The 143,889-nt window shown below is 46.8% G+C and overlaps 1 protein-coding gene across 3 annotated transcripts; it reads left to right on the forward strand.

Annotated features, from left to right (window-relative positions):
• Nucleotides 1-4,869: 4,869 nt before the first annotated feature.
• LOC106554879 (C2 calcium-dependent domain-containing protein 4C) lies at nucleotides 4,870-83,919 on the forward strand. 3 transcript variants are annotated; one of them, XM_087703307.1, is made up of 2 exons: nucleotides 4,870-5,264; nucleotides 81,250-83,919. In XM_087703307.1, the coding sequence occupies exon 2, from the start codon at nucleotides 81,302-81,304 to the stop codon at nucleotides 82,607-82,609; it is 1,308 nt and encodes a 435-aa protein (XP_087559433.1). In that variant the 5' UTR covers nucleotides 4,870-5,264; nucleotides 81,250-81,301; the 3' UTR covers nucleotides 82,610-83,919. The 3 variants fall into 3 exon arrangements, with proteins under 3 accessions (XP_087559433.1, XP_087559432.1, XP_013929093.2); XM_087703306.1 differs by lacking the exon at nucleotides 4,870-5,264 and adding an exon at nucleotides 46,228-46,701; XM_014073618.2 differs by lacking the exon at nucleotides 4,870-5,264 and adding an exon at nucleotides 46,228-46,727 and having other exon boundaries at nucleotides 81,250-83,918.
• The last annotated feature ends 59,970 nt before the right edge of the window (nucleotides 83,920-143,889 follow it).

Here is a 143,889-nt window from a genome sequence, read left to right on the forward strand (position 1 = left end):
TGCAGTAGGAGTGGTAGTTTCTCCTGCCTGTATTTTGAAGAGGCATTCAAGTTCCTTTGAATCAGCCTTGCGACGTAGTAGTGCAGACAAGAAGCGCATCCGGAAGCGCTACTTCTAATTTTACTGTAAAGCTGCGTTGATAGAATCTTGCAAGTCATAAAGCACATCTCTCCCTCCCCTCCCCTTTACAGTGCTAGGAACTAGGGAGGGTCACCTCTGAGATGTTTGACAGGCGTCGTTCTTTCTGGAGTGTTCCGACCAAGGCTTCCCGAGAGCATGAAACAAACTCCTTGTCCCAGGAAAAAGCCCCTTTTATTAATTGACTGTGAATTCTGCTCATTCACATCCAGCAAAGTCTTTCAAGGGAGGATTTACGGCCACAGACCTTATCTGGCTTGGAAAGCTGCCAGACCGATATCTGCAAAACATGGCAAGGAGTCTCGGAGAGTCACGAACCAATTAAACAAACTAATTGTCTCCTGCAACCTCCACTCCCCTTTCGCTCCTCCTTTATTTCCTCTGGGAGGGGCCATTCACCGTCCACTTGTGGCCTTACTCCCAAGTCGCCCGTTCTTTAGCTGCTCCCTTCATCTGGCCACTCTGTGCATGCGCATACTGGGAACAGGTTCCATCTGTTCATCTGCCTCATTGATGTCTGACTCTGAAGGCAGCTGATAACTGGCATACGGCTCTGGCCCCCTCTCTGCCTCCCACACAGAGCCTTCATCAGAGCCTTCCCCAGACTCCAGGACTGGCCCATCTTCCTCCCCAACCTCCTCACTGCTGAAATCTGCTGTTCCATTGGCCGCTGGCGGGGCACAACATGGAGACTAAACAGCCTGTTATCAGTGGTAGTGCATCAGAAGCAGTAGGACTGATGGTGTTACCCAGCTGGGTAATGAGACGTCTGCAGGGAAACAGCCAAGCTTAGAGAGCACCAAGGACCCAAAATCTGTTAATGGAATCTTGGAAGTTGGAAAGCACAATTCTCCTCCCTTGCCTTTACAGTCTGAGAAAGTAGAAGGGTCCCGCTAAGAGATTTCCTATGCCCCATTTCTTTTGCAGGCTCAGCTGTCTCCTATCCAACCCACTGCAGCTCTTCCTCCTGTCTCCCAAGGCCATTCGCTCATTCCATTATGCTACTTATCTGTTTTCTCGGAAAAGATGGAGTCACACATTTACTGCCCAACAATTCGGGTCTGAGCCTGATCCCGAGGCCGATGAAGGATGCCAGACATGAGGTGCAGGTTTTATCTCCTTTTATTGAAGAAAAGGGGTCCTGCCAGAAAATACCAAGGAACCCTGAACAGTAGAATTAAGAAAGCTTTATACATTTTCACTAAAGCAGAAGGCAGGATAAGGCAGGATGTATAAGAACTAATAAACATTTTAGTTATGATCTAACAATTATTCTATTGGTCTCTGTTGTTGTTGTTGTTAGTTGAGAAGTCGTGTCCAACCCATTGCGACCCCATGGACAACATTCCTCCGGGTCTTCCTGTCCTCTACCATCCCCCGGACTCCATTTAAGCTTATGCCGACTGCTTCGGTGACTCCATCCAGCCACCTCATTCTGTGTCGTCCCCTTCTTCTTCTTTTGCCCTCCATCGTTCCCAGCATGAGGCTCTTCTCCAGGGAGTCCTTCCTTCTCATCAGGTGGCCAAAGTACTTGAGTTTCATCTTCAGGATTTAGGACCTTCTAAAGAGCCGTCAGGATTGATCTCCTCTAGGACTGACCGGTTGGATGGCCTTGCAGTCCAAGGGACTCAGAGCAGGAGTCTTCTTCTCCAGCACCAGAGTTCAAAGGCCTCCATTCTTTGGCGCTCAGCCTTCCTTATGGTCCAACCTTCACAGCCATCCATTGCAACTGGGAAAACCAGAGCCTTGACTAGAGGCAATTTTGTTGGCAGGGGGATGTCTCTGCTTTTTAGTAGGCTGTCTAGATTTGCCATAGCTTTCCTCCCCAGGAGCAAGTGTCTTTTAATTTCTTACTGGTCTCTAGCCGTCCCTATACCTAAGCCTTGGCTAATGAATGCTTCAGGAGTTATCTAATACACATTCTATTTGCTCCAGGACGTCCCTATTCCTAACTTTTAGCTGAGGTCTGCAAGACGCCTAACTCTTTGTTATTTTTATCAGCTTTCTCACCACCCACAGTTGTTACAAGCTTTACACAGGCCTACTCCCTGTGGATAAGCGTTTTTTGTTCTTGCCAGACGGACTCCATAATTATAGACGGGTGGACTTCAAAATTTTCAGCCAGTTGTTGGGTGAAGCGTGGCCACAGTGGGCTTGGCCTAATCGGCCTCCTGCATCATAGCGGGTGGGGGAAGGGATTTTTCATCTTCCCCAGGCTCCAGAGGCTTTCCTCGAGCCTCTGGGAGGTTGGAAACTACCACCCCTAGGCTCCGAAGTCCCTCCGGAAGCCGGAAACGGGCCCGGGAACTTCCAGGAACTTCTGGGAGGTCCATTTCCCCCCTCTCCTCAAGCCTCCATGTGGGCCCTGCACTTACCTCGCATCCAAAACAGGCCGCGTGGAGATTACTGGGAGGGGCTGGATGGGTGTGGCCAGCCAGAAGTGGGTTTTTGAGGTTCTTCAAACCAGCCATAATGTTAGCTATGGGTTCTCCCGAACTCGGGCGAACCCGTAGTAGCCCACTCCTGATTATAGGCTTCCCAATCTCCTTTCAGATATATGCCATAACCTTGCTTTTTTTTTAGGCCCATAATTCTGGCCTAAGATTGTCATTCGGATGGGTCAGTTAGGGGGTTAATTGGGAGCCACAGAGGTTTAACCGTGATTTACCCCTTTGTAGCCATGATTCCCTATCTCCAGATTTTAACCTTACCCACTTTTGGAAACGAGGGAGGATTTCTTCTGAAATGATTCTCACACCCATTTTCCTTCTGAGGGCTCAGTTGCCATTTATCCAGGGGTGAAATTCTCTCGGTTCAGCCTGGTTCGACCGAACCGGTAGGGACGATTGTCGCTGGTTCTGCAAACTGATAGTAAAAAGAAAGTTTCTGAGGATCGTGTGGCTCACAGCTGATCCACACAATCATCGGAAGCTCCCCCTCTCTTTTTAAAGTATTTTTTTTCCCTGCCGGTTCAGGCGAACAGGTAGGAAAAAATGCTTTAAAAAGTGAAAAAAAGTTGGCCATGCCCACCCAGTCACATAACACCCTCCCACCAAGCCACACCCACAGAACTGGTGGCAAAATATTTAGATTTCACCACTGCTTTTATCTCTTCTCTAGTCTGCAGCTCTCCCCTCCCTCCGTTTCTCAAGGTCATTTGCTCATACCAATACATATAGAACTTACTATTCATTTAGCGCCTGTTTGAAGTTACAAGGACACTGGAAAGAAAGTGACTTATGACCGCTTTTCCTACTTCCAACCGTTGCAGCCTCCCCGTGGTCACGTGATCAAAATTAAGACGCTTGGCAACTGATTCATATTTATGACGGTTGCAGTGTCCCGGGGGTGAGGGTGGTGGGGAGAGTGATGTGATTCCCTTTTGCGACTTTCTGGCAGGTAGTCAATGGGGAAGCCAGGTTCACTTAACAACTGTGGCGGTAACTTAAAAGAGGCAGTGGTTCATTTAACGACAGTGGCAAGGAAGATTGTAAAATGGGGCAAATTTCATTTTGGGCTCAATTTTGGTCGTCAAAGACTACCTGTATATCCCCCAAACTCGTCAGGCCTTCACAAAGAGCCCAACTGCTCATGCCTCCCCAAACTCTTATTATGTGAAAATAATTTAATAAATACGTTAACTCAAAGCACTACAAAGACCCCAGCAATTTATCAGCCTCTTGGATGATCCCATATTGTCCTGCCCAAATATCTGATTTAAGAGCTCTAGATGGGGAGGGTGAGCTGCGAGAAATGCCCAGATGCATCACTAGGGGGCGCTGTGATGCCAGAACAATTTTTCTTGACATTTTTTTTTAAAAAATATATATCTTTCTAAAGGAATATAGCTTCTGCTTCTTTAAAGTTTTATTTCCCCTCTTTCCCCTCCCTCTTTCGGCTGAATAGCTAAAGAATTTTTAGCACAAGTATAAATGTATGTATGTATGTATATGTATATATATCCTGTGCTGTAATCATGCAATTATCCAGGAAGGCATCAGAGGACTGAAAAATCACAGTTTTAATTATGTCTTAATTGAGTGTACAGATGTTTAATGTGGCCCTAATTCTTTTTTTTAAAAAAAAAACTTTTCAGTTTTCCACATTTTTTATATTGTTATATAGAGCATCCCAACTTCTTCAAAAAACTCCTAAGGATTTTTTTTTAAAAAAAGAATGAACAACTCAAAATTGTAGAGTTAAAATACCTTAACCAGAATTTTATATAGACCATGGGTGGGGAACTGTGACCCCTTGATGACCTGCGGACTTCAACTCCCAGAATCCCTGAGACTGCAAAGAATTCTGGGAGTTGAAGTCCTCAGGTTACAAAGGGGCTGCCATAGTTCCACACACTCCCTGTCTATAGACCCTGAGAGATAAGTGCACATAAACAGGGGTGGGCTTCCAAAATTTTAGCAAGGGGTTCTCTGCCCAGTTGCTTGATGGGCGCGGCCATGGTGGGTGTGGCCTAGCCGGCCTGCTGCATCATGGCGGGGGGATTTTTGCCCTCCCCGGGTTTCTTTGAGCCTCCGGGCGGGTGAAAAAGGCCTCCACAGGCCCCGTTTCCGGCCTTTCCAAACTTCTGGTAGGCCTGTTTTTCACCCTCCCCGAGCCTCCGTATGCGCCCTGCACTTACCTGCATCCAAAACGGGGCATGTGGGGACTCCTGGAAGGGGTGGGCAGGGCCAGCCAGCAGTGGAATTTAGGGATTCTCTGAACTGCGCAGAATCTTAGCTAGAGGTTCTCCCCCACTCCTGCGAGATAGAGCATAGTGGAGTTTTCTTTTGATTAGGCTCGGATTAAGGCTGCGTGGGTTAGGATCGTAGGTTGAAATTTTTTTTTTTGTAAACGGCCGTCCTGGGATTGCAAGAGGCTTTCTCCGTTCATTAATTTAATGGGCAAATAAACCAGAATGACTTGCAAAGAGAAGCAATGTTTCCCATTTCCTGAAACCTTTTGCGGCCAAGGGAATCAAATCTGTTGTTTATTATTATTACTTTCTGGCATCGGAGGAACTGTTAAAAGGCAGGGGCAATCATACCTTGTCTGAAACCTCCTCGCTCGGTTTGGATGGCGTAGGCGGCCGTTTTGAAGCCAAACAAATAGCAACAACCCGAGAGAAAGTAAGTCTCCGTTTCTTATTCCAGAGTTTGGAAAAACAGGGAGATTATACAGCCAAACTATACATATATGCATTGTTATCATTATTACTCATTTATGTGACTATAACTATTCTCACACCATTTTATACATGATAGTCTAAATTTAACTAAGTTTGACTTAATTTTTATTTTAAACTTTGATTACATCATCCTGTGGCTTTCCAAAAGTGGTGCAGTTTTATATCTCGTGCCATTTGTAGAATTAATATTCTGGTTGTTTTCTTGATAGGTCTTATATGGACTTCTCTTCACACCTTGTTGCTCGTTGCATATTTTATGAATACTCAAAACCCTCCATTTGTTCCTTCCATCAACTTATCTTTGGTTATCATCGATAATTCTGTCAAGATTTCTCTCTTTACTTCCATCAAATTTTATCTCTCTTCTTCTTCTGTACTTTGAGGTATGAGATAGAGTTCCAGTCCATCTGCTTCCCCTTTCCATAGTCCACTCTTGCTATTTCCAACCACACTCAGTTTACTGTCAGTATCAACAGTTTTCTTATCTCTTTGCTACTTTTTTCCTTCAATTTTTGGAACTCTGTCCTCAACTTTCTCCATTTGATAAATGTCCTCAATTTTCCCATCTCTTTTTGCTGATCTTCGTTCTGTGTTCTCCATTCTCTCCTCAATTTTCTCTGTTATTACTAGTATTTTTTAAATTTCAAACATAATCATTTGCAATATTAATGTTTCTTTTTCATGTTGTGCCATTCTTCCAACATATAAACACTGCCAGTATAGCTTTCAAAGTTTTTTGTTATATTTCAAGCAAGTTCATTGTAATCTTTCAGTTCAAGGCTTTGTCTTCACTCTAGTCCAGCTACTGATAAAGCTCCCGAAGAGCACCTGTATAAACAATTAGTGCTCTTCCCACTATCTCTCTCAATAAACAAACTGAAATGCCTTGAAGTGTAACTCCAATGATCAAAGAGAAGAAAGAAAAAACAATATTTCCAAGCCTCCAGCCTTAAAGTGGCAGTGTTACTTTTCTCTCTCTCTGCTGTTACAGCCCTCTTTATTTCCAAACTTACGGAGAAAAATTCTTAAGAGAAAAGCAATCCAATCAAGCATTGTAAATTTTTTTTTATAGTTTACAAGTATATACAAAAAATGAAAGAAGAAAAAGTAGAAGAAGAAAAACTAACCCATCCAATTTAAAAAATAGGAAACATTTGCAGAAATTCCATCTGTAAAAAGAAAAATTAGAAAAAGATAACACACTAAGTTTATGTAGTTTAATCTCACCGCTTATTTTCTTCTGTATTTAATTTTAATTTAGTTATGATTTTCCTTGGGTAATCGCTTTTCTAATAATAACATTTCCTCACCAATTTGACACACTTTCTCTTCCACTTTCTTTCCTTTCCGGAGCTGTCCCAACTTCAACAGCTTCAAAGCTGCATTTCTGTCATTGGAAAAAAGAGCTTGCCCTGGATCAATCAGGGACTTTGCGGTGTCCCTGAGATCAGCAGGACGTACTCTTCACTATCACCGTCTCTACGGGATGGTTTAGGTCCAAAAGGACTGTCCGGTGACAGAAATATCAATATCTTGGAGCTCCAAGACTGCATGTCGTATCATCACGACGTCACCTCACTTCTCCAGAATCACTGTTGTTAAGCAAATCTGGCTTCCCCATTGGCTCTGCTTGTCAAAAGGTCGCAAAAGGGGGGGGGGGAGTCACATGACCAGGGACACTGCAACCATCATAAGGTTGCAGTGATAACTGAGCCAGTTACCAAGTGTACGAATTTCGATTAGTCAGAGGTGAGTTCTTACCGGTTCGAACCAGTTGGAACTGGTTCGGCCGAGGAGGTAGTAAATTGGCTGGCTATACCCCCGAACTGGTTCTATCGGTGGCACCTATGGTGCCGCCATCTTATTTTTTGCTTCTGCACATGCACAGAAGCAATTGTTTACTATCATGCATGTGCGCGTAGTATCCGTGCACGTGAAGCACGTCCCTGAGCAAACCGGCAGTAACAGAAGCCGGAAGTCACCCCGGATTAGATGACCATGGAGATGCTGCAATGGTTGTGCGTGTGAAAAACGGTCGTAAGTCACTTTCTTCAGTGCTGTTGTAAGTTCAAAGGATCACTAAACAAACTGTTGTAAGTCGTTTAGTGCTAGAGCCCACACAGGCTACCTACAAGCAGGCGGTTCTTCTGCTTCATGGTTCTCATGTTCAGGAAGAACCTGCTTCTATAAATCTTCCACCTGATGGTTACTGTTGTCCCGTTGGGCACTATGGAGAATAAATCCACTCCCACTTTCTTGGGACAGGACTTCAAGGACTGGGAGACTTCTATAATGTCTCTCCCCACCTCCATGCTTCCCTAGCTGTCTCTTCTTTAGGCTAAATGCACCCATTTCTTTTACTCATTTTGTGTTGTCCTTGGCAGGGGTGGGATTCAGTCGATTTGGACTGGTTCAGGCGAACCACTAGCTCCGACGATCAGCTGGGTAGAGAACCGGTTTGCTCCGACGAAAAGGTGGGCCTGCCCCCCCTGCCCCTGTGCTTTACTTAGCCACTTAGCCGAGGTGGCGCAGTGGTTAAATGCAGCACTGCAGGCTACTTCAGCTGACTGCAGTTCTGCAGTTCGGCTGTTCAAATCTCACCGGCTCAGGGTTGACTCAGCCTTCCATCCTTCTGAGGTGGGTAAAATGAGGACCCGGATTGTTGTTGGGGGCAATATGCTGGCTCTGTAAACCGCTTAGAGAGGGCTGAAAGCCCTATGAAGCGGTATATAAGTCTAACTGCTATTGCTATTGCTATATCCTCTCAGCTGATTCATGTGGCAGAATGGATTGCCATGCTTTGGCTGTGTTACTCCCCAAAAGTAACGTGGAAGGTAAGTTTTGTTAAAACTGAGCACCCGTGTTGAGCTCTAAATGTGCAATTGCAAAACACACGATCACCGAACTGGTTGTTAAACTGGCAGGATCCCACCACTGGTCCTTGGTGCTCTCTAAGCTTCACTGTTTTCTTGTAGACATTTCTTTACCCAACCTAACATCATCGGTGCCGGGGAGTGTGGTGTGCATTCCCTGTTTATAAACACCCCACAATAGGGCATCCTAGACTAACCTAAATCCCAAAACACTAAGGAATTTCTGTAGGCTTGGCCTTCAGACAAATAAGCTCTCAACAGGCACAGAGAGATAAGCTACGTTTACACATCGTTCAAAACAGCCAATACAGATAGTCCTCGACTTACAACAGTTCATTTAGTGACTGTTCAATGTTAAGAACGGCACTGAAAAAGGGATTTTCGACAGTTTTTCATACTTACGACCACTGCAGCAGCTCTATGGTTATGTGATCAACATTCAGATGCTTGATAACGGACTCATATTTATGACGGTTGCAGTTTCCCAGGGTCATGTAGATCACCTTTGGCGAGCTTCTCACAGCGGGGATGTCAGATTCACTTAACAGCCGTGTTACTAGCTTAACAACTGCAGTGATTTAACAACTGTGGCAAGAAAGGTTGTAAAATGGGGCAAAACTGACTGAACAACTATCTCACTTAGCAATAGCAATAGCAATAGCAATAATAGCAATAGCAGTAGACTTATATACCGCTTCATAGGCCTTTCAGGCCTCTCTAAGCGGTTTACAGAGAGTCAGCATATTGCCCCCAACAATCTGGGTCCTCATTTTACCCACCTCGGAAGGATGGAAGGCTGAGTCAACCCTGAGCCGGTGAGATTTGAACCGCTGACCTGCTGATCTAGCAGTAGCCTGCAGTGCTGCATTTAACCACTGCGCCACCTTGAAATAGAAAATGTGGGCTGCATTGTGGTCGTATGTCGAGGACTATCAGTAAAAAGCCAAGAAGCAAGCAAAAAGACCAGAACTGTCCTCTCTAGCAGCAACACCCAGATAAGCATGGATTAATACCAGACAAACAAGCAAGCAAGTAAAAAACAATTCCTTAAACAAGGAGCTACCCTAGGGGAAAACCACATTTAAACGTGAAGGGCAAGCTACTGTAAACGTGAAGGGCAAGCTACAGGGAGCAAACCTCACACTCTCTAGTACTGATGATACCTAGGGTTCTGACTAGGCTTCACCAAATCATGAAACAGACTCCTTGCACCCGAAAAAAACAAACCCTTTTTATTTGGTTAATGTGAATTTAGCATTCACATCCAGCAAAGTCTCAGCAAACAGTCTTTCAAGAGTGAATTGCAAACACAGACCTTATCAGTCCTTGGATAGTTGCCAGGTCGACTACTTCCAGAGGCGACGCTGTACAAGGAAATACTTGGCAAGGAGTCTCTCAGATGAGCAAATCTTCACACTAATGAACTAATTGTCCCCGGCAAACACCACTCCCTTTTTGCTCCTATGGGAGGGGCCATTCAGCGTTCCCCTTGTGCCTTTACTCCCAAGTCGACCTCTGTCTCTTAGCTGCTCCCTTCTCCTGGCAGCGCTGCGCATGCGCACATCGGGAACAGGCTCCAGCTGTTCTTCTGCCTCACTGATGTCTGACTCTGAAGGCAGCTGATAATTGTCGGACGGCCCTGGCCCCCTCTCTGCTTCCGACAGAGAGCCCTCCTCAGAGCCTCCCCCAGACTCCAGGACTGGCCCATGTGCCTCCCCAACCTCCTCACTCTCCGAATCTGCTGCCAGCTCTGCTGGCTGCTGGCGGGCCACAACACCTGGTTGGGTAATGTAACATCTGCAACCAAGCCCAGCGGGCACAAACTCCCAGTTCAACCTTGAGTTACATATATTCTCTTCTGTTGGATGTATTGTTTTTGGCTTCTTTATTTGTTTGATTGATGCTGCTCAAATCTAGTAGGTTCTGGGTAGCCTCCGGCATAAATATAAAGCAACAGATACACAGAAAAACAACAGATATGCAGTTAAAATTCACATAGCAATAAACAATCGAGCAGATCTTTTCCTCCTTTGAGCATTTCGAGCTAATGTCAGTTCTGGGAGCCCCATTTTAACAAGGACTTGGAGTGGGGGCGGGGGCGGGGGAGAAAACAACCTGGCACAGGTTTGATCATGAGACTAGAAACTCACTCCTCTGCAGGTTGTGTTCAAAAGAAACCGAACGTTTCCAGTTTTGAGAAGAGACGACTGTGGGGAAGATGGGGTGGCTCTCTTCAATTATTTCAGAGCAATGCTCAGAAGCAGTCGAGACCCGTTCTCCACCATTTCAGAGGGAAGGAACTTGCAGTAATAAATTTAAGTGACAGGCATGCAAGTTAGGAAATAAAACAAACTGCCAAGAAAGACAAAAGTTTGTCCGGAACAAAGAATTTCAGAAGAGCTGTTAGAAGAGACAAAAAGCAACATTGCAACAACATCTGTAAGACATTAAGATAAAGTAAAGGTAAAGGTTCCCCTCGCACATATGTGCTAGTCATTCCCGACTCTAGGGGGCAGTGCTCATCTCCGTTTTAAAGCCGAAGAGCCAGCGCTGTCTGAAGACGTCTCCGTGGTCATGTGGCTGGCATGATTAAATGCCGAAGGCGCACGGAACGCTGTTCCCTTCCCACCAAAGGTGGTTCCTATTATTCTACTTGCATTTTTTACATGCTTTTGAACTGCTAGGTTGGCAGAAGCCAGGACAAGTAACGGGAGCTCACTCCGTTATGCAGCGCTAGGGATTCGAACTGCCGAACTTTCTGATCGACAAGCTCAGCGTCTTAGCCACTGAGTCACCGCGTCCTCTAAGTAAGACATTAAAGATAGGCGAAAACATTCCAGTGTAAACTTTCGAAAAGATCTCCAAAATCAGGAGGCGAGTCCAACCTTAAATTGGGATGCTGAAGGATGCTAATTGACAACTGTTAACCGACTCCAAGAAAATCAAAGATGGAGGGAATACAGGTAGTCCTCAAGTTATAGAGCCAAGGTGGCGCAGTGGTTAAATGCAGCACTGCAGGCTACTTCAGCTGACTGTAGTTCTGCAGTCCAGCTGTTCAAATCTCACCGGCTCAGGGTTGACTCAGCCTTCCATCCTTCCGAGGTGGGTAAAATGAGGACCCGGATTGTTGTTGGGGGCAATATGCTGACTCTGTAAACCGCTTAGAGAGGGCTGAAAGCCCTATGAAGCGGTATATAAGTCTAACTGCTGCTATTGCTATGACCATAATAGAGCCTGCTCATTATGGTCGTTGAGCCTTTGAGAGTCATAAAGCAGGTCATTACGTGACTGGCTCGATTTGAAGCCCTTTCCACCACCACCCCAGGCAATCATTAAGTGAACCCACTGTTTGCTATCAGAATAAACCTCCAAGTGGCCTCAGTGACTCTCAGAAAGAGAACCAACAACCAGAGGACTGCGAGGAATATAAACCCTTCCATCCTCCACCTTTCAGTCAGAACTGAAGGAGCTTCTTGGATGAGAAGCAAAACATCTTCAAGGAAAAACAAAGAAAGTCCAGTTGCCTTTCGGAAAAAGTACCTTTGGGACAACCCTGATATGGATGACCGAAGATTTCCAGAGACGTACAATAAAAACATACCCATAAAAAAAACAATTAAAATTGCAGAAGTGAAACAAAGACTAAAAACTATTTTGAAACGATCCAACCGGCTGTCCAGCCTTTTGGCTATCATACAAAAGTCAAGAAGTCTGCTGGCCTTTTCGATGTGCCCTTAGGCTTTTAAATTTGAAAAGGGCAGCTTTGGGTTTGAAGCAGGGGGGGGGGGGAAACGCATTCAAGGAAAAAGGAATATTGTGAGAAGTTTAATCCAGAAAAGATTAACTTGGGAGAACAGGTTTTTCAATGCATATTTAAATATGAAGGAAACAATTGTTGCCATGAAAGGCAGCTCCCGTTTCCCCATGGCGGATTTTGATCTTAGCACTGAATTATTCTTTCTGTCATTGTCTTCCCAGACATCATAAAGCGTCCCTGTTAAAGAGAGAAACCCTGGCTCTTTTTATTTCATCTAATTAGTTTGCCCGCTGCAGCCTTGGATACGGAAAAATTGAGTTTCATCCAGTAGCTGTCAAAAAGCCGCCGCGTCCTGCCTTAAGATAGAATATTGCATCCAGTTTTGGTCACCGTATTATATATATATATATATAAAAAAACATATGGAGATTTCGAAAGAGTGCAGATAAGGGCGGCTAAAACGATTAAGGAGATGAAAACATCTGAAGAACAGTTGCAGGAATTGGGTATGGAATGGATGGTGTAGAGCAGCGATAGCAAACCTTCTTTGGCTGCTGTGCCAAAAGCGGGGGGAGCACAGAGGGGTCGCACGCCGGTGTGCCACACCCATAATGCTATGTGCCCGACTCCCCCCCCCACTTTTGCCGCAGTTTTTTTGCCTTCCCCAGGCTCCAGAGGCTTTCTAGGAGCCTGGGGAGAGCAAAAACAGCCTCCCCGTCCCTACCCGGATGCCCTCCGGAGGGTGAAAAACGGACCTACGGGGAACCCGGAAGTTCAGGAATGGTGACTTCCAGTTTGTCCGTAGGGCCGATTTTTGATCTCCAGAGCCTTCAGGAGGCTTCAGGCTTCCCTGAAGGCTCCGGAGGGCGGAAAATGGACCTACGGACAAACCAGAAGTCACTACCGGTTTGCTCGTAGGTCCGTTTTGTTGAGGACTTGGAAAGTCCTCGACGTACGACCTGGCGGCTGGCAACAGGCCAGGCAGCGCCCTGATTGGCTCCGGAGGCTTCAGGGAAGGCTCCTGAAGGCTCCAGAAAGCGAGAAAGGCTCCTATGAGCAAACAGGAAGTCCGTTCCCAAACTTCCGGTTTGCCCGTAGGGCTGGTTTTTCGCGCTTTGGAGGCTTCAGGGAACAGCCTTAAAAGAAGACCAGCGCGCATAGTAAAAAACAAAATTGAATTTCACCACTGGGGCCAACCTATTCTTCAAAGCCCCCGAGGGCAAGGCAAGAAGCAAGAGATAGATGTAACGTTCCCGTGGTTCGCCCATGAGGCCAATGTTGAGAAAAGACAGGAGACAACCTTTCTCGGGATGGAGCGACCCAGATTGGGGTCTGAGAGCCCCTTTTATTGAGATAGGACAAAGGCAGGAGGAGCAATAGCATGTGAGTAAAAACAGCCTGTAAAAGTACAATTTCTAATCTACTGCTCAGTCTATATATGGTCAAATCCTGGGCGTCATTGGTAGGGCACATCTCAGAATGTTATGTTATTCACTATCAGGATGTTATGGAGTTTTAGGAGTTTGTTTTCTCCTGTGTGATTCAGCGTGACTCTGCAAGCCCTAGTATGAACTAGGCCATGTGGGACACACACCTACACAAGGAACTATATTACAACAGATAGAAACTAATCAAGGAGAGAAGCAACTTAGAACTAAGGATAAATTTCCTGACAATTAAAACAATTAACCAGTGGAACAACTTGCCTCCAGAAGTTATGGGTGCTGCTCCAGCACAAGAGGTTTTTAAGAAGAGGCTGGAGAGCCACTTGTGTGGAATGGTATAGCGTCTCCTGCCGGAGTTGGGGTTGGACTAGAAGACCTTCAAGGACCCTCCCAACTCTGTTATTCTGTTAAGAGGAGGAAAAGGAACAAAGATAAGGAAGTCAAGGAGGACAAGGAGGCTAAAACATATGAAGAACAGGAACTGGGTCTGTCTAGTTTAATGAAAAGAAGGACTAGGGGAGACATGATAGCAGTCTTCCAATATCTCAGGGGTTGCCACAAAGAAGAGGGAGTCAAACTATTCTCCAAAGCACCTGAGGGCAGGACAAGAAGCAATGGGTGGAAACTAATCAAGAAGAGGACCAACCTAGAAATAAGGAGACATTAACTAATAGTGAGGACAAGTAACCAATGAACTAGCCTCCAGAAATTGTGGGTGCTCCAACATTGGAGGTTTTTAAGAAGAGGTTGGACAGCCACTTGTCTGGAACGATATAGGTTCTCCTGCTTGAGCAGGGGGGGTTGGAATAGAAGACCTCCAAGCCTTCATACTGGCTGGGGAATTCTGGGAATTGAAGTCCACCCAACTTCAAGGGGCCAAGTTTGAGAAACGCTGATTTAGGTGCTAATTTCCTCCTGATTTGCGTGCTTTTATGTTCACCTGCTCAGCGCCCAAGATAATTGTGTTGCTCTCCAACCTACCAGCTTATAAAAAGCTGCTGGAAACATCCTCTCCAACTTTCAGAGCCTCCACCTTATCATTAGGTGAACGGACTCTTGGGAGATCCCTGAGCTGCGTTTTCTCCTGAGCATTTGCTCCAGGGGTGAAATCCAGCAGGTTCTGGAGAACCGGTAGTAGACATTTTGAGTAGTTCGGAGAACCGGCAAATGCCACCTCTGGCTGGCCCCAGAGTGGGGTGGGAATGGAGATTTTGCAGTATCCTTCCCCTGCCACGCCCACCAAGCCACACCCACCAAGCCACACCACACCCACAAAACCACATCACACCCACCAAGCCACGCCCACAGAACCAGTAGTAAAAAAAAAATGAATTTCACCACTGATTCGCTCCTTCGTGAAGAGGCTGCATTTACATGCCAGAAAATAATCAGGAAGGGCGACTGAAGGGGGGGAGGGAAGCGAGTGAAATTACACATACTGTTGGTAAAATCCCCTTCCTTTCCTTCTTTCCTTCCTTCTTTCCTTCCTTCCCTCCCTTCCATCCATGCTTTCTCCTCTCTTAGCCATCTCACTTAGATGTATGCCAAGGCAAGCTTTAAAACTACCAGGAGATTTTTATTTTATTTTTTGCTGGCAGGAGATATTGCAGTTTGCCTGTCTGTCTGTCTGTCCACCTACCTACTTACCTATCTGCCTATCTACCTGTCCACTGCCCTACCTACCTGCTTACTTGCCTTCCTATCCATCATCTGCCTGTCAGTCTCTAACTCTCTGCCTCACTATCTACCTCTCTAGCTCTCTTTCATCCATCCATCCATATTTGTCTATTTACATCTATCTATATCTCTCTTATCCATCCATCCATCCATCCCTCCGTCTGTCTATCCATCCCTATCCCTATCCCCGCTCTTTATCATATCATATCTATCTATGGAAATAATCAATCAGCTGCCAAAGACAGCTTTACTTGAAACAGCTTCCACCTGCAACAATGCTTTTTACACAATCAAACCACATCTGCCTATCCCGAGTGTTTCTCAACCTTGGGAACTTTAAGGCACATAGACTTCAATTCCCCAAATTCCTCAGCCAGCATGTTGGGTGGAAGTCCACACATTTAAATTTCCCATGGTTGAGAAATGTTGAACTAAAGAGAACTTCAAACCACAGAGTTTTCAGGCTAGAGTGCTCCTGTGGCCTTGACTAACAAATGACATCCACTCTGGCCACCAAATAAACTTTCTCTCTCCTCTGTTTCTCTCTCTCCCTCCCTGCCTCCTTCTCCCTCCTCTCTCCCCTCCATCTCCATCTCTCCTTCCCTCTCCCCCTCCCTCTCTCTGCCTCCGTCTCTTGCTCCTCTCGTCTTCCCTTCCTCTCTTCTCTCCCTCCCTCTCCATCTCTCCTCTCCCTCCCCTCACTCCTCTCTCCCTCTCCCTTTCTGTCTCCCCCTCTCCATCACGTTCTCTCCTTCCCTCCCTCCCTCTCCCTTCTCATTCCCTTCATCTCCCTCTCTCCCCCTCCATCTCCCTCTCTCCCTCTCCCTCCCCCTCTCCGTCTCTCCCTCCCTCCATCTTCCCTCCCCATCCCCATCTCTCATCTCCCTCTCCTCCCTCACTCCTCTCTCCCTCTCCCTTTCTCTGCCTCCCCCTCTCCATTGCTCTCTCGCCTTCCCTCCCTCCCTCCCTCTCCCTTCTCATTCCCTTCATCTCCCTCTCTCCCCCTTCCTCTCCTTCCCCCCTCTCCGTCTCTCCCTCCCTCCATCTTCCCTCGCCATCTCCATCTCTCATCTCCCTCTCCTCCCTCACTCCTCTCTCTGCCTCCCCCACTCCATTGCTCTCTCGCCTTCCCTCCCTCCTCTCCCTCCCTCTCCCTTCTCATTCCCTTTATCTCCCTGTCCCCCTCCATCTCCCTCTCTCTTCCCCTTCCCTCCCCCTCTCTCCCTGTCTCTCCCTCCCTCTCTCCACTCTCCTTCCCTCCCTCCCTCCTCTCTCTCTCCCTCCTTTCTCTCTCCCGCTCCCTCTCTCTCATTTTCCTTGTGCTTTGCTGTTACGCAGAGAACAAAAGCGAGATTTTTTCTGAAAAAGGCTCCTGAATTTCATTGCTGAGCTGGAAATAGCTTCCTGGCGATGTGAAGGAAGGTGTCAGGATGGTGACAGCAAAAGAGGAGGAAAAAAGAGGAGACTGGTGCGAGTTTGCTTTGTAGCTCTTTTTCCGATTCTGATTCCAGATTTTCCCTATGGCAAGATTGCCGTCACCGCTGAATTCTTGCAAGAGGGATACCCTAATTCCCCCTTCACCCCCGCCAAAAAAAGCCCAGTCTGCTCCTTCATGTTGCTAAGCCTCAAATCTGGTGTAAAGTGTTTCTGTAGCAGCAATTCCCCTAAGGTAGACTGCTTTTGAGCAAAGAAGATCCATTTAGCCCCCACATTTCAGAGGCTGCCTGTTAAGACTGGCACGTTCAGGAGCTTCATTCAGTCTGTCCAGAGAGCCCGAGATAGTATCCTGACCAGCCCCAGCTTGAAATATGTTTGTCCTGCAAATTTTTTCCTTCCTTCCTCCCTTTCCTTTCCTTCCTTATTTGCTTCCTCCTTCACTCTCTCTTTCCTTCATTTCTTCTTTCCTTCCTTCCTTCCTTCTTTCTCTCCTCCTATTCCTCCCTTCCTCTCGTCTTTCCTTTTTTCTCATTTACTCATTTGCTTCCTCCCTCCCTCTTTCCTTCCTGTTTCTTTTCTTCCTTCCTTCTTCCTCCCTCCTATTCCTCCATCTCTTTCCTTTATTTCTTCTTCTTTCCTTCCTTCTTTCTCTCTCCTCCTATTCCTCCCTCCCTCTCTTCTTTCTTTTCTTTCTTGCTCCTTTCCTTTGTTCATTTTCTTCCTCCCTCCCTCTTTCCTTCCTGCTTTTCTTCCTTCCTTCTTCCTCCCTCCCTCCTATTTCTCCCTCTCTCTTTCCTTTATTTCTTCTTTCCTTCCTTCCTTCTCTCTCCTCATATTCCCCCCTCCCTCTCTTTTCTTCTTTTTATTTTCTTGCTCCTTTCCTTTTATTTGCTTCCTCCCTCCCTCCCTTTTTCCTTCCTGCTTTTCTTCCTTCCTTCTTCCTCCCGCCCTCCTATTCCTCCCTCTCTTACCTTTATTTCTTCTTCCTTCTTTCCTTCTCTCTCCTCCTATTCCTCCCTGCCTCTCTTCTCTTTTTATTTTCTTGTTCCTTTCCTTTCTTCATTTGCTTCTTCCTTCCCTCCCTCTTTCCTTTCCGTTTCTTCTTTTCTTCCTTTCTTCTTCCTCCCTCCCTCCTATTCCTCCCTCCCTCCCTTTGTCCTCATCTGTTTTTCCTTCCTTAAACTGTATCAAAATGCATAGGCTGTAATCAGTTGCAGAGGAGAAAATGCCTGTTCCACGTGTGGGATTTGGTGCCCGTGTTCAGCCTCCTCCAGGATTTCCTCTGTTACTTATTGATATAGTTATCAGACCGTTTCATACACACACACAGCACACACACACACACACACACACACACACACACACACACACACACACATATGTCTCGGGACTTTGGGCAGAGCACAAGGATCAAAACCCAAGCCAATCAGAAGTCGAGAGTCACCAAAGCCATTGGGGAGTCAGGCAGCCCATCAACGGAATAAATAAATAAACAACCAGAAGGAAAAAAAGAGTAAGGGAAAAAAAAGGTGGCAAAACAAACGCCAATTATAGGAAGGACAAATTCACAGCGACATCCTCACCTAACCTCCAGATGCCACGCCCAAGGTTTGTTTGCCAAATTGAACGTAGATGAAACCCCAAAGCGCAGGCAGAACCATAGACAAAGAACTAAAGAAGATTGCAAGCGCTCAGATTAGACTCAGCTGTGGGGCTGTTCCCCTTGGTGGGTTTTCGAAGAATTTCACGAATTGTTTTCTTTACACTATCCAGAAATAATAGTGAAAACGTCCATTACTATTAGAATAGAATTGAATAACAGAGTTGGAAGCAGGGGTGGGTTCCTGCCAGTTCTCACCTCTTCTATAGAAGAGGTTCCACAAATCTACCGTGCCGTTTAAAACCGGTTCCAGCTCCCTCCCCCCCACATCATCAAGATGAAGAGTGAGAGGAGGAATTCTGGGAGTGGAAGTCCACAGGTCTTAAAGCTGTCAAGTTTGAACACCCCTGGGTTTTTTTTCTACAGGGTTAGGGGTGCAAGGGTCTTGTAACTTGACAGCTTTAAGACTTGCATGCTTCAAATGCCAGAGTTTCTAACCCAACATGACTGGAGGAGGAATTCTGGGAGTTGAAGTCCACAAGTCTTAAAGCTGTCAAGTTTGAACACCCCTGGGGTTTTTCTTTCTAAAGGGTTAGGGGTGCGATGGTCTTGTAACTTGACAGCTTTAAGACTTGCGTGCTTCAAATGCCAGAGTTCCTGAGCTAACATTTTGGTTGCTAAGCAAGAGTGTTCTTAAGTGAGTTTCACCACATTTTACAAGTTGGTCACGGCCACCCAGTCACATGGCTGGCAAGCCACTCCCACCTGGTCACATGGTCAGCAAGCCACTCCCACAAAGCAGGCCACACCTACAGAAGAGGTTCTAAAAAATTTTGAAACCCACCACTGGTTGGAAGGGACCTTGGAGGTCTTCTAGTCCAACCCCCTGCTTAGGCAGGAAACTCTACACCACTTCAGACAAATGGTTCTCCAACATCTTAAAAACTTCCAGTGTTGGAACATTCACAATTTCTGGAGAGAAGCTGTTCCACTGATAAATTGTTCTAACTGTCAGGAAATTTCTCCACAGTTCTAAGTTGCTTCTCTCCTTGATTAATTTCCACCCATTGCTTCTTGTCCTGCCCTCAGGTGCTTTGGAGAATAGTTTGACTCCCTCTTCTTTGTGGCAGCCCCTCAAATATCGGAAGACTGCTATCATATCACCCGTAGTCCTTCTTTTCATTAATTGAAGTGGGGGGGGCAGCGTGGTGACCCAGCAGTTAAACCACTGGGCTTGTCAGCTGGAAAATGTTGTGGCCTGTGTGCTGTCTGCCCCTCTGGCAGCCAAATCAGAGGAGGAGGAGGAGGAGGAGGAGGAGGAGGAGGAGGAGGAGGAGGAGGAGGAGGAGGAGGAGGAGGCGGCGTGGGACTCAGGGTCAGCATCAAGGCAACCTGAGAGATCCGAGGGGGAAGAGGCAATGGAGTTGACAGAGAGAGAGAGATGGCCGGGGCCATCATCAGCCATCCAATGGAGAGTCAACAGCCCCCAGGTCTGGAGGTGGCTGATGAGGAAGAGGAGGGGCAGCTGGGTGCCTGATGCGTGGATGCGCAGTAGGCAGAGGAGAGGAGAGCAGTGGAGATCCGTGGGCTGGTCCTTGGGACGGAAGAGCCACCACTGCTAGCAAAGCCCCATCCTAGCTCTGGGGTAAAAGACGGGGTGGAGATGAATAGATGTGGCAGATAACGATTCAGCCCCCCTGCCAGACAGACTTGTTAGCCTGTGGTGAGAGAGAAACTTTTTGCCGGGGCTGCCGCCACTCCTAATTAAAGGAATCTTTGAGTTCACTTCAGAGGGTTTGTTGTGTTTGGGGAGCTGGGTTAGAACATAAAGCCAGGTTCGAGACCCAAGCGCCACACGACAGGTGAGCTCCTGTCCTTGCCTCAGCTCCTGCCAACCTAGCCGTTTGAAAGCATGAACCTGCAAGTAGATAAATAGGTACCACTTCGGTTGGAAGGTAACAGAGCTCTATGATGTCATGTTGGCCATGTGACCACGGAAATGCCTTCAAGGCTCAATGAGCAGTGCCCCCTAGAGTCAGAAATGAATAGCAGAGTCAAAATTCACAAGGATTCCTCAGACTTTATTAATCAAGGTAACCGTGGAATTTTAAAATAGGCTTGAAGTAACTCAAAATAACTTAATTCTTACAAAGAAAAGGAAATTACAGTCTAACCCACTTTGCCATCCCCTCCATTTTCTTATACAGGTAGTCCTCAACTTTACGACTGCAGTTGAGCCCCAAATTTCTGTTGCTAAGCAAGGCAGTTGTTAAGTGAGTTTCGCCCCATTTTATGACCTTTCTTGCCACGGTTGTTATGCAAATCACTGCAAATGTTAAATTAGCAACAAGTGGGTCAGGCTTCCCCATTGGCTTGGTCAGAAAGTCGCAAAAGGGGATCACACGATCCCAGGACACAGCAACCCGTCATAAAGATGAGTCGGTTGCCAGAGGGGTCTGAATTTTGAGCACATGACCATGGGGATGCTGCAGTGATCCTCAATATGAAAACAGTCATAAATCACTTTTTTCCAGTGCCCACGTAACTTTGAGTGGTCACTAAACAAAGTGTTGTAAGTTGAGGACTACCTGTATTTTTGGCCAGAAAGACACCGCACTAGACAAAAGTCAGATTTGAAGAGCTGCCTTATTGATATATAGCCCAAAGTGGAGATTTGGCACTTTCTGAATGTTCTAATAAATTTTCTCCCCTCAGTTGTTTAAAATGTTCAGATCAAAACGTTTACAAGGCCACCCTTTACATGTACACAGTTTTAAAAAGAATAGATTTGCTTGGGAAAAATCCCCCAAAAGATCAAGTGAGGTACTGATGTTGTTGTTATTAGTTGCAAAGTCGTGTCTGGCCCATCGCAACCCCTTGGACAACATCCCTCCAGGCCTTCCTGTCCTCTAACATCCTCTGGAGTCCATTTAAGCTCACGCCGACTGCTTCGGGGACTCCATCCAGCCACCTCCTTCTCTGTTGTCCCCTTCTTCTTCTTTTGCTCTCTATCTTTCCCAGCATGAGGCTCTTCTCCAGGGAGTCCTTCCTTCTCATTAGGTGGCCAAAGTATTTGCGTTTCCTCTTCAGGATTTAGGACCTTCTAAAGAGCAGTCAGGGTTGATCTCCTCTAGGACTGACCAGTTGGATGGCCTTGCAGTCCAAGAGACTCGCAGGAATCTTCTCCAGCACCAGAGTTCAAAGGCCTCCATTCTTTGGCGCTCAGCCTTCCTTATGGTCCAACTTTCACAGCCATATATTGCAACTGGGAAAACCACAGCCTTGACTATACTGGAGGCTAAAATATATGGAGAATGGTTGCAGGAACTGGGCTTGGCTAGTCTAGTGAAGAGAAGGACCAGGGGAGACATGAGAACAGTGTTCCAATATTTGAGTGGCTGCCACAGAGAGGAGGGGGTCAAGCTATTTTCCAAAGCCCCTAAACAACAAGGAACAATGGCTGGAAACTGATCAGGGAGAGATTCAACTTGGAAATAAGGAGGAATTTTCTGACTATGAAAGCAATCAACCCATGGAACAGAAGTTGCCTTCGGAAGTTGTCCGAGCTTCATCACTGGAAGCTTTCAAGAAGACTGCCATTTGTCAGAAATGGTGAAGGGTCTCCTGCTTGGGCGGGGTGGGGGGTTGGACTTGATGACCTACAAGGTCCCTTCCAGCTCTGTTAATCTGTTAAATACTGATATGTTGTTTTTTAAGTTTGCGGATGAATGCACAAATGCGCCAGCGCCTGTGGCGTGTAAGTGTACAGATATGGAACTGACGTTGCTTGGAAATATGCCAGGCGATGCATCTCACTTCCATAGATGGGTGCCAACCAAGGGGTGGAGCTCCTGGCTGAAGGGGAGGAGCTTAACAGGAACTCTCCTTCAGGGTTGACCCCCCCCATCCAGAAATCTTTGTTTCTCCTTTCGTCTTTGCCCAGCCCTGGGCAAGGTTGACAGCTCAACAATTGTGCCAATGCTGGAAAACTTCCAACAACATATATTTGTCCTAAAGGTTCCTCGTTTGTTTTTGTCCCTTCTGGGAAGAAAAGGCAAACATTTGCTTGGGTTTCTAAAACCTTGGCATCTACCTTTGCTAAACCAACTATTACTGTATTGCCTCTGAAAGAGCCTCCGGCGGATGGATCCTGCCAAACGAGGCGGGCATAGTGAGAACAGGGCAGGGAGAGACAAAAGGGAGAGGAGGATTAAGAATAGAGGTGGGCTTTATATTACATTAACATCTAACACCCCTCGTCAAACCTAATATACATCCCTCCCTCCCCTCCCCCCAGCCTTCCGTCCCCCGACTTTCCAGAACCCATATTTTTTCTTTAAAAGTAGGATATGTTAAGTATATTGTTATGGAAGCATAAATACCATCAACATAGAATGGAATTTGCTCAGAAGCGGAAATACACCAATGAGAGGAAGAGTGGGAAACAGAAGGGAGAAGAAAGATGGGAAGAGAGGGATAGGAGAGAGGGTAAGGGGGGAAGATGAGGAGGATAAGGAGGAGTGGAATGTAGAGAGAGGAGAAGGAGAAAGGAAGGGGAAGTAGAGTAGGAAAGGATGCTGGAGGGAAGGAAGGAGGTAGGAGAGAGGTAGAAGAAAGAGGTGTATGGAGAGCAGAAGAGCTAATAATGGGTTTTTATCTTTCTGGGCGTCAATGACAAGAGGAACTGATGTAATTACTACTTAATACAATAGGATACTGGCTATGTAATAGTATACATGTGATTGTATGTTATGAAAATGGAAAATAAAAAAGTATATATATATATATATATATATATATATATATATATATATATATATATATATATATATATATATATATATATATATATATATATATATATATATATATATATATATATATATATATATATATATATATATATATATATATATATATATATATATATATATTTCAAGCTATTTAGCTCTCATCAGCTAGCCATACCCAAGTTTGGAATCGAACCTGTGCTCTATTGCCTCCCAGGCAGGGAGTTAACCATTTGAGCTACAGAGAACGACTTCCTTATCAGCCAGCCAGGGTGGGAGGTATGGCTGGTTTGGAGAACCTCCAAATCCCACCCCTGGCTGGCCCTCCCAGGAGTCGCCAAGTGGCCTGTTTTGGATGTGAGGTAACTGCGGAGGATCGGGGAGGGAGAAAAGCGGGCCTACAGGAAGTTCCGGAAATCCAAAAACAGGTGCGTTTCCAGACCAGGGTAAGAAGTTTTCGCCCTCCCAGAGGCTCAAGAAAAGCCTCCGGAGCCTAGGGAGGGCAAAAACACCCCCCCACCCCCCCGCCACCGTACCATGGTGGAGGAGGCTGACTAGGCCACACCCACGCCCACCCACCAACCCGGAAGAGAACCCGTTCCTGAAATTTTTGAAGCCCACCCCAGATTAAGTATCACGTCTACTTTCCCTGTGCGGAAGATGTAAAAAAGTATACTGGTAGTCCTCGAATTATGGCCACAGTTGAGCCTCAAATTTTTTGTTGTTAAGTGAGTCTTGCCCCATTTCGCGACCTTCCTTGCTGCCGCCGTTAAGTGAATCGCTGAATGGTTGAGTTAGTAACATGGGTGTTAAGTGAATCCGACTCACCCCTGGGCTTTGCTTGTCAAAAGGTCGCAAGAGGGGATCACGTGATCGCAGGGCAATGCAACCGTCATAAATATGAGTCAGTTGCCAACCTCTGAATTTTGATCATGCGACCATGGGTGCATGCTGCAACGGTTGTAAAATATTGAAAAATATTCACAAGTTACTTTTTCCATTGCCGTTGTAACTTGGTCACACAATTGAACCATTGCAAGTCGAAGTCTACCTGTATTGACTGTTTTGAATGATGTGTAAATGCAGCTTATCTCTCTGTGCCGGTTGATAGCTGCGCAGTATGTATATTAGTTGGAAGCAGATACGTATCCTTCAATGTTCCTGCTATGTTTTTTCCAATCTGGGAAGAAGGCTTCTCGCCTACCCTCATGAGCAGGGATGAAAGCCGAGAACAGACCATGGTTTGTAAGCCAAGATTGAGTTCCTGCCATTACTTGTTCTGCAAAAATAAAAAAGGGTAAGAAAATCAGGAAATCAGGTAGTGCTCAGTTTATAACGGTTCATTTAGTGACAGTCCAAACTTATAACCGCACTGAAAAAACAGTCAATACAGGTAGACTTCGACCTGTGGTGGGATCCTGCTGGTGGAACAACTGGTTCGGTGATCGGATGTTTTGCGCATGAGTGCACAGTTTTAACGAAACTCATCTTCCACATTACTTCTGGGAAGTAACACAGCTGAGGCGCAGCAATTTGCTCTGCTGCACAAATGAGCTGAGAGGATATAGGTAAGTAAAGCTCAGGGGCGAGTGGACAGGTCCATCTTACCGTTGGAGCAAACCGGTTCGCTACCCAGTTGATCATCAGAGCCAGTGGTGGGTTTCAAAAATTGTTCGAACCTACTCTGTGGGTGTGGCCTCCTTTGTGGGAGTGGCTTGTTGCCCATGTGACCGGATGGGAGTGGCTTGCCGCCCATGTGACCGGATATGAAGATGCCGATGATACTTGTCAGAACCCCCTTAAATTACCTCACACCCAGCACTGGCATGCATAAGAATATGAAGTAAACTTGTTTTTTAAAAGGCATCTTTGGTTTGCGTTAAAACAACTTCAACACACGCAATGTTCTGATTGCACCACAAACGCAGCAGTCATCCTTACCTTTCACAGAGGCACTGAGTTTTATAAATATGAGCATGATAGTGTAGAATAATCATATCCAAGGACCAGTGGTGGGTTTCAAAAAAAAATTGAACCCCTTCTGTAGGTGTGGCCTGCTTTCCGGGTCCACTGGTGGAACCTCTTCTAACCGGTTCGGTAGATTTGACGAACCGGTTCTACTGAATAGGTGCAAACTGGTAGGGACCCACCTCTGATCAGAGCAAACCGGTTCGCTGCCCAGCTGATCATCAGAGCAAACCGGTTCGCTGCCCAGCTGATCATCAGAGCAAACCGCTTTGCTGCCAAGCTGATCATCAGAGCAAACCGGTTTGCTGCCCAGCTGCTCATCAGAGCAAACCGGTTCGCTGCCCAGCTGATCATCAGAGCAAACCGGTTCGCTGCCCAGCTCATTGTTGGAGCAAACGGTTCGCCCGAACCAGTCCAAACTGGCTGAATCCCATCTCTGGTCGTAAGTCGAGAACTACTTGTATTGTGGAATCTAGAACACAGGTTAAACCAGTTGTCGTGCCAAATGTGAACAAAGGTGCGAACACTGCCTCTCCTTTTTTTTAATGCCCCTACATCGTGGGATTTGACTGTGGGGGCAATAGAGACCCCCCCTCCGTGTTCTCCTACGAGGTCCAAGTGGCAGAAGGAAAAGCAGAACCACCGCAAAGAACGGCTCCTGTTTGTGCACATGGAAATCTCTATGCTCTTGGCAACGGAACAGATGGAGGGTGCAGGTGTGGGATAGAATGAGTGGAGAAGGTGTCACAGCGCACAGTTGTTGAGAAAAGTTCAGATAGATGCTCGCGGTTATGCAACTGGTGTTCTTCGCCACCCCAGCATTTTCTAAATGTCCTTCTCATCAGCTGCCGATGGGCGCTGATGATATCAGACAAAACTTTAAGCACTGTCAGATAGATCTCTATTCTGTGGGTGCTGAAATCAGAGACAACTTTAAGCATCCATCCAGTGTTTGCCTGACTGTCTGTCTCTCTGTCTGTCTCTGTCTCTCTCTGTGTCGCTTTCTCTGTCTCTTTCTCTGTCTGGCTCTCCCTCTCTCTCTCTCTGTCTCAGTCTCTGTCTCTCTCTCGATATACATGGTGATTTCTATGTAAACTGTGCATGCGAAGCACCCAGTGAATTGTTGTTAAACCAGTAGTATCCAACCCTGTCTATATCTATATAGTTTGGAGACGATCATTGGGTTTCCCCAGGGAGACACAGGGGAAGCCTCTAGTTTCTTCAGAGCGGTTTTACCTGGATGCAAGCAGGATCTTCCTTGCAAATCTTAACTTTAGGAGAATCAATCTCTCTCTCTCTCTCTCTCTCAGTCTCTGTCTCTCTCTCGATATGTATGTATGTATGTATGTATGTATGTATGTATGTATGTATGTATGCTGATAAATAAATAAATAAAATAAAGCACAAATACAACACAAATGTAACAAAGGCAACAGTAAAAATATTGGCTTTCTGTCTGGATGGCCTCTTGTGATGAGCCGATAGACAGAGAAAGGAAGCAGTATGCCTCCTCCCATATTTGGGCATACCAGGGGTTGTGACACTATATATATATAGTGCTTTCTATGTAAACTGTGCATGAGAAGCGCACAGTGAATTGGATGTTAAACCGGTAGGATCCAACCCTGTCTATATCTATATATATATCTGCACTATCTAGATAGGCAGACAGACAGACAAATTATCTATCTATCTATCTATCTATCTATCTATCTATCTATCTATCTATCTATCTATCTATCTATCTATCTATCTACCTACCTACCTACCTACCTACCTACCTACCTACCTACCTACCTATCATTTATATCTATCTATCTATCTATCTATCTATCTATCTATCTATCTATCTATCTATCTATCTATCTATCTATCTATCTATCTATCATCTATCATCTATCATCTATCATCTATCATCTATCATCTATCATCTATCATCTATCATCTATCATCTATCATCTATCATCTATCATCTATCATCTATCATCTATCACCTATCTTATCTATCTATTTCATCAATCATCTGTTTATTTATATCTATCATATATCACATTGATATGACTGCCCATCTTACATGAAACAGTTCTGGGTGGTGTACAACCATCAATAAAAAAACCCCCAATAAATATACATTAACCATCATGATTGAAATAGAATAAGTTGTTATTCAGTACGAAAAATACACTAAAGATTTTAAAAATATGCAAACCACAGGGAGTGTGGTTTGACACTCTGACTCTCTTTAGCACAGTAGAAGATAACAACATTACAACCACAACTTTTTGCTTTTACACAACAATATATGCAAGCTATTTCTATATCAAGAAGCCTTTTGTTAATAAGTTAACCAAAACAAAACAGAACCACTCCTAACACTCTCTGAATCCAGGTTCTGATTTGGGTCCTTGCATCTTAATAAATGACTTAGATGAGGGACTAGAAGGAGAACTCATCAAATTTGCAGGTGACACTAAACTGGCAGGAATAGCCAACACCCTAGAAGACAAACTCAGGATGCAAAAAGACAAACTTGAACAATATACCCTGTTCTGACCCCCTCCTCCATCCAGTAACAAATGCAGAGACAAGCTTAACTGGAATTCCATAGCACTTTACCATAGCACTTTATTAGCAAGAAACATAAATCTCGGTGGCTGAAAGCCCAAGCATAACAAACAGATAAGAACCTTGGCAGCAACTCAGATTTCGACAGAGACAGATAACAGCTTCTCCAGCGTTAAGAAGGAAGTTGAATCCTGCAAACCAGACTCCTCCCAGAGTCTCTCCTTAAATACAATCTTGAGAGGAGCCTAATTACAACTACCTGGGTCCAATTATCTTTTGTAACTGCATAGCTGTTCTCTCGGCATTGCCGGGCATCCAAGACCACCTCCCTTTTCTCCTCATCACTACTCCAAGGCATGACGTCAGGAGCACACTCCCTTCGGCTTTCACCACCGCTCCATGCCTCAGGCACCTCCTGGTGGCCAACCAGCCTCTCTGTACCCTGCTCAGAGTCGGAACCCTGTCCAGGGTCCTCCACCTCTTCCAGAGCCGATTCATAAGGCCCCTCGCTGGCGGAGACTGTTTGCAGCTCCAACGGCTCCTGCTGGGCCACAACAAGACCCTATCCAACAAAATGAATTTTAATGTTGGGAGAAAAGCAAAGCTTTACACTTAGGCAGGAAAAACCAAATGTACAAGGAGATTAGGCGAGACCTGGCTCAAAAACAGTAACTGTGAGAGGGACCTTGGGAGTCCTAGTGATGATCATTTGAATATGAGTTAGCTGTGTGCAGCGGCAGCCCAAAAAAGCGAATACAATTCTGGGTTGTATAAACAGAAGCATAGAATCAAGATCACGTGAAGTATTAGAGCCGCTTTGTAAAACTGTAATAAGACCACACCTGGAATACTGCAACCAATTTTGGTCACCATAGTACAAAAAAAAAAAAAGATGTTGAAACTTTGGAAAAAGTTCAGAGAAGAGCAACTAAGATGATCAAAGACCTGGAGACGAAAACCATATGAAGAACGGCTGCAGATTTTAGGTCTGGCTAAACAAGCGGTCGGCAATCTGTGGCTCTGGAGCCGCATGTGGCTCTTTCTGCATGTGGCTCTGCTGCAGCTCCCTGTTGCCAGTTGGCTCCACAATTGATAGGGCTTTCGGTTAGGCCAGGTAGAGGAAAATGGATGCTGCGCTAGGAGGAGACTCTATGGATGGGGGGCGGGGGCTTCCGGTTAGGATCTTTGTGGCTCTTTGAGTGTTTAAGGTTGCCGAACTCTGGGCTCCTCTAAAGAAAAGAAGACTTGGGGGTGACATCATAGCAGTATTTCAGCAATTGAGGGGCTGACACAAAGAAGAGGGGATCAAATTATTTTCCAAAGCACCAGAAGGCAGGACAAGAAACAATGGGTGGAAACTAATCAAGGGGAGAAGCAACCCGGAATTAAGGAGAAACTTCCTAACAGTGAGGACAATTAACCGGTGGAACAACTTGCCTCCAGAAATCATGGGCGCTCCATCACTGGACGTTTGTAGGAAGAGGCTGGACAGTCACTCGTCTGAAATAGTATAGTTTCTCCTGCTTGAGCAGGGGGCTGGACTAGAAGACCTCCAAGGTCCCTTCCAGCTCTATTCTATTCTATTCTGAGATGTCTTTTCCTGTCTCCTCCAATTGTTAAGATCTGCCATTCTCTCTCTCTCTGTGTGTCTCTTTTTCGCTCATCTCCTCTCCTCCCTCTTTTCTCCTCCATGATATTAACGCACTTAATCCCTTTCGCAGAGCCCTTCAGCTCCGTTACCTTGTCCTTAGAGGGTCCTTATTTTTGTCAGGGAAGAGAGAGAGAGAGAGAGAGAGAGAGAGAGAGAGAGAGAGAGAGAGAGAGAGAGAGAGGAGATCTTGAAACTCCCTTTGCGAACTACGGCTCTTGCTTCCTCTGAAGCATCCTTTGGAACCGTGACCCGACAAAAGCACGCACAACAAAAGCGCGCCGACAAAACCGCGTCGCTAAAACTGCAACGTCATCAACACGCTGACAACAGCACGGCGACAACAGCGCGGTGACAGAAGGGCGATTTACAACAGCGTGTCGAGAGAGGGAAAATTTAAGTTAAGGTAAGGGTTAGGTTTAGGGTTAGGTTTAGGGTTAGGTTTAGGGTTAGGTTTAGGGTTAGGTTTAGGGTTAGGTTTAGGGTTAGGTTTAGGGTTAGGTTTAGGGTTAGGTTTAGGGTTAGGTTTAGGGTTAGGTTTAGGGTTAGGTTTAGGGTTAGGTTTAGGGTTAGGTTTAGGGTTAGGTTTAGGGTTAGGTTTACAGTGTGCTTCTGTCGCCGCGCTGTTGTTGGCGCGATTCAGCGCTCATTCATCGGAGCGCTTTAGAACTTGCGGTTTTGTCACCGCGGTTTAGTCGGTCGCCCTTTTGTCGGTCGCCCTTTTGTCGGTGAACCCTTCGGAACCATGCTGCCTTAACTCCCAAGCGCAGGTAATCCTTGATGTACAACCACATTTCAGCCCAAAATTTCTATGGCTCAGCTAAACACTTGCTCAGTGAGTTTCCCCCCATTTCACGATCTTTCCTGCCGGGGTTGTTAAGTGAATCTTAACAGCTGTTAAGTTAGGAACATGGCTCTCCCCATCGACTCCGCTTGTCTGAAAGTCGCAGAAGGTGACCATAAAAAAATAGAAACAATACCAATAGGAATGCTTCGGTCTGGCATAGCACAGCACAGAACACAATAGAACAGAAAATAGAGTAGAGTAGAGCATCAGGGGGAGGCGGTGGCCCAGTGGCTAAGACGCTGAGTTTGTCGATCAGAAAGGTTGGCAGTTTGGCGGATTAAATCCCTAGCGCCATGTAACAGGGTGAGCTCCCGTTACTTGTCCCAGCTTCTGCCAACCTAGCAGTCCGAAAGGACGTAAAAAATGCAAGTAGATAAATAGGAACCACCTTTGGTGGGAAGGTAACAGCGTTCCGTGCGCCTTTGGCATTTAGTCACGCCAGCCACATGACCCCGGAGACGTCTTCGGACAGCGCTGGCTCTGTTGTAACTTCAAACAGTCACAAAATGAACTGTTTTTAAGTCAGGGACTACCTGTATCTCTCCGAATCCAGGTGTCGATGAGGATTTGAATACATAGCACAGATAACCTCCTAAATCTATTCATTGCCCATCGACAAGCGTGGGGGGGGGGGGGGAAAGGGTCCAGAAATTTATGTGTTTTGTCTGTGATTTTTATGAAACCAAAGCGAGGGGTGTGAAGGAAGCAGCATTAAGATTTAAAAAAAAACAACAGCGTATTTCCTCCTTCGCCTGGGCCCACCTCCCCAAGGCCTTCTCCCTATGGCAATTGTAGGCCGTCTAATCTAATGCAATAAAACAATGAACAGGCAAAGCCTCTCAGGCATGCTGAACAGATATGCAAAAGAGAATTTAATTTCTGGAGGCCTCCAAGACTCGAGCATCAAAGCAGGGAGCAAAAGCAGAAAGCAGATTTCGGTTTTGTGCAGCGAGCGAACACAAGATCCTCAAGAGAGGGTCTGAACAACAGGGTGGGGGTGGGGTGGGGGTTAAGCATATACAGAAGAATAGAATAGAGTGGAGTATAATAGAATAGAATAATAGACTAGACACGACGTGACTAGAAATAGTATAGAATAGAATAGGGAATACACAATTAGGAATAAGGAATAAGACTAGACTAGACTAGAATAATAGACTCAACTCGACTAGACTAGAAATAGAATAGAATAGAATATCACAAGACTAGACTAGAATAATAGACTCGACTAAACATAGGATAGGGAATAAGAAATAAGGAACTAGGAATAACGAATAAGGAATAAGACTAGACTAGACTACAATAATAACTCAACTCGACTAGATTAGAAATAAAATAGAATAGGGAATTAGGAATTAGGAATTAAGACTAGACTACAATAATAAACCCAACTCGACTAGACTAGAAATAGAATAGAATAGGGAATAAGAAATAAGGAATTAGGAATAAGGAATAAGACTAGACTAGACTAGACTAATAGACTAGACTAGACTAGAAATAAAATAGAATAGGGAATTAGGAATTAGGAATAAGACTAGACTAGACTACAATAATAGATTCAACTCAACTATACTAGAAATAGAATAAATAGAATAGAATAGAATATGACAAGAATAGACTAGAATAATAGACTCGACTAGAAATAGAATAGGGAATAAGCAATTAGGAATTAGGAATAAGACTAAACTAGACTACAATAATAGACTCAACTCGACTAGACTAGAAATAGAATAGAATATGACAAGACTAGACTAGAATAATAGACTCAACTAGAAATAGAATAGAATAGGGAATAAGAACTAAGGAAATAGGAATAAGGAATAAGGAATAAGACTAGACTAGAATAATAGACTCAACTTGACTAGACTATAAATAAAATACAATAGGGAATTAGGAATTAGGAATAAGACTAGACTAGACTACAATAATAGATTCAACTCAACTAGACTAGAAATAGAATAGAATAGGACAAGACTAGACTAGAATAATAGACTCGACTAGAAATAGAATAGAATAGGGAATAAGGAATTAGGAATAAGACTAGCTAGACTAGACTAGAATAATAGACTCAACTCGACTAGACTAGAAATAGAATAGAATATGGAATAAGGAATAAGACTAGATTAGACTAATAGACTAGAATTCTTTATTGGCCAAGTGTAATTGGACACACAAGTCTTTGGTGCATATGCTCTCCGTGTACATTAAAAAAAATACATTCATCAAGAATAGATAAGTCACAACACTTAGTGATATTCATAGGCTACTAAATAAGCAATCAAAATCATATTTCACTTCTGAAAGATTGCTAAGGGACTTGTTTCAGATTTTGGAATTATGCGTGACGCACTTTCCTTTTCTTTCCGAATTAAGAACCGATCCATCCGGAATCCTCAGTTGGATTTATCGCTCGGTATTTATTTCACACGGGTTTTGCATGAGAGATGCTTCTGTTTGGGGCCTTTGTTTCTCTTTTCTTTTCCTCTGGATCAAAGCGCCCAACAGATAACTCTCTTAAAACAAAAATAACCCATCCCGCAGGGCTTTGATGGTGCAGTATCTCCCCCCCCCCCGCCTCCCCAACCCGGCAGGCATTCATACACATCCTGTAAAACACAGGACGAAATGGATCTTGTTTAATCAGGCGCACCACTGAATCATGCTGTTTTGGGGGCTAAAGTGTTATTGCCTGTAGTAACAATCAGATAACAGCTTCAAAGTGGGAATTGGAAAATACGGCACACGGCAGAAGTCAGGGCTGCAAAAGATATATTGCCCAGGGAAACAAAACCTTAAACTCAGATTCTGAAAAGAACACAGTTAATGGCCACCTCAGAAGCAAGGTGCAAATGATGAACTCTTATTTTTGGGTGAATATGATGGCCCACGAGTCTGAATTTGGAAAGAACCCGGACCAAAGAGAATCGAGTTCTTTGTTTTATTGACCGTTTTACAGTTTTACCGGATTTTATTACAGGTAGTTGCGGTGGCTCAGTGGCTAAGATGCTGAGCTTGTCGATCAGAAAGGTCAGCAGTTCGGCAGTTCGAATCCCTAGCACCGCGTAATGGAGTGAGCTCCCGTTACTTGTCCCAGCTTCAGCCAACCTAGCAGTTCTAAAGCATGTAAAAATGCAAGTAGAAAAATAGGAGCCACCTTTGGTGGGAAGATAACAGCGTTCCGTGCACCTTCGGCGTTGAGTCATGCTGGCCACATGACCACGGAGACGTCTTCGGACAGCGCTGGCTCTTCGGCTTTGAAACGGAGATGAGCACCGCCCCCTAGAGTTGGGAACGACCAGCACATATGTGCAAAGGGAACTTTTACCTTTTCCTTTACGTTAGTCCTCAACTTACAATATTTATACAATTGTTCCTGATTTAACAACAATTCAGATGTAGGATACTGTACCTAGTTTTCAATTTAAAGCAATTCAGATGTGGGACACTTTGGGACCGTTCAAAGTTACGACGGCACTGAAAAAAGTGACTTATGACCAATTTTCACACTGATGAGCGTTGCAGCATCCCCCAGGTCACATGGTCAAAATTCAGGCACTTGGCAACCGACTCATATTTATGACGGTCACAGTGTCCCCGGGGTCAAGCGATCCCCTTTTGCGACCTCCTGACAAGCCAAGTCAATGGAGAAGCCAGATTCACTTAGCAACCCTGTTAGTAATTGAACAACTGCGGTGATTCACATAACAAAGGAGTGGTGCGGTGGAGGAGTGGTGCAGTGGCCTAGAGGCGGAGCTCTCGCCTCACAAGCAGGAGGCTGAGAGTTCGATCCTAGGCAGAGGCAGATATTTCTCTCTCTGGGCACACTGAGAATATATCTGCTGAACAAAACTCCGCATTGGCAACAGGAAAGGCATCTGGCCATTAAAACACTCTGCTAGCTGCATTCCGTTGCCCAGACTCCACCCCACAAGGGATTATGGGGTCGTTAAAAGATGACGACGAGTGATTCACTTAACAAAGCTGGCAAGAAAAGTCGTACAACGGGGCGATACTCACTTAAGAACTGTCTCACTTAACGACAGAAAATTGGGCCTTAATTGTGGCCACGAGGACTACCTGTATACCTATCTAGAGCACTATGTCTAGGGAAAAAAGCAGAAATATGAAGCAAATATGCCTTAAGACCTCTTGGAATAATAACAGTGTTGACATTCAGGAAGCTTAGAAGCGATAGTTGATAACAATCAACTTCTTAATACTCGATTTGAAGGCAGAGAAGAAAATAACACTCCGTTACAGCATGTCATACTTGCTGAAGGTTTAAGCTCTATAGAGAATTAACTTACCTGGAAAACAGGTTTCCTCAAATACAGGTAAATACAGGTACTGATTAACAGAGTTGGAAGGAACCAGCGGTGGGTTTCACATTTTGTTACCACTGGTTCGCTACGCCCGAGCCCTCCCGATTTGCATGCGCCCCCATCCACACGTGTCTGGCCTTCAACGTATGTGTTTCGCTTGCATGCATGCCTTCTCTGCATGCACCCAGCATAGTGCCGGGGTTGGTGGGCAGGGACCAGTTCAAGCAAACCAGTACAAACCGGCTGAATACCACCTGTGATTTACAGAGTAGGGAGGGACCAATAGTGGGTTTCAGATTTTGTTACTGTTGGTTCGCCACGCGCCCGCCCGCTTTGCAGGTGCATGCGCCCCTTCTGCACAGGCGCCTGGCCTTCCTTGCATGCGTTTTGCTCGCACGCGCCCAACCTCAAAAACGTGCCTAAGTAGGACAGCATAGAGCCGGGGCGGGTGGGCGGGGATGGGTCCACCCGTGATTTCCGCTACTGGTTCAGGCGAATCGGTCCAAATCGGTGAAATATCACCTCTGGACGGGACCTTGTAGGTCAGTAATGGCAAACCTTTTTCTTATGACGTGCCAAGATTGCGGGCACATGCACGCTAACACACACACGTGTGTGCCCACACTAAGTCAATCCTTCCCGCACAACAGCACATGTACGCACGGCCCCTCCCCAGCTTCAGATGCTACCCTGAAACCTGGGGAGGGCGAAAATGGCCTCCCTCAGCCCCCCGGAAGCTGGAAATGGATAATTCCCGAACTTACGGTTGGCCCGTTGGGGCCGTTTTCTGCCCTCCCCAGCCTCCATAGGCTTTCCTGAAGCCTGGGGAGAGCAAAAACGGCCTCCTCTGGCCCCCCAGAAGGGTGAAAAATCAGCTGGCCAAGTGTGCTTATGCGTGCCAGAGCTGACAGCTGACGTGCCAGCAAATATGGCTGCCACAGTTTCGCCATTCCAGTGCTAAATGAATCATGTGATCATTAAGCAAATCCAGTTTCCTCCCCCCCCCATTGACTTTGTGGTGGAATACATGCCAGTTGCCAGTGTGTCAAGCACCCACACTTTGATCACATGGCTGTGGGAATGCAGTGACGGTTGCAAGTGCGAGGACCAGTCACAAGTCACTTTTTCTAGTGCTGTTGTGACTTTGACAGTCACTAAACCAATGGTTGTAACTCAGTGGTGGGTTTCAAATTTTTTTAGAACCTCTTCTGTAGGTGTGGCCTGCTTTGTGGGAGTTGCTTGCCGGCCATGTGACCGGGTGGGAGTGGCTTGCCAACCATGTGACTGGGTGGGCATGGCCAACTTGTAAAATGTGGTGAAACTCACTTAACAACGCTCTTGCTTAGCAACCAAAATGTTGGCTCAGAAACTCTGGCATTTGAAGCACGCAAGTCTTAAAGCTGTCAAGTTACAAGACCCTTGCACCCCTAACCCTTTAGAAAAAAAAACCGAGGGGTGTTCAAAGTTGACAGCTTTAAGACTTGTGGACTTCAACTCCCAGAATTCCTCCTCCAGTCATGTTGGTTCAGGAACTCTGGCATTGAAGTGTGCAAGTCTTAAAGCTATCAGGTTACAAGACCCTTGCACCCCTAACCCTTTAGAAAAAAAAACCAGGGTGTTCAAACTTGACAGCTTTAAGACTCGTGGACTTCAACTCCCAGAATTCCTCCTCTCGCTCTTCATCTTGATGATGTGCGGACGGGCGGGGGGAGGGAGCTGGAACCGGTTCTAAATGGCACGGTAGATTTGTGGAACCTCTTCTATAGAAGAGGCTAGAACTGACAGGAACCCGCCCCTGTTGTAACTTGAAGTGTAGTCGAACACTGTTCCAATCATTGACAAGTCAGTAGGGTATGTAACAAATGTTTCACTTAGCAACATACAGTAAATTTTGGGTTCAATTGTGGTCGTAAGTCAAGGACGACCTGTCTCCATTAAACGTCCTGCATCTTAATTCTCTTGGAAGATTTTTGCCTTTTTCAATGTCTTTGTAGATTTTAAACTGCTTTTTCACATCTATTTCCTGCACACTGCCGATCTAAGATACTCCTTGAAGCCAGAATTCAGCAGAGCAGTTTGTGTTTTTAATACACTTGGGTTTTTTTTTTAAGTTTAATTTATAGTGCCTCCTTGCCAAGATGAATCTGGGTGATGAAGACAGGTAATATTCTCAACATCACAATAAAAGGCAGAGAGAGAGAGATGAAAATAAGGCAACCATCAACAATAAATAAAACACTTCTTCACAGGATCAGCAAAACTCCCTTTCCTGGGAGAACATTCAGGGCTGAAGGCATTTTGAAAGACGACAGGTAGTCAGTCCGAATAGAGCTGAAAGGCACCTTGGAGGTCTTCTAGCTGCTTCCCGCTCAGGGAGGAAACCCTATAGCAGTGATGGCAAATGTTTTCGGCACCGAGTGCTCAAACCGGAACATGCGTGGATGTGCGTGCTAGAGACCAGCTGGCCGGCATGCATTTGTCTACTTTTTGGGGCATTTCTGGCCATTATTCGGACTGTTTTCAGGCCATTTTCCGGGCTTTTTTAGACCATTTTTGGGGCGTTTCTTGGGCTACTGTATTTTTCAGAGTATAAGACGCACCGGAGTATAAGATGCACCAAGGTTTTAAAGAGGCAAACTAAAAAAAAAAAAAAAAGTTTTTGCACTCTGCAAAAACAGCCTGTTTTTCGTGAAAATGGGCCAGGTTTCCCCCCTCCCCCCAAAAAGGGCATGGATAGCCTTTATGAGACTTATAGAGTGCTCCTCGGGCCTGGGGGGGGGGGCAAAATTGAGCAAAAAAGGGTTGTTTTCACTTATTTGTGTCCTCCCCAATCCCTAGGAGCACTCTGAAAAAGCCTCCTAAAGGTTATGCACGGCCATTTTGGTGAAGGGGGTGAGGTTTCGGGAGACAAAAAAATATATGCTGTATTCAGTGTATAAGACGCACCCAGATTTTCAGCCTCTTTTTTGAGGGGAAAAAGTCCGTCTTTATACTCCCAAAAATGCAATATTTTCAGGCCGTTTTTTGGGCCATGTTCAGGCCGTTTTCTTTCCAAGCATGGGCACCTGCCAGATGATCTTTAAGTTTCTGGAACTCCGGCAGGCACATGAATTCCGGTTTGGGCACTCGGTGCTGAAAAGGCTTGCTATCACATCTCTTCACTGAAACCAGAAGAGCAGCTGGCGACAGACCACGTGTCCACAGAGAGGGCTCCTCATGCCACCTCTGGCATGCGTGCCATAGGTCTCCATCACGGCCCTAGACCATTTCGGACAAGTGACTGTCCGGTTTCTCCTTAAACACCTCCAGTGATGAAGCGCCCACAACCTCTGGAGGAAAGCTGTTCGGATTAGTTTACTTTATTGTCATTGCACATCGTACAACGAAATCAAATGCCGTCTTCAGTGTACATTATAACTACTGACTATAAAAACACAAAGACGCATCCTTTACATTCTGTACAATTACAATTGAAAACCCGATATTGCATTAACATTGCACTATACCTGTGATGGCAAACTCATGGCACACACGTGTCACAGGTGGCACGTGGAGCCATTATTTGCTGGCACGCCAACCGTCAGCTCCGGTGTGCATGCACTGGCCAGCTAATTTTTTTGCCCTTCTGGAGGGCTGGAGGAGGCAGTTTTTGCTTTCCCCAGGCTCCGGAAGTTGGGGAGATAGAAAAATGGCCCCAACAGACCAACCGGAAATTCAGGAACAATACAATACAATAGCAGAGTTGGAAGGGACCTTGGAGGTCTTCTAGTCCAACCCACTGCTTAGGCAGGAAACCCTATACCGTTTCAGACAAATGGCTATCCAACATCTTCTTAAAGACTTCCAGCGTTGGGGCATTCACAACGTCTGGAGGCAACTTCTGTTCCATTGATTAATGGTTCTAACTGTCAGGAAATTTCTCTTCAGTTCTAAGTTGCTTCTCTCCTTGATTAGTTTCCACCCATTGCTTCTTCTCCTGTCCTCAGGTGCCTTGGAGAATAGTTTGACTCCCTCTTTCTTTGTGGCAGCCCCTCAAATATCGGAAGACTGCTATCATGTCTCCCCTAGTCCTTCTTTCTCTTAAACTAGACATACCCAGTTCCTGCAACCGTTCTTCATATGTTTTAGCCTCCAGTCCCCTAATCCTCTTTGTTGCTCTTCTCTGCACTCTTTCTAGAGTCTCCACATCTTTTCTACATCGTGATGACCAGAACTGAATGCCGTATTCCAAGTGTGGCCTTACCAAGGCCTTATAAAGCGGCATTAACCCTTCCCGTGATCTTGATTCTATCCCTCTGTTTATGCAGCCTAGAACTGTGTTGGCTTTTTTGGCAGCTGCTGCCCACGGCTGGCTCCTATTTAAATGGTTGTCCACTAGGACTCCAAGATCCCTCTCACAGTTGCTACTGTTGAGCAAGGCACCACCTATACTGTACCTGTGCATTTTTTTTGCCTAAACTCAGAACCTTACAATCCATTTCAGGTTTCCAGAGGGCCTCTGGGGGACCCGGGGAAGCCATTTTCACCCTCACCAGGCTTCAGGAAAACTTCTGAAGTCTGAGGAGGGGTCGTGTGTGCATGTGCGGGAGGGGACGTCACACATGCATGCGCAGGTGGACGGGGAGAATTGAATTGGTGTGGGCACGCACGTGTGTGTGATAGAGCGCACATGTGCAATTTTGGCACGACATAAAAAATCACTGTCTCCATCACTGATTTAGCAGCTGTAGTGTTTCACTTAACAACCTTGGCCAGAAAGACTCACTGCGCACTGCCTTGCTTAGCGATGGAGGCCTAACCTCTACCGCCATTTTGTTCCCCCGAATCTCACAACATTAGATGTCATATAACTCCATTCATTAGTGGGACGGGGTGGCTCAGTGGCTAAGATCAGTAAGGTCGGCAGTTCAGCGGTTCGAATCTTTAGCGCCTCGTAACGGAGTGAGCTCCCGTTAGTTGTCTGAGCTTCGGCCAACCGAGCAGTTCGAAAGAATGTAAAAAAAAAATGCGAGTAGAAAAATAGGAACCACCTTTGGTGGGAAGGAACAGCGTTCTGTGCGCCTTCGGCGTTGATCATGCCGGCCACATGACCACGGAGACGTCTTCGGACAGCGCTGGCTCTTCGGCTTTGAAACGGAGATGAGCACCGCCCCCTAGTGTCAGGAACGACTCGCACATATGTGTGAAGGGAACCTTTACCTAACTTCATCTGCCACGTCTCCATGAAACCATGAAATCACTTCCCCGGAACGGCGTTCCAAAAATGAAAATATATTAATCCACAAGATCATCCAGCTGGATTCTGAACCTCGGCCAACAAGGAAACGTAACGACACAACCTTAAAATCGCTAATCTGTGTAAGCACAGGCAAAGCCCAGCCTGGTGTTTGCTCACAGCCTTAGAGGCTCGGAGCAGTGAGCCAAAGGATTGTGTAGAAAAAGCTTTTCGGAGTCAAAATGAGACAGGTCCAGGTTGACGCCTGTGGCATGAGTCCATTCAGTGTGATGGCACTGAGATTCAGACACTTTCTCTGGCTCTCGTTCAGGTACAGAAAAAGACATCATGAACTATAAACTTTGAGCAGGGAATGTGCAGACAAATGCATTATGTGCAGACCAGAGATACGGTTCCACCACAAAACCGCAGTAGACAAAAGTGTGCTCGACGAAAGCGCGTACGTGACGTCATCACAGCGCGACGAAAACATCGCACTGTGATCGATAAATGTAAAATTAAAGCGAAAACCTTACCCTAACCCCCCCCAAACCTAACCCTAAACCTAACCCTAAACCTAACCCTTAACCTAACCCTAAACCTAACCCTTAACCTAACGCTAAACCTAACGCTAACCCTTAACCTAACGCTAAACGTAACCCTAACGCTCTAAACCTAACCCTAACCCTAACCCTAACCCTTAACCTAACCCTAACCCTAACCCTAACCCTTACCTTTATGTGAATCGGCTTGCTTTAATTTTATTTTTATTTCAATTTTTAATTTTTTTCGTCGCGCTGTGATGACGTCACGTACGCGCTTTCGTCGAGCGCGCTTTTGTGGACCGTGGTTTTGACGGGTCACGCAGAGATACAGGTAAATCCTTCACTTGCAACCATTGACTTAGAATAGAATAGAATAACAGAGTTGGAAGGGACCTGGGAGGTCTTCTAGTCCAGCCCCCTGCTTAGGCAGGAAACCCTACACCACTTCAGACAAATGGTTGTCCAACATCTTAAAGACTTCCAGTATTGGAGCATCCACAACTTCTGGAGGCAAGTTGTTCCACTGGTTAATTGTTCTCACTGTCAGGAAATTTCTCCTAAGTTGCTTCTCTCCTTGATTAGTTTCCACCCATTGCTTTTTCTCCTGCCCTCAGGTGCTTTGGAGAATAGCTTGACTCCCTCTTCTTTGGGGCAGCCCCTGAGATATTGGAAGACTGCTATCATGTCTCCTCTGGTCCTTCTTTTCATTAAACTAGACGTATCCAATTCCTGCAACTGTTCTTCATATGTTTGAGCCTCCAGTCCCCTGATCATCCTGGTTGCTCTTTTCTGCACTCTTTCTAGAGTCTCAACACCTTTTTTACATCGTGGCGACCAAAACTGGTTGCAGGATTCCAAGTGTGGCCTTGCCAAGTGACCATTCAAAGTTAACAATGGCATTGAAAAAAGTGATTTACAACCATTTTTTCCACACTTACAGACATTACAGTATCCCCAAAGTTGTATGATCAAAATTCGGACACTGACAGGTATAACAGAACAGAAAAACAGAATAACAGAAGAGTTGGAAGGGACCTTGGAGGTCTTCTAGTCCAACCCCCTCCTCAGGCAGGAAACCCCATTACATTTCAGATCAATGGTTGTCCAACGAGGCAGGTTTCGTTCATTGGGAGCCATATTCTCACCAGCCAATCCCTCACTGAAGCCCAAATAAAAAAAAATCCATCCATCCATCAATTGACGGACATCCGTTTGTCTTGCACTGCTGAGTTGTGCAAATAAGCTGAAAAAAGAATTATCTGTGTTGAGTGAAGTTTTTTTTTTAAGTGAGTCTTTCTGCCTGTGTTTGCATGTTCCTTCCCTTTTCCCAAAAACATCAATCAATCAATCAGAATGGAGCTGGAAGGGACCTTGGAGGTCTTCTAGCCCAACCGCCTGTTCAAGCAGGAGACCCTATACAATTTTGAGGCCAATGGCTGTCCAGTCTCTTCTTGAAAACTTCCAGGGATGGAGCACCCACAACATCTGGTGGCAAGCTGTTCCACTGGATAATTAGGAAGTTTAGGAAGTTCCTCCTTAGTTCCAGGTTTCTTGTCTTCTTGATGAGTTTCTATCCCTTGTTTCTTGTCCTGCCTTCTGATGCTTTGGAGAATAGGTTGACCCCCCCCTCTTCTTTGTGGCAGCCTCTCAAATATTGGAACGCTGTTACGTATTTATGACAGTTGCGGCGTCCCAGGGTCACATGATTCCCTTCTGCGACCTTCTGACAAGCATAGCCAAGGAGGAAACCCGGATTCACTTAACAACCGTGTTACTAATTGAACAGCTGCAGCGATTCCCTTAACCATGGTGGCCACCGAGGTCGCAACATGGAGCACAAACTCACTTAACAGCCGTCTCTCAGCAATGGAAATGTGGGGCTCAATTGTGGTCATAAAATGAGGACCACCTGTGTTTGGAGGGGAATCCTTTGATTGCAACCAGCAAAGTTTTCCTCTTAGCGTTCCGGAAACTTGCTGAGTGGGCCTGTTTTCCTTCACCCAACGAATCTTTGCAAGGCTCCAGGGGTGGGATTCAGCTGATTCGGATCGGTTTGGGCGAACCGGTTGTTATGATTTTGCGCAGTTCGGAGAACTGGTAAAATCGAACACTGGCTAGCCACGCCCACCCCACCCTGTATATTATCTTCTCTTCACCACGCGGTCCAGCTAATTTCCGTGCCTCACCTGTTCTGCTCACCAAAGGTAAGTATGCCGTCGGCTCGCCCTTCGCCTCAGGATGGGGCCCAGGGACACGCTATTCCCCGGCTCCGGCCTTGCTCTAGAGCCTCCGCCCGTTTGCTGACCGCCTCTGCCAGGTCGAAGAATGTGCCATTCAGTGGTGAAATTCAAATTTTCTTCTGCCGGTTCTGTGGGCGTGGCTTGGTGGGTGTGACGTGACTTGGTGGGCGTGGTGTGGCTTGGTGGGCGTGGCTTGGTGGGCATGGCAGGGGAAGGCTACTGCAAAATCTCCATTCCCACCACACTCTGGGGCCGGCCAGAGGTGGCATTTGCCGGTTCTCCGAACTACTCAAAATTTCCGCTACCGATTCTCCAGAACCTATCAGAACCTGCTGGATTTCAACCCTGGTGCCATTCCCTGGCTCCGGCCTTGCCCCGGGCTTCCCCCTGCTTGCCACCCGCCTTGGCCAGGTTGGGGAATGCGCCATCCACTCTTCTGACGGGCTTCCCCTGGTCTTTTATCTTTAAACTTTAAACTGCCAAAAATGAAGGTGCTGCTTTCCTTCCGGCAGTTTAAAGTTTGATCTCGATACGGGAAAAAATGAGGATTCTCCCGATCCTGAGGGGATCCATCTTTGTATGAAGCGACTGACTCTGGAAAGGCGATGGAACAAGCGTAAAGCCTCCCCCCTCCCCCCCGGCTACGCATTGATAAAACGCCTCACCGAAAGAGTCTTACTGGAAGTGGCGCATCAGGCTTTGATGCCTCTTGTGAGGCGGCTGTTCTCAGGCAGCTAATTCTGAAAGAGAAATCCTAAGGATTCTAAGGAGCTCCCACAATTGACCAAACATCGCAATGAAAGAGGTTTTTGATGCAACTTATGATTGTACATAAAATTTGAGACCTCTCCCTTCCTCCCTCTCTTCATTTCTTTCTTCCGTCTCTTCCTCCTTCTTGCCCTTTCCTCTCTTTTTCTCTCCTTCCTTCTCTCCTCTCCTTCCTCTCTTCATTTCTTTCTTTCCCTTCCTCATTCCTCCCTCCCTCTTTCTTTTCCTTCTCCTTGCTTCCTTCCCTCCCTTCCTTTTTTCTCCTCCCTTCCATCCCTTTCTTTCTTTCCTCTCTCCTTTCTTCCCTTTCTTTTCTCTCTCCTTCCTTCCCTCCTTTCCTTCCTCCCTTCATTTCTTTCTTCCCCTTCTCATTCCTCCCTCCCTCTTTCTTTTCCTTCTCCTTGCTTCCTTCCCTCCCTTCCTTTTTTCTCCTCCCTTCCATCCCTTTCTTTCTTTCCTCTCTCCTTTCTTCCCTTTCTTTTCTCTCTCCTTCCCTCCCTCCTTCTCTCCCTTCCTTTGTTCCCTCTCTGCTATCTCCATCCCTCACTTTCTTTTCTCTCCTTCCTTCCGTCCCCCTTCCTTTCTTCTCTCTCTGCTTCCTCCCTCCCTTTCTTTCTCTCCTTCCTTCCCTCGTTCCCTCCCTTCATTTTTCTCCCCCCTCCTTCTTCCCTCCCTTTTTCTCTCTTCTTCCCTTCCTCCTTTCCTTCCTTCATTTCTTTCTTCCCTCTCTTCCTCCATCCCTCTTTCTTTTCTCTTTCTCTCCTTTCTTCCTTCCTCTCTTCCCTTCCCTCCCTTTTCTCCTTCATTTCTTTCTTCCCTGCTTCCTCCTTCCCTCCCTTTCTTTTCTCTCTCCTTCCTTCCTTCCCTTCCTATTTTCTATTTTTTATTCTATTCTGCATTCTTTCTATTCTATTCTGCATCCTATTTTATTCTCTTTTATTTTCTATTCTATTTTCTATTTTTTATTCTGTTCTGCATTCTTTCTATTCTATTTTCTATTTTCTATTTTCTATTCTATTCTATTCTATTCTATTCTATTCTATTCTATTCTATTCTATTCTATTCTATTCTATTCTATTCTATTTTATTTTCTATTCCACTTTCTATTTTCTAAAAGTTGGAGCCAGTTTGGTGTAGTGGTTTAGGTGAAGCAGTGGTGGGATTCAGCCAGTTCGCACCACTTCGGGAGAACCGGTTGTTAACTTTCTGAGCAGTTTAGTGAACTGGTCATTGGAAGAAATCATTAGGGCAGAGAATTGGTTGTTAAATTATTTGAATCCCACCACGGAGGTGCAGGCTTAGAAATCAGGAGACAGTGAGTTCTAGTCCCGCTTTAGGCATGAAAGCTGACAGGATCACTTTGGGCCAATCACTAGGAGACACTGAGTTCTAGTCCCGCCTTAGGCATGAAAGCTGACTGGATCGCTTTGGGCCAATCACCAGGAGACGCTGAGTTCTAGTCCCGCCTTAGGCATGAAAGCTGACTGGATGACTTTGGGCAAATCACCAGGAGACGGTGAGTTCTAGTCCCGCTTTAGGCATGAAAGCTGACTGGATGACTTTGGGCCAATCACCAGGAGATGCTGAGTTCTAGTCCCGCCTTAGGCATGAAAGCTGGCTGGATGACTTTGGGCAAATCACCAGGAGATGCTGAGTTCTAGTCCCGCCTTAGGCATGAAAGCTGACTGGATCGCTTTGGGCCAATCACCAGGAGACGCTGAGTTCTAGTCCCGCCTTAGGCATGAAAGCTGACTGGATGACTTTGGGCAAATCACCAGGAGATGCTGAGTTCTAGTCCCGCCTTAGGCATGAAAGCTGGCTGGATCACTTTGGGCCAATCACCAGGAGACAGTGAGTTCTAGTTCTACTTTAGGCATAAAAGCTGGCTGGGTGACTTTGGGCCTGTGAATTTCTCTCAGCCCAAGCCACATATTAAACATATTTGCTGCCTTTAGTAAAGTAATACATAAATCCAAACCACTCCCTCCATGCCTGAACCAACCAGGAATAAAATGCATTGATAACATTGCTTTCAGACAAGCGAAAGCTCTCTGCATGTGCTCAGAGGCTCTGTTACATGATACCACCAATGCCAGCAACCTGAATTGTGAACAGGGTCATCTCCTCTGAGCCTCCCCCCCCTCCATCCCCAAAATGAAATTCCGATTGAAAAGCCGTACATGCGAAGAGGTTTACCACTCCATACCAGAACAGGGTTTCCCTCCTGCCTGATAATCAGAACAACTTTCATGCTTGTCTCTCAGCAGAGGCCAAAATCAAACCCTCCGGCCTAATCAGACAGCCACAAAGTAAATCTAAAATGAATTACACCAGCCGTGCCGAGCGCAGGAAACTGGGGGGAGGGAGCAAGTGTGTTACACAAGGACCTGAAAAGCAAAACAACAAAACAAAACAAGAAACACCTCCCCCCCCCAAACTTAAACACATTTTGGAAACTGACCCTCTCTATGGAAAGATCAGAAAGAAAACAAATGTATATACTATACACACACACACACACACATATAAAAGGAGAGGAGGAGGAGAAGGAGGAAGAGGAAGAGGAGGAGAAGGATTAATCAAGTTCATTAAACAGATCTCTCTTTGTCTAATCTTTTCTGAAGGCTTATGATGTGATCAGACAGAGGGGGGGGAGACTAAGAGAGAGAGACTAGCAGAGAGAGAGAAAAGAGCGAGATTCTAGGAGAGAAAGAGAGATATACTAGGAAAGAGAGAGAGACAGGGAGAAAGAGAAAGAGAGATATGTAATAGGAGAGAGAGAGATGTAATAGTGGGAGAGAGAGAGGGAGGGAGAGAGACAAGGAGGGAGAGAGAGGAAGAAAGAAAGAAATGTAATAGGAGGAAGGGAGGGAGAGAGAGGGGGGAGAGAGAGGGAGAGAGAGAGAAAAAAGAGAGAGATGTAATAGGAGAGAGGGAGAGAGAGATGTAATAGTAGGAGAGAGAGAGAGGGAGGGAGGGAGAGAGACAAGGAGGGAGAGAGAGGAAGAAAGAAATGTAGTAGGAGGGAGGGAGGGAGAGGGGGAAGAGAGGGAGAGAGAAAAAGAGAGAGAGATGTAATAGGAGAGAGAGAGAGATGTAATAGTAGGAGAGAGAGAGTGGGGGGAGAGAGACAAGGAGGGAGAGAGAGAGGAAGAAAGAAAGAAATGTAGTAGGAGGGAGGGAGGGAGAGAGAAAGAGAGAGAGAGAGAGAGACTGACTAGCACTCACTCATAAACACACACACACACACACTCACACGCCCGGGGGGACGACTCTGACTTTACGTGCGTGAGAAAGCAAATGAAGTCGGGAACAAACCCACCCAAGACCACCCCTCTCCCGGATCCACCGTTGCAGCCGGTCAGCAGCCTCCGTCCCTTTCCTGCAGGGCAGCCAAGCCAGACCTGCGCGGGTTCCTCTGCGTGTGCCTGTGTCGGTGTGCTTGCGTTGCGCGAGCGAGCGAGCCAGCCAGCCAGGCGGCCAAAAAAAAAAAGCGGCGGGTCCCTGTCTTAGGAGGATTACGGCACCGTTGCGGCGGGCTTGAGAATCGGGGGCTGCTTTCTGGTGCCTGCGATGAATGAACGGGGCTAACCTCGCTGGTATAAAAAGGCGACGTCGCGGGTTCTCGGTGCCAGCCCAGGAGAAGGCGGCGAAAGGATCGCTGGTTCCCTTACTTCCCAGGTGTGTAGCGGAGTTTGGGGCTCGCCGTAAGTACAGTTTTTCTACTTTCAAAGGGAAGGGAGGTCGAGAAAGCTCTCTCTCTCTCTCTCTCTCTCTCTCTCTCTCTCTCTCTCTCTCTCTCTCTCTCTCTCTCTCTCTCTCTCTCTCTCTCTCTCTCTCTCTCTCTCTCTCTCATTCTCTCTCTCTCTCATTCTCTCTCTCTCCCTTTCTCTCTCTTTCTCTATCTCTCTCTCTCCCTTTCTCTTCTCCCCCTTTCTCTCTTTCTCTCTCCCCCCCTTTCTCTCTCTCTCCCTTTCTCTCTCTCTCTCCCTTTCTTTCTCTCTCTCTCTATCTCACTCTCTCTCTCTCCCTTTTTCTCTCTCTCCCTTTCTCTCTGATTGTGTATTTGTGTGTTTATTAGCATCCTTTAGATCAATCCTAGCTCCCTCCTCAACCCATGTTTTGCAAGCTTAAAATTCTATTTCTTTCTTTCCTCTATCCCTACCTTATTTGATTGCATCCCGGAGACCCTCTCGAGGTTTTTTTTTAGCAATCTCAACCCTGGGATCAAATTGTTGCTAAAAGTTCATCGGGCCTCGATTTTCAACACACACAAAAAAGCCAAGCCCTGTTTCAACAAGTTCCCAGCGGTGAGGAGCATACGCAGAGAGCAGAAAGACAGACTGGGACTCTCTACCCTTCTTTGCTCAGCCTTATTTTGGGTGTACCCCCCCCCCCCCCTTAAATAGCAGAGTTGTTGCTATAGTGGTTGGTATCCAAGAGAAAACAACCCTTTCTCTTGGGGGAGAGGGGGGGAAAGGGAGAGAAGAGATACAAGCAGAGAGAAAGAAAGAGAGACTAGGGGAGAGTGAGCGAGAGATTGACTAGGAGAGAGAAAAGATACTAACAGAGAGAAAAAGAAAGAGAGAGAGAGAAAAGATACTAGCAGAGAGAAAGAAAGACTAGGAGAGAGAGAGAGAAAAAGATACTAGCAGAGAGGAAGAAAGAGAGAGACTAGGAGAGAGAGAGAGAAGCAGAGAGAAAAGATACTAGCAGAGAGGAAGAAAGAGAGACTAGGAGAAAGAGAGAGAAAAGATACTAGCAGAGAGAAAAAGAGAGAGAGAGAGAGAAGATACTAGCAGAGAGAAAGAAAGAGACTAGGAGAGAGAGAGAGAAAAGATACTAGCAGAGAGGAAGAAAGAGAGAGACTAGGAGAGAGAGAGAGAGAAGCAGAGAGAAAAGATACTAGCAGAGAGAAAGAGAGAAACTAGGATGGAGGGAGAGAGGGGGGCAAGTAATCATTTTTTAAATTGTGTGTTTTTTTTAAGGCTGCTCTCGAATCCACAACAAAAGTAGACCTCACAAGGAGAGTGTTTATGTTTGAGAGAGATCGGGGCCAGATAGGTGATGCTTGAGTTGGGGGAAGGAAAGGTCCTGATTTCAGACAGGATGGAAAGGGATTAGGGAATAAACTGCCTTATGAGAAACTGAGATTTGGAAGCTGGGCAGTTTTTTGTTTTTCTTGTTTTACTTTTAAACTGCAGTTTTTGATCTGGCTTGGGTAAAATTCATCCCCTAATGATAGACACTTCTGCTGTGTCATTTGACCATTGCCGAAAAGGCAAAAGGTGTTGTTGTGCGCAGGTAGAAGATTGGTTGTCAACAAGTAGATCCCTTGGCCATGTACAGTTTGGGCCAAATTCTTTCTTCTGGTGGTGTCTTTTTTTTAAATTTAAAAAAAAAACCTCTGAGTCCAGTTTGGAGACGATCATTGGGTTTCCCCAGAGAGACACAGGGGAAGCCTCTGGTTTCTTTAGAGCGGTTTTACCTGGATGCAGGAAGGATCTTCCTTGCAAATCTTAACGTTAGGAGAATCAATCTCTCTCTCTCTCTCTCTTTCTCTCTCTCTCTGTCTCTCTCTCTCTCCCCCCACCCCAGCGGGAGAGCAAGTCCCTCTATCCTGATCAACAGTTTTAGTTGAAGACGCTTCCAGTTTAAGGAGAGCTCTTCCTTGCTTAATAGCAATAGCAGTAGACTTATATACCGCTTCATAGGGCTTTCAGGCCTCTCTAAGCGGTTTACAGAGAGTCAGCATATTGCCCCCAACAATCTGGGTCCTCATTTTACCCACCTCGGAAGGATGGAAGGCTGAGTCAACCTTGAGCCGGTGAGATTTGAACCGCTGAACTGCTGATCTAGCAGTAGCCTGCAGTGCTGCATTTAACCACTGCGCCACCTTGGCTCTTAACCTAGAACGATCAATGATCAACAACTATCAGTTATGAAATTATTCTCAGGATAGTTTTTCCAAGCCTTCCTTGGAGAATCCAGTTCTTTCACAGAACCCTTCTTAGTCCTAGAATTATAGGTTTGGCTTAGATTCAGGAGAAGTTTCATCATCATCAGAGTTGGAAGGGACCTTGGAGGTCTTCTAGTCCAACCCCCTGCTCAAGCAGGAGACCCTATACCATTTCAAACAAATGGACGTCCATTCTCTTCTTAAAAGCATGCAGTGATGGAGGCACCCACAACTTCCGGAGGCTAATTGGTTGTCCTCACTGACAGGAAATTTCTCCTTAGTTCTAGGTTGCTTCTCTCCTTGGTTAGTTTCCATCCGTTGTTTTCTTGAATTTGAAGGCCGAGAGCCGAGGTGGCGCAGTGGTTAAATGCAGCACTGCAGGCTACTTCAGCTGACTGCAGTTCTGCAGTTCGGCGGTTCAAATCTCAGCGGCTCAGGGTTGACTCAGCCTTCCATCCTTCCAAGGTGGGTAAAATGAGGACCCGGATTGTTGGGGGCGATATGCTGACTCTGTAAACCGCTTAGAGAGGGCTGAAAGCCCTATAAAGCGGTATAGAAGTCTAACTGCTATTGCTATTTCTATTATAGGGATGGGGGGGAATGTCCGGACTAAACGTAATTTCTTATCTTGGATTTTCCCTCTTACCTGAGGGAGCCCCCTTGTGGAGTACTGTGAAGCTGTTACCATGGCAACTCCATTGGATGTACAGTAGAAGCCATTTAAAGGCACAACAGGTTGCATCTTAACAGAACACCGAGGGGTTTTAGGGGTGTCTATTGCCTCCTTAGCATTCCTCGTAGCTTAAAATGTTCCTCCTTGGTCATTTCTTGGGATATTTTCTCCTCTGTCCAGCAAGATTGGACTGAGTTAGATCTAACCTAGCCCAAATCAGGGAGAAATCAGAAATGTGAGTGAAGTTCTTTTGCCACCGCCAATATCCTTCTTCTCCAAACGGTAATTTGATTACCACCATTACCCTTGACTAGAAATGGTGACATCCATGGATTTAATAGTACTAATAACAACAACAGAGTTGGAAGGGAGGTCATCTAGTCCAACCCACAGCTCAGGCACGAAACCCTGTTATCATTTCATATAAATGGTTGTCCAATCTCTTCTTAAAAACTTCCAGTGTTGGTGCATTCACAACTTCTGGAGGCGAGTTGTCCCACTGGTTAATTGTTACAACTGTCAGGAAATTTCTCCATAGGATGCTTCTCTCCTCGATTAGTTTCCATCCGTTGCTTCTTAACAGAATAATAAAATAACAGAGTTGGAAGGGACCTTGGAGGTCTTCTAGTCCAACCCCCAGCTCAGGCACGAAACCCCGTATCATTTCATACAAATGGTTGTCCAACATCTTCTTTAAAATTTCCAGTGTTGGAGCATTTACAACTTCTGGAGGCAAATCGTTCTACTAGTTACTTGTTCTAATTTCTCCTTAGTTCTAGGTTGCTTCTTTCCTTGATTAGTTTCCACCCATTGCTTCTTGTTCTGCCCTCAGGTGCTTTGGAGAATAGTTTGACTCCCTCTTCTTTGCGGCAACCCCTGAGATATTGGACGACTCCTATCATGTCTCCCCTAGTCCTTTTTCTCATTAAACTAGACATACCCAGTTCCTGCAACAGTTTTTCGTATGTTTTAGTCTTTAGACCCTGTAATCATCTCTGTTACTCTTCTCTGTACTCTTTCTAGAATCTCAACATCTTTTATATATATATATATATATTGGCAGCCAAAACTGGATGCAGTATACCAAAGTGTGGCCTTACCAAGGCATTATAAAGTTATCAAGTCAGACGTTCTCCATCCCAGGGCTCTATCTCCGAGCCCTTAATTCTGTCCCTTCGCCTAACACGGGAAGATAGAGGAAACCATTTCTTGTCAATCCATTATCTGCCCAGCTCCGAATGATCTCAGAACCATTCCCAGCTTTACCAGCAGACAATTCTGTAATTAGGACTCTTATTTGAGATAAATACAGCTGATGGACGTTTCAATAAAGAAATAAATAAATGGCCCCTCTGAGTCATACCCTTTTCCTGGTTCAATTTTCCTCCGGATTCTAAAAGCTGCGTCTTAGTTCCCCGAAGCTTCCCTTTTTTTACTCTGACTTTTTTTTTTTTTTTGTTATTGCTGCCTCCCCTGTCACTCAAGCCGTACCTGAACGCAAGGATGAGCTCACTGTTTGCAGGGCAAGATTCAGGGGTTTTTTTTGTTTTTTTTGGCGAGGTTTGATTTCAGCAAGGGCAGAGCTGAGCAAGGTTCAGCTGAGCCGGAAGGAAAACAAGAACAGAATAACAAGAGTCGGAAAGGGACCTTGGAGGTCTTCTAGTCCAACCAGCTTCCCAAACAGGAGAACCTCTATGGATAATCCTCATCTTAACAGTTCGTTTAGGGACCGTTCGAAGTTACGACGGCATGGGGGAAAAAACTGACTTATGATTCTAAAAGTCAGAGAAGAGCAACCAGGATGATTAGGGGACTGGAGGTTAAAACATACGAAGAACAGTTGCAGGAACTGGGCATGGCTGATCTAGTGAAGAGAAGGACCAGGGGAGACAGGATAGCAGTCTTCTGATATTTGAGGGGCTGCCACAGAGAGGAGAGATCAAGCTATTTTCCAAAGCACCTGAAGGCCAGACAAGGAATCATGGATGGAAACTGAACAAGGAGAGAGTCAACCTGGAAATAAGGAGAAATTTCCTGATAGGGAGAGAAATCAACCCACGGAACAGAAGTTGCCTTCAGCAGTTGTGGGAGCTTCATCACTGGAAGCTTTCAAGAAGAGACTGGGCTGTCAACTGTCAGAAATGATGTAGGGTCTCCTGCTTGAGCAGGGGGCTGGACTAGATGACCTACAAGGTCTCTTCCAACTCTGTTAATTTGTTATTCTATTAAAGCACTACGGAGTGGTATATGCCTAAATGCGATTGCTATTATGAATGCAGAGAAGAGCAACCAGGACGATTAGGGGACTGGAGGTTAAAACATATGATGAACGGTTGCAGGAACTGGCCATGGCTGATCTAGTGAAGAGAAGGACCAGGGGAGACAGGATAGCAGTCTTCCAATATTTGAGGGGCTGCCACAGAGAGAGGCGGTCAAGCTATTTCTCAAAGCACCCGAAGGTCAGACGAGGAATAATGGATGGAAACTGATCAAGGGAAGATTCAACCTGGAGATAAGGAGACATTTTCCGACAGTGAGAAAAATCAACCCATGGAACAGAAGTTGCCTTCGGAAATTGTGGAAGTTTCATCCCTGGAGGCTTTCAAGAAGAGACTGGACCACCACCTGTTAGATATGGTGTAAAGTCTCCTGCTTGAGCAGGGGGCTGGACTAGGTCTCTTCCAACTCTGTTAATCTGTTTCATACTTAAGACTGCTGCAGCACCCCCCTAATCACCTGATCAAATTTCAGGCACTCGGCTACTGGCCTGTGTTAATGACGGTTGCAGTGTCTTGGGGGGGGGGGGGCGGGCTCACGTGATTCCCCTTTGTCGACCTTCCGACAAGCAAAGTCGATGGGGAAGTCCGATCCACTTAACAACCTTAGCAACCGCAGGTGATTCACTTAACCAAGGTGGGAAGAAAACTCGTAAAACTGACAACAAATGTCTCGCTTAAGAACAGAAATTTCGGGCTCAATTGTGGTCGTAAGTCGGGGATTACCTGTGCCATTACCAGACAAATGGTCGTCCAATCTCTTCTTAAAAACTTCCGGTGTTGGAGCACTTACAACTTCCGCAGGCCAATCGTTCCACTGATTTATTGTTCTCACTGTCAGGAAATTTCTCCTTAACTTCTCTCCTTGATTAGTTTCCTTCCTTTGCTTCTTGTCCTGCGTTCGGGTGCTTTGGAGAACCTGTCTACTCCCTCTTCTTTGTGGCAAGCACCTCAAATACTGGAGGACTGCTATCATCTCACTCTTAGTCCTTCTTATTACTGAATTAGACATAACCGCAGTTCTGCAAACCTTTCCTTGTATGATTTAGCCTCTAGTCCCCTAATCTTCTTGGTTGCTCTTCTCTGCACTCTTCTCCGAATCTCAAGATCTTTTCATAGTCCTGTACATCAGGGTTGGAAGGGACTTTGGAAGTCAGCTAATCCAACCCCTGCTCAAGCAGGAGGACCTGAGCCATTTCAGACAAATGGCTGTCCAATCTCTTAAAAACCTCCAGCGTTGGAGCAACTCACAACCTCCGGTGGCCAGTTGTCCCACTGGTTAATTGTTCCAACCGTCGTGAAATTTCTCCTTGGTTCTCGCTGGCTTCTCTCCTTGGATTTGTCTCCTTCCGTCTCCTTGGGTTGAAGTTGGAATTTCTCCTCCTGCGTCCTAATTTCTTTAAAAATTACACTATCCTATGCAGAGAGGAAGGACGCAGCAGCTAAGAGGCTGAGCTTGTCAATCAGAAAAGTCGGCAGTTCGGCGGTTTGAATCCCTAGCACCGCGTAACGGAGTGAGCTCCCGTCACTTGTCCCAGCTTCTGCCAACCTAGCAGTTCGAAAGGGTTCCACCAAAAAACCGCGGTAGACTAAAGCGCGTGTGACTAAAGCGCGGTGACAAAACCACACCGTCAAAACCGCCCGACAACAGCACGCCGACAACAGCGCACCGACAGAAGCGCGCTGTAACATAACCCTAAACCTAACCCTAAACCTAACCCTAAACCTAACCCTAAACCTAACCCTAAACCTAACCCTAAACCTAACCCTAAACCTAACCCTAAACCTAACCCTAAACCTAACCCTAAACCTAACCCTAAACCTAACCCTAACCCTAACCCTAACCCTAACCCTAACCCTAACCCTAAACCTAACCCTAAACCTAACCCTAAACCTAACCCTAAACCTAACCCTAAACCTAACCCTAAACCTAACCCTAAACCTTACCTTAAGTTAAATCGCGCTTCTGTCGGCGCGCTGTTGTCGGCACGCTTTTGACATTGCGGTTTTAGCGCCGCGGTGTTGTCGGCACGCTTTTGACGTTCGCGGTTATGTCGTGCCACGGTTCGAAAGCACGTTAAAAATACAAGTAGAAAAATAGGAACCAGCTTTGGTGGGAAGGTAACAGCGTTCCGTGCTCCTTCGGCGTTTAGTCATGCCAGCCACACGACCACGGAGATGTCTTCGGATAGCGCTGGCTCTTTGGCTTTGAAACGGAGATGAGCACCGCCCTCTAGAGTCAGGAATGACTAGCGCATATGTGCAAGGGGAACCTTTACCTTATGGAGGGAGGAAGGAACCCCATAAAGTGTCTTTTCTTTCAGCTATGTCCTTCTCAGCTCAGTTTGAGGACTGCACCTTTCTCCACCCAGCTGCAAAAAAGCAGAGCTGAAAGGCTGCATTAGGCAGAGCGAAAAAGATCTGCAACAGGTCTTTTTAAGAGCCTCGGGGTATTTAACAATGCATATAATTCTTGATCCTGTTGAGAAGCTGTTTCTGTTGCCTTGCAGCCTGACGGATCTAATTATATTAAGATTCTAATGATGCATCGTGGTTTAATTAGAGGGTCTCGGAGCTTCAGACAGATCGGGGCCGTGAGCTGGAAATAAACAAGGTGGGCTTCGACCCTTTGCAAATAATTTGGCACCAGAACTTTGGGGTAGCCTACTTTTGAAATACAGGTAGTCCTCGACTTACAACCGTTCTTTTTGCGACCGAAATTTTATATCCCCCACTCTGCAAAAAGTGACTTTGGACCGGTCCTCGTATTTATGACTGTTGCAGCATCCCTGCCGTCACGTCGTCAGAATTTGGGCGCTTAGCAACCAGTATGTGCGTCTGATGGTTTGAGCATTCCGGGGGGTCATGCGATTGCCATTTGCAACTTCTCCAGCCGGCTTCCGACAAAGCGAAGTCAGTGGAGGAAGCTGGGTTTGCTTAACGACCTCACGGTTCACTTAATGACCACACGATTCACTTAACAATTGCGGTGTTTTGGTTAACGACCGTGGCGGAAGAGGTGATAAAATCGGGCGTGAACAGCTGCCTCGTTTTGCGCTGAAAATTCTGATGGCCCTTGTGTGGTCCTAAGAGGGGGGGGAGGAGGGGAGGCTACCCGTAGATGTGATAACATTCACCCTTGTGGGGGGGGGGGGAGAAAGGCATTTTGAAAAACAACAACACCCCAAAAGATTATTTGTAAGATAGGTCTAAACAGACATGAGCCATGGGAAGATCTGTACATTGGGGAAACAAAACAGCACAGAGAGAGAGAGAGAGAGAGAGAGAGAGAGAGAGGGAGGGAGGGAGGGAGGGAGGGAGGGAGAGAGAGAGAGAGAGAGAGAGAGAGAGAGAGAGAGAGAGAGAGAGAGAGAGAGAGAGATGTAATAGTAGGAGAGAGAGTGACCAGCAGCGAGAGAATGAGAGGGAGGGAGGAATATCTATCTATCATCTATCCATCTATCTATCTATCTATCTATCTATCTATCTATCTATCTATCTATCTATCTATCTATCTATCTATCTATCGAGATGTAATAGTAGGAGAGAAAGTGACCAGCAGAGAGAGAGAGAGAGGGAGGGAGAGGGAGGGAGAGAGGGATATCTATCTATCTATCTATCTATCTATCTATCTATCTCTATCTATCTATCTATCTATCTATCTATCTATCTATCTATCTATCTACCTACCTACCTACCTACCTACCTACCTACCTACCTACCTACCTATCTATCTAGAGAGATGTAATAGTAGGAGAGAGAGTGACCAGCAGAGAGAGAGAGAGAGACAGAGAGAGAGACAGAGAGAGAGACAGAGAGAGAGACAGAGAGAGAGACAGAGAGAGACAGAGAGAGAGATGTAATAGTAGGAGAGAGAGTGACCAGCAGTGAGGGAGAGGGAGGGAGAGAGAGAGAGAGAGAGAGGGAGGGAGAGAGAGAGGGAGGAAGGGATATCTATCATCTATCTATCTATCTATCTATCTATCTATCTATCTATCTATCTATCAAGAGAGATGTAATAGTAGGAGAGAAAGTGACCAGCAGAGAGAGAGAGAGAGAGGGAGGGAGGGAGAGAGGGATATCTATCTATCTATCTATCTATCTATCTATCTATCTATCTATCTATCTATCTATCTATCTATCTATCTATCTATCTATCTATCTTCTATCTATCTATCTATCAAGATAGATGTAATAGTAGGAGAGAAAGTGACCAGCAGAGAGAGAGAGAGGGAGGGAGGGAGGGAGAGGGAGGGAGAGAGGGATATCTATCTATCTATCTATCTATCTATCTATCTATCTATCTATCTATCTATCTATCTATCTATCTATCTATCTATCTAGATGTAATAGTAGGAGAGTGACCAGCAGAGAGGGAGGGAGGGAGGGAGGGAGGGTGGGAGAGAGAGAGAGAGAGAGAGAGAGAGAGAGAGAGAGCACCCTCAGATGGAGCGTCAACAGCCCCCAGATCTGGAGATGGCTGATGAGGAAGAGGAGGAACAGCTGGGTCCAGTGCCTGACGTGCAGATGTGCAGAAGGCAGGGGAAAGGAGAGCAGTGGAAATCTATGGGCTGGTCCTCGGGACAGAAGAGCCACCGCTGCTAGCGAAGCCCCATCCTAGCTCTGGGGATAAAAGGCAGTGGGCAGAGATGAATAGATGTGGCAGACAGCTGTTCATCTCCCGGACGGAAGGACTTGTCAGCCTGCATTGAGAGAGGAAGTTTTTGCTCCTCATAAAGCAATAGCAATAGCAGTAGACTTATATACCGCTTCATAGGGCTTTCAGCCCTCTCTAAGCAGTTTACAGAGAGTCAGCATATTGCCCCCAACAATCTGGGTCCTCATTTTACCCACCTCGGAAGGATGGAAGGCTGAGTCAACCCTGAGCCGGTGAGATTTGAACCACTGAACTGCTGATCTAGCAGTAGCCTGCAGTGCTGCATTTAACCACTGCGCCACCTCGGCTCTTTGTAAAGGCATCTTTGAGTTCACTTCAGAGGGTCTGTGGTGTTTGGAGAGCGGGGTCAGAACATAATTATTTGAATGCACTGCGTGCATCCGGCAACAGGTGTCGCAGTCCCAAAGGCCAGATGTATGTGTGCACTAGCAGTGCGCAAAGAACCTGAGCAAATTACCCACTCCTGGATCAATTAACACTCCACCTATTTGCTCCAAACAGTCCATTAACCGGTCAATTCACGTGGCAGCTTTGTCTGAGCTTCCCAGCTGCTTCACCAGGATAGGAAATTCATTCACTGTTTATGAACCAACCAAAAGGAAATTGGAACAATTTGGAGGATTATCCCTAATCCCCACTTTTTTTTTGTGGCTATTCATTAAGAGAATCGGGCTCCCTCCTTGATTTTCCTCATCAGGAAGTGGCAAAAGGTGACCACCTGACTTCGGTCATAAGTATGAACCAGTGGCCAAGCCCCTGAATTTTGATCACATGACCATGGGGATGCGACAAGGGTTGTAAGTGTGGAAAATGGCCGTAAGTCATTTTTGAGTGATGTAACTTCAAACATTCATTAAATGAATGGGCATTCTCACTATTGTGCCAACACGGTCCTCCCTCCCTCCCATTCCTTCCTCCTATTCCTTCCTCTTTCTCCTATTCCTCCCTCCCTCTCTCCCTCCCTACTTTTTTTCCTTCCTTCTCCCTCCTATTCCTTCCTTCCTTCTTTCCCTCCTATTCCTCCCTCCTTCCTATTCCTCCCTCCCTCCTATCCTTCCTTCCTCCTATTCCTCCCTCCCTCCTTTTATTTCCTTGTTCCCTCCCTCCTATTACTTCCTTCCTCCCTCCTTTCTTTTCTTTCCTCCCTCCCTCCTATTCCTTCCTTCCTTCCTCCTATTCCCCCCTCCCTCCTTCCCTCCTCCCTCCCTCCCTTCTTTCTTTCCTCCATTTCATCCTCCCTCCTCCCTTAATTTCTTCTTTCCTTTCTTCTCTCTTTCCTTCCTTCGTTCCTCCCTTCCTCCTGCCTTAATTTCTTCTCTCCTTTCTTCTCTCTCCTCCCTCCCTCCCATTCCTCCCTCCCTCCTATTCCTCCCTCCCTCTCTCCCTCCCTCCTTCCTCCTATTCCTCCCTCTCTCCCTCCCTCCTTTTCTTTCCTTGTTCCCTCCCTCCTACTACTTCCTTCCTTCCTCCTGCCTATTCCTTCCTTCCTCCTATTTCCCCCTCCTTCCTTCTTCCCTCCCTCCCTCCCTTTTTTCTTTCCTCCATTTCTTCCTCCCTCCTTCCTTAATTTCTTCTTTCCTTTCTTCTCTCTCTCCTTCCTTTGTTCCTCCCTCCCTCCTGCCTTAATTTCTTCTCTCCTTTCTTCTCTCTCTCCTTCCTCCCTCCCTTCCATTCCTCCCTCCCTTCCTTCCTCCCTTCCCTAAAATACTGCATTCTCACCACTGTGCCATTACGGTTCCTTCCTTCCTTCCTTCCTTCCTTTCTTCCTTCCTTCCTTCCTTCCTTCCTTCCTCCCTCCCTCCCTCCCTCCCTCCTTTTTCATCCTCCCTCCCTCCCTCCTTCCTTAGCACTTAGATTTATATACAGTACCGCTTCACAATGCTTTACAGCCCTCTCTAAGCATTTTACAGAGTCAGCCTATTGCCCCCAACAATCTGGGTCAGGGGATTGTTAAGTGAATCCTGCCTGATTTTTACAGCCTTTCCCACCCCTATCCCCCCATGGTTGTTAAATGAATCACTACAGTTGTTCAAGGAATCATGTGGTCCTTAAGCAAAACCAGCTTCTCCCATTCACTTTGCTTGTTGAGAAGCCAGCTGGGAAGGTCACAATGGGAACCCAGGTTGCACAGCTGTCGTAAATACGAGTCAACCGCCAATCAGCCAAATTTTGATTACTTCCCTGTGGGAATGCTGCCATGCTCCTAAATACAGTTATAATTCTTTTTTTCTTTTTTGGCAGTGCTGTTGTCACTTCGAACCGTCACTAAACAAATGGCTGTAAGCCGAGGACGATCTGTACAGTACAGCCAGTCCTCGACTTACAATAAGTTCATTTAGTGACCATCCAAAGTTACAACGGCACTGGAAAAAAAATGGACTTGTGGCCATTTTTCACAGCGGCGACCCCTGCTGCCCCCCCCCCCGGATGACGCGATCCAAATTCAGATGCTTGGCAACTGGTTCATACTTACGACCGTCGCTGTTCACGCGATCCCCTTTTGCGACCTTCCGATAATGTCAGTGAGGAAGACCGAAACTGCTTGTGCGAAGAAATGTCCATCTGGGTTCAGCTCCAAGTGGGGAGAAGGACACTGGTGGCTGCTTGGGAAGATGGTTTTTAATGGTGGACAGGACCACGTGGTTTGAGATCCTGGGCAAAAAGAGGGAAGGGATGCTGAGAGGGCCCTGGGTTTTATGCCCCCTCTGGGCTTTTGAATTTGAGCTTCTATTCCGATTGGTTGTCAGACTCCCATGGGGTCATTTTGTAGGTTGTCTTTTGAGTCCCAGGCTTGGTTGACTCTAGCTGGGTGATGATGTAATGAAGCGACTTTGGGCAATTCCATGGCTGTGCCTGAAGGAGGTAGATCTTTGTTATGTAGAATAGACTGACCCAGGCCTTAATGGCCCATTGACAAAGGTGGGGTAGGGGCTGAGTTTCCACCTCCCTTTTAGGGGAAATATTCTGCCCTTTTAATATTTCCTAAAATATCTCATTTTCCTAGGAGAGGGGTGGGTGCTACACCAGGTTATTCACTTTATCCACTGCTGTGATTTGCTTGACAACGGGGGCAAGAAAGGTCAGAAAACAGGACAAAACTCACTTAGAATAGAATAACAGAGTGGGAAGGGACCTTGGAGGTCTTCTAGTCCAACCTGCTGCTTAGGCAGGAAACCCTACACCACTTCAGACAAATGGTCATCCTCCAACATCATCTTAAAAACCTCCAGTATTGGGGCATTCACAACTTCTGGAGGCAAGTTGTTCCACTGATTAATTGTTCTCACTGTCAGGAAATTTCTCCTTAGTTCTAAGTTGCTTCTCTCCTTAATTAGTTTCCACCCATTGCTTCTTCTCCTGCCCTCAGGTGCCTTGGAGAATAGTTTGACTCCCTCTTCTTTGGGGCAACCCTGGAGATATTGGAACACTGCTATCATGTCTCCCCTAGTCCTTCTTTCTATTAAACTAGACATACCCAGTTCCTGCAACCGTTCTTCATATGTTTTAGCTCCAGCCCCCTAATCATCTTTGTTGCTCTTCTCTGCACTCTTTCTAGTGTCTCCGCATCTTTTCTACATCGTGGCGACCAAAACTGAATGCAGGATTCCAAGTGTGGCCTTAACAAATGTCTCACTTAACCATAGAAATTTGGGGCTCAAGTGTGGTCGTAAGTCAAGGATCACCTGTAGCCTATCCTCTGGCATCTGATCTCATTCCCTCTCTTTCAAAACCTGCTCTTGTTGCTCTCATTTTCCCTCCCTTGGTATTGGGTTTTTTTTCCCCCTTCCTGATTTGCAATGCATACGCCAGCCTCGAAAAACCCAGTCTGGGTCTAAAAATCTTTGCATCCTTACATCAAAATTCATTTCATGCTGGGTTTGGCTGTTGCTCCTAGGTGGCTCTGTAACGGCGGTCAGATGCTGCCAAAAAACCACTCCAGATGTGACCACCTGAATGATCATGACATTTCCTCTTTGGGGAGGGGGGGGGGTTCGACTTTTATTAATGTCTGACGGTGCTGCTTTGCATTAATCAAATTCTCTGCAAAAAGAATATTGATAGAGGCTGTGCTCTCTTCTCTTCTTCTGTTTGACTGGGCTTTTATTCTTGGATTTCAACAGGGCTATGTCTAAAATTCAAGCCTTTTTTTTTTTTAAAAGAAGGTTAGCATCCACTGCTGTGGGCTTTGCATGGAAGGAAATGTGTAATCTCAGTTCATTAAAGACCTGCGGCTGCTTTTATTCGAGTTGGGTTAAGTCTTAATGCTGATTAGGGTTTATTTTTGGTGGGTGTCTTGTGTGGTCTGTTAAGTTAGATCAGGGGTGTCCAACCTTGGCAGCTTTGAGATTTGTGGACTTCAACTCCCAGAGTTCCCCAGGCAGCATGTTCAGGTGACCCTGAAGACACCGATAAACCTCCAAGTGGCCTCAGCGACTCTCGGGAAGTGTACTAACGACCAGCTGTCTGAAAAGAAACCCTTCCATCCTCCACCATTCAATCAGTACCAAAAAAGCTTCTGGGATAAGAAGCGAAAGGTTTTCAAGAAAAACCAAAGAAAAATCCAGATGCCTTTTGAAAAAGCACCTCTGGGACAACTGTGATCTAGATGACTGAGAATCTCCACAGATATCCTGCTAATTACTTGTTTTGGTACTCAACACACAAGCTACAACTTGCCGGTGTTGTCTGCCTCGGGACTCACTTACTCTTTTCATAATAAAATGAAATTCAAGGGTGAAAAGAGGAAGGTTCTACATTTAGGCAAGAAAAACGAAATGCACAGGTACAGGATAGGTGGCACCTTGCTCAACAGGTAGTAACTGTGAGGGGGATCTTGGAGTCCTAGTGGACAAACATTTAAATAGGAGCCAGCCGTGTGCAGCAGCTGCCAAAAAAGCCAACACAGTTCCAGGCTGCATCAACAGAGGGATAGAATCAAGATCACGTGAAGTGTTAATACCACTTTATAAGGCCTTGGTAAGGCCACACTTGGAATATTTGCATTTAGCTTTGGTCACCACGATGTAGAAAAGATGTGGAGACTCTAGAAAGAGTGCAGAGAAGAGCAACAAAGATGATTAGGGGACCGGAGGCTAAAATTTGGGCAACAAAAACGAAATGCACAGGTACAGGATAGGTGGTACCATGCTCAATAGTAGTAACTGTGAGAGAGATCTTGGAGTCCTAGTGGACAACCATTTAAATAGGAGCCAGCCGTGGGCAGCAGCTGCCAAAAAAGCCAACACAGTTCTAGGCTGCATCAACAGAGGGATAGAATCAAGATCACGTGAAAGGTTAATACCACTTTATAAGGCCTTGGGAAGGCCACACTTGGAATACGGCATTCAGTTTTGGTCGCCACGATGTAGAAAAAATGTGGAGACTCTAGAAAGAGTGCAGAGAAGAGCAACAAAGATGATTAGGGGACTGGAAGCTGAAACATATGAAGAACAGTTTCAGGAACTGGGTATGTCTAGTTTAATGAAAAGAAGGACTAGGGGAGACATGATAGCAGCCTTCCAATATCTCAGGGGCTGCCACAAAGAAGAGGGAGTCAAACTATTCCCCAAGGCACCTGAGTGTAGAACAAGAAGCAATGGGTGGAAACTAATCAAGGAGAGAAGCGACTTAGAATTGAGGAGAAATTTCCTGACAGTTAGAACAATTAATCAGTGGAACAGAAGTTGCCTCCAGAAGTTGTGAATGCCCCAACACTGGAAGTCTTTAAGAAGATGTTGGATAGCCATTTGTCTGAAACAGTATAGGGTTTCCTGCTTGGGCAGGGGGTTGGACTAGAAGACCTCCAAGGTCCTTTCCAAGTCTGCTATTGTATTATTCCTTATGAGAAAATGTTGTTTGGTACTGATCACACCTCCTGGAACCAATTAACAATTAGTATCAAAGAACCACTGTACAGCTAGTCTGTATCCTCGATTTACAACCACAGTTGAGCCCAAAATTTCTCTTGTTAAGCGAGACATTGGTGAAGTGAATTTTGCTCTGTGTTAAGTGAATCACTGACCTTATTAAGTGAGGAACAAGGTTGTTAAAGGGACTCTGGCTTCCCCGTTGAATTTGCTTGTCGGAAAGTCGCAAAAGGGGATTACTTGACCCCGGGACACTGCAACCGTCATAAATATGAACCGGTTGCCAAGTGTCTGAATTTCGGCTATGTGTCCATGGGGATGTTGCAACGGTCATAAGTGTGGGGAAACGGTCATAAGTCACATTTTAGTGCTGTTGTAACTTCGAACGTTGTAACTTTGAACAGACTGCTTTAAGTCAAGGAATACCTGTATCCTGCTAGTTTTGAGTTCGATCCTCGGTAGAGGCAGATCTTTCTCTCTCTGGGTACAATGGGAATATATCTGCTGGAAAAAAACCTCTGCATTGGTGACAGGAAGGGCATCCGGCCAGTAAATATTCAGCTCCATTCACTTGCCCCAGACTCCACCCCGGAAGGGATTATGGAATCCTTAAAAGAGGATGATGATGAATAACTATTCTGCTAGAGAAGACAATTCTGTGGCTGCCGAGTAACAGCCGCTCACCTGAAATATCCAACTCCAGCTGCAAACTGAAAGGTTGAGGAGCTTTCGGAGGGCAGAGGGGAATACCCAGGGCCCCTATGAAAATGTGCATTGAAATGTCATTGAATGCCATGTTCTAGGAAGCAGGACCTTTTCGAATTTGGATGGCACTACAGGCAAGTTCTCAGGTCTTTGCAAAAAGCAGCCCATAGGAAAACGAAATTAAACGAAATGAGCCTACCTGGCTCATTCCTGGAGAAAAATCAACAATGTTGTCATAGTAACAGAATAATAGAGGTGGGAGGGACCTTGGAGGTCTTTTAGTCCAACCCCCTGCTCAAGCAGGACACCCTGTTCGTACCATTTCAGACAAGTGGATGTCCAGTCTCTTCTTAAAAACCTCCAGTATTGGAGCATTCATAACTCCCAGAGGCAAGTTGTTCCGCTGATCAACTGCTCTCACTGTCAGGAAATTTCTCCTTATGATACAATACAATAGCAGAGTTGGAAGGGACCTTGGAGGTCTTCTAGTCCAACCCCCTGCCTAGGCAGGAAACGGTATACCGTTACAGACAAATGGCTATTCAACATCTTCTTAAAGACTTCCAGTGTTGGGGCATTCACAACTTCTGGAGGCAAGTTGTTCCACTGATTCATTGTTCTAACTGTCAGGAAATTTCTCCTCAGTTCTAAGTTGCTTCTCTCCTTGATTAGTTTCCACCCATTGCTTCTTGTTCTACTCTCAGGTGTCTTGGAGAATAGTTTGACTCCCTCTTCTTTGTGGCAACCCCTGAGATATTGGAAGACTGCTATCCTGTCTCCCCTAGTCCTTCTTTTCATTAAACTAGACATATCCAGTTCCTACAACCGTTCTTCATATGTTTTAGTCTCGAGTCCCCTAACTTAGTTCTAGGTTGCTTCCCTCCTTGATTAGTTTCCACCCATTGTTTCTTATCTTGCCTTCTGATGATTTGGAGAATAGATTGAGCCCCCTCTTCTTTGGGGCAGCCTTTCAAATATTGGGTGAGTTCTATCATGTCACCCCTCGTCCTTCTTTTCCCTGCGCTAAATAGACCCAGTTCCTTCAACCATTCTTCGTATGTTTTAACCTCCAGGCTTGTAATCAAGATGATTAGGGGATGGGAGGCTAAAACGTATGAAGAATAGTTGCAAGAACTGGGCATGGCTGGTCTAGTGAAGAGAAGAGCCAGGGGAGACATGATAGCAGTCTTCCAATATTTGAGGGGCTGACACAGAGAGGAGAGATGGGGTCAAGTTACTTTCCAAAGCATCCAAAGGTCAGACAAGAAATAATGGATGGCAACTGATCAAGGACAGATATTCAAACTGGAAACAGGAGACAGAACAATCAACCCGTGGAACAGAAGTTTCCTTCAGAAGTTGTGGGAGCTTCATCACTGAAAGCTTTCAAGAAGAGACTGGACTGCCATCTGTCAGAAATGGTGTAGGGTCTCCTGCTTGAGCAGGGGGCTGGACTAGATGACCTACAAGATCCCTCCCAACTCTTTTATTCTGTTCTGTTTATCTTTGTTGCTCTTCTCTACACTCTTTCCAACATCATTTCCACCTCCCCGTGGAGATCCGGACCCTTACTACCCTCCCGGCCTTCCGCAAAGCCACCAAGTCCTGGCTGCTCCAGCAGGCCGGGGGGCTTGTGAAACATCCAGCCCCACGGAAACTGTGAATGTTGCGTTTTTTAAAGTGTTGTCTTTGTCTAGTTATTTCCCCTTCCCTTGTCTATTGTGAGCCGCCCGGAGTCCTTCGGGAGTGGGCGGCATACAAGACAAATAAATACAAATACAATACAAATACAATAATGTGGTGGATCAAAACTGGATGCAATATTCCAGATGTAGGCTTACGAAGTTCTTACAATTGTGTTGGTTGTTCCCCCAAAAAACCCTTTGTGGCATCTTCTGTTTGCTGCCAGATAAATCTCATTTGGAACCCAACCCTACTTAGCCTCTCTACAAGATAGGATTCCATTCTCTCTCTCCCCCCAGCACACTCCCAACACAAAAATATCTATTTTCTCTCCTGAGCTGGTGTTGCCAGATGGGCACAGCTGCTTTAGGTCAGTTTGGCTGTACATTTGACAAATAGCTTCTGTGGGCAGCATCGATTTTCCGCCCGCTCTCTGAGAGATAAGGAAGGTGGGAAGGAGTGTGGAAAAGTGTGGAAGGACTCTGTCCACCTCGCTTGTTAGAAACAGCTTAGTCATAGGTAAGGGAGAAGTTTTGGCAAAGACAAAGAGCTGTCTCTCTCTCTCTGGATCCAGCTGAATATGGAGCATCTAAGCTCAGGGACTGTGATTTACCGAATAACAGAGCTGGAAGGGACCTTGGAGGTCTTCTAGTCCAGGGGTCACCAAGAAAATGTTGGTGGTCTGAAGAAAAATTATTTGCATTTTTTATATTGCACTAAATCAGGGGTTCCTCAAACTACGGCCGATGGGACGGATACGTGCAATGAACACTTGTGTTGCTGGAGAGTCTCCCCCTTCGGGGTCTTTTTGTGCGGGAGGGAGGTGGCAGAAATTCTGACTTGGGGTCTGCTTCAACCTCCTGGTGGGGGCCTTTGGGTGAAGGCCAGAGGCAAGCACCGATGGTGGCGAAGAGCCAGAGGGCCTCGTTCCAGTGGGACTGTATCATGGCCTGGAGCTGGCTGACCATCTCAGCCCGCTGAGCCTCCAGGTGCCGTTACCTGGCCTTGCACTCCTACAGGTCTTCCCTCTGCTTGGAAAGCCTATGCTCCTAGTCCTCAGTGAGGTGCTTCTGCTGAGCCTCCTTCTCGGTGAGATCCAATTTGAACTGAGCCGTTTTGCCAACTCTTTCTCATGGGGGCTGCTTAGCTCCAGCAACTGCTTCCTGTTGGGGCCCTAAAGAGCCCGGGCAGGCAGGCGAGGAGTGGCTGGGAGAGGAGGGATGAGTGTTCCCATATCCCAGGGGCTGCCACAGAGAAGAGGGAGTCAAGCTATTCTCCAAAGCACCTGAGGGCAGGAGAAGAAGCAATGGATGGAAACTAATCAAGGAGAAAAGCAACTTAGGAGAAAGTTCCTGACAGTTAGAACAATTAACCAGTGGAACAACTTGCCTCCAGAAGTTGTGAATGCTCCAACACTGGAAGTCTTTAAGAGGATGTTGGTGTAGGGTTTCTTGCCTAAGCAGGGAGTTGGACTAGAAGACCTCCAAGGTCCCTTCCAACTCTGCTATTCTATTCCTATTCCCATTCCCATTCTATTCTATTCTATTCTATTCTAAAGGCTGGCATCCCCCCCTTTGATGTAAGTGACATCGAGATGGCCACGCCCACCCAGTCACATGACCACCTAGCCACGCTCACCCATCCGGTCATTAGGCAGATCATATTAGTGGTCCGCAGGATTTAAAATTATGAATTTTATGAGGAGGGCGAAAACAGGCTCCTCCCCCCTCCCGGAGGCCCTCCAGAGGCTTCAGGAACTTCCCTGGAGCGCAAAAAAACCAGCCCTACGGGCAAACCGGAAGTTCAGGAATGGACTTCCGGTTTGCTCATAGGGCCAGTTTAAGCCCCCCGGAGCCTTCAGGGGCCTTCAACGGCCCTAGAGACAAACCAGAAGTCCTATGATGCCTCTGGAGCCTGGGGAGGGCGATGAATGGCTTTAAAAAAGGCTGAACTCAGCTGCCAGGGCAACACCTCGGGGGCCCTGACAAACAGCTCCTTGTGCCACCTGTGGCACGCGTGCCATAGGTTCGCCATCCCGGCTCTAAAACTAGTGCCCAACCATTTGGGCATCAGTTCCATGGAGAAAGGTTATTCTGTGGACCAAAGGAGTTTGATTTTGCGTGCTGCCTATATCCCATGGATGGGGCTTTGCTTGTTTACACAGCCTGGTTGCTGGCATGCTATGACCGACGGGGGTTGGGGGATCCCTGCCGTAGAAAGACGCTCACAGGGACTGAACGTGGATAATTTACAAAGGCACACACTTGGAATTCTGCATCCAGTTTTGGTCAGCAGGATACGAAAAGGATGCTGAGACTGTAGAAAGAGTGAAGAGAAGAGCAACAAAGATGATTAAACTGGAGGCCAAAACGTATGAAGAACGGTTGCAGGAACTGGGTATGTCTAGTTTAATGAAAAGAAGGACTATGGAAGACATGATAGCAGTCTTCCAATATCTCAGGGACTGCCACAAAGAAGAGATAATCAAGCTATTCTCCAAAGCATCTAAAGGCAGGACAAGAAGCCCAGGATGGAAGCTAATCAAGGAGAGAAGAAAGCTGGAACTAAGGAGAAATTTCCTGATAGGTAGAACAATTAACCAGTGGAACAAATTGCCTTTAGAAGTCTCGAGAGCTTCATCACTGGAGATTTTGAAGAAAAGGTTGGACAGCCATTTGTCTGGAATGGCATAGGGCAGTGTGGGCGAACCGTTTCGGCACCGAGTACTGTTAAGGGGTATCTCCGTTGGGAGACAGAAAATAGTGCAGCGGAATGTACAGCTAGAGAGAAGGAACGTTGCTAGCAGAAAAACACGAATAGAGTTTCAGACACTGCTAGTAAAAACAAGTAGCTTTACTACTGATAATTGCTTCACAAGCAGTGATAGTAGATATTTATCCAAACACAATTCAAAGAATAGTTATCAGGCATAGGACAAGCAGAGAGAGAGTGAGCTTTCCTGACTCCCTCTTAGTGTAACATTGATTACAGCTGATTGTAAAGTTAATTACGGCTGATAAGTACACTCACCCATTTAAAGCAGCAGCGACCATTTGTTATTGTATATGAATCTATATTGCCTACCCAACACTAAGCGTATACTCCCAACAAGTACCAAAATGGGAGCGCCCCTAGGCAGGAAGGAGGAGTGCCGGAAACTGGAAGAACAGCTCCCCCTGTGTGCATGCGTGGGCGTGCTGGAAACCGGAATAGCAGTTCCCCGGTGTCAGCACCTCTTCATTGGGTAATTAGGAAAGAAGACCACGAGACTCCATAGGTAGAAATCAAGTGTACTTTTACTAATTATAAATGATTAAAGGCGTAGCGAAGCGAAGACTGATTATTTAGGCGCGAAAGCGATTGATATATAGAATAGCCCATTCCCCACCCCCTTGGCATCCCAGTTACAGTCCAATCATGATTCTCCTAAGTGTCAGGTGTGCGATAACTTCAAAAGGCGTCACTAAGATGGAATGTCGGTGCCGTTAGCCTTGGCGGGAAACCTCCTCCGCATGCGTAGTCCGACAGGCCTCAGAGCTCCAGAATCTTCCTCCAGCACAATTAGTAAACCCCTCCCAAATACCATGCCCTCCCTCACCGTTTCATGGCAGCCGAAGCAGCAGCAAAGCAGAGGCTGACACCCGGGGCTCATGTGCACGCGGGGAAGCTAAGCGTCTGGTTTCCAGCATGCGCATATCACGTGGTCTTTCTGGTTTGCGGCGCAAAGACCACCTGGCTGGAAGAACCAAAACCTGGAAGAGCAACGGGCGACGGCTGGCGTGCCCAGAGAGACGGCTCTGCGTGCCATTTTCGGCACGTGTGCCATAGGTTTGCCATCACTGGCATAGGGTCTCCTGCTTGAGCAGGGGTTGGACTAGAAGGCCTCTGAGGTCCCTTCCAATTCTGGCCTTCTGTTAAAAGACTGTTTTAAAAAGGGACTTGTCGGGTAAGCATAAGAAATTTGAATAGTTTTTGACTCATACGAGCTGGTCTTTTCCGGCTCTTGCCTTGTCTGGCTTTCGAATCGCTACCTACGTCAATAAAAAAAAGAAATTGGGAAGACATAATTAAGGGCCCTAAGGTGATCTAGGCCCGTGTTCCTAATACACAGCGTTTGCCATCGCACGAAGAGTTTGGCTACCCTCTGCCAGGGACTGGGCCAAGAGGATAATTTTACATAACTGGAATAAAACTTACCCGCGTGGATACAAGGAATGGATCCAAGATACGAGTCTCTTAATTATTTCTGAAGAGTGTCTGTTTTCCAAAAAATGAGGAGCGGGAGCAGCGTGTTTCTGTGTGTGTAAATATAATGACAAGCTCGACTTAATTATCCATTGCTCTATAGATACTCTATATGGATCCCCTTCCTCTCTTAATTCCCTTTCTTTTGGCTTTCTTGTCATATCCCTCTAATATATCTCTAGACTTTCCCTTCTTAATTATGCAGCATCATCATCCCTCTATTTTATTTTATTTTTATTTTCCCTGTTGGGAGTCTAGTTTTTTTGGGGGGTTTTCTTTTTTTGCATTTTGCATTTTGCTGTTTAATAACAAAAACCCCAAGACTGTGTTTACGCAAAAGACCAATTGCTAGGGGGGGCTTCGTTAGAGGATTCGTGCAACAGGCTCAAAGGCAGCGTTGGTCTCAACTTCGACAACATGAAGATGCTTTGCTTTCAATTCCCAGGATTCTCTAGCCGGCCTTCTGGGAATTGAATTCCAAACGCCTTGAAGCTGTCAAGGTTGAGAAACTTTGGGTTAAGGCAAGGAGGAAGAATGTGACAAGCAGGAAGGATTCCTCTTAAACACTTCTACTGATCATTTTGCTTCCTCCCTTCCTTCTTTTCCTTCCTTCCTGCCTCCCTCTCATTTCCTTCCTTCCCTCTCTTTCATTTCCTCCCTCCCTCTTCCTTCCTTCTTCCCTCTCTCCTCCCTCCCTTCTTTTTCCTTCCTTCCTGCCTCCCTCTCATTTCCTTCCTTCCTCTCTCCTTCTTTCTTCCTCCCTTCCCCTCCCTCCTTCCCTCCCTTTCATTTCCTCCCTCCCTCTTCCTTCCTTTCTTCCTTCCTGCTTCCCTCCCTCCCACTTCCCTTCTCCCTATCTCCTTCCTCCCTTCTTTTCCTGCCTTCCTGCCTCCCTCCTCGTAGGATCCCTGCTCCGGAGCTTGTCGGGTGTGAGTCCCTACTGGTGAAGCTGGACCTCAAGGGTCAAGTGGGTCTGCTGCTAACGTACCTGCCTCCCAACTGCGTTGCAGCAGCCCTCCCCTCGCTCCTCGAGTCGGTAGCCGAGCTAGCAATTGAGTTCCCTAGGCTCATGGTCCTGGGGGACTTCAATTTGCCTTCGCTCGGTGAACACTCTGATGGAGCGCAGGAGTTCATGGCTTCCATGACAGCCATGGGCTTGACCCAGGTAATCCGAGGCCCAACCCACTCAGCGGGTCACACACTCGACCTCGTATTCCTCTCGGAGCAGTGGATTTGTGATCTTGGTCTGAGGGGTAATGAGATCATACCCCTGTCGTGGTCAGACCACTGCCTACTGAGGATAGACTTCCGGAGGCCAAACCCCCACCGTAGGGAGGAGGAACCAACCAGGTGGTTCCGCCCCAGGCGACTTATGGACCCCTTAAGGTTCCAGACGGAGCTTGGGGTTATTCCTGATACTCTTGCCCACAGTTCGGCGGAGACTCTTGTTGCTGCCTGGCACTCGGCAGCATCGGAGTCTCTTGACCGGATTGCGCCACTACGGCCCCTCCGGGTCGGCGGATCCCGGAGGCCTCCTTGGTTCACCGAGGAGCTCCGGGAGATGAAGCGCCGGAGGAGACGCCTAGAGCACTTGTGGAGGTCCGATAGGTCCGAATCGAACCGAGCACTTCTGACAGCATGCACCAAGGAATACATCCGGGCACTAAGGACAACTAAAAGAACACACATTGCCACCTTGGTTGCGTCCGCCGAGTCCCGCCTAGCCGCCCTGTTTAGGATAACCCGCTCCCTCCTAAATAGGAGGGAGGCAGAGGACTCCTTACAGGGTAAGGCTGAGGAGTATGTCCAGTTCTTGGCGGACAAAGTTGCTCGGTTTCGGTCGGACTTGGACTCCACTCCCGCAGATCCAGCCGAGACACAAGGGGATAACTTGGCAGACCATCTCTGGGTTGAGTTTCAGGATGTTGCCTCCGGGGATGTGGACAAGGCTATGCGAGCTGTGAGCGCCTCCACCTGTATACTGGACCCGTGTCCCTCCTGGCTGGTTGCCAACAGCAGTGAGGTGACACGAGGCTGGATGCAGGCGGTCGTTACCGCCTCCCTTCGGGAGGGGCACTTCCCCGCCGCACTTAAAGCGGCGGTGGTGAGACCCCTCCTGAAGAAACCATCCTTGGATCCAGCCGTTCTTAATAACTACCGTCCAGTCTCCAACCTTCCCTTTGTTGGGAAGGTTGTTGAGAAGGTGGTGGCCTTCCAGCTTCAGCATACCTTGGAGGAAGCTAGCTATCTTGACCCCTTCCAGTCCGGCTTCAGGCCCGGCTACAGCACAGAAACCGCTTTGGTCGCATTGACCGATGATCTCTGGAGAGCCAGAGACCGAGGCCATCCCTCTATCCTGGTTCTCCTCGACCTCTCGGCGGCTTTCGATACCATCGACCATGGTATCCTCCTGCGACGACTGCGGGAGGTGGGGGTGGGAGGCACTGTTTTACAGTGGTTCTCCTCCTACCTCTCGGACGGGTCGCAGTCGGTGTTGGTGGGGGGGCAGAGATCGTCCCCGAGGCCCCTAACTTATGGGGTGCCGCAGGGCTCGGTCTTATCCCCCCTACTATTCAACATATACATGAAACCGCTGGGTGAGATCATTCGGAGGCACGGAATAAAATACCATCAATACGCGGACGATACACAGTTGTATCTGTCCGCCCCGTGCCAACTCAATGAAGCGGTGGACGTGATGAACCGGGGTCTTGAGGCCGTTAGGGACTGGATGAGAGCTAACAAACTGGTACTCAACCCAGACAAGACCGAGTGGCTGTTGTGTTTTCCTCCCAACAATTTGGCCAACGTTCCATCACTCAGGCTGGGGGGGCAAAATTTATACCCCTCAGACAGGGTCCGCAACTTGGGAGTCCTCCTGGACCCACAGCTGACTTTTGACCATCATTTGTCAGCTGTGACCAGGGGGGATTTGCCCAGGTTCGCCTGGTACGCCAGTTGCGGCCCTACCTGAATCGGGAGGCCCTCACAACAGTCACTCGAGCCCTTGTGATCTCTAGGCTGGAATACTGCAATGTGCTCTACATGGGGCTGCCCTTGAAGAGCATCCGGCGACTCCAGCTAGTCCAGAATGCGGCCGCGCGAGTGATCGTGGGCGCACCACGGTTCGCCCACATAACACCGATCCTCCGTGAGCTGCACTGGCTACCTGTTGATCTTCGGGTGCGCTTCAAGGTGCTACTTACCATTCATAAAGCCCTCCATGGTAGTGGATCTGACTATTTGAGAGACCGCCTTCTGCCAATTACCTCCCTGCGTCCCAAAAGATCGCATAGAGTAGGCCTCCTCCGAATTCCATCCGCCAGTCAGTGCCGACTGGCAACTACGCGGAGGAGAGCCTTCTCAGTTGCAGCTCCGACGCTTTGGAACGATCTCCCCGTGGAGATTCGCACCCTCACCACCGTCCAGACCTTCCGCACGGCCCTCAAGATCTGGCTATCCCGTCAGGCCTGGGGATAAGACCCTAACCTCGCCCCACCCGAATGCTGAATGAATGTTGTGTTTTACTGGTTTATTTTTTTATTCACATTTTTCTTTTTTTCTTGTGTTCTGTCTTGCACTCCCTCCCTATTAATGTAAGCCGCCCTGAGTCCCCTCAGGGAAAAGGGCGGCCTATAAATGTCAATAAACTAACTAAACTAACTCCCTTCTTTCTCCTTTTTCTTCCTGTCTCCCTCCCATTTCCTTCCTTCCTCTCTCCTTTCTTCCTCCCTCCCTCCTTTTTCATCCCCCCTCCCTCCCTCCTTCCCTTCCTCACTCTTTCATTCCCTCCTCTTCCTTCCTTCTTCCCTCTCTCCCTCCTTCCTTCCTCCCTCCCTCCCTCCTTCCTTCCTTCCTTCCTCTCTCCTTCCCCCTCCCTCCCTCCCATTTCCCCCCTCCCTCCCTTCTTCTAACACTTTCCCTCTCTGAAATTACATTCTTGGTTGTTTTCTGGACTTTTTTAATTACAATTTTCTTAGTCTTTTGTCTCCTTGGAACTTTCTTCGTGTTGAGGTTACCGACCCGTGTCTCTGACGCCTTCTTGCCTCTAAAGGCCTAGAGAGCATTATCCTATCGCAGCTCATCTTCCCTTTGTCTTCTCATTGTCTTCACCAGCTATTTTGATGAGGATTTGGAGGGCACGTTCCAGTACCCTCATCATCACTGGTTCTGTCCCCAACTATTGTCACCAATATTGTTGGTGTAGATCAGTGTTGCTCAACTTCAACAACTTGAAGGTGTGCGGACTTCAACTCCCAGAATTCCTCAGCCAGCGTGGGAATTGAAGTCCATGTAACTTGCTGAGGTTGACACACATCGGTCTAGGTCAGGGGTCAGCAACCTGCGGCTCTGGAGCCGCATGTGGCTATTTCATCCCTCTGCTGCGGCTTTTTGTCACCAGTTAGCTCCATAATTAATAGGGCTTTCGGTTAAAACAGGCAGAGGAAAAAGAATGCCGTGTTAGGAGGAGACTTTATGGTGGGGGAATCAGACTTCCGGTTGGCTCCAGAATTGAACGGGGGGCTTCTGGGTAGAACCTTTGTGGCTCCTTGAGTGTTTTAAGTTTGCTGGCCCCTGGTCTAGGTCAAGGGGTGAAATGCTACCACTTCAGGCTGGTTCGCCCGAACTGGTAGTAAAAAATGCTACTGAATTGCAGAACCGGTAGTAAAAAAAACTTTAAAAAGTTAAAAAAAAAATGTCTGACGATCGCACGTTGCACAGTCAAAAACAGTGTTTGTGTGTGTGTCCGTTTTTGCTCCCAGCAGGCTTCCCTTAAACCTGCTAGGCCAAAAATGGGGGGGGAGGTGCTGAGAAAGAAAGAAAGAGAGAAAGAGAGAAAGAAGGGAGAAAGAAAGAAAGAAAGAAAAAGAAAGAAAGAAAGAAAGAAAGAAAGAGAGAAAGAAGGGAGAAAGAAAGAAGGAAGGAAGGAAGAAAGAAAGAAGAAAGAAAGAAAGAAGGAGGAAGAAAGGAAGGAAGAAGAAGGGAGAAAGAAAAAAGAAAAAGAAAGAAGAAAGAAAGAAAGAAGAAAGAAAGAAAGAAAGAAAGAAGGAGGGAGAAAGGAAGGAAGAAAGAAGAAAGGGGAAAGAAAAAAGAAAAAGAAGGAAGAAAGAAAGAAAGAAGGGAGAAAGAAAGAGAAAGAAAGAAGAAAGAAAGAAGAAAGAAAGAAAAAGAAAGAGAGGAATCGAAAAAGGAGAAGAAGACTACAAACCTGGCATTAGACGCAGCTTCAGAGGATAATCCAGGGCTGGAAGTGACCTGGAGGTCATCTAGTCCAACCCTGCTCCAGCTGGACATTGTTAAAGCGAGCTTCTGACTTTTGATCCCCCAGTTACATGACTACTTAGTCTCATGACCCCACCAAGCCATGCCCACGCCCACAGAACCGGTACTAAAAAAAATTAGATTTCACCACTGGTCCAGGTTATGGGTTAGGCCCGTGATGGCGAACCTATGGCAAACGTACCACAGGTGGCACGCAGAGCCTTCTCTGTGGGCACGCCAGCCGTCATCCCAGCCCAGCACCACTGCGCCTGCGTGCACGCCTCCTGCCAGCCAGCTGATCTTCGGGTCTCAGCTGCACATGCGCAGGGGAAGGGTTGCATGCGAGGGATGTACTGGAGCATAGGCGGGGAGGGAAGGGCACATGCAAGGGGCACGCATTGCATTGCATTTTGGGACCCCATTTGGGGTCTGGAAGGCCTCCTGCACCACCAACCTGGAAGCCAAAAATGGACTAGGGATGGCACATGCCTGGGGAGGGGGGGCACGCTTGCATTGCATTTTGGGGTTTTGTGTGTGCGCATGCGCTTTGGGGTAACCATCACTAGGCTAGGCACTTGATTGGGTCACATCTTGTTGGCCTTCTCACTCTTTTGCAGTGTTGATGGTAGATGTTTCCCCCCCCCCAGAAGATTCTCCTGATATAATGAGAGCCCCTCCAAGAATCACTTCTCAGATCCTATGCTCTTCTCCCACTTCCCTTAAGTGCCCTGATTCACAGTAGGATCTGACAATCCCATTGTCATACCGTGGATTCTCCCATTTACCAATCTTTGGAGCTAGTTGGTCAATCATAGCAGAAGCTCTTACTAATGCAGCCTTTGGCAAATTGTGCTGATTTTTGTGCCTTATGGTGTGAAGCTTTCGTTGCCTCCTTTTCCAGCTTTTATATCATCACCAGGATCTAAAAAACCGTGACCCGTCAAAACCGCGTTCCACAAAAGCGCGGTCGACGAAATCGCGTATGTGACATCATCACAACGCGACGAAAAAGATCGAAAAATTGCAATAAAAATTAAATTACAGCAAGCCGATTCACATAAAGGTAAGGGTTAGGTTAAGGGTTAGGGTTAGGGTTAGAGCGTTAGCGTTATGTTTAGCGTTAGGTTAAGGGTTAGCATTAGGTTTTTCGTTACGTTAAGGGTTAGGTTTAGGGTTAGGTTTAGGGTTAGGTTAAGGGTTAGGTTTAGGGTTAGGTTTGGGGGGGTTAGGGTAAGGTTTTCGCTTTATTTTTACATTTTTCTATCTTTTTCGTCGTGCTGTGATGACGTCACAGACGCGCTTTCGTCGTCCGCGATTTTGTCGTCCGCGGTTTTGTGGTAGAACCCTAAAAAACGAAGAAGATGTGGAGATTCTAGAAAGAGTGTAGAGAAGAGCAACAAATATGATGAGGGGACTGGAGGCTAAAAAATATGAAGAACGGTTGCAGGAACTGGGTATGTCTAGTTTAATGAAAAGAAGGACTAGGGGAGACATGATTGCAGTCTTCCAGTATTTGAGGGGCTGCCACAAAGAAAGAGGGAATCAACCTATTCTCCAAAGCACCCCAAGGCAGGACGAGAAGCAATGGGTGGAAACTAATCAAGGAGAGAAGCAATCCAGAACTAAGGAGAAATTTCCTGACAGTTAGAACTCATTCGTTAGCTTCTTATGACTATCCCTGTGTTGTTTGTATCTTATGATTTGCATTAGTCACTTTTATTTAGTATCCTATTATGATTTACGTTGATTGCATATTTAGTATCCGGTGAGTTCTAGCCTTGCGTTAGGCATGAAAACCAGCTGGGTGAGTTTGGACCAAACACCAGGAGACTGGGAGTTCTAATCCTGCCTTAGCAATGAAAGTCAGCTGGGTGAGTTTGGGCCAATCACCAGGAGTTGGTGAGTTCTAGTTCTGCCTTAGCCATGAAATCCGGCAGGGTAACTTTGGCCCAATCACCAGGAGACTCTGAGTTCTATTCCCGCCTTGGGCATGAAGGCCAGCTGGGTGACTTTGGCCCAATCACCAGGAGACTCTGAGTTCTATTCCCGCCTTGGGCATGAAGGCCAGCTGGGTGACTTTGGCCCAATCACCAGGAGACTCTGAGTTCTATTCCCACCTTGGGCATGAAGGCCAGCTGGGAGACTTTGGCCCAATCACCAGGAGACTCTGAGTTCTATTCCCGCCTTAGGCATGAAGGCCAGCTGGGTGACTTTGGCCCAGTCAGCCCAGCTCACCTTACAGGGGTGTTGTGAGGAAAATAGGGGGACGAAGATGTGTTGAATTCGTTCACTGCCTCGATTTATTTGAAAAAGTAATAAAGGCGAGACACAAATGTATCTATCTCTCCCCCCTCCCTCCCTCCCTCCCTCCCTCTCTATCTTTATCTCTATATCTATATAAAAGAGAAATGCCATTCACACCACATCGCAAAATCTCCAGAATTATAAAGCCTACAAAGTTGAAATTTGGCACAGATATTCCTCTTGGCTTTTAGGTGCTCACTAAGAACGGATTTTTGGAAATGACCATCAGATCATTAGTATTTCTTATGTAGTGGGGGAGGGGGATAAAAGGAGGGTTTGGGAGGAAGGGGGGAGGAGACAGAGGGGGTGCAGGGGAAGAAAGGAGGGGCTTGGCTGGGGGAAAAAGAAGGAAAAAGCGGGAAGCCAGGGGTGAGAGGAGATGAGACCTGGGGAGAAGGGGAGAGGAGAGGATTCTGTGGGGCCAGCCTGAGGGAGAGAAGGGGAGAGGAGAGGAGATGCCTCTGTGGGGAAAGCCTGAGGGAGAGAAGGGGAGAGGATAGGAGAGGCCTCTGTGGGGAAAGTCTGAGGGGGAGGAAAGGAGAGGATTCTGTGGGGCAAGCCTGGAGGAGAGAAGGGGAAAGGAGAGGATTCTGTGTGGCAGGCCTGAGGGAGAGAAGGGTAGAGGATAGGAGAGGCCTCTGTGGGGAAAGTCTGAGGGGGAGGAAAGGAGAGGCCTCTGTGGGGAAAGCCTGGGGGAGAGAAGGGGAGAGGAGAGGATTCTGTGTGGCAGGCCTGAGGGAGAGAAGGGGAGAGGAGAGGATTCTGTGTGGCAGGCCTGAGGGAGAGGAGAGGATAGGAGAGGCCTCTGTGGGGAAAGCCTGAGGGGGAGGAAAGGAGAGGATTCTGTGCGGCAAGTCTGAGGGAGAGAAGGGGAGAGGATTCTGTGTGGCAGGCCTGGGGGAGAGAAGGGGAGAGGATAGGAGAGGCCTCTGTGGGGAAAGCCTGAGGGGGAGGAAAGGAGAGGATTCTGTGCAGCAAGTCTGAGGGAGAGAAGGGGAGAGGATTCTGTGTGGCAGGCCTGGGGGAGAGAAGGGGAGAGGATAGGAGAGGCCTCTGTGGGGAAAGCCTGAGGGGGAGGAAAGGAGAGGATTCTGTGCGGCAAGTCTGAGGGAGAGAAGGGGAGAGGATTCTGTGGCAAGCCTGAGGGAGAGAAGTGGAGAGGATAGGAGAGGCCTCTGTGGTGAAAGCCTGAGGGAGAGGATTCTGTGTGGCAGGCCTGAGGGAGAGAAGGGGAGAGGAGAGGATTCTGTGGAGCAAGCCTGAGGAGAGAAGAGGCCGATCATAACTACTCATTAATTTTCAAGCTGTAAGTGTCGATTTATCAAGCCCGATCACATAGTTTAGTAGCGGAGCACGGGTATTCAGCTAGTAAATAAATACATTCTTAAGGTAAATTAATCCTTTTTTGGGGGGGGTGGGGGTTGGCCCAATACTCTAAACCACGATCAAACTAGATTTCCCAAAGATGTAAAGGTACTTGAAAAAAAATAGCTCAATCCTAGCCCAACTGACTAGGTTGTATAAACCTGAGGTTGTCCCTGCTCTGATTAACATGTGTTGGGTGAACTTGCCAGGGAAACTCTCCGTTTATTTCCAAACATTGCTGAAGCAACATCTGAGTTTCTGCTTGTGTGCCTGAGAGTTATGTGTGGAGCCATCCAAAGCCCTGCTCTTTTTTTTTCAACTGGTGTTTTGCCTCCAGTAGTACAGCATTTGCATGCCAGTTTGGCTGTGTTCAGCACTTAGAATCAGATGTTCTGTTATGTAATTTGGGGAGACGTACATCATGCGATGTACGTCTTCTACAGAGACAGAAGCTCTGCTCTGACTGAGGCTTTGCAAGAGCATGAAACGCACTCCTTTCCCCGACAAAAAACCTTTTATTAATTTACATTCACATCCAGCAAAGTCTTTCAAGGGAGGATTTACAGTCGCAGACTTTATCTGGCTTGGAAAGCTGCCAGGCCAGATATCTGAAGAACTTGGCAAGGAGTCTGGAGAGTCACGAACCAATTAAGCAAACTAATTGTCTCCTGCAAACTCCACTCCCCTTTTGTTCCCATTTATTTCCTCTGGGAGGGGCCATTCACCGTCCACCTATGGCCCTACTCCCAAGTCAACCCCTGTTCTTTAGCTGTCCCCTTCATCTGGCAACTGTGCGCATGCACACACACTGGGAACAGGCTCCAGCTGTTCGTCTGCCTCACTGATGTCTGACTCTGAAGGCAGCTGATAACTGTCAGAGGGCCCTGGCCCCCTCTCTGCCTCCGACACAGAGCCCTCATCAGAGCCTTCCCCAGACTCCAGGACTGGCCCAGGTTCCTCCCCAACCCTCCTCACTCTCTGAATCTGCTACGCTGGCCGCTGGTGGGCCACAACAGGCTCCTGTATCATTAAAGGATGAGAGGTTTAGCTTTAGAGCCAATGCCAACCGGTCTTTTTGGAATTCACATAGAATCACAGAGCTGGAGGTGTGCTTTGGGGGGGTCATCTAGTCCAACCCCCTGTCCTCATACCATCCTGGATTGTCTGATCTTTTCTGGAAAACCCTGCAGGGATGGAGCATCTACAAGTCTGAGCTTAATCACCACAGTTAAGCCCAAAAGGTATGCTGCTAAGTGAGAAAACTGTTAAGTGAGTTTTTGCCCCATTTTACGACTTTTCTTGCCACCTTTGTTCAGTGAATCACTGCAGCTGTTGAGTTAGTAACACGGTTGTTAAGGGAACCTGGCTTCTGTGCTGACTTCGCTTGTTGGAAGGTCGTAAAAGAGGATCACACAACCCTCCCAGGACAGTGCAACTGTCATAAATGTGGGTCAGTTGCCAATCATCTGAATTTTGATCACGTGACCATGGGGAGGCTGCAAGTGTGAAAAATAGACGTCAGTCAAGTTTCAGTGCTGTTATAACTTTGAACGGGTCACTAAGTGAACTGTTGTAAGTCAAGGATTACTTCCAATTATTTCCAAGTTGATCTGACAAGCTTCCACACATTGCTTCTTGACCTGTCCTCAGGTGCTGTGGAGCATGAAACAACCTTCTCTTCTCTGTGGCAGCCTTTCAAGTGCAGGTAGTCCTCAACTTACGACCAAAATGAAACCGGCCAATCATGGTCATAATTCAAGACAGCCGTAAAATGGATTGGTCACATCCTCAATCCGATTTTATCACCTTCTTTGTGGCCGCCGTTAAGTGAATCACTGCGGTTGTGAATCCCTGGTCATTAAGGGGATGCCTCAGTCATTAAGCGAACCAGTGGTTCATAATGGTCATGTTTTTGCTGGTTTTCGGCAAAACTGTCATAAAATGTGTTCACCTGACCATGGGGTGTTACAAGTCTATGTGGCCGTGTTGCCGAACCCCCAAAGTTTGATCGCATGACCTCTAGAGGCCCCCACTGTTGGAATTCTGAATCTAGGTTGTAAGTAGCCCCAAAGTAGGTCTGTCGTAACTTTGAATGGACACTAAGCGACCAGTCGTAAGTAGAGGACTATCTGTATGGGTAGTTCCATGACTTAAAACCATTCATTTAATCGTTCAAAATGACAATGGCGCTGAAAAGAGTGACTCACGACCGTTTTTTACACTTACGACCGTTGCAGCATTCCTATGGTCACGTGATCAAAATTCAGATGCTTGGCAACTGGTTCATATTTATGACGCTGGTTGCATTGTCCTGGGGTCATGTTGATCCCCTTTTTGCGATCTTCTAACCAGTAGAGTCAACGGGGAAGCCAGATTCACTTAACAACTTTGTTACTTACTTAACAACTGCAGTGATTCACTTAACAGCTGCAGCAAGAAAGGTTGTAAAATGGGCCAAAACTCACTTAACAAATGTCTCACTTAGCAATCTATACTTTGGGCTCAATTGTGGTCCTAGGTTGAGGACATGCTGGCCCTCGTTATGGTATCATACGTCACCCTGGTGGCGCAGTGGTAAGAATGCAATATTGCAGGCAAACTCTGTTCACTGCCAGGTGTTTGATCCTGACCAGCTCAGCCTTTCATCTTTCTGAGGTCGGTAAAATGACTCAGCTTGCAATATGCTGACTCTATAAACCGCTTAGAGAGGGCTGTAAGGCGGCATATAAGTCTAAGGGCTATTGCAATGTAAGAGCTGACCAGGCTGAGCCCGAAGGAGGAGTCAAATGTGTCATCAGTAATGAGTCCCTTCATGCCCCCAAGAAATCTAAGTCCAGCCCACATCAAATGTCTTCCTAATTCCCACACATTTCCCTTGACCTTTAGTAGGTCAGATTTTTGTAGAAAGCTTAAGTGTACAATAAATCTTTATACTCATTTGAACTGCCCGAATCTCCTGATTTCCCTGGTGCCTGATATGCTTATGGAGAAGTAAGTTTTAAAAAGCTATGGCCCACCCCTGAAATTTTCTCTTCCTCTTGGAAGAGAAATTTCAAAAACCGATGCTCTTTTCCTCCATTGGAATCTATAATGAAAAAGAAAAGGGGGAGTCATTTCTCTGCTCAGCAGTAGCTAATTTGCAAATTAAAATACCATTCTGTACCAGTGGTAGGGTAAGAAACTCACTATGATTTTTGTCTTTTATCTTCCAGGCGTTTGCAGTTGTCGGTCTCCTCCTGAACCAGTAGAAGAAAAAGACTCAGAATGTGGCTTTTAGAGAAAATCCGGGGCTCAGTGGACAATAGCGGTTCTCGCGGCAACGACTCGGCAGACAAGCAGTCCAAAGGACCCTTGTACAGCAATGTCCTGACGCCGGATAAAATCCCGGATTTTTTCATTCCGCCCAAGTTGCCGACGGTGCCTCCTGAGGCAGACGAAGGGAACACCAAACCCAACCTGGGCACTTCGGCCTCCGAGCAGAATTTATCTGCCCGCAAAACTCCGCGTAGCCCTCGCTTGCCGGTGAAGGCCGTCTCGGAGAGCAAGAATCTTTTAAAAGCCGCCAGCCGACACATCATCCAGATCGAGAGTGCAGATGAGTGTATGTCTGAGGAGGACTACAGTACCAACGCAGACCCACAGTCCCAGACGGCCATGTCGCTGCCGTATGTCCCCAAAGCACAGACCTCGTACGGCTTCGCAACGCTGATGGAGAGTCCTCACACCCGCCGTAAGGAATCTCTTTTCCATAGCGAGCACACTAGCCTGTGCCCATCCCAGTCCTCCTCGCCCAGTTCTCAACGGAGGTCCACCTCAGGAGGGAGCAAGACCAATGGAGAGAGCGCTCACCTGAACCCCTCGGACATCAGTATGTCCCTCATGAATCCCTACCGCTACTTCAGTGGAGGAGAGAGCGACACCTGTTCCTCCGCGGAGTCCTCTCCCTTCGGCTCCCCGCTGCTGTCGAGGTCGGTGTCCCTCCTCAAGATCTTCAGCCAGGAGAGTCAATCCAAGGTCATCAAACTCAAACACTCGGTGGCTCGCAACAGTTCCTTGTCCACTGATGACAGCTCGGCCGACACCAGTCCCAGCTCCCAGCGCCGCATGCGCTGTGCGACCCCTCCAACTGGGGGAGCCACCGGCGGGGTGCAACCACAGCCTCTCACCCCCGCAGACCCCCAAGACAGATTTCACAAGGAACACGTGCTCAGTTTTAGCAAAGGAGGCACCATCCGCTTGGTGGTCCATTACAACCCGTCCAACGCCAGGCTGCGGGTGCGCGTGGTGGCCGCCGAAGACCTCTACGACAAGCACTGTGATATCAGGAGCATCAACTGTTGCGTGGCTCTCTATTTAAACCCCGGCAAGGTGCAGAAGCAACGGAGCACGATCATCAAGAATAGCCGCAACCCCATCTTCAACGAAGATTTCTTTTTCGATGGGCTGGGCCTCAGCAACGTGAGGAAAATGTCTCTCAAGGTCAAAGTGGTTAACAAAGGCAGCAGTCTCAAACGCGACACCTTGATGGGCGAGAAGGAACTGCCCCTCACTTCCTTGCTCCCCTTTTTATAAGGTCTCCCCTCTCCTGTATCTGTGGCCTGCCGCTAATCTCAGTCGGCTTCTTTCCTGTTCTGCAAACTGGGAGGGGTTGGAGGTCTGGTCTGCTCCCGCAGATTCCTCCAAGGTCAGTCAGCATTTCTGTGAAATGGGTGTTGCATGTTTGAGGTCCACGAAAGGGGCATCCCAGCATTTTTGCATGAAACCTCAGTAGCTTGCTGCGTGACCCTATTTTCTTAGAAGGTCTGGATATTCTTTGTCTCTTTGGGTCAAGGTGTGTCCCTTGGTCACTGCGAGCCGATCCTCTTTCACGGTTACCTTGTTGGAGGTAGAGCGGAAGAGGGCCTGGGAATGTGACGGGAAGCAGGAAGGTTCCTTCCAATGGGTTTTCCCTCAGCATAGGAGGCGGCTGCATGAACAAACCAGGTTTCCACCCTGTTTTTCGAGCCTCTTCCTCACAAATGCATGCCGAGAATCTGAGAATGTATCCCCTTAAGATGCATGCTGGTTGCATTCAATTCTGTCGTGTCGTTGAGCAAGGGCCAATCCGTTGGAAGGTGATCTAAACAGCCCGCTTGGCTTCTGCAACAGGGACATGATCACTTTCTTCCTGGCTCATCCAGGAAACTCGTTTGCTCCTCCAAATGGTTGCAAATTCCAATTTCTGATTTGGAAGCTGGGGTCAACATGTGCTTTCTGAAGGAAGTGGACGGGGAGAATGAGCTGGGCCAAGAAGAGCTTCTGAAAGCCAGCTGATCATCCAGCAATTGCCCCAAAAGGCTGTTTTGCAAGATTTGCGAGATTGGATAGAGACCCTGCCTCCCTGCTCTGCTGGACTTCAGTGGAAATGGCAGCAATCGGAGCGACGTCCGATATGAACTTTCAACCCGGAGGCAAAAAAAAAATGGACTTATGGACATTGCGCTGTCTGGACAGTAGATCGAAATGAAAGAAAAAATACGGAGAGATAACAAGGGAAAGAGGAAAATATGGAGAGGGGGCCGTGATTATTTTTTTTAATGTTTTGATAATCCTGGCCTGAGAGACCCTCCTCAATAATAAATAATGATAATTTTAAAAGTGGCCTGGGTGCAGGGGTGGGTTTCAGGCGGTTCGCGGCGGTCCCCGCGAACCGGTTGGTCGGCGAAGCCGGAAGTAAGTAAGTTCCGGGAATGCCGAAGGATCCACCCGCCCGCCCGCGTTTCTTACCCGGTTTTGACGAGTTCTGCGCTTCCACGCATGCGCAGAACGCATACAGCGCCTGCGCGATCCTCCAGGAGCAGCTGGAGCATCGCACAGGCGCTAGTACGGATGCGTGCACTCCGTGCGTGCACTCCGTGCGTGCACGAGGACGCCGCCGGCCCTGTTCCAACCGAACCGGTTGGAACGGGGCGAGAAACCCACCCCTGGCTGGGTGATACTCACGGAATTGCCTTATCCTGCACTATTCTGCTTTTTTGGAGTCTTCGGTGATCACTCCCAGCCTTAAAAGTTTTGAGTCTTTCAATCTGCACTTCAGATGGCTTGAACCCATCTGAAGATAAAACTCAGATGGATCTGAGGAAATAGTCCTGACTGAGAAGCCCAACCCTCCATTCAAACAAGAGGAGGGAACGAATCAGCGTTAACCTCTACAGCAGTGTTTTTCAAACTTGACAGCTTGAAGTTGCTTCAACACCCAGAATTCTCCCAGCTGGCATGTTTTAAGATGGCTGTACTTCAATTCCCAGCATTCCCCCAGCCAGCATGTTTTAAAATGACTGGACTACAATTCCAGAAATTCCCCAGTCAGCATGCTTTAAGATAGCTGGACTTCAATTCCCAGAATTCCCCAGCCAGCATGCTTTAAGATGGCTGGACTTCAATTCCCAGAATTCCCCAGCCAGCATGCTTTAAGATGGCTGGACTTCAATTCCCAGAATTCCCCAGCCAGCATGCTTCAAGATGGCTGGACTTCAATTCCCAGAATTCCCCAGCCAGCATGCATCAAGATGGCTGGACTTCAGTTCCCAGAATTCCCCAGCCAGCATGCTTCAAGATGGCTGGACTTCAATTCCCAGAATTCCACAGCCAGCATGCTTCAAGATGGCTGGACTTCAGCTCCCAGAATTCCTCAGCCAGCCACGAGAGCTGAGGAAATCTGGGAGTTGAAGTCCACAATCTTAAATTTGCCAAGTTTGAAAAACACCGCTCTGCGGGCTGTTTTTCTGCAGGGGATATTCAAAGTTGGAATTTGGAAACGCTATAGATCGAACTCCAGGCCATCTACAAGTCAATTTTTTCCCCCTCAAGTTGTGGTTCCTTTCTAATATTAACATCATTTTTGGGGCTCAGTTTTCTTAAATCTCAAAAACAAAACAATCTCTTGTGCCAAGAATCGGTTTCCTTCATTGCAAACACCCACTTCTACTAAGTGTAGGTACGTGCTGTTCTTAGGGCCACAATCAAGGAGGGAGCATTGAGCAAACCTAGCTAAGCAACCCTTATTTTGCAACCCCTAAATTGGGGGGGGGGGCAATCCAAACTTAGGAACTTTAAGACTTTAAGATCAGAGCCTATCTCATGGCAATACGGGCAGCAAAATGTTCGCATTTTGCCGCTCTTATTGCATCCGCTGAATCGCGCCCAGCCGCCTTGTTTAGGATAAACCGCTCCCTCCTGAAAGGGAGGGATGCGGATGAACCTTTACAAGGTAGAGCTGAGGAATTTGTTCAGTATTTAACGGATAAAGTCGCTCGGATTCGGACAGACCTGGACTCCAATTGCACGGTACCAGCCGAGGTACCGGGGGAAGGTCTTGAGCGGAGTTTATGGACTGAGTTTCAACTTGTCGCGCCTGAGGAAGTGGACAAGGCCATGGGAGCGGTGAGTGCCTCCACTTGTATACTGGACCCGTGCCCCTCCTGGCTGGTTTCGGCCAGCAGGGAGGTGACTTGTGGCTGGATCCAAATGATAATTAATACCTCTCTCCAGGAGGGATCCTTCCCGCTCCTCCTAAAGGATGCGGTGGTGAGACCCCTCCTGAAGAAACCGTCTTTGGACCCAGCCATCTTGAGCAACTATCGTCCAGTCTCCAACCTTCCCTTTGTAGGGAAGGTTGTTGAGAAAGTGGTGTCCTCTCAACTCCGACAGTCCTTGGATGAAACCGATTATCTGGATCCCTTTCAGTCCAGTTTCAGGCCTGGTTACAGCACGGAAACTGCTTTGGTCGCACTGATCGATGATTTCTGGCGAGCCAGGGATAGGGGTCAGTCCTCTATTCTGGTGCTCCTTGACCTCTCAGCGGCCTTCGATACCATCGACCATGGTATCCTTCTGCAACGGTTGCGGGAGGTGGGAGTGGGAGGCACCGTTCTTCGGTGGTTCTCCTCCTACCTCTCGGACAGGTCGCAGTCGGTGTTGGTTGGGGGGCAGAGGTCAACCCCTAGGCCCCTAAATTATGGGGTGCCACAGGGCTCGGTCCTGTCCCCCCTCCTATTTAACATCTACATGAAGCCACTGGGTGAGATCATACGGCGGTACAGGATTAACTACCATCAATACACGGACGATACACAATTGTATCTGTCCACCCCGTGCCAACACAGTGAAGCGGTAGAAGTGATGTGCCAGTGCCTGGAGGCTGTTAGGGTCTGGATGGGAACGAACAAGCTTGCGCTCAATCCCGACAAGACTGAATGGCTATTGATGTTCCCTCCCAAAGATTGGCAAACTATTCCATCTCTCAGGCTGGGGGGTGAAATTATACGCTCCTCAGAAAGGGTTCGTAATTTGGGAGTCCTCCTGGACCCACAGCTGACTTTAGAACACCATTTGTCGGCTGTGACCAGGGGGACCTTTGCCCAGGTTCGCCTGGTGCACCAATTGCGACCCTACCTGGACCGGGAGGCACTTCAAATAGTCACTCACGCCCTCGTCACCTCAAGACTGGATTACTGTAACGCACTCTACATGGGGCTGCCCTTGAAAAGTGTTCGAAGACTTCAGCTAGTCCAGAATGCAGCTGCACGAGCAATTGTGGGCGCACCCAGGTTCACCCACGTTACACCTATCCTTCGCGAGCTGCACTGGCTACCCATTGGTCTCCGGACACACTTCAAGGTGCTAGTCGTTACTTATAAAGCCCTGCATGGCATCGGACCTGGGTACCTGAGAGACCACCTCCTGCCAATTACCTCCCAAAGAACGATTCGATCTCACAGGCTTGGCCTTCTCCGGGTTCCATCTGGCAACCCCCCGGGGGAGAGCCTTCTCTGTTGCTGCGTCGGCCCTCTGGAATGAGCTCCCCGTGGAGATCTGGACCCTTACTACCCTCCCGGCCTTCCGTAAAGCTACCAAGTCCTGGCTGTTCCGACAGGCTGGTGGCTGTTGAAATATCCAGCCCCGCCTCAATTGTGAATGATGTGCATTTTTAAATTCTTTGTATTGTCTTATTTATTTCCCTTTCCCTGTTTATTGTGAGCCGCCCGGAGTCCTTCGGGAGTGGGCGGCATACAAAACTAATAAACAACAACAACAACAAACAACAACTTGTGGACTTCAACTCCCAGAAATCCCCAGCCAGCCATCATGCTGGTTGGGGATTTCTGGGAGTTGAAGTCCACAAGTCTTAACGTTCCCAAGTTTGGACACCCCTGCCCTAAATGAATACCCAGATAGGATCTAAAGAAATCATAATCTGAAATACGGGTAGTCCTCAGTTAATGACCAATTTGTTCAGTGACTATTTGAAGTTACGACCGCATTGTGCAAGTGGTCTTTTGAGGTTCTGGCTGTCCCAACATCTTGCACTCCCATGATCATGATCGGGGCATTCGGCAACTGAGTCACACTTATGACGGTTGCAGCCTTCTGTGATCACACGATTGCTAGTGTGATGTAACCCTGCTGGCTTCCCGCAAGCAAAGGAAATGGGGAAACCAGCAGGGATGGTCGCACTCTGGTAAGTCACTCAGACTCCAGAGGTTTTTTTGCACAGAGGGGCTCAGCTATTGATGAATGTAGCAGCACGCCCCATCCTTGGCACACCTGGAAGAAACCACCCCTGGCTCTGCCATGCTTACACCCTCATGCACCAGGCAGCAACCACTGCTTCTGCGCTTGTGCCGTGCCAACCTTGCACACCCAGCAAAAGCTACCTAACCGCCTGCAAGTGTGCTTAAAAATCACTGGGAACTTTTGGTTTCCTGCAGGCTTCCCCATTGACTTTGCTGGTTGAAAGCCGGTAGGAAGTTAAGAGATCCTTAACAATCCGTGAACCTTGCTTAATTGCAGTAACAGGGTGGGCTTGATTGCTGTTGCAGTTACACAAACGTTGTACTTTATGATGGCATCACTTAGTGATGGAAATTCCAGACCCATTGCTGTCATAGCCTGAGGACTGTATGTAATGAACCTACATCGTGGTCAATATCCGTTTTTAAGGCAACGGTTTCTGTGTGCTGTGGAGAAATTCCTATATCCCCTTATTAATAACGGGTCTTCCAATTCACTCTTTAATCTAGTTCTCAGTTTTTCTCCATGTGTAAATCACCGGTAGTCCTTGACGTACGACCACAATTGAGTCCCAACTTGAGGCTAAGCAAGACTGTTGTTAAGTGAGTTTTACCCCATATTACGACCTTTCTTGCCACCATTGTTAAGTGAATCACTGCAGTTGTTCAGTTAGTGACACTGTTGTTAAGTGAATCTGGCTTCCCCATTGACCTTGCTTGTCAGACGGTCACAAAAGGGGCACTGCAATTGTCATAAATATGAGTCAGTTGCCAAACGTCTGGTTTTGATCACGGGACCCTAGGGATGTTGCAACGGTTGTAAGTGTGAAAAACGGTCATAAGTCATTTTTTCAGTGCCATTGTAACTTCAAATGGTCACTAAATGAATGGTTGTAACTCGAACACCTGTAACCTCCCTTTTTGCTCTTCTATTTCGGATGTGAGGAGTAAAGTGTGTTAGCCAAAACCTAGCATTGTATGTTTTACTACAAGGAGAAAAGACAGTATTTCCATATACACAGAGCGTTGGTGGAAGTAAATATGCTTGCCCCAACTCCAATGTGCTATATACAGGTAGTCCTTGATGCTATGTAGCCATAACAAGAACGATGACCTTGGCTTTCTAGAAAGAATGTTGTTATGGCTACATAGCATCTAACCCCCTCCCATTTTCCCACGATAGAAAATGCATAGTAGAATATTAGAAAGTGTGGCAGGCCTGAAGTGCAAAAAAGAAAAGATGGCTGCAGGCCTGACATTTACAACAGTTCATTTAGTGACTGTTGAAAGTTACAACAGCGCTGAAAAAAGTGACTTACGATTGTTTTTCACACTTACGACCCCACCGTCACATGTTCAAAATTCAGATGCTTGGCAACTGACTTCTACTTAGGACGCTTGCAGTGTCCCTTTTGCGACCTTCGGACAAGCGAAGTCAGTGGGGAAGCCGGATTCACTTAACAGCATAGAAATGAAACAAGCAAATGAAATAAATAAACGAATAGCAAAGAAAAAAGAGGCAGCGATTTCCACCTTTTTTCTTTGCATTAAATGCAGCTCAACATACAACTATTCATTTAGTGGCTGTCCAAAGTTACGACGGCATTGAAAAAAAATGACTTATAAATGTTTTTCACACTTACAATGGTTGCAACATCCCCATGGTCAAAATTTGGTAGCTGACTCGTATTTATGACAGTTGCAGTGCCCTGGGGTCATGTGATTCCCTTTTGTGACCATCAGACGAGCAAAGCCAATGGGGAAGCCAGATCCACTTAACAACCCTGTGACTGACTTAACGGCTGCAGTGATCCGTTTAAGAACTGTGGCAGGAAAGGTCGTAAACTGGAACAAAACTAACTTGCTTAGCAACGGCATTGTGGGGCTCTATTGTGGTCGTAACTCCAGGACTCTCTGTACTGGTTATCCTCTTCTTCTCCCTTCCTCCCAAGATTAAATCCATTTTTACAAAGCTTTGGTATCTTTGGGGCTGAAGAGGCCATAAAGGGGAGATTTTTGAGCTGGAGATCAAAATCTTTGCATTTTCCCCTTGCCTCAAACCTCAAAAGCAGCCAAAATCTGAGATAATCCTCTCTCCTTCCTTCTTTTTTCCCCTTTTAATCTTGTTAAGAGAGATCCTTGCTTTTCAAATGTCATTTTGTGTTCGCTCAGACACTCCGGGATTATAAATTTGTACGGATGCCAAGATTGGAGACTGTTTTTTTTTCCAGAAAGGGAGCAAACTGTATTATTTATTTGCTTGTTTTGTTTACGATATCTATCCCGAATAAGTATCAGCCAATTATTTATCGATCGATTTCTATTTTCTGCATGATTTTAGTTGGCGACTAAAGTTACAAGCCGATGCATTTTTGTACCGTTATACTCTGTTGGCAAGCAGCCTTCTCATCGATTCCGAGGTGTCTCTATATCTGATTTATCTATATACCAGATACGACTTATTGCTGTATTTTGATCCTGTGTAATCTGGATGCTGACAGTTTTGGAATCAAGTTTCTTGCTATATGAAGCTGTTTCTCCTTTTTCTTCTTTCTCTGTTTCTCTTGTTGGTGTGCATGTATGTGTGTGTGTGTGCGTGTTTGTGTGAATGTGTCTGCATGCACGCCATGCTGTAACTCAGGGATGTCAAACTCGAGGCCCGGGCGCCGGATCCTGCCCGCGGGGCGCCTTGGAAACAACGAAGGACTCGCCTGTGATGCCTCTGCCATCAAAAACGGAGCTCAGGAAAGCCGCATGAGCTCTGTTTACGCTGGCAGAGGGTTGCAGGAGGCCGTCGCAGCCAAAAAGGGAGCTCGGGAGCCCGTTTCGCTGGCAAAGCACTCGGGCCTCCATAGGCAACCCTGACATGAATGACATTAAGCTGGCCATGCCCATCCTGGCTACACCTACTCTGGGCCCCTAAAGTCAAAAGTAACCCTAATAGATGAGTGGGCTTCAAAAACTTCAGCAATTGGTTTTCTGCCCAGTGGCTGGGTGGACGTGGCCATGGTGGGTATGGCTTAGTTGGCCTCCTGCACCATGGGGGGGGGCATTTCTGCCCTCCCCAGGCTCCAGAGGCTTTCCTTGAGCCTTAGGGAGGGCAAAAATTGCCTCCCCCAGTCTCTGGAGGCCCTCCGGAGACTTGGAAATGGGCCCTTTCCGAAACTTCTGGGAGGCTCACTTTCCTCCCTCCCCAAGCCTCCACGCAGGCCCCGCACTTAACTTGCATCAAAAATGGGCCGTGTGGAAACTCCTGGGAGGGGCAGGGTGGGCTGGGCAGGGCCAGCCAGGAGTGGGATTTGGAGATTCTCCGAACCGGCCCTAATGTTAGCTATGGGTTCTCCCAAACCTGGGCAAACCCTTAGCAGAGCACCCCTGCTGATAGGGCCCTCAATGAAATTGAGTTTGACACCTCTGCTGTAACATGATAACACTGGAAATTGTAGGATCCAATCTGGGTCAGTCACCAGTCTTCCGAGGTTTTGGACTCATGCTGGAGCCCATCTTCCAGGAACTTCTCTCTAGCAGAGTCTGTGCTGTTCTTTGTGTGATATTTATATGGTGCCTGTTGCGTGTGTGGCTTTTTAGAAATCAATTGGGGTGTGTTGATGCCTGTCTATCAAGTCGGTAGCTGTGGTTTGCTTCGCCTTCTAAGTACTTGATCAGCTGGTGGTAAATCGGCATTCCTGTTGACTAAAGAGCGGCCCCTTTTCCAGACTTCAATCACTTCCCCGGCTGTTTTTGGCCTGCTCGTCCAACAATCTTAGTAGCTGCGAAATTGAATCCTTGTTCATTGCAGTGTGAGGCTACCTGTGAGTTTTAGGTCTTCTTGTCAGATGATTTATCACCCGCCTATGTAGTACTTAGAAAGCGAGGACTGAGCAGCAGAAGCAAACGACTTAATAGCGGGCCATCAACAAACCCCAATCAACATCTAAAAAGGTCACGTACAGTGGAATCTCCGGTCACAACCGTAATCCATTCCAGGACTTTGGTCGCAATCCGATTTGGTTGTGACTGGAAGCGAGACTGACTGCGCATGTGGGACCCCAAAAATAAGGCGTGGAAGGTGAAATTGCTGCGGCAGGGAAAATAGCTGCGGCTGTGTTTGATTGCCACCCGAGGATGTGTTTGTGACCAGAGTGAAACATTTACCGCATTTTTGGGTCAGCACCTGATTTGGTCATGGTCGGAAGTGTTCGTTACCCGAGGTTCCACAGGCGGTTCCACCACAAAACCGCGCTCGACTAAAGCGCGCTCGACGAAACCGCGTACCTGACGTCATCACAGTGCGACGAAAAAAGCACGCTGTGAGCGCTAAAGCTAAAATTAACCCCTAAACCTAACCCCCCGAAACCTAACCCTAAACGTAACCCTAAACCTAACCCTTAACCTAACGCTAACCCTAACCCTTAACCTAAACCTAAACCCTTTTTTCTCTGCGGTCGCTGTTGTCGCGCTGCTGATGACGTCAGCGACGCGCTTTAATCGGGCGCGCTTTAGTGGACCGCGGTTTTGTCGTGCCACGTCCACAGGCACCATATAAATACCACACAGAGAACAGCACACACTGCTAAGAGCGTTGTTTCCCTGTGTATGGGCTCCAGCACGAGTCCGAAAGCTCGGAAGACAAAACCTCTGGTGCCGCTGACCGGCCCAGATTGGATCCTACAACATTTATCCCGGGACACGTACATTCGCCTTCATTCACAATGAACATCGTTCCACATCACTTGAACCATGGTCCCTATCCAACAAAATAAAATTGAATGCGGAGGAAAGCAAGGTTTTTACACTTAGGCAGGAAAACCCAAAGCTACAAGCACAGATTAGGCAAAACCTGGCTCAGAAACATTAACTGTGAGAGGGATCTCGGAGTCCTAGTGGACAATCGCTTAAATGTGAGTCACCAGCAGCCAAAAAAGCCAATACACCCCTTGGTTGTATAAAGAGAAGCATAGAATCAAAATCATGTGACGTATTAATACCGCTTTATAAAAACTTGGTAAGACCACACCTGCAATCCTGCATCCAGTTTTGGTCACCACATTGCAGAAAAGAGGTTGAGACTTTGGAAAAAGTGCAGAGAAGAGCAAGTAGGATGATTAAAAGCCTGTAGACTCAAACGGGAAGAACAGTTGCAGGAATTGGATATAGCCAGTCTAGAGAAAAGAAGGAGTCAAACTATTCTCCAGGGGATCTGAGGGTAGAACCAGAAGCAATGGGTGGAAACTAATCAAGGAGAGACGCAACTTAGAACTGAGGAGACATTTCCTGACAGTGAGAACAATTAATCAGTGGAACAGAAGTTGCCTCCAGAAGTTGTGAAGTCTTTAAGAAGATGTTGGATAGCCATTTGACTGGAACGGTATACGGTTTCCTGCCTAGGCAGGGGGTTGGACTAGAAGACCTCCAAGGTCCCTTCCAACTCTGCTATTGTATTGTAAGGAGTAGGTGTGACATGATAGCAGTATTATAGTATTTGAAGGGCTGCCACAAAGAGATGGGAGTCTATTTTCTAAAGCACCAGAAGGCTAGACCCCCCCCCCAAATGGATGGAAAATAGCTTCTTGGATGTGAAGTGAAATGTCTTCAAGGAAGAAACAAAGGAAGTCCAGTTTGCCGTTTGAAAAAACACCTTTGGGACAACCATGACCTGGATGACTGAGAATCTCCATAGACAATGCAATCCTCATAGCCATGCAGTGTGTCTTGCTGAATCGCTCTACATGGGGCTGCCCTTGAAGAGTGTTCGAAGACTCCAATTAGTCCAGAATGCAGCCGCGCGAGTGATTGTGGGTGCACCAAGGTACACCCACGTTACACCTATCCTCCGTGAGCTGCACTGGCTACCTATTAGTCTCCGAATCCGCTTCAAGGTGCTGGTCGCTACCTATAAAGCCCTACATGGCATCGGACCTGGGTACCTGAGAGACCGCCTCCTGCCGATTACCTCTCTCAGACCAATTAGATCGCACAGGTTGGGTCTCCTCTGGATTCCATCTGCCAGCTAATGTCGGCTGGCGACTCCCCGGGGGAGAGCCTTCTCTGTCGCAGCTCTGGCCCTCTGGAATGAGCTCCCTGTTGAGATCCGGATCCTTACTACCCTCCCGGCCTTCCGCAAAGCCACCAAGCCCTGGCTGTTCCAGCAGGCTGAGTGGAGCTGAGAAGCATCTACCTCCACAGAAATTGTGAATGTTGGTTTTGTTTTTAATATGTTGTCTTTGTCTCGTTCCCCCTTTTCCCTTGTCTTTTGTGAGCCGCCCGGAGTCCTCCGGGAGTGGGCGGCATACAAGACAAATAAATAATAATAATAATAATCCGGGATAGACTGTTCCTGCAGCAGGAGGCTGAACTTAAATAGCTCAAACATTGGCTGCTCGGGAGCAACACTGCAAAGCCCTGGTCTGAATACACAGGTAGTCCTCAACTTACAACTATTTATTTAGTGGCCATTTGAAATTACAATGGTGCTGAAAACGGCACTGTTGGGACTTTGGAAAAAGTACAAAGAAGAGCAACTGAGATGATTAAAGGCCTGGAGACTAAAACATATGAAGAACGGTTGCAGGAATTGGGTATGGCCAGTCTAGAGAAAAGAAAGGACTAGGGATGACATGATAGCGGTGTTCCAATATTTGAGAGGCTGCCATAAAGAGGAGGGGGGCAATTTAGTTTTTTAAAGCACCGGAAAGTAAGCTAAGAAACGATGGATGGAAACTAACCAAGGAGGGAATCACCCTGGAATTAAGGAGAAACTTCCTAACAGTGAGGACAATTAACCAGTGGAACTGCTTGCCTTCAGAAGTTGGGGGTGCTTCATCATTGGGGAGTTTTAAAAAGAGACTGGACAGTCACTTGTCTGAAAGGGTATAAGTCTGCTTGAGCAGGAGGCTGGACTAGAAGACCTCCAAGGTCCCCTCAAGCTCTATTCTGATCGATATTTTTGTAAAAAGGGAAGGAACACGCACACACATGCCGAAAGACTCTCTTTAAAAAAACAACACTCCAAGCACAGAATTGGTTTGTTTTTTTTCAGCTTATTTGCACAACACAGCAATGCAAGACAAATGGTAATCGACATCTGACGATTGATTTTTATATTTTATTTGGGCTTCAGCGAGGGTTTGGCTGGTGAGAATATAGCTCCCAATTAATGAAGACTGCCTCGTTTCTCTCCACACAATCCCATTGCACAAACACACATACACACACACACACAGACCTACCTCTTGTCAGCTTAGCTGTGTCGGTGCAGGATAAATACATGGCAGATTGACAGATTGACAGGTTGCGAGAAAGGCACAAAACGAGAAGCAGAGAAGCTGGCTTCAAAGAATGCAAAACTCAAAAGAATTTTGCAAGATGGATAGTAATTAATTTGTAATTTTAATAGATTTGTATGCCGCCCAATCCCGAAGGACTCCGGGCGGCTTACATAAAAGCAATATAAAAAATATTTAAAAAGATTAAAACACAAGACAGTACAACTTAAAAACAGAAAACACAACATGCACTCAGTTATAATGGGGCTGAAGTTCAGTCAAGATCAACAGCCCCAGGCCTGCTGGAACAGCCAAGTCTTAACAGACTTACGGAAGGCCAGGAGAATGGGGAGGGTCCGGATCTCAGGGGGTAGATCATTCCAAAGGGCCAGGGCAGCAACAGAGAAGGCTCTCCCACGAGGAGCCGCCAGACGGCATTGTGTAGCCGACGGTACCCGGAGAAGGCCTGCCCTGTGCGATCTTATTGGACGCTGGGAGGTATGTTGCAGGAGGCGGTCACAGAGATATCCAGGTCCTAGGCCATGTAGGGCTTTATAGGTAATAACCAGTGTAAGACCTGTGGACTTCAACTCCCAGAATTCTGGGAATTGAAGTCCACCGTGGCACGACAAAACCGCGCTCCACTAAAGCGCGCCCGATTAAACCGCGTCGCTGACGTCATCAGCAGGGCGACAACAGCGACCGCAGAGAAAAAAGGGCGCTTTAAATAGCGCTTTGAAAGCAAGCCGATTCAAGTTAAGGTAAGGGTTAGGTTTAGGGTTAGGTTAAGGGTTAGGGTTAGGTTTAGGGTTAGGTTAAGGGTTAGGGTTAGGTTTAGGGTTAGGTTAAGGGTTAGGGTTAGGTTTAGGATTAGGTTTAGGGGGGTTAGGTTTAGGTTTAGAGGTTAATTTTAGCTTTAGCGTTTACAGCGTGCTTTTTTCTCCGCGCTGTTGTCGCGCTGTGATGACATCAGCTATGCGGTTTCGTCGAGCGTACTTTAGTCGAACGTGGTTTTGTGGTGGAACCAAGTCCACAAGTCTTAAAAGTTGCTAAGGTTGGACCCCCCCTCCCCTTTGTAAAGGGATTAACAGATAATTGCTACTCAGCAGAACTCTCTTCAGAGCTGTGGGTGACTTCACGAAATATTCATAAATATTCCAACTGCTTCAATAGTTGTTGACTAGCTGATAACTCAAATTACAAAAGTGTCATCTACATATCTAAGCCATATGAAACCCAAACTCTGGATTACATACTTTATGTAGATGACACTTTCGTAATTTGGCCACACGGGAAGGAAAAACTGGACAACTTCCTCACACATCTCAACAGCCTACACCCCAAAATACAATTTACTATGGAAATAGAAGCTAACAACCAACTTCCTTTTCTGGACATCCTAATCTACAAAAAAAACAGTGGCTCCCTAGGACACACCATCTACTGGAAACACACACACACACACCAACCACTACTTAAACACACAATCCCATCACCATTCTGCACAGATCAACTCCATAGCCAAGACCCTCATCTCCAGAACCAAACGCCTAGCCGACAAAGACCACCTGAAAACTGAATTACACTCTCACAAATGTATTAATTTCCAACGGATTCCAAAGAAACACAATTACCAACCTAATCCAAAAGGAGACACTCCCCAAGAACTGAGACACAGAACAGGACAACGGCATCGCGGGAGAGGGCCGGAGCATTACGGTCGTAACAGGGAGGGGCAGATATGGCGGGGACTTTAGGGCTGGCCATTACCGGGGAAGGAGGGTTCGCTACGTTACAGAGATCCCTCCTTCCGGCCCTATGAGTCCCACTCCGAGGCCAGATGGCGCGAGTAATCAGGACCCTGGTCTCAGGCTGCTGTCGCTAAATGCCAGGTCTGTGGTTCACAAGGCTCCCCTCATCCGGGACTTAATTTTAGACGAGAGGGCAGACCTGGCATGTATTACTGAAACCTGGCTGGGCCCGGAGGGAGGAGTCCCCCTCGTAGAGATGTGCCCAGAAGGATTTCAGGTGCATCATCAGCCGAGAGCCCAGGGAAGGGGTGGCGGTGTGGCTATCGTTATCCGGGAGTCGTTAGCACCTCGTAGGATCCCTGCTCCGGAGCTTGTCGGGTGTGAGTCTCTGCTGGTAAAGTTGGACCTCAAGGGTCAAGTGGGTTTGCTGTTAACGTACCTGCCTCCCAACAGCGTTGCAGCAGCCCTCCCCTCGCTCCTCAAGTGGGTAGCCGAGCTAGCAATTGAGTTCCCTAGACTTATGGTCTTGGGGGACTTCAATTTGCCTTCGCTCGGTGAACACTCTGATGGGGCGCAGGAGTTCATGGCTTCCATGACGGCCATGGGCTTGACCCAGGTAATCCGGGGCCCAACCCACTCAGCGGGTCACATGCTCGACCTCGTATTTCTCTCAGAGCAGTGGACTTGTGATCTTGGTCTGAGGGGTAATGAGATCATACCCCTGTCGTGGTCAGACCACTGCCTACTGAGGCTCGACTTTCGGAGACCAAACCCCCACTGTAAGGAGGAGGAACCGACCAAGTGGTTCCGCCCCAGGTGACTTATGGAGCCTCTGAGGTTCCAGACGGAGCTTGGGGTTATTCCTGATACTCTCGCCCACAGTCCGGTGGAGACTCTGGTTGCTGCCTGGCACTCGGCAGCATCGGAGACCCTTGACCGGATTGCGCCACTACGGCCCCTCCGAGGCGGCGGATCCCGGAGGCCTCCTTGGTTCACCGAGGAGCTCCGGGAGATGAAGCGCCGGAGGAGACGCCTAGAGCACCTATGGAGGTCCGATAAATCCGAATCAAACCGAGCAATCCTAACAACTAGCACCAAGGAGTACATCAGGGCACTTAGGGCAGCAAAAAGATCTCATATTGCCACCTTGGTTGCGTCCGCTGAGTCCCGCCCAGCCGCCCTGTTTAGGATAACCCGCTCCCTCCTAAATAGGAGGGATACGGGGGAACCCTTGCAGGGTAGAGCTGAGGATTATGCCCAATTCTTAGCGGACAAAATTGCTCGGTTTTGGTCGGATTTGGACTCCATCCCTGCAGTTCCAGCCGAGGCACAAGAGGATGAATTGGTAGACCACCTCTGGGTTGAGTTTCAGGATGTTGCCCCTGGGGATGTGGACAAGGCCATGAGAGCTGTGAGTGCCTCCACCTGTATACTGGACCCGTGTTCCTCATGGCTGGTTGCCAACAGCAGTGAGGTGACACGAGGCTGGATCCAGGCGGTTGTCACCGCCTCTCTTCGGGAGGGGCACTTCCCCGCCGCACTTAAAGCGGCGGTGGTGAGACCCCTCCTGAAGAAGCCATCTTTGGATCCAACTGCCCTTAACAACTACCGTCCAGTCTCCAACCTCCCTTTTGTTGGGAAGGTTGTCGAGAAGGTGGTGGCCTTCCAGCTTCAACGGTCCTTGGAGGAAGCAAGTTATCTCGACCCCTTCCAGTCGGGCTTCAGACCCGGCTACAGCACAGAAACCGCTTTGGTCGCATTGACCGATGATCTCTGGAGAGCCAGAGACGGAGGCCATGCCTCCATCCTGGTTCTCCTCGACCTCTCGGCGGCTTTCAATACCATCGACCATGGTATCCTTCTGCGACGACTGCGGGAGGTGGGGGTGGGAGGCACTGTTTTACAGTGGTTCTCCTCCTACCTCTCGGACAGGTCGCAGTTGGTGTTAGTGGGGGGGCAGAGATCGACCCCTAGGCCCCTAACATATGGGGTGCTGCAGGGTTTGGTCTTATCCCCCCTACTATTTAACATCTACATGAAACCAATTCGGAGGCACGGGATAAGATACCATCAATACGCGGACGATACTCAGTTGTATCTGTCCGCCCCGTGCCAACTCAATGAAGCGGTGGACGTGATGAACCGGGGTCTTGAGGCCGTTATGGACTGGATGAGGGCTAACGAGCTTGTACTCAACCCGGAGAAGACCGAGTGGCTGTTGTGTTTTCCTCCCAATAATTCAATCAGTGTTCCATCGCTCAGGCTGGGGGGTCAAATTTTATACCCCTCAGAGAGGGTTCGCAACTTGGGAGTCCTCCTGGATCCACAGCTGACTTTCGACCACCATTTGACGGCTGTGACCAGGGGGGCATTCGCCCAGGTTCGCCTGGTGCGCCAGTTGCGACCCTACCTGAACCGGGAGGCCCTCACAACAGTCACTCGGGCCCTTGTGACCTCTAGGCTGGAATACTGCAATGTGCTCTACATGGGGCTGCCCTTGAAGAGCATCCGGCGACTTCAGCTAGTCCAGAACGCGGCCGCGTGAGTGATTGTGGGTGCACCTCGGTTCGCCCACATAACACCTATCCTCCGCGAGCTGCGCTGGCTACCTGTTGATCTCCGGGTGCGCTTCAAGGTGCTACTTGTCACTCATAAAGCCCTCCATGGTAGTGGATCTGCGTACTTGAGAGACCGCCTCCTGCCAATTACCTCCCTGCGACCAATTAGATCGCATAGATTAGGCCTCCTCTGAGTTCCATCTGCCAGTCAGTGCCGACTGACAACTACACGGAGGAGAGCCTTTTCAGTAGTAGCTCCGACCCTTTGGAACGATCTCCCCGTGGAGATTCGTACCCTCACCACCATCCAGACCTTCCGCACAGCCCTTAAGACCTGGCTAGCCCGTCAGGCCTGGGGATAAAGCTAATTTGTCCCCACTCGAATGATGAATGAATGTTGCTTACTATTTTACTTCTATGTATTGTTTGTGTCTATTGTCTGTACCCTCCCTTCCTTATTTTATGTAAGCCGCCCTGAGTCCCCTCAGGGAAAAGGGCGGCCTATAAATACTAATAAAATCCCCCCCCCCAAAATCCAAATAAATCGCCCTCCTCCCTTACATCAAAGGCACCACAGATAAAATCAGCAAAATTCTTCACAAACATAATACCAAGACGGCCTTCGGCACTGACCCAAAAATAGCCAACATCTTAAGAAACCCCAAAGACAAGATCCAGCTAGAAAACCAAGGAGTCTATGAAATACCATGCAAAATCTGCCCAGCCACATACATTGGATAAACTAATAGGAGAATAAATGCAGGCATCGCAGAACACAAGAACGCAGTCAGAAAAGAAGAAAAAACTTCCTCCCTTTTCCAGCACCTTAAAGCAACAGGACATGAAATTTCATTTCATTTTTTTCATTCATTTCATTTTATTTGTCTTGTATGCCGCCCACTCCTGGAGGACTCCGGGCGGCTCACAATAGACAAGGGAAAGGGGATAAATAGACAAAGACAACACTTTAAAAAAGACGCAACATTCACAATTTCCGTGGGGCTGGATGTTTCACAAGCCCCCCGGCCTGCTGGAGCAGCCAGGACTTGGTGGCTTTGCGGAAGGCCGGAGGGTAGTAAGGGTCCGGATCTCCACAGGGAGGTCATTCCAGAGGGCTGGAGCTGCAACAGAGGAGGCTCTCCCCCAGGGAGTCGCCAGCCAACATTGGCTGGCGGATGGAATCCGGAGGAGACTTAACCTGTGAGATCTTATCGGTCTGAGGGAGGTAATCGGCAGGAGGCGGTCTCTCAGGTACTTGATTTTGAAGGAACCAAATTACTCTCCAAAACTGAACACTTCAACAAGAGAATAATTATGGAAGCTATCAAAATAGAGAAACACCCCTACAACATGAATAAACGTGATGATACCTCCTGCCTACCAGACATCTGGAAACTAGCCCTAGTCAATAAACGAGTCCCAGCCACAAAAACCGACACAGGACCCAGAACAACACAGGACACCATCACCAATTACCCTCACCAAACATCAATTCCATCAATCAATCAAGATGTGACAACACAGCCAGCCAATCTGTTTAAAGCAACAAAGCCAACATTCCACACCCACCCACCTATATTTATAGAAAAACGGCAGCTCCGATCACGTTTTGCTCACACAAGCATGAAGCCAAAGGCAGCCTGAAGATGACGACAAAACATCGCCAAGATATTGTCGATCTTACACAGGAAAGGACTCGAATACGCCAAGACCTCCATATCTATACCCACGAAAATCTACGAAAACATATATATATGTTTTGCCTTTGTTATATTTGTGTTTTTTTTTATTTGTGCTGATAAATAAATAAAGGAAGACTAGTATAGATAGGCGGGAGGTATCATCACATTTATTCATGTTGTGGGGGTGTTTCTCTATTTCGATAGCTTCCGTAATTATTCTCTTGTTGAAGTGTTCAGTTTTGGAGATTAATTTGATTCCTTCAAAATTAATTTCATGTCCTGTAGCTTTAAGGCGCTTGAAAAGGGAGGAGGTTTTTTCTTTTTTTCTTACTGCATTCTTGTGTTCTGCAGTGTGTGTGTGTGTGTGTGTGTGTGTGTTGCATTTCTGCTGATAAATAAACAAAGGGAGACTATTATAGATCTATTTCAAGCTATTTAGCTCTCATCAGCTAGCCATACTCTTACTGGGAATCGAACCTGGGCTGTATTACATATTAGGCAGTTAGCCACTAAGCCATAGGCTCTCCTCCTTTATCAGCTAAGCCAGGGAAATAGGTATGATTGTGTCACAACCCTGGTATGCCCAAATATGAGAGGGAGCATATTGCTTCCCTTTTCTGTCCATCAGCTCACTCTGGGAGCCATCCAGGCAGAAAGCCATTTTTTTATGTTGCTTTGTTACATTTGTGTTGCATTTGTGCTGATAAATAAATAAAGGGAGACTAGTATAGATCTATTTCAAGCTATTTAGCTCTCATCAGCTAGCCATACCCTTACTAGGAATCGAACCTATATATATTAGTCCTAAGACGAGAGAGAACGCCCTCGCCCCAAGGAAAATAGGAACACAATTTCCTGAGTGAACCAAGAAAAAAATATATCACGGAGGAACACAGGTAATCCTCAACTTATGACTGTAATGGACTCTGCCCATCACCGTCGTAACTTGTGACAGTCATAAATCAGATCTCCCATGTGACCGACCCGATTTTATAACTTTCTTCTTGCAGAGGTCATTAAGTGAATCAATCGATTTGCCAAACGATGGAAGTAAATAGAGGTAAAAAGTGATTCATCACCCATTTTTCACAACCATTGCAGCATTCCCTTGGTCACAGGATCGAAATTCAGACACTTGGCCACTGACTCGTATTTATGACGGTTCCCGTGTCCCAGGGTCATGTGATCTCCTTTTGCAACCTTCTGACCAGCAGAGTCCGATTCACTTAACAACCCTGTTACTAACAACTGCGATGATCCACTTAACAACTGTGGCAAGGAAGGTCGTAATATGAGAGGAAACTCACTTAACAACTGTCTGGCTTACTAATAGAAATTTTGAGCTCAATGATGACAGTTGCAGGAGGCCTCTCACCCGCATAATGGGGGGAAGTCTAATTTGGTTTATGGCCACGGGGGTTCGTTTTGCGACCACGGCAAAAAGATCACGGAATAGCAATAGCAATAGCAGTTAGACATATACCGCTTCATAGGGCTTTCAGCCCTCTCTAAGCGATTTACAGAGTCGGCGTATTGCCCCCAACAACAATCCGGGTCCTCATTTTACCCACCTCAGAAGGATGGAAGGCTGAGTCAACCCTGAGCCGGTGAGATTTGAACAGCCGGATTGCAGAACTGCAGTCAGCTGAAGTAGCTTGCAGTGCTGCATTTAACCACTGCGCCACCTCGGCTCACTGAACAACCGCTTAGCAGCAGAAGTTCTGGTCCCAATTTTGGTTGCAAATTGAGGACTACCTGTAATAGGAAAGGTGACATTTGATTAACCTTCGATTAATTTAATTAAAGCCCTTACGTTCCCTTGGTGTGCAATGTTGCTCAAAAACTTTAGAGGTGACACACACATTGAGCCGAGGGATTGGGAAAAGATCCAGTCATTGTGATTGTGATTCTGCTTTTCACTCCAACCTACAAGAACATTGCCTGCGGATCACAGAGGGTGAGTCACGTCTCCTGGAGTTCCAAAGGTCTTTTGGAGGGTACCGCTGGAAAAATAAAAAAGGAACAAAACCCCGTGGATTGTTAGCATTCATGCAAAAGGTGATTTGGATGCCGAGCAGGTGTGACAAAGCGGGGAGAAATCTCATTTCTTTTGTGGCGATTTGATCAACGGGGGAATGGGACGCACGAAGCAACCAATGAACTTGCTTGTGGTTTCCTCTCTGCAGAATATTCATATCACGCGCTTCACATCTGACTGCAAATGGGCAATTTGGCAGCCTGTCTTCCCCACCCCACCGGCCAGAGGGAATAATGGATTCTAGCATATTCTTTTAAGCCTGAAATCTTGTACAGGTAATCCTCCAAATTTGGCAATTTGGCAATTTGTGGACTTCAACTCACAGAATTCCTTCGTCAGCCATGAAGTCCACATGTCTTCACATTGCAAAGTTTGGAGCCCCCTCTTCTAGTCTAGGGGTCTCCAACCTTGGCAACTTTAAACGTGGAGGATTTCAACTCCCATAATTCCCCAGCCAGCAAAGCTGGCTGGGAAATTCTGGGAGTTGAAGTCCTCCAGGCTTAAAACTGGCTGGGGAATTCTGGGAGTTGAAGTCCTCCAGGCTTAAAGTTGGCTGGGGAATTCTGGGAGTTGAAGTCCTCCAGGCTTAAAGCTGGCTGGGGAATTATGGGAGTGGAAGTCCTCCAGACTTAAAGTTGGCTGGGGAATTCTGGGAGTGGAAGTCCTCCAGACTTAAGGTTGGCTGGGAAATTCTGGGAGTTGAAGTCCTCCAGGCTTAAAACTGGCTGGGGAATTCTGGGAGTTGAAGTCCTCCAGGCTTAAGGTTGGCTGGGGAATTCTGGGAGTGGAAGTCCTCCAGGCTTAAAGCTGGCTGGGGAATTCTGAGAGTTTAAGTCCTCCAGGCTTAAAGTTGACTAGGGAATTATGGGAGTGGAAGTCCCCCGGCTTAAAGTTGGCTGGGGAATTCTGGGAGTGGAAGTCCTCCAGACTTAAGATTGGCTGGGAAATTCTGGGAGTTGAAGTCCTCTAGGCTTAAAGCTGGCTGGGGAATTCTGGGAGTTTACGTCCTCCAGACTTAAGGTTGGCTGGGGAATTCTGGGAGTGGAAGTCCTCCAGGCTTAAGATTGGCTGGGAAATTCTGGGAGTTGAAGTCCTCTAGGCTTAAAGCTGGCTGGGGAATTCTGGGAGTTTACGTCCTCCAGACTTAAGGTTGGCTGGGGAATTCTGGGAGTGGAAGTCCTCCAGGCTTAAAGGTGGCTGGGGAATTCTGGGAGTTGAAGTCTTAAAGTTGTCAAGGTTGGAGAGCCCTGTGAATCTAGTCCATCATCTGATCACATGCCCAGGACCAAACTCTTATGAGATTTTGCTTGCTGATTCTCCCCCTAAGGTAGATCCCTGCCTTGATCTGATCTCTTGCATCAATGCCCCCCACCCCAGGATGAAACACAAAGGGGAAAACAACATATTTAGCCCAGGTTGTCATGTTATGTGAATCCAGTTAGTAGATTTGATGACTAGCTTTTGATATGCTAACCACTGCACCATACTGCCACCCCTCAATACCTCCTGAGGAGACACAAAGTCAATTCCTCCTTGATCAGGGCACTTCGTAGCCTAGAACAGTGGTTCTCAACCTTCCTAATGCCGCAACCCTTTAATACAGTTCCTCATGTTGTGGTGACCCCCAGCCATAAAATTGTTTTATGTTTTCTGTATTTTTTGGAAAATGTGTTTTCCGATGGTCTTAGGTGACCCCTGTGAAAGGGTCGTTCGACCCCCCAAAGGGGTCCTGACCCACAGGTTGAGAACCACTGGCCTAGAGGGCTGATTGAGGAGTTAATGTGGGGGGAGGGAAGGGAAGAAGGAAAAGAAAAAAAGAAAGAAAGAAAGAAAGAAAAGAGAGAGAAAAGAGAAGAGAAAAGAAAAAGAGACAAAAGAGAGAGAGAGAGAAAGAAAAGAAAGAAAAACAAAGAAGAAAAGAAAGAAAGAAAGAAAGAGGAGAGAGGGAGCAAAGGAGAAAGAAAGGAAGAAAAAGGAAAGGCAGGAGAAAAAGAAGAAAGAAAGGAAAGAGGGAGGGAAGGAAGGAAGAAGGAAGCAAAGAAAGGAAGGAAAAGGAAGGAAAGGAGGAAGGAGAAAACAGAAAGAAAGCAAAAGGAAGGAAGAAAAAGAAAGAAAGAAGGGAAGGAAGAAGGAAAGAAAGAAACAAGGAAAGAAATATAAACAGACAGACAGAGAGAAAAAAGAAAGAAAGAAAGGGAAGAGGGAGGGAAGGAGGAAGCAAGCAAAGGAAGGATGGAAAGGAGGAAGGAGAAAAAAGAAAGAAAGCAAAAGGAAGAAAGAGAAAGAAAGAAAGAAGGAAAGGAAGAAGGAACAAAGACAGAAAGAAACAAGGAAAGAAATATAAACAGACAGACAAAAAGAAAAAAAGAAAGAAAAGAGGGAGGGAAGGAGGAAGGAAGCAAGGAAAGGAAGGAAAAGGAAGGAAAGGAGGAAGGAGAAAAAAGAAAGAAAGCAAAAGGAAGGAAGGAAAAGAAAGAAGGAAAGAAATAAGGAAAGAAATAAGGAAAGAAAGAAAGAAATATAAACAGAAAGAAAGAAAGAAAGAGAAGGTAGGAAGGTAGGGAGGAAGGAAGGAAGGAAACTGTCTATGAACTCATAAAGGGGGCTGAGAGAGGTCAGTCCCCGGCCTTGCTTCCTTTTTCACCGGATGAACAATTTGGTGCCATATCAGAAGGCAGCCCCCTCCCCAAATCAACGGAGTGCCAAAACCCCTGCAGAGGCTTTCCTGCATATTTTGGCTTATCAGCTTTGGCTCAGAAGGGCCAGGCATTCCTGGAAGCCGTTTATGGATTATCTGAGAGAAGCAGCTTCAGCACAGCTCCCCTCTGCTACCCCACCCCCCTCCCCCCTTTCTCAATGATGCAACCTTGCCGCCGGCTGGGGAATTCTGGGAGTTAAAAAGTCCACCCATCTTAAAGTGGCCAAATTGAGAAACATGGGAGCAAGTTACAGGTAGTCCTCGACTTACAACTGGTCACTTGGCAACTGTTCAACGGACCTACCTGGAGGGCAGTTATGACCGGCATTTATTTCCTTTTTTCAGCAAAACTGGTCCATGGAATCGCTTAATGATTGTGGCTTAATGGGCACTACAAAAAAAAAAAAAACATTTGTGACTGACCCACTTTACTACTGTTGTGAGTTAGGAGTGTGATGGTCGTGTTGTAATTTGAGGACTTTATGTATATTATTGCCTATATTTGTTTTCAATCCTCGTCCTCTTCTTTCTCCTCCATCTCTTTTTCCTTCTTTCTTCCTCCCCCTCCCTCCTCCTCTTCCTCCTTCTTCCTCTTCCTCCTTCTCCTCCTCCCCTTCTTCTTCTTCTTCTTCTTCTTCTTCCTCTTCCTCTCCCTCCTCCTTCCTTTTCTTCCTCCTCCTCCTCCTTTTCCTCTCTTCTTCCTCTTCTACCTCCCCCTCTAACTCCTCCTCTTCCTCCACTTCTTCCTCTTCCTCCTTTTTCTTCCTCCTCCTCCTTCCTCCTCTTCCTCCTCCCTTCCTCCTCCTCCTTCCTTGTCTTCCTCTTATTTTTCTTCCTCCTCCCCCTCCCCCCTCCTTTTCTTCCTCCTCCTCCTCCTTTTCCTCTCTTCTTTTTCTTCCTCTTCTACCTCTCCCTCTAACTCCTCCTCTTCCTCCACTTCTTCTTCCTCCTCCTCCTTTTTCTTCCTCCTCCTCCTTCCTCCTCTTCCTCCTCCCTTCTTTCTCTTCCTTCCTTGTCTTCCTCTTATTTTTCTTCCTCCTCCCCCTCCCTCCTCCTTCCTCTTTCCTCCTCCTCCTCCTTTTCCTCTCTTCTTCTTCCTCTTCTACCTCCCCCTCTAACTCCTCCTCTTCCTCCACTTCTTCCTCTTCCTCCCTTTTCTTCCTCCTCCTCCTTCCTCCTCTTCCTCCTCCCTCCTTCCTCCTCCTTCCTTGTCTTCCTCTTATTTTTCTTCCTCTTCCTCCTCCCCCTCCCTCCTCCTTCCTCTTTCCTCCTCCTCCTGACTGATGGAGAAGTCTTCTAACAAATCTGATAACACCTGCTCTGTTTCAAATAGGTGGCTGGAAATGGCATTCTGGGAGTTGCCAGCAAAGTATTCTGGGACTTGTAGTCTCAATCATCCCAGAGAGTCCCATCATGTTTATCCCTGCTGTGGCAGGGATAAAAACCCTCCCTTCCTATCCTATGAGATTTAAATTTTCCTGCAGGGATTTTGAGCTCTCAAAGCCATCTCATTATGAATTAAATGCCACAGAAAATGGAAACCTAAATTTAGTCACTCATTTTATTATCGCCGCTTTTCTTTCAACGGAGTGCTCCAGTTGGCTAATGACATTTCTACTCTACCCTCGCCTGGATGAAATTATAAAGCAAAAGTTAAGAGCATAAATGTGAAAACTGACTCCATTCTCTATTGCCAAAGAATACTAACTGTTGTTGTTGTTAGTTGCGAAGTCATTTCTGACCCATGGACAACGTTCCTCCAGGCCTTCCTGTCCTCTACCATCCCCCTGGAGTCCATTTAAGCTCACGCCGACTGCTTCGGTGACTCCATCCAGCCACCTCATTCTCTGTCGTCCCCTTCTTCTTCTTTTGCCCTCCATTTTTCCCAGCATGAGGCTCTTCTCCAGTGAGTCCTTCCTTCTCATCAGGTGGCCAAAGCACTTGTGTTTCCTCTTCGGGATCTAGCAATAGCAATAGCAGTTAGACTTATATACCGCTTCATAGGGCTTTCAGCCCTCTCTAAGCGGTTTTACAGAGTCAGCATATCGCCCCCACAGTCTGGGTCCTCATTTCACCCACCTCGGAAGGATGGAAGGCTGAGTCAACCTTGAGCCGGTGAGATTTGAACCGCAGAACTGCAGATAGCAATCAACTGAAGTGGCCTGCGGTACTGCACTCTACCCACTGCGCCACCTCGGCTCTTATCTGGTCTTCTAAAGAGCAGTCAGGGTTGATCTCCTCTAGGACTGACTGGTTGGATCGCCTTGCAGTCCAAGGGACTCAGAGCAGGCGTCTTCTCCAGCACCAGAGTTCAAAGGCCTCCATTCTTTGGCGTTCAGCCTTCCTTATGGTCCAAACTTCACAGCCATCCATTGCAACTGGGGAAACCAGAGCCTTGACTAGACACACTTTTGTTGGCAGGGAGATGTCTCTGCTTTTTATTTTTATTTTTTTTACAATTCATTCATGAGTGTTTGTTTATTAAAATAGCAAAGCAAGATGCATACTTCAGTAGAATAAAAGACTATAAAATAATTGAGCAATAAAAATATTAAAGTGATCATTCTATTTCCCCCTGCAATTTTGTACGGGTATATAGTTTGAAACGTTCTCTCTTGTTCTCCTCTGAACCAATATTTTATACTGCAAAAATCTCCTCTTTTTAGCACTTGTTCCTTTTTTAAAAAAAAAAATTTATTTCTCATATATACATTCACAATTATATGATCTCATAACTGTTATTAATAATATGTATTTGTAACAATTTTCTCCCCTACATTTGACAATATAATTGAAGTTGCTTTCTTACCATCCCATAAACCCATCTTATTTTACAACAATCCTACTTCTTCCTTCCTTCCCTCCTTCCTTCCCTTTCTTCTCTCCTTCCTTCCCTTCTTCCTTCCCTCCCTCCTTCCCCCTTCCCTCCCTCCTTTCTTCTCTCCTTCTCTCCTTCTCTCTGCTTTTTAGTAGGCTGTCTATATTTGCCATAGCTTTTCTCCCCAGGAGCAAGCGTCTTCTAATTTTTTAGCTGCAGTCCCCATACTAACTGTAGGCAGTCGAAATGACACTATGCACTGTGCTTATTCAAAAAAAAAAAAAACCTGAACAGAAGAACGTCAAGATTTGCAAAATACAAGAAGTACATTCATAAATAAATAAATAAATAAATAGCCCACTACGAAGAAGTCTGCAGGGGTGAGAGGAACCTGTTTAATGGCTAGAGAAAGGTTAATTGGAGAGAAATTGGCTCAATTTGCATTTTAATCCCGGCTTTCCAACTTTTGCATTTTTAATAGATTGATCCAATTCTTCAGACCAAATCTCTAGGCCTCCTAATGCTTTGACGTGTGGTTTCAATTTAAAAAAAAAAGGAAACTACTTTTTTTGCAAAAGAAATGGATTTTATCTCAGGGGAAATGAAAGGGGACTGAATTAAATTGGGGAAATATTTCTGCAAATTGCACAGTGGAGGTATAATTGGGAAGGAGGAAGCTGCATTCTGCTTCAAATTTGGGACATTCCTCAAACAATTATGAAGCCAAGACTCAGATAAATCAGAAACAGAAAGAAGTTAAACCTGACCAGATTAACCTAGTTAGGGAATTTTACCAGAAACCTACAACAAAGACTTAAAATATTTGATTGTAAATGTGTTAACAGCAGCCAGAATTGTATTTGCAAAAAACTGGAAAAATGAAACAATACCAAAAGAGGAAGAAATTATTCAAAAAATAATGGACTGTGCCGAAATGAGTAAATTGACATTTGAAATTAGAGAGCAAGAGGATGAACAATTTTATAAGATATGGGACTTGTTTTATCAATGGCTAAGGGAAAAAAAACAAAATTTTGGAAATGAAAAATGATACACTTATGCCTTAATTGGAAAAAGTAAATGATGATATAATTATGCTGTGAAATAATTCAACAATGATATAAGGAAGTACTAATATAAGGTCTGGTGATATAATGTATAAGGTTAAGAACTTACTATAATGATATTTCGCTGCTGATAAGGCAATTCTAATAGGGGAACAAATGAAAACTGGTATATATAGGCAGCGATGCCTTGTTGAACAATGAAGGAATAAGATCTCTGTTTGAAGGTATGAAATGCAAGGTTGACAATGAATAGAAGTATATTCTCTGGGGGAAAACAATGCTAATGTTAACTGAATATATATGGTAGAAGGAAAATGAGGCCTTTAGTTACATTAGAGGAAATATCTGAGATGGTAAATATTATTTGAAGATGTAGATGTTAAAACAACCATAACCAAACGACATGCTGCATGTGATGATGGGTTGTTGTTTTTCCCCTTTCCTTTTTGGACTTTTTTTTGTCCTTTTTGGCCTCCCCCCCTCCCCCCACCCTTTTTTTCCTCTTGTTTTATTTTGTTGTTTTTTGTTTTTTAAACCCTAGCTTATTGTGGTGCTTATTAAATATACAACAGAGAGATACGGGATGTATAAACTTAGTAGGGATGCACCTGTGATTAAACGACATATTGTATGTGAAGATGGGTTTCCCCTCCCCCCCTTTTTTTCCATCTTCTCCCTTTCCCATTGTTGTCTGTGTAATAAAAAATAAAATAATAATAATAAAAAAAGATTTGCAAAATGCAAGAAGTACATCCATAAATAAATAAATAAATAGCCCACTACGAAGAAGTCTGCAGGGGTGAGAGGAACCTGTTTAATGGCTAGAGAAAGGTTAATTGGAGAGAAATTGGCTCAATTTGCATTTTAATCCCGGCTTTCCAACTTTTGCATTTTTAATAGATCCAATTCTTCAGACCATATCTCTAGGCCTCCTAATGCTTTGACGTGTGGTTTCAATTTTAAAAAAAAAAGGAAACTACTTTTTTTGCAAAAGAAATGGATTTTATCTCAGGGGAAATGAAAGGGGACTGAATTAAATTGGGAAAATATTTCTGCAAATTGCACAGTGGAGGTATAATTGGGTAGGAGGAAGCTGCATTCTGCTTCAAATTTGGGACATTCCTCAAACAATTATGAAGCCAAGACTCAGATAAATCAGAAACAGAAAGAAGTTAAACCTGACCAGATTAACCTAGTTAGGGTTCACCGACAAAAGGGCAAATGACAAAACCGCGCCCGACTAAACCGCGGTGACAAAACCGTGAGTTCTAAAGCGCTCCGACGAATGAGCGCTGAATCGCCCCAACAACAGCGCGGCAACAGAAGCACTGTAAAACTAAACCTAACCCTAACCCTAACCCTAACCCTAACCCTAACCATAAACGTAACGCTAACGCTAAACCTAACCCTAAACCGAACCCTAAACCTAACCCTAAACCTAATCCTAAACCTAACCCTAAACCTAATCCTAAACCTAACCCTAAACGTAACGCTAACTCTAACCCTAAACGTAACGCTAACGCTAAACCTAACGCTAAACCGAACCCTAAACCTAAACCTAATCCTAAACCTAACCCTAAACCTAATCCTAAACCTAACCCTAAACCTAATCCTAAACCTAACCCTAAACGTAACGCTAACTCTAACCCTAAACGTAACGCTAACGCTAAACCTAACCCTAAACCGAACCCTAAACCTAATCTTAAACCTAACCCTAAACCTAATCCTAAACCTAAACCTAACCCTAAACCTAATCCTAATCCTAATCCTAAACCTAATCCTAATCCTAATCCTAAACCTAACTCTTACCTTAACTTAAATCAGCTTTCTGTCGACGCGCTGTTGTCGATGCACTGTTGTCGCTGCGTTGATGACGTCGCGGTTTTAGCGACGCGGTTTTGTCGGCGCGGTTTTGTTGTGCGCTTTTGTTGGGTCACGCCTAATTAGTAGAGTAGAAACAGACTAACCTATAAACACATGTGGGTAGAAATATCCATGTGGCTCTGCTTTGTCATTAAACCATCTTTCCAATCAGCTTCCATGTTTCCAGTGTCTTTCTCCCAGCTTGGAACTGAGCCAGAATCTGACAACAGCCAATAGAATACATGTATCTTGCATAGGAACAGGAAGCTCAAGTGCAAAGACGGTATAAACTGCTCCTTCCTTTCAACTCCATTTTGTCAGCTGCCCAGAACCACAAACCGATGTGGTTCTGTGTCCTGTCCCCCATCAGAGTCTGAATCTGCAGGAGAAGATGGGCTGGAACACGAGCTGACAGAGATCGGGAGGGTGGCTCGTTGGGAGGAGAAAGAGAGGCGGTGCTCAGGCGAAGAGCAAGGACCACTCCCTCCTGATCCTAGAGCACGGAGAGAAGAGAGAAGACGAAAACAACGCAGACTGAGCTGGCTACAATGGAGGAGAGTGCCCCGCCTCCCCTTCCCAAGGCACACCTAGGGACTGAGATGTAAGGAGGTGCTGGTGGGAGGGGCATTTGTCAGAAACAAGCCTTGAATCTGTGGAGCCTCATGTGCACTTGCCAACTCCCGGAGATTACTGTGCAATGTCTCACGGGGCTTGACCCAGTTTGCCTGCTTCACTGAACTTCTTGCTCTGGTTACTGTTTGGCTAACTTGGCTTACTGGACTTCTGGCCCTGGTTACTGTTTGGCTAATCTAATGCCAGGTTACCAAATAGCATGCAAAAGTAAATCAGAGTCCAAGGCAAAGTATTGCTCAAAGTCCCAATTTATTAAGAGACCCACGTTGGCACATCTGGGAATAAATTGAAACTTTGAGCAATACTTTGCCTCGGACTCTGATGTACTTTTGGATGCTATTTGGAAGCCTGGCGTTAACCCGAATCTCCTCCTCCATCTTCCTTGAGCCTTTGCACTGCCCCAGGGGGTCAGTTATGCTTACACCTGGCTTACTGCACTACTCGTAGCCAGAGGCTGCTGAAGGAGCGTGTGAGAGAGCTTTGCTCCAGGACTTGTAGTAAACATGGGGACGTTTTGGGGGCAAAGTTGGAGCAATAAAGGGAAGTTATGGCTGTTTTCTGGGGTTCACCGACAAATGCGCGCTCGTCAAAAGCGCGGCCGATGAAACCGTGGTGACAAAACCGCGAGTTCTAAATCGCGCTGACGAATGAGCGCAGAAGCGCGCCGACAACAGCGTGCTGACAGAAGCGTGCTCTAAACCTAACCCTAAACCTAACCCTAAACCTAACCCTAAACCTAACCCTAAACCTAACCCTAAACCTAACCCTAAACCTAACCCTAAACCTAACCCTAAACCTAACCCTAAACCTAACCCTAAACCTAACCCTAAACCTAACCCTAAACCTAACCCTAAACCTAACCCTAAACCTAACCCTAAACCTAACCCTAAACCTAACCCTAAACCTAACCCTAACCCTGAACCTAACCCTGAACCTAACCCTTACCTTAACTTAAATTGCGCTTCTGTCGACGTGCTGTTGTCGGTACGCTGTTGTGGGCACGTTGATGATGTTGTGGTTTTTGCGCTGCGCTTTTGTCGGTGTGCTTTGGTCGTGCACACATTTGTTGGGTCACGCTTTCCTGGCTGTGTTGTTTTCATGCCACGCCCCGGGGCATCACATTCTGCTTCGATAAACTATATTTCCAATCAGCCTCCGTGTTTCCAGTGTCTTTCTCCCAGGTTGGAACTGAATCAGAGGGATATTTCTCCCCATCACCACCCTGAAAATAACCATGCCTCACTGGGTCTCCTTTTCAGAGATATTTCATTACCGGATTCCTCAATCTCTTCAACAATGGCAGAGCTTCTAATAATCTGCTTTAAAAGTTCTTAAACATTCAGGGGAATAGAGGTAGTCCCCAATTTACAACAGTTTGTTGAGTGACCATTTCAAAGTTACAATGGGACTGAAGGGACTTGTGTCCCTTTTTTGCCATTCACAACGGTGGCAAGAAAGACTGTAAAAGGTGAGAAAATTCACTTAACATCTGTCTCACTTAGCAACAGAAATTGGGGGGAGGGTGATGGGTAAAAGCCTGGGGCTGTTGATTGATATCCAGCCCCGCTTAGATGGAATGGATGATCTTGAATTTTAATATTGTATTCTCTATTTTTAAATTTTAAATGTTTTTTTGTCTTGTTGTGAGCCGCCCGGAGTCAGCACGCGCAGAGCTGCCAGGAGAAGGGAACAGTTAAGGAACAAGGGCCAACTTGGGAGTAAAGCCTCCTTGGGTGGAGGGTGAATGGCCCCTCCCATAGGGAATAAAGAGGAGCGAAAGGGGAAGGGAGTTTGCAGGAGACGATTAGTTCAATTCCTTAGGGTGAAGATCTGTTCCTGACTTCTTGATAAGTAATTGCTGCTACAAGCATGGTGTTTGGAAGATATCCGCCTGGCAGCTCTCCAAGCCTGATCAAGGTCTGTCGTTGTGAAATCTCATGAAAAACTGTTGGCCGGGACTTTGCTGGAGCGGAATTCATTTTAAACTAAATAAAAGAGGTTGTTTTTTTTACTTTATTTTAAATAATTATAACAATTTTTCCCTACAGTTGACAATATACTTGAAGATTGCTTTCTTAACATCCCATAGATCCATCTTATCTTACAACGGTCCTACTTCTTCTTCCCTCCCTCCCTCTTTCCTTCCCTCGTTTCTTCTCTCCTGCTCCCCTTTCTTCCCTCCTTCCTTCCCTCCCTCCTTCCCCTTCCCTCCTTCTCTCCTTCCCTCCTTCCTTCCCTCCTTCCTTCCTTCCCTCCTTTCTTTTCTCCTTCTCTCCTTCCTTTCCCCCTTCCTTTCCTCCTTCCTTCCCCCTTCTTTCTCTCCTACATTCCCTCATTCCTTCCTTCCTTTCTTCTCTCCTTCTCTCCTTCCTTCCCCCCTTCCTTCCCTCCTTTCTTCTCTCCTTCTCTCCTTCCTTCCCTCCTTCCTTCCCTCCTTGCTTCCCTCCCTCCTTCCCTCCCTCCTACCCCCCTTTCTTCTCTTTCTTCTGTCCTTCCTTCCTTCCTCCTCTCCTTTCCCTTCTCTCCTTCCCCTTCCTCTCCTTTACCCTTCCCCTCTTCTTCCCATTCCTCCCCTAATAAAAGAGGTTTTATTGGGACGAGGAGTCGGCTTCATGATCTTGGGAGGCCTAGGTCAAAACATAATTAACAACCGCAGTGATTCGCTTAACAACTGTGGCAAGAAAGTTTGTAAAATGGGGCAAAACTTACTTAACAAATGTCTCGGCAACAGAAACGTTGGTTCTCAATTGTGTTCTCCCCTGAACTGGTCAGTTTCATGATTTCTCCAATATCAGATCATTTTTTTAAATCCAACATTCATTCATTCCCCTGTAGGTATTTCATTGCTTTCCCAACTTTTTGCATTCAATACTCTCGTCGCGGTGACTGTATACAAACACGGAGGAGACGTTTCTATCCCTTCTGGTCGTCCAGCAGAGAAAATTGGAGAAACGGGTAAGAGGGAAGATTGGATGGAATCCCTAGAGAAGAGCAATAAATCAGAACGTGCCCAAGTACAGAACTCTGCTGTGGGTTTGAGGCTGGGAAAGAAATGCAATAAAACCAAGAAAATGTCGCAGCGGTCCCAAAGTTTTCCAGCTTGGCGGCCTGGGCCAGTGCGACAGAGTGACAGGTGTCAGGCCTGCAATTATATTCCTTTTAGAATTTTGGCCTGCCACACTTTCTCTTAGTTCATTATGCTGTTTCATTAGTATAGTTGATGGGAGGGGGGAATAGACAGAAGTGAGATTGTGGAATGTATTGTTTTCATTCTTTACTAGAAGCCAAGGTCATCCTTTGTCTCCGCACCAGTACACCTGACCGGAAGCAGCTGGGTGTGGATGCCAGCGTGGAAGAAGAAGATTGGACCATGTGATAGATTTGTGGTTGTGGGGACAAGATCATGAACTTTTAACTGGGTGGAATTCTGATGTCATTTCCAGAATTGGGATTAACACGGATGTGCTAAGATGTCTGCTTTATTAAATTGGAACTTTAAGGATCGTTAAGCCTTGGACTCTGATTTAATTCTACATGAGACTTGGAATGCTGACAACAAGCGCACAGGCGCATAGCTGCATTTGTGCAAGTGATGAGTGCTTGCGCTTGAGACCGAAGCCCCTTCCGTGTGAAATTCCACTCCTGCAAGTGGAGCTTCACATGTGAGCCCAAGTGCCCTCACCTTTGCGTACGTGCGTACGCTTGTCCATCTATCCTGTGGCCTGGTTTGTGTGGACTGGTAGTGAGCTGCAGACCAGGGGTTGGGGACCCCCGGTTTAAGGGGAATTTCCTGCCAAGCATCTTTGCTTTCCTGGGAGAGGGGAATGAGGGAAAAAGATAACTTTTTGCAAAGTTGAACAGAACAGAAGGTCAGGCCTGCCTCCTTCAGTATCCAAGAAAGAAAAACCTCAACGCCATTTGAACAAAGTACTTATATTAGATATGAATTGAAAGCAGCAAAAAGGAAAGCAAGATCTGAGCCAAAAAGGCCCGAACAAGTACATATCAAAGGTTTAGCCCAGCACCCTCCGCCCCCAATTCCCCAACCCAGTGTCCAATCTGCAACTCTCTAAAGTGACATGTGGGGTGCATCTTCAAGAAGCCTCATCAAGTTGGTATGCAAGACAGTTGGCCTTGACCAAGTCCAAACCCAGGCCAACAGAAGATGGTGAGAACAAAACGCCTTTCTTCATAACTCGTCCGGCACCAGTAATTCCCCCTCCCAAATATCTCAAACCCCCTCCCTCCCCGTTTCTATGGCAGCCGATAGCAAGCAACGAGCCGAGGTGGCGCAGTGGTTAGGGTGCAGTACTGCAGGCCACTTCAGCTGACTGTTATCTGCAGTTCAGCGGTTCTAATCTCACCGGCTCAAGGTTGACTCAGCCTTCCATCCTTCCGAGGTGGGTGAAATGAGGACCCAGACTGTGGGGGCAATATGCTGACTCTGTAAACCGCTTAGAGAGGGCTGAAAGCCCTATGAAGCAGTATATAAGTCTAACTTCTATTGCTATTGCTAAGCAAGGAAAGTAGAGGCTGACACAGAATAACAGGGCTGGAAGGGACATTGGAGGACTTCTAGTCCAACTTCCTACTCAGGCAGGAATCCCTATACCAGTGATGGTTAACCTTTTTGTCGTCGTGTGCCGAAAGTGTGTGCATGGCATTGCGTGCGTGCGTGCGCCCACACCAGGGGTGGGTTCCTGCCAGTTCTAGCCTCTTCTATAGAAGAGGCTCCACAAATCTACAGTGCCGTTTAGAACCGGTTCCAGCTCCCTCCCCCCGCCCGTCCCTACATCATCAAGATGAAGAGCGAGAGGAGGAATTCTGGGAGTTGAAGTCCACAAGTCTTAAAGCTGTCAAGTTTGAACACCCCTGGGGTTTTTTTTCTAAAGGGTTAGGGGTGCGAGGGTCCTGTAACTTGACAGCTTTAAGACTTGCACACTTCAATGCCAGAGTTCCTGAGCCAACATTTTGGTTGCTAAGCAAGAGCGTTGTTAAGTGAGTTTCACCACATTTTACAAGTTGGCCACGCCCACCCAGTCACATGACTGCCAAGCAACTCCCACTCAGTCACATGGCTGGCAAGCCACTCCCTCAAAGCAGGCCACACACACACACAGAAGAGGTTCTAAAAAAATTGAAACCCACCACTGGCCCACACCCATAATGCAATGCATGCACAACACCCACCCCGCGTGCCCCGGCCCCTGTGCATGCATATGTGACCCCCTCTGTACTCCTCCCACTCATTCACCTGCGTATGTGCGTGCGACCCCCCCCCATGCCCCATTTTGGGCCCAGCAGGCTTCCCTGATGCCTCCTGGGACCTGTAAGCGGGTGGCATGCTTATCTTTGGTGAGCAGAGAGGTGTGGAGGCAAAACAAGGCAATTAACTGGGCCATGTGGCAAAGGCAACCTATATAGGGCGGGGGAGGAAGTGGGTGGATGGGGCGAGCATCAAGCAGGCGGGTAAGGTGAACAGGTGGGCAGGCGGGGGGAGCAGCAAAGAGCAGCGAGCAGGCGGGGGGTATGAGGGGTGGGGGGTACAAGCAACAACGAGTGGCGAGCAAGTGGGCAGGGGTGAGTGGCGACCTGGGGCGGGGCCAGCCAGAGGTGGTATTTGCCGGTTTGGGAAACCAGTTAAAATTTCCACTACCGGTTCGCCCGAACCAGCCTGAACTGGCTGAATACCACCTCTGAAGCTGTTCCACTGATTAATTGTCCACATTGTTATGAAGTTTCTTCTTAGTTGTAAGTTGCTTCTCTCCTTGATTAGTTTCCACCCGTTGCTCCTTATCCTGCCTTCAGGTGCCTTGGAGAATAGTTTGACTCCCTCTTCTTTGTAGCATCCCCTCAAATATCGGAAGACTGCTATCATGTCTCCCCTAGTCCTTCTTTTCATTAAACATTAGACATACCCAATTCCAGCAGCCGTTCCTTTATATCAGAGGTGGGTTCCTACCAGTTCGCACCTATTCGGTAGAACCGGTTCGTCAAATCTACCAAACCGGTTAGAAGAGGTTCCACCAGTGGACCCGGAAAGCAGGCCACACCTACAGAAGAGGTTCCAAAAAATTTTTGAAACCCACCACTGGTCCTTGGATATGATTATTCTACACTATCATGCTCCTATTTATAAAACTCAGTGCCTCTGTGAAAGGTAAGGATGACTCCTGCATTTGTGGTGCAATCAGAACATTGTGTGTGTTGGAGTTGTTTTAACGCAAACCAAAGATGCCTTTTAAAAAACAAGTTTACATCCTATTCTCATGCATGCCAGTGCTGTGTGTGAAGTAATTTAAGGTGGTTCTGACAAGTGTCGTCGGCATCTTCATATCCGGTCACATGGGCGGTAAGCCACTCCCATCCGGTCACATGGGCGGCAAGCCACTCCCACAAAGGAGGCCACGCCCACAGAGTAGGTTCGAACAATTTTTGAAACCCACCACTGCTTTATATGCTTTAGCCTCCAGTCCCCTTGGAGGTTTTGAAGAAAAGATTGGACAATCATTGAACAACCATTTGTCTGAAACGGTCTAGGGTGTCTTCTGCTTGGGCAGGGGGTTGGACTAGAAGACCTCTGAGGTCCCTTCCAACTCCACTCATCTGTCTGAGGTAAGCATGTTGTGCAATGAATCCTCACCTTGAGATCTAGCCTCATGACTTTCGCTTCCTAAAAACAGGGGCTGGTTCTCAACACCACCACCCCCCAATCACGGCTTCAGCTTCAGTTTTATTGCGATGCCCTTTGAGACGTTGAGAATTATCTTTTTTTTTTTAAAGAAAAATGCTTTTCTGGCTGAGATATTGCTTCCAAATTACTGTAAAAAAAAAGAAAAAGAAAGAAACTTCATTTCACCACCCGTCTCTTTGAGCGATGCCCTGAGGGCTGCTGATTTTTTTAGCATTTCACCATCCCACTTTTTCAAAGAGGTTCTGAAAAATTCCAAACAGAAAGGAGATTTATGAAACCCGCAGGGCAAAGAAAGACAAAACACTTTATTTATTGCCTCTCCTTAGGGATCCAGGAAAAAAGCCGATAATAGGGGAGGGGGGAAAAATGGCCTGGTATTTTTGGGTTTAAAGCCTAGGTGGGGGGTAGGGGAGAGAGAATTAGAGGTTTTGTTTTGACCAGACATTTTCTTTCTTTTAAATTCCATTGAACATCCCAGATTTAAAATAAACAACAACCCCTCAAAAGCTGCTTTGAAAGAGAATTAACGGTGTGTGTCAAAAACAGGAGACGCATCGGCCCTTCGCCGTGAACCCAACGGCCGTTAAGGAGAGAAAAAAACTGAGGAAGATTCGATCCCGGGGCTTTTCAAACTGGGAAGTTTAAGACAGGGTGGACTTCAACTCCCAGAATTCCCCAGCCAGCCAGTGGGGGGCGTGTCTCCTCTATGGTCACCATTTCTAGCCCCTTCCTGCCTTTGGCTGGATAGTGGCCCTGTAATGGTCAGCTGACCGAAGCAGCCAATGAAATCTCAGCAATGGTCTTAAAAATAAGGTTGTGGACCAATGATGGCTAACCTTTTCCAGACCAAGTGCCCAATGCGCGCGTGTGTGTGAATATGCACGCCCGAACCCCCAAAATGCAATGCGCCCCACCTCCATGCATGCGCACATGCCTCCCATGCATGTGTGTGCAGCCCTCCCAGAGGCACCCCGCCCCGTGCATGCATGCATGGCTCCTCATATGCCCCCCTTCCCCTGGGCATGCGCAGCAGAGAGACTTGAAGACCAGCTGGGCGGTGGGAGGCGTGCGCGCATGCGCAGTGGAAAACACAACTGGGGCGATGGCTCACATGCCATCAGAGACCGTTTTCACAACCATTGTAGCATCCCCGTGGTCAAGTGATCAAAATCCGAACACTTGGCAACTGGTTCATATTTATGACGGTTGCAGTATCCTGGGGGGGGGGTCTAGTCATCGATCACGTTTTGCGACCTCCTGATAAGCAAAATCGGTGGGGAAGCCAGTTTCACTTAACAACCGTGGTCACTAAGCTAAACTGTAGTGATTCACTTAACAACTGTGGCAAGAAATGGGCCCAAACCCACGTAACAACTGTCTTGCTTAACAACAGGAATTTTGGGCTCAATTTTGGTCGGGTGCGGTAATGGGATGACCCGCTTAATGACCAGCACACCTTAACAATTGTAATTCCGGTTCAGTCATAGTTGTAAATCAAGGACTACTTGTGAAGCGCGGGAATCAGGAAACCCAGGCAGTTCAAATGAATTTAAGGATTTATTGCAAGCTTAAGGTCTCTACAAGAATCTGAACTACTAATGGTAAAAGCAAATCGGTGGTAGATAAAAATCAAGGTCAAGTGTCCCATATGGTACATTCAACAAATGAAACCTCTGAGTCTTTAACTTAACCAAAAGTGTAACTTTATTGAAAAATCCATCTAGGCACTGAAAAAGCAAAGCCAGTTCTGGGATTTTCCAGTGAAAATTCCCTTTTTCACCTCCGGGCCATCCACAGTTCATAGATCACCAAGTTCAGTTTTTTTGCTTTGGGAAGAGCTGTTTGCTTTGGTCAAAAACATTCTTCATCACTTGCCCTTGTTGGATAATGTCTCTCGGGCAACAGACGGTCCACTTGCATTCCCTCCATCCTTAGGAATTTGCAACCTTCCTCCCATCCTTGTTTGGCAAAGCTGCAAGTGAAAACTATGGAATCAGTCAAGTCAGGTTTGACAGTCAATGGAATTCAAGATGGGCTGAACTTTGGTCTTATGGGAAGTTATCACCCAGCCCTCTCCCAGAAAAATGAAATATCCTAGGAAATATTGAAAAGGCAGAATATTTCTCTGGATGTGAAAAGAAAGAAACATGTTTTAAAAGACAGAATAGCTGCCTGTAGCTTCCTGCCCATCCCCACTGTTAATGGGCCATTGAGAAGGCCAGGCTAGTCCCTTTTACATAATAAAGACTTCTCCACTGCAGCTGCAGGGGGAAGGAATGTTGGAACTTTACTCAACTGATCACATGGCATTGGAGAACTCATCCATACCTGGATTCAAAACACAGCCTAGAGAGGAGCCCCTGCATGGCCCCATGGGAGTCTGACAACCAATCAGAATACATTTCTTACACAGGAACAGGAAACAGAGAGGTGGGACTAAACAGGTTATAAAAAGCCTAGCAAGCCCCTCCTTCAGCCCTTCTCTTCTTCTCCACCAACATTGAAGCATGTGACCATGCTTTTCTGTTCAGGGCTCAAGCCATGTGGCCCTGTCCAACAATAAACCATCTTTCCAAGCAGCCTCCATGTCTCCAGTGTCTTTTCCCCCACTTGGAACTGAACCCAGAAGGACATTTCTTTGATCAGTCTCTTGTGGGTGCAAAGGGACTCGAGATTGATAACACCTTTGACCCCACTATCCAGTTCAGCCTGGTCATCTCCTACCCCAGTGGTTCCCAAACTTGGCAACTTTAAGACTTGTGGACTTCAATTCCCAGAATTCTCCAGCCAGCTCTGCTGGAGAATTCTGGGAATTGAAGTCCACAAGTCTTAAAGTTGCCAAGTTTGGGAACCACTATCCTACCCTAACAGTAATTAAACGACCAAAAATCAGGAATTAATCTGGTAGCACGTTTTTAGATTAACACATTTTATTACACTCACAAAAGCTTTTTAATTAAATTTCCAGGTTGGAAAAAGATTAAGATTTCTTCAGAGTTTTTGCCACCATAAATGAATGCGGTGCTCTTCTTCGTTAGGACGCACAGCTCATCTGGAGTGGGATAGGATTGTGATTTCCTGACGGCCCATTCATGCTTTTGGTTTCAATTGAAACGGTCTCTTCCATTTCAGTTTAACGCCCGCTCGCTTATTATCACGCTGTTTGAGTTGGGCGGCTGTATAATTTTTTTGACGTACATAAAAATAAATAAATAAGTTGCAGCCTGCTCCAATCAGCCAGCAATGAGGGACATGCAGCAATACACAATTTGGAATTGCAAGCCAACAAGTCAATAGTTCCAATTGTATAACAAAGCTGTACATTGCAATTACATCTTTAAAAAGGGGTGGGGGCATTAGAACCAGGACTATAATATGAAATCATGATAATCTAGAACAGGGATCGGCGACCTTAAACACTCAAAAGCCACAAAGGTCCTAACCGGAAGCCCCCCGTTCAATTCTGAAGACCGGTTCCCCCCACCATAGAGTCTCCTCCTAGCACGGCATCCTTTTTCCTCTACCTGTCCTAACCAAAAGCCCTATCAATTGTGGAGCCAAATGGAAAACCTGTCCCTTGCCATAGAGTCTCCTCTTGGCACATCATGCTTTCCACCCTCCTTAACTGGAAGCTCCTCTCAAAATTGTGGTTCCGACTGGTGACAGGGAGCCGCAACAGAAGGATGAAAGAGCCACATGCAGCTCCAGAGCCACAGTTTGCGGATCCCTGATCCTAACAACAAGAGATAATCCTAATTATCTTTTAGGATTATGGGGATTTTGCAGTATCCTTCCCCTGGAGTGTGGATGGGAATGGAGATTTTGCAGTATCCTTCCCCTGGAGTGTGGATGGGAATGGAGATTTTGCAGTATCCTTCCCCTGGAGTGGGGAGGGAATGGAGATTTTGCATTATCCTTCCCCTGGAGCGAGGAGGGAATAGGGATTTTGCAGTATCCTTCCCCTGGAGTGGGGAGGGAATGGGGATTTTGCAGCATCTTTCCCCTGGAGTGTGGAGGGAATGGGGATTTTGCAGTATCCTTCCCCTGGAATGGGGAGGGAATCGGGATTTTGCAGTATCCTTCCCCTGGAGTGGGGAGGGAATGGAGATTTTGCAGTATCCTTCCCCTGGAGTGGGAATGGAGATTTTGCAGTATCCTTCCCCTGGAGTGGGGAGGGAATGGAGATTTTGCAGTATCCTTCCCCTGGAGTGCGGAGGGAATGGAGATTTTGCAGTATCCTTCCCCTGGAGTGGGGAGGGAATGGAGATTTTGCAGTATCCTTCCCCTGGAGTGCGGAGGGAATGGAGATTTTGCAGTATCCTTCCCCTGGAGTGTGGAGGGAATAGGGATTTTGCAGTATCCTTCCCCTGGAGTGGGGTGGGAATGGGGATTTTGCAGTATCCTTCCCCTGGAGTGGGGAGGGAATGGAGATTTTGCAGTATCCTTCCCCTGGAGTGGGGAGGGAATGGAGATTTTGCAGTATCCTTCCCCTGGAGTGTGGAGGGAATAGGGATTTTGCAGTATCCTTCCCCTGGAGTGGGGAGGGAATGGAGATTTTGCAGTATCCTTCCCCTGGAGTGGGGAGGGAATGGAGATTTTGCAGTATCCTTCCCCTGGAGTGTGGAGGGAATAGGGATTTTGCAGTATCCTTCCCCTGGAGTGGAGAGGGATTGGGGATTTTGCAGTATCCTTCCCCTGCCATGCCCACAGAACCAGTAGTAAAGTCATTTGAATTTCACCACTGCAGTTAGGCCTTAATTTGGGGGAGACCCGGTAGAAGATTTGTTGATTTTACAAATGGGTCCTTATTACCAGGCAGTAATTCTAATCAATAGCCACTAATTCCACGTAAAGATCACTTCACATAATTGTTGGGAGGAAAATATATCTCCAGGCTTGACTTCGGTGGGTGTTGACAAATGTCACTGATAAGCTAGAGATGCTTTGCAAGGTGCAGTGTTTATGACTGTGTGTGTCTGTGTGTGTGTGTGTGTGTGTGTGTGTGTGTGTGTCTTACTTTGGGGACCATCTTCTTTTCAGAGAAAGTTGTTCCTCCAAGTGAATCCAGTCTCTAGAAATCCTTGGTGTATTTTGACAGAATTGCAAAGGGGGAGAATTCATTTCATACAAAGGAGCAGCGCTTGAAGCTCACGTAGAGGAGACCTGATGGTGGAACTGGAAAAACTACACAATCTATTCTATAGCTTTATAATTATTTGGCCGTCAGAGTACGAATCACCGGGAAGGTTGATAAAATCCTGTAGCTCAGGGACCCCTGAGGCTTCTTTTGCTGAAAAAGAGGTGGCAGCCGCAGGATTCTTACGCCGAAAACTACCAAAACGTACAGGCCGAAAAAGAGGCCTGAAGTCCTGTTGCTGCCGTTGCCGCCCTGTTCTTTGTGCCGGCCACGCATGCGCACCCCATTGACTTCTGGTGTGCGGCCACGCCCCATTTCCAAACCCGGACAGGAGGACGGCCTGTTGGACCAGAGGGACAGGATTGCCGTGGAGTTGCTCGGAAGGCAGCCAGACTGCGGCGTCCCTTTCAGGTACTTTGACGTGGGGGAGAGGGGGGACCATAAAGGGACAGGCCCCAGGGGCTGCCTTTTCTGCCGGTTCCGTGGCCGTGACTTGGTGGGTGTGGCTTGGTGGGGTCATGTGATTGAATGGGTGTGGCCATGTTGATGTCACAGCAAAGTGCTGCCCCAAGGGGCCATGAGTGATATTGAGTTGGCCACGCCCACTCGGTCACATGACCCCCCCACGAAGCCACACCCACCAAGTCAAGGCCACAGAATCGGTAGTAAAAAAAAATTGGATCCCACCACTGAATGGAATAGAATAGAATAAGGAATATAGAATAGAATAGAATTAGGAATAAAGAATAGAATAGAATAAAGAATAGAATAGAATATGGAATAAAGAATAGAATGGAATAGAATAGAACAGAATAAAGAATAGAATAGAATAGAATAAGGAATAAAGAATAAAGAATAGAATAGAATGGAATGGAATAAAGAATAGAATAGAATAAGGAATAAAGAATAGAATAGAATAAGGAATAAAGAATAGAATAAGGAATAAAGAATAGAATAGAATAGAGAATAGAATGGAATAAGGAATAAAGAATAGAATGGAATGGAATAAGGAATAAGGAATAAAGAATAGAATAGAATAAGGAATAAGGAATAAAGAGTAGAATACAATAGAATAAAGAATAGAATAAGGAATAAAGAATAAAGAATAGAATAGAATGGAATGGAATGGAATAAAGAATAGAATAGAATAAGGAATAAAGAATAGAATAGAATAAGGAATAAAGAATAGAATAAGGAATAAAGAATAGAATAGAATAGAATAGAGAATAGAATAAGGAATAAAGAATAGAATGGAATGGAATAAGGAATAAGGAATAAAGAATAGAATAGAATAAGGAATAAAGAATAGAATAGAATAAAGAATAGAATAGAGTAAGGAATAAGGAATAAAGAGTAGAATACAATAGAATAAAGAATAGAATAAGGAATAAAGAATAGAATGGAATGGAATAAAGAATAGAATGGAATGGAATAGAATAGAATAAGGAATAAAGAATAGAATAGAATAAGGAATAAAGAATAGAATAGAATAAGGAATAAAGAATAGAATAGAATAGAATAGAATAAGGAATAAAGAATAGAATAGAATAGAATAAGGAATAAAGAATAGAATAGAATAGTATAAGGAATAGGGAATAGGGAATAAGGAATAGGGAAGGAATAAGGAATAGAATAGAATAAGGAATATTCTATTCCCTTCTTATTCCCTCCTATTCCTCCCTCCCTCCTATTTCTCTCCTTCCTTCCTTCCTTCCCTCCCTCCCTTCCTCCTTTCCTCCTATTCTATCCTTCCTCCTTCGCTTCCTTCCCTTCCTCAGTTTCTCCGTCCCCCCATTTCTCCCTCCCTCCCTTCTATTTCCTCCCTCCCTCTTCCTTCATTCTTTCCTCCCTCCCTTCTGTTCCATCCTCCCTCCCTCCTATATTTTCCGTCCTCCCTTCTTCTTCCTCCCTCCCTCCTATCCAATCCTCCCTCCCTCTTATTCCTCCCTCCCTCCTATTTCTCTCTTTCCTTCCTCCCTCCCTCCCTCCCTCCTATTCTATCCTTCCTTGTTTCCTTCCTTCCCCTCCTTCCCCAGTTTCTTCCTTCCTCCTATTCATTCCTCCTCCCTCCCTCCCTCCCTCCCTCCGTCTCTCCCCCTCCCTTCCCATTCAGAGCAGTATTCTCCCCATCTCTAGAGCTGGGGACACACACACACACCACATTCTGATCCTTGCCATCCATCACAGCCAGGGGATGTGCTGGCTGAGGCCAAGGGAAGAGGGGGGGGGGGTCCCGCCCCCCTCGGAGAATGATGGATTGCAGGAAGGTTGATCGGTGGACGATAAAGGTCACTGGAGATACCGGCCCATTGATCTCTCTAATTCTTCCGCCCACTTTCCCAGCATCTTCGCTCCTCCACTTTGTTAAACAGCCAACAGAGCATTTGTGGCTTCGATCTGCTCAGCGCCGATGTTGCATGTAGCTCTTTGCGAAAGGCTTTTCGGCAAACTGAAGCCAAGGATGATGAGAGCTGATCTCTTTACCCATTAATAAGTTCCCCTCTTCCCCTTCCCCTCCCTTAATTCACCTTCCTCCCTCCTCTTCCCTGAAAGTCCTCGGCTGAACTGTAGCTAGGACCAAACTGGATCATCGTTTTTAGCTCTGTCCTACCTCCGAGTGGGCAGGCTGCTCATTTCTGCTCCCTTTCCAATATTACGATGTTTCTTTCTCTCTCTTTTTTCAATGGGTATTCTTACCGCAAATTTCTCTAACTCAACCCAGACTTTGCTGCCTTGTATCTATTACACCAGGGGGGACCGAAGAGTCAAGGTGCTTAAGGGGATGGTGGTCTAGGAACCACAGTGGCTGGGTAACTACAAGTCACTCACGCCCTCGTGACCTCAAGACTGGACTACTGCAATGCGCTCTACATGGGGCAGCCTTTGAAGAGTATTCAGAGACTTCAACTCGTCCAGAACGCAGCCGCGCGAGCGATTGTGGTTGCACCTCGGTACACCCACGTTACACCTATCCTCCGCGAGCTGCACTGGTTACCGATCGATCTCCGAATACTCTTCAAAGTGCTAGTCGTAACTTATAAAGCCCTTCATGGTATTGGACCTGGGTACTTGAGAGACCGCCTGCTGCCAATTACCTCCCAAAGACCCATTAGATCACACAGGGTCAGCCTCCTCCGGGTTCCGTCTACCAGCCAATGCCATCTGGCTACCACCCGGGGGAGGGCCTTCTCTGTGACAGCTCCGGCCCTCTGGAATGAACTCCCCGCAGAGATTCGGACCCTCACCTCTCTCCAGGCCTTCCGGAAAGCCGTCAAAACCTGGCTATGCCGGCAGGCCTGGGGTTGACGAGTTCCCCTCCCCTCTCAACTGGTATGGCTGTGTGATTTTCATGTATTTTAATCATGTGTACTGTTGTTTATGTTCCCTCTCCCCCCTGAGTTGTTCGCTGCCCTGAGTCCCTCCTGGAGAAGGGCAGCATACAAATAAACCAAATATAATACAATACAATACAATACAATACAAGCCAATCACCAGGAGACTGGGAGTTCTAGTTCTCCCTTAAGCCATGAAAGCAGCCTGGTTAACTCTGGGCCAAATCACCAGGAGACGTTGAGTTCTAGGACTGCCTTAGGCATGAAAGATGACTAGGTGACTGTGGGCCGAGGTGGGCTAGAAACCAGAATGACTTGAGTCTTTGAGTCAATCACCAGGAGACGGTGAGTTCTAGGGCGGCCTTAGGCCTGAAAGCTGATTAGGTGACTTTGGGCCAATCACCAGGAGATGGTGAGTTCTAGGGCTGCCTTAGGCCTGAAAGCTGACTAGGTGACTTTTGGGCCAAGGTGGTCTAGAAACCAGAGTGACTGGGTGATTTTGAGTCAATCACCAGGGCATTGTGAGTTCTAGTCCCGCCTAAGGCCCTAGTTCTTCTTTTCATTAAACTAGACATACCCAGTTCCTGCAACCGTTCTTCATATGTTTTAGCCTCCAGTCCCTCATCATCTTTCTTGCTCTTCTCTGCACTCTTTTTAGAGTCTCCACATCTTTTCTACATCGTGGCGACCAAAACTGGATGCCGTATTCCAAGTGTGGCCTCACCAAGGCCTTATAAAGTGGTATTAACCCTTGACGTGATCTTGATTCTATCCCTCTGTTGATGCAGCCTAGAACTGTGTTGGCTTTTTGGCAGCTGCTGCCCATGGCTGGCTCCTATTTAAATGGTTGTCCACTAGGACTCCAAGGTCCCTCTCACAGTTACTACTGTTGAGCAAGGTACCACCTATACTGTACCTGTGCATTTCGTTTTTGTTGCCCAAATTTTAGCTTCCAGTCCCTAATCCTCTTTCTTGCTCTTCTCTGCACTCTTTTTAGAGTCTCCACATCTTTTCTACATTGTGGCGACCAAAACTGGATGCCGTATTCCAAGTGTGGCCTCACCAAGGCCTTATAAAGTGGTATTAACCCTTGGCGTGATCTTGATTCTATCCCTCTGTTTATTTAGCCTAGAACTGGGTTGGCTTTTTTGGCAGCTGCTGCACACGGCTGGCTCATATTTAAATGGTTGTCCACTAGGATTCCAAGATCCCTCTCACAGTTACTACTGTTGAGCAAGGTACCACCTATACTGTACCTGTGCATTTTGTTTTTGTTGCCTAAATGTAGAACCTTCCTCTTCTCACCGTTGAATTTCATTTTGTTAGATAGTGCCCAATGTTCAAGTTTGTCAAGATCCTTCTGTATCTTGAGCCTGCCTTCTGGAGTTTTGGGTATTCCTGCCAGCTTGGTGTCATCTGCAAATTTGATAAGTTCCCCATTTATTCCCTCATCCAAATCATTGATGAAGATGTTGAAGAGTACTGGGCCCAAAACAGAGCCTTGGGATACTCCACTGCATACTTCCCTCCATGAAGATGCAGTTCCATTGAGGACTACATGTTGAGTGCGGTGATTTGCCTCCAGAGGTTGTGGGGCTTTGGACAACCATTTGGCTGAAACAGTATAGGGCATTGATGGCGAACCTATGGCACGTGTGCCACAGGTGGCACACGGAGCTATTTGTCAGGGCACGCGAGGCGCTGCCCTGTCAGGTGGGCAGCGCGCATGCACGCTCTGGCCAGCTGAGTTCACCCTTTTTAAACCCATTTTCCGCCCTCCACAGGCTTCAAGGCTTTATAGGAGCCTGGGGAGGGTAAAAAGAGCCTCTCCCCCCCCCCCTTGAGGCTCTCCAGAGGCTTCATGAGCTTCCATGAAGCCTCCGGAGCGCAAAAACCCGGCCCTATGGGCAAACCGGAAGTTCGGAAATGGACTTCCGGTTTCATTTTTACTGCTCCGGAGGCTTCAGGGAAGCCTCCTGAAGGTCCCTGAAGCCTCTGGAGGGTGTCCGGGGGGAAGGTCCCTGAAGCCTCTGGAGCCTGAGGAGGGCGAAAAAAAGGATGCAAAAAATGGGGGATCGCGCCTGTAGTGTGCGCATGTGCACTGGGGGGGTGTTGCGCATTGCATTATGGGTGCGGCATGCCCTCACACAACCCCCCTGCGCTCCCCCACTTATGGCACGCGAGCAAAAAAAGGTTCGCCATCACTGGTATAGGGTTTCCAGCTTGAGGAAGGGGTTGGACTAGAACACCTCTGAGGTTCCCTTCCAACTCTATACAGGTAGTCCGTGACTTACAAAGTTCGTTCAGTGTCCGTTCAAAGTTACAACCAGTGCAGCATCCCCATAGTCCACACGATCAAAATTCAAACACTTGGCAACTGACTCGAAGTCCTGAGATCACCTTTTTGCAGCCTTCGGCCAAGCAAAATCAACGGGGAAGCCAGATTCACTTAACAACCATGGTACAAAGTTAAAAAGTATAGCGATTCACTTAACAACCATGGAACGAACTTAAAAACTATAGCGATTCACTTAACAACCATGGAGCGAACTTAAAAACTATAGCGATTCACTTAACAACCATGGTACGAACTTAAAAACTATAGCGATTCACTTAACAACCATGGCAAGAAAGGCCGTACAGTGAGGCAGCTTCACTTAACCAATGTTTTACTTAGCAACAGAAATTTTGGGCTTGATTGCGGTCGTGAAATGAGGACTGCCTACCTGTATTCAGTTCTGAAATGGGAATGTCGGGGTTCCAAATAGCATCCAAAAGTAAATCAGAGTTCAAGGCAAAGTATTCCTCAAAGGTCCAATTGATTAAGAGAGCCATGTTGGCACATCTGGGAAAACCCGAATCTGAAAGCTTCCCGGTTTTCCCCACCCAGTTGAAAGTTCAAGATCTTGCCCACACACCCACCAGACCATTAGAGGGTCCAATCTCCCACTGCCGTGCTGGCAGTTCCACCCATCCAGTTCCGGTCAGGTGCAGAGGTGCAAAGACAAAGGATGACCTTGGTTTCCTAGGAAGAATGTTGGTACATGAAACCGCTGGGCGAGATCATTCGGAGGCACGGGATAAAATACCACCAATATGCGGACGATACGCAACTGTATCTGTCCGCCCCGTGCCAACTCAATGAAGCGGTGGACGTGATGAACCAGGGTCTAGAGGCCGTTAGGAACTGGATGAGCGCTAACAAACTGGTACTCAACCCGGACAAGACCGAGTGGCTGTTGTGCTTCCCTCCCAATAATTTGGCTAATGTACCAACACTTAGGCTGGGGGGTCAAATTTTACACCCCTCAGATAGGGTCCGCAACTTAGGAGTCCTCCTGGACCCACAGCTGACTTTTGACCACCAGCTGTCAGCTGTGACCAGGGGGGCATTTGCCCAGGTTCGCCTGGTCCGCCAGTTGCGGCCCTACCTAGACCGGGAGGCTCTCACAACAGTCACTCGAGCCCTTGTGATCTCTAGGCTGGAATACTGCAATGGGCTCTACATGGGGTTGCCCTTGAAGTGCATCCGGCGACTACAGTTAGTCCAGAATGCAGCCGCGCGAGTGATAGTGGGCGCACCGCGGTTCGCCCACGTTACACCTGTCCTCCGCGAGCTGCACTGGCTACCTGTTGGTCTCCGGGTGCGCTTCAGGGTACTGATGACCACCTTTAAAGCACTCCATGGTAGTGGATCTGGGTACTTGAGAGACCGCCTCCTGCCGATTACCTCCCTTCGACCAATTCGATCGCACAGACTGGGCCTCCTCCGAATCCCATCTGCCAGTCAATGCCGACTGGCGACCACACGGAGGAGAGCCTTTTCTGTTGCAGCTCCGACCCTGTGGAACGATCTCCCCGCTGAGATCCGTACCCTCACCACCGTCCAGACCTTCCGTGCAGCCCTCAAGATCTGGCTCTCCCAGCAGGCCTGGGGATAGGTTCCTAATTCACCCGCCCGAGTGTTTGATTGTTGAACGAAAGTTGTGTTTTACTATTTTTTTCTTTGTTCACATTTTGTTTTGTTTTTGATGTTGCACTTCCCTCCCTTGTGATTGTAAGCCGCCCTGAGTCCCCTCAGGGAAAAGGGCGGCCTATAAATTTTAATAAATTCAAATTCAAATTCAAATTATGGCTACGTCGCTTCTCACTCCGTCCAATCCCCCCCTCCCATTTTCCCACAATAGAAAATGCATAGCGGAATAATAGAAAGTGTGGCAGGCCAAAGATCCAAAAGAAAAGATGGCCGCAGGCCTGACAGGGAGATTAGCTTAAGCCTACAGTACATCGAAACAGTCATTTTATAATTCTGCAGATTTATTATTTTTATTTTGGATCATTGCAAATTGGCATTGAAGTTTGGGGGGCAAGCGATAAGCCAGTTTCAAAAGAAGCAGTGATAACTTCACTGATTCCCCCCCCCCCTTCCCACGCCCAGGACCCCCTGCAGTTATTGTTGTCATGCCTACAGTTGATGCTTGATGCGTCTCTCAACATGCTGTTGTTTTTAATTACCCCTTTCACTTTGTGTTGTGACACTTTTATTGCGAACTGAGGTGCGGCTGTAATGGAGAGAGGAGATGCCATGCCTTGTAAGGGGAGGCTGCAACGGAGGGACCAACCTCTGAGGCTGGAAGTGTCGAGATCTCAGAGCTTGGATAATAGTCAAGAGAGAGGCCTTGGAAAATATGGGGGGAAAAATGGAGCTTGGCAAAAAGGAAGGAACAGGAGAATTAAGAAAAGAGGAAGGAAAGGAAGGAGGAAGAGGTGAAGGAGAAGGAGGATGGAGGGGAATGGGGAAAGAGGGGAGTAAGAGGAGGAGGAGAAGGAGGAGAAGGAGAAAGAAGGAGTAAGAGGGGAAAGAGAAAGAGGGGAAAGAGAAAGAGGAGGAGGAGGATGGTAGGGAAAGGGGAATAACCAGAGGAGAATAGGAGAAGGAGGAGAAGGGGAAGGGGAAAGAGGAGGAGGAGGATGGAAGGGAAAGGGGAAGGAGGGAAATAACAGGAGGAGAATAGGAGAAGGAGGAGAAGGGGAAGGGGAAAGAGGAGGAGGAGGATGGAAGGGAAAGGGGAAGGAGGGGAATAACAGGAGGAGAATAGGAGAAGGAGGAGAAGGGGAAGGGGAAAGAGGAGGAGGAGGATGGAAGGGAAAGGGGAAGGAGGGGAATAACAGGAGGAGAATAGGAGAAGGAGGAGAAGGGGAAGGGGAGAGAGGAGGAGGAGGATGGAAGGGAAAGGGGAAGGAGGGGAATAACCGGAGGAGAATAGGAGAAGGAGGAGAAGGAGAAGGGGAAAGAGGAGGAGGATGGAAGGGAAAGGCGAAGGAGGGAAATAAGAGAAGGAGGAGAATAGGAGAAGGAGAGGAAGGGGAATGAGAAAGAGAAGGGGAAAGAAAAAGAGAAAGAAAGAGGAGAAGGAGGAGAAAGAAGGAAAATAGGAGGAGGAGGGAAAGGGAGAGAACAAGGGAGAGGAGGAGGACGGAGGAGAAGGAAAAGGAAAAAGGAAGGAGAAGGAAAGGAAGAGGAGAAGGAAAAGAATAAGAAAGAGGGAAAGAGATGGAGGAGGATGGAAGGGAAAGGGGAAGGAGGGGAATAGAGAAGGGGGAGAATAGGAGAAGGAAGAGAAGGGGAAGGGGAAGGAGAAAGGGAAGGAGAAAGGGAAGGAGAAAGAGATGTGGAAAGAGAAAGAAAAAGAGGAGGAGGAGAAAGAAGGAAAATAAGAGGAGGAAGGAAAGGGAGAGAACAAGGGAGAGGAGGAGGAAGGAGGAGAAGGAGAAGGAAAAAGGAGGAAGGAGAAGGAAAGGAAGAGGAGAAGGGAAAGAGAAAGAAAAGGAATAGGAGGAGGAGGAGAAAAAAAAGAAGAAAATGGAGGAGGGAAAGGAGGAGAAAGAAAAAAGGACAAGAAGGAGGAAAGGAGAAATAGAGAGATCTTCCCTGCTCCCTCCCTTTATTTTCATGGGAGGCTCCTCAAGGAATATCTTTAAAATCACTTTATAATTTTTTAAGAAGACCCAAGAAGGGCAAATTTTAAGTATGTGGAAGTAAACATAGATTTAAGTGACCTTGCAAAAGAAATACACGATGAAAAAGTGATTGAGCGAAGAGGAAGGGGAAAATCAAGGAAGATTTGATTCGATGGTACTGAGGAGAGCCTGAAAAGAGAGTAAATATTTTTATTTTTCAATATATGATATGTGTAAATAGAATGGCAGCAATCACAGTTTGCAGAGATGAAATATTAAGAAGGAATATAGAGAATGCAAATTAGATTTAGCTATATATTATTTCTTTTTCGTTAGCTCTTGTTTCTCCGATTTCGGTTGGTTGCTATTTCTTACTCCATTTCTGCATTTGGTATTATTAGCCTATTCCCAAACGTTTGAGATAACAGAGTGTTTTTCTAAGTGCTGGTTCAGGCAGACCAAATTAATCTCTTCCAAGGGTTTGGGGAAATGCCAGGATTTGAACTTGGGACCCTCAGATCTACCACTAAGCTGTAGCCTGGCCTATTAACAAGGAGGAAAGTCATGATAAAGGCTCTGAAGAATAACAGCCAAGCACAAAGAATGTTTAAATCACTCTTGACAGCTTTAAATCCATATCTATGTGCTCAAATCTGAATTGATCCATTTGGTTTTCCTCAGTTAAAGCCTCATCTCATTCGTGGATTCATAAAGGAATGAATTTTTTTTTAAAAACCAAGTCAATTTGCAATGGAGGGAAACAGGCAACTTCCAAGCAATTAAAAGTGGCATGGAAGCACCCAGTTCGTTTATTTGGTGTTTTATTTGCATCCCACTTTTATTATTTTTACAAATAACCCAAGGCGGCAAACATATGCAACACACTTTCTTCTATTTCCCCCAAAAAACAACCCTGTGAGGCCCCAAATCACCCAGCTGTCTTCCATGCCTAAGGCAGGACTAGAACTCCCAGTCTCCTAGTGATTGGCCCAAAGTCATCCAGCTGGCTTTCATGCTGAAGGTGAGACTAGAACTCCCAGTCTCCTGGTGATTGCCCCAAAGTCACCCAAATTGTCTTTCATGCCTAAAGCAGGACTGGAACTCCCAGTCTCCTAGTGATTGGCCCAAAGTCACCCAGCTGGTTTTCATACCTAACGCAAGACTAGACCTTACCATCCCCTGGAAATTGGTCCAAAGTCACCCAGCTGCCTTTCATGCCGAAGGCGACACTAGAACTCCCAGTCTCCTGGTGATTGCCCCAAAGTCACCCAAATTGTCTTCCATGCCTAAGGCAGGACTAGAACTCCCAGTCTCCTAGTGATTGGCCCAAAGTCACCCAGCTGGTTTTCATACCTAACGCAAGACTAGAACTCACCATCCCCTGGAAATTGGTCCAAAGTCACCCAGCTGCCTTTCATGCCGAAGGCGACACTAGAACTCCCAGTCTCCTGGTGATTGCCCCAAAGTCACCCAAATTGTCTTTCATGCCTAAAGCAGGACTGGAACTCCCAGTCTCCTAGTGATTGGCCCAAAGTCACCCAGCTGGTTTTCATACCTAGCGCAAGACTAGAACTCACTATCCCCTGGAAATTGGTCCAAAGTCACCCAGATGCCTTTCATGCCGAAGGCGACACTAGAACTCCCTTTCTCTTGGTGATTGGCCCAAAGTCACCCTGCTGCTTTTCATATCCCTCCCTCCCTTTCCTTTGTCCCCTCCCTCCCTCCCTCCCTCCCTCCGTCCTATCCCTTCCTTCCTTCAAATAATTTAATAACCAGTTCTCTGCCCTAATGATTTCTTCCCACAACCAGTTCACCAAACTGCTCAGAAAGTTCTTTCTCTCCCTCCCACCCTTCACTTCCTTTGCTCCCTCTCTCCATCCCATACAGTGGTGGGATTCAAAATTTTTTACTACCGGTTCTCTGGGCGTGTCTTGGTGTGTGTGGCGTGTCTTAGTGGGCGTGTCTTGGTGGGTGTGACAGGGGAAAGTTACTGCAAAATCCCCATTCCCCCCCACTCCAGGGGAAGGATACTGCAAAATCTCCATTCCCGCTCTACTCTAGAGGAAGGATACTGCAAAATCCCCATTCCCACCACCACCACCACTCCAGGGGAAGGATACTGGAAAATCTTTATTCCTACCCCACTCCAGGGGAAGGTTACTGCAAAATCTCCATTCCCTCCCCACTCCAGGAGAAGGATACTGCAAAATCTCCATTCCCTCCCCACTCCAGGGGAAGGATACTGCAAAATCTCCATTCCTACCCCACTCCAGGGGAGGGATACTGCAAAATCTCCATTCCCACACCACTCCAGGAAAAGGATACTGCAAAATCTCCATTCCCTCCCGACTTCGGAGGAAGGATACTGCAAAATTCTATTCCTACCCCATTCCAGGGGAGGGATACTGCAAAATCTCCATTCCCTCCCCACTCCAGGGGAAGGATACTGCAAAATCTCCATTCCCTCCTCAATCCAGGGGAAGGATACTGCAAAATCCCCATTCCCTCCCCAATGCAAGGGGAAGGATACTGCAAAATCTCCATTCCCACACCACTCCAGGAAAAGGATACTGCAAAATCTCCATTCCCTCCCCACTTCGGAGGAAGGATACTGCAAAATCTCCATTCCCTCCCCACTCCAGGGGAAGGATACTGCAAAATCTCCATTCCCTCCCCACTCCAGGGGAAGGATACTGCAAAATCCCCATCCCCTCCCGATCAGCTGGAACTTGGCAGGCAGAGAATAGATGGGGGTGAGGCCAGCCAGTGGCAGTATTTACCAGTTCTCCAAACTACTCATAATTTCTGCTACCAATTCTCCAGAACTGGTCAATTCCTATTCCTATTCCTATTCCTATTCCTATTCCTTCCTTCCTTCCTTCCTTCCTTCCTTCCTTCCTTCCTTCCTTCCTTCCTTCCTTCCTTCCTTCCTTCCTTCCTTCCTCCCTCCCTCCCTCCCTCCCTCCCTCCCTCCCTCCCTTCCTTCCTGATTTTTTTGAATTCTTCCTGCAAATACCTTAAAAGGGTTTGGAGAGGACAATCCTTCACTCAGCTTTAAAAAATGGAACTGTCTTGTTTGCTGCCTCCTTTAATGGCTATTTGTGCTGCTTGTTTGAGTCTATGTTCCCCACGTTGAAGAGAGAAGGGACAGTTTAAAACAATAAAGCAATATTTTTTGAAAAGTGCACTGGGTTTTGATATAACTCTAATTGCCTGCTGGCACACGCAGGTTTGTGGCATCTGTCTTAGACCTCTGCACACCTCAAAGAAGGCATCCCGGGCGGCAGTGTGCCCTCTTAGCTGACACCTTTGAAATACACAATCCTGATCACAAAACTACACTGTGTCGTGTGTGTCCCCACCCCCACAATATACAACCTTGTCTCCAGTTCTCAAGGATTTCATTTCTTCTTCCTCTTCAACCATTATATGAAGTTTTTCCTTAAACGTCAGAACTTAGAGATATGTTCAGACTCTGGGCGTGATCCAATAATAGTCTTCCAATATTTGAGGGGCTGCCCCATAGAAGGGGTGGGGTGGGGTGTCAGCCTATTCTCCAATGCAGCTGAAGGCAGGACAAGAAGCAATGGGTGGAAACTAATCAAGGAGAGAAGCAACCTCGAACTAGGGAGAAATTCCCTGACAGTGAGAACAATTAATCAGCAGAACAACTTGCCTCCGGAAATTGTGAATGCTCCAACACTGGAGGTTTTTTAAGAAGAGATTGGACGGCCATTTATCCTGAATGGTATAGGGTTGGGATAGCAATAGCAATAGCAGTAGACTTATATACCGCTTCATAGGGCTTTCAGGCCTCTCTAAGCGGTTTACAGAGAGTCAGCATATTGCCCCCAACAATCTGGGTCCTCATTTTACCCACCTCGGAAGGATGGAAGGCTGAGTCAACCCTGAGCCGGTGAGATTTGAACCGCTGAACTGCTGATCTAGCAGTAGCCTGCAGTGCTGCATTTAACCACTGCGCCACCTTGGATGGCATACCTATGGCACACGTGCCACAGGTGGCAAACGGAGCCATTTCTCAGGGCACGCGAGGCGTTGCCCTGTCAGCTGACTTCAACCTTTTTTGAGGCCATTTTCCCCTTCCCCAGACTCCAGAGGCTTTATAGAAGCGTGGGTGGGCGAAAACTGCCTCCCCGCCCCCTCGGAGGCCCTCCGGAGGCTTCATGAGCATCCCTGATTCCTCTGGAGCCCCGAAAGTAGCCCTACAGACAAACTGGAAGTTCAGAAACGGACTTCCGGTTTGCTGGTAGGGTCGTTTTTCGTCCTCCGGAGCCTTCAGGGAAGCCTCCTGAAGGTCCCTGAAGGCTCCATAGGAATAAAACCGGCCCTACAAGCAATCCGGAAGTCCGTTCCTGAATTTCCAGTTTGCCTGTAGGGGCGGGTTTTTTTGTGCTCTGGAGGCTTCAGGGCCGCTCCTGAACCTCTGGAGGGCCTCTGGGGAGGGGGAGGCTGTTTTCGCCCTCCCCAGGCTCCTATAAAGCCTTTGGAGCCTGGGGAGGGCGAAAAAAACATGGGAAAATGGAGGGCAGCATTGGTCATGCGCACATGCATGCATTCGTGCATTGCATTATGAGTGTGACCGAGGTGGCGCAGTGGTTAAATGCAGCACTGCAGGCTACTTCAGCTGACTGCAGTTCTGCAGTTCGGCTGTTCAAATCTCACCGGCTCAGGGTTGACTCAGCCTTCCATCCTTCCGAGGTGGGTAAAATGAGGACCCGGATTGTTGTTGGGGGCAATATGCTGACTCTGTAAACCGCTTAGAGAGGGCTGAAAGCCCTATGAAGCGGTATATAAGTCTAACTGCTATTGCTATTGCTATGCCCACGCACAACACCCCCTGCACTCCCCCTGCTCTTGGCACACGAGCCCCAAAAGGTTCACCATCACTGGTATAGGGACTCCTGCTTGGTCAGGGAGGGTTGGACTAGAGGACCTTCAAGGTCCCTTCCAACTCTGTTATCCTTCGGGCCTGCAGTTTTCTTATTTTTTAAAAAAAGTATTTCGGTTTCAGTTTCACTTGGGGAAATTGTAAGGGACAGTTGTGGTGTTGCAGGCCACAACATGGGTGAGGGGTGTGTATCAGGAGCTTCTTACCTGGCTTTGAGCCAGAAAAAATAGCTTCTTCATTTCCTGCTGTCAACGAGCCACAAAATTTACAAATTACACCACACAAAATTTAAGTCAAGTGGGTAAGATAACATGCCAACATGTTATTATTACATGTCTGTAATAATAAGGTAGCGCAAAGTTACTATAATGATATATATTAATTAGCTCAGCGAATTTAAGTCTACAATATTGCAACCTATGAAATGAAAACATACTCTTAATTTCAGAGGTGATTGACGTTCAGCCATTGATGTAGGCCCCTATGGTTCACCGACAAATGCACGCATGACAAAAGCGCGCCGACAAAACCGCGGCGAGAAAAGAGTGACATCAAAATTGCACCCACAACAGCGCGCCGACAACAGCGCGCCGACAAAAGCGCGCCTTCAACAAACAACGCAAAAACAACATAATAACCCTAACTCTAACCCTAAACCTATACCTAAACCTAACCCTGAACCTAACCCTAACCCTAACCCTTACCTTAACCCTAATCGCGCTGTTGTGGGAGCGATTTCGACATCGCTCTTTTCTCGCCGCAGTTTTGTCAGCGTGCTTTTGTCGTGCGTGCATTTGTTGGGTCACGGGCCCCTATTTATTAAATTCCAACCATAAATTATTAATTGTTTATATACAGGCTCCAGACATCAAGGAGACGAACTGTGAGAGCCAAGGACACTTCTGCAGGTGTTTGCCAAACCCAAAGGCTTTTTTCTCATAGCAATACAATGGCACTCAATTGGACAATGTGACCTGTACTACTAGGGGAAGGGAGAATTCTATACTTTTGAGTGATGAGTGATGTTAAGCTGGCCACGCCCACCCTGGCCACACCCACCCCGGCCCCCAAGGTTAAACCCAACCCTGATGTGGCCCTCAACGAAGTCGAGTTTGACACCCTTAGTGTAACCTGTTCCTCTGCCTTCATTTGTTTCTCTCCACCAACCTCCGCTGGCAAGGCAGAAGGAAATACGTCTTCCAGCCTTCTGAAAAGGAAAGGAAACTTGAACTAATGAGCAAGACTAATTAGATTGTGGGCATTTGCCAACGCTGCTTATTCTCCGCTCTGGCTGCACCTGGTGGCATTCATATCTCTACCTCATATTGGCTGAGAGAAGCTAGTTGCTGGCTCAGCCCCCGGAAAGCAGAATGAAGACAGATTTGGCTTTCTCCAAAGCCAGAGGAGAAATTCGTATTTATATCTCCGTTGACTCACCGCATTTAATCATACAGGTAGGGCTGCAGGTGGCATTAACCAAAAAATGAATTGCTGTTTAGATCCACTTTCACAGTTTCGGATTTGATTTTAGGCCATTCTGGAAAGCAGGAAAATGCTTTTCTCTGGTTATGTCTCCCCCGGAGCATCAAGTAGCCAAATTCATTTATATCTACTGAATCCAGCCCAGGCATCTGTTGCCAGCTGTGGACTCGGCCCTACAACTCTGGTTAATTTGTGTAAATCTGGTACTTCCTTCCAAGTAGATAAATGAGCTGTTTTGAGGGGCTGGTATTTTTTTTTTTTTTAGCCAATTTTGAGACCTTCTAGCAGTTGTGGTATCCAGCCTGTGTGTTTACAATCCTGCTCAGAAGAATATCATACGATACTCTGCTAAAGTCGGAGATATATTATGTCTACCGCATTCCCCGGATCTACTAAGCCAGGGGTGTCAAGCATTGATTTCATTGAAGGCCGCAACAGGGTTGTGTTTGGAGGGGTGTGTGTGTGTGGCTATGATGGGCGTGCAGCAGGGGTGGGTTTCTCGCCCCATTCCAACTGGTTCGGTTGGAATGGGGCCGGCAGCATCCTCGTGCACGCGCGCAGCGCATGCATGCGTACTAGCATCTGTGAGATGCTCCAGCTGCTCCTGGAGGATCGCGCAGGCGCTGTATGCGTCCTGCGCATGCGTGGAAGCGCAGAACTCGTCAAAACCGGGTAAGGAGCACGAGCGGGCGGGTGGGCCCTTCGCCGTTCCCGGAAGTTACTTACTTCCAGGTTCGCCGACCAACCGGTTCGCGGAGACCGCCGCGAACCGGTTGAAACCCACCCCTGGCGTGCAGGGGTGGAATTGAAAAAAGTTAGCAACCGGTTCTCTGCCCGATTGCTGGGTGGGCGTGGCCATGGTGGATGTGGACTACTTGGCCGGCTGCACCATAGCAGGGGGGGGGGCATTTTCACCCTCCCCAGGCTCCAGACGCTTTTCTCAAGCATTCGGGAGGGCGAAAACAACCTCCCCGGGTTCCAGAGGCCCTCAGGAGGCCGGAAACAGGCCTGTTTCTGGACTTCCGGAACATCCGGTAGGCCCGTTTTTTTGCCCTCCCCGGGCTCCAGAAGCTTTTATCGAGCCTCCGGGAGCCCCTTTACTTCTCGATTAAAAAGCCACATAGGCAGAGTTGCAGCTTGCAAAAGAAGAGGAAGCAAGTGGCTAACCACAAGATGTTCCAGCCGACGTCCCTATGTCAAAAGTCCAAACCACAAGGTTCAGATAAAGTTCATTAATGACATGTAAGCCATACCTGAAACAAAAGGAGAAGTAAGACCCTCATCTCGTTATAAGGCTTTCTCCTCAAGGGAACCATTAAGAAATGTGTTAAGAATTTCCGTGTTGCAATACTTTTGAGAATGTATAAGAACACGTGCTTTGATAATGAAAGTTGTTCAGAACTTGCAATGCTAAGCCATGGGCTAGCTTTCTGAACCTGGCTGCCAAATAAACTTTTCCTGTATCCTGAGAAGTCTAAAGCCTGTCATTTTCTGCAACACTTCCACACCTAGGATAACACACACACACACGGTAAAACAATGTATTTGTCCCCCATTTTTCTGCAGCTGCTCCCAAGGCAGCCCCCTTTGTTTTTGGGGGGGATAATTATTTCTCTTTTCCTAACAGATGTCCGGAGTTCATTTTTATTTATTCTTGTGAAAATCCCGGCTCAAGTTGGAACTCCAAATTATTCTTCTGACATCATCTCAAAGGGTTGTGTGTTATGTGGAAAGCAGGAGGAGGAAGGAGTATTAGATTTATTCTTTTGACATACCCATGCTGGTGGAAGCCCGATTAGCGATGGCTAGAAATTGGGCACGAAATTGGGATATTAAAAGAAATGAGTGGTATAATGAAATTTTGAGTACGGCAAACCCTAACAACGGAAACTAAATTCAAAAAAGGGATGATCAAAGCAACCAATTATAATGAAATATGGTGGGGGGGGATTTTATAAAATCAGTGTTGGTAGAAGGCAAAGGGAATAAACCTACTCAAGAATATATGTTGTTTTGAAGGGGATAAGGCACAAATGGAATATATTGTATATCTTTTAGTTGTTAAAGCTGAAGAAATATAACGGGGGGGGGAAGGGTCTCTGGCGGGGGGTGGAGGTGCACTGTAATGTTAGTTTTTTTTCTTTTTTCTTTCTATTTTTGTATTTAGATATATATGTACTATGTTTCTATTATTTGTATTTAAAAAAATAAAAAATATGTATGTATGTATGTATGTATGTATGTATGTATGTATGTATGTATGAAAAACATATCCATAATACATATCCATAATATATATATAAAAAGAAAAAGAGAGAAAAAAAAGAATCCAGGAACAGGGGATTAGTAGAATAAAATGAAATATGTTAATCCTGGTAATGATATGCAGCTAATTAAGATGTGAGTAAATTATAATCCATAATACAAATCCATAATACATATAAAAAGAAAAAAAGAGAAAAAAAGAATCCAGTAACAGGGGATTAGTAGAATAAAATGAAATATGTTAATCCTGGTAATGATATGTAGCTAATTAAGATGTGAGTAAATTATAATCCATAATACATATCCATAATATATATATAAAAAGAAAAAGAGAGAAAAAAAAGAATCCAGGAAGAAGGGATTAGTAGAATAAAATGAAATATGTTAATCCTGGTAATGATATGTAGCTAATTAAGAAATTATATTAACATTTTTAATTGTGGAAACTAATTAAGTAAAATGCTTATTGTATAAAAACTGAATCTGAAGATATGTGTTACCTATAGAAAATAGACGGAAAACGAAATGACAAATTTGGTTTATTTCTGAAGGGATAAATAATGACATTGTTTATGTGTTAAGAAAAAATTAAGCCTAGGATGAAAAACAGGGGAAGAAAATAATACGGCTAAAACTGAAAATAGAAATATAATGTAAAATGAATTATGTATATGTGAGAATGTTAAAGGGGGGAAACCGGACAACATTTTGTTTACCCAAAAAAAAAAAATTTAAATATTCAACAAAAAATAACAAATTGGTTTGGGGAAAAAAAGACATCCATGTTGGCTTCTGTTAACTGCAGGATTCCTTATCACGGAGGGCCGTGGGGTGCTTTGATCAGGCCCATGGGGCTACCCTGGAAACAGTGAAGGACTGTGAAGGACGTAGTGTCTCAACCAGCAACCCCCACCCCCACCCCTACAGCTCTGTTTTCACTGGCAGAGGGCTAGCAAAATAAGGTAAAAACAAAACAGGAGAAATATTCCCCTTTTTGCATTTGAGCCTGCAAGAAAGGACAGGAAAGGAGAAAGGGAAAGAGGAAAGACCAAGAAAGGGAAGGAAAGATGGGAAGGAAAAAATAAGGAGAGAGGGGAAGGAAGAAGAAAGATCAGATCAGGTTAAAAGAGTTGGAAGGGGCCTTGTAGGTCATCTAGTCCACCCCCCACCCCCCACCTGCACAAGGAGGAGACTCTACATCATCCCCGACAAATCGCAGTCCAATCTCGCCTTGAAAGCCTCCGGTGATGAAGTTCCCACAACTTCCGAAGGCAACTTCTGTTCCATGGGTGGATGGTTCTCACTGTCCCAGTCTCCGAGTCCCGGCTGATGGTTGGGCTATTGCTTAAGGTGACCAGATTTTCAGATTGGAAAAGAGGGACACCCTTGACCGGGGGGGGGGGGGGGGGCTTGATTAAAAAATTTTTTTTTTGTCAAAAGGTCACCCCAGGACACTGAAACCAGCATAAATACGAATCTGTTGCCAAACAAAATTTTGATCACGTGACCATGAGGATGCTGCAACGGTCGCTAAGTGTGAAAAATGGTCGCAACGGTCGCTAAGTGTGAAAAATGGTCGCAACGGTTGCTAAGTGTGAAAAATAGTCATCAGTCACTTTTTTCAATGCCATTGTAACTTTGGTCACTAAATGTTTTCCCCCTCCTCGAGACTCCTCACTTCTTCCTTCATTCCTCTTGCTTATCTACCTTCACCTTATCTGTCTTCTGTTCTTTCCCTCTCTTCCTTCCTTCTTCCCTCCTTCCATCCTTTTCTTTCCTCACTCACTCCCTTCCTCCTTTTTTCTCTTCCTTCCTCCTTCCATTCTTTCAGCTTCATGGGAGAGGCAGCTGCCGGCCGTTTCACCTCGCGCAGAGAACTTCCACTCGGTCCCAGGGCTTCTGCCGGGTGGGGGGGGGGGGGCTTGATTAAAAATTTTATACGGAGCAACAAAAATTTTCATACATCACAAAAATAGTATTGTAATATTTTTTATTTCAACATAACTACAATATAATACATTTATTTACATTTATATTTATTAATTGTTATTGTTACAACACCCTCGCACCCCTAACCCTTTAGAAAAAAAACCTCAGGGGTCTTCAAACCTGACAGCTTTAAGACTTGTGGACTTCAACTCCCAGAAT

This window comes from Thamnophis sirtalis, unplaced genomic scaffold, assembly GCF_051295495.1.
Source record: "Thamnophis sirtalis isolate CommonGarterSnake01/CBP01778 unplaced genomic scaffold, rThaSir2_p1.2 scaffold_1, whole genome shotgun sequence".
Classification (NCBI taxonomy): Eukaryota; Metazoa; Chordata; class Lepidosauria; order Squamata; family Natricidae; genus Thamnophis; species Thamnophis sirtalis.

Excerpts from the sequence above, each read along its gene's own strand:
- LOC106554879 (XM_087703307.1), top strand. The coding sequence starts at position 81,302 with ATGTGGCTTTTAGAGAAAATCCGGGGCTCAGTGGACAATAGCGGTTCT.